The sequence below is a fragment of the Camelus bactrianus genome, chromosome 33 (assembly GCF_048773025.1).
Source record: "Camelus bactrianus isolate YW-2024 breed Bactrian camel chromosome 33, ASM4877302v1, whole genome shotgun sequence".
Lineage (NCBI taxonomy): Eukaryota > Metazoa > Chordata > Mammalia > Artiodactyla > Camelidae > Camelus > Camelus bactrianus.
The window spans coordinates 10,046,794-10,190,208 of record NC_133571.1 but is presented as its reverse complement, the minus strand read 5'-3'; the positions used below and the strand labels follow the sequence as shown (position 1 = coordinate 10,190,208).

General features: G+C 43.2%; 3 protein-coding genes and 1 non-coding gene across 15 annotated transcripts; 1 reads left to right on the top strand and 3 right to left on the bottom strand.

Annotated features, from left to right (window-relative positions):
• Positions 1-3,575: 3,575 nt before the first annotated feature.
• Positions 3,576-15,342, bottom strand: HTR3A (5-hydroxytryptamine receptor 3A). Of its 2 annotated transcripts, XM_010953527.3 has the most exons (9): positions 15,122-15,342; positions 12,643-12,809; positions 11,617-11,661; positions 9,398-9,507; positions 7,966-8,135; positions 6,635-6,795; positions 6,090-6,300; positions 5,760-5,981; positions 3,576-4,352 (listed from the first exon to the last, which is right to left on the bottom strand). In XM_010953527.3, exons 1-9 carry the CDS (start codon positions 15,186-15,188, stop codon positions 4,054-4,056), a joined length of 1,452 nt encoding a protein of 483 aa, XP_010951829.1. In that variant the 5' UTR covers positions 15,189-15,342; the 3' UTR covers positions 3,576-4,053. The 2 variants fall into 2 exon arrangements, with proteins under 2 accessions (XP_010951829.1, XP_010951828.1); XM_010953526.3 differs by having other exon boundaries at positions 5,760-6,300; positions 15,122-15,323.
• Positions 15,343-31,590: 16,248 nt separating this feature from the next.
• On the bottom strand, positions 31,591-63,736 carry HTR3B (5-hydroxytryptamine receptor 3B). Its single transcript, XM_010953543.3, has 10 exons — positions 63,725-63,736; positions 62,803-62,872; positions 58,084-58,244; positions 43,563-43,607; positions 43,128-43,237; positions 42,526-42,695; positions 41,840-41,997; positions 33,141-33,351; positions 32,846-33,028; positions 31,591-31,876 (listed from the first exon to the last, which is right to left on the bottom strand). The coding sequence occupies exons 1-10, from the start codon at positions 63,734-63,736 to the stop codon at positions 31,641-31,643; spliced, it is 1,356 nt and encodes a 451-aa protein (XP_010951845.2). The 3' UTR covers positions 31,591-31,640.
• On the bottom strand, positions 32,349-32,450 carry LOC123616453 (U6 spliceosomal RNA). The gene has a single exon (XR_006724461.1). It is a non-coding gene; the product is annotated as a U6 spliceosomal RNA (small nuclear RNA).
• A 20,999-nt stretch (positions 63,737-84,735) lies between the features above and the next one.
• On the top strand, positions 84,736-141,351 carry USP28 (ubiquitin specific peptidase 28). 11 transcript variants are annotated; one of them, XM_074357119.1, is made up of 27 exons: positions 84,765-84,894; positions 85,786-85,898; positions 97,228-97,305; positions 98,522-98,654; positions 104,719-104,824; positions 105,760-105,919; positions 109,622-109,708; positions 110,412-110,549; positions 111,522-111,595; positions 112,325-112,404; positions 113,528-113,676; positions 115,442-115,569; positions 118,135-118,230; positions 121,304-121,483; positions 123,386-123,606; positions 127,379-127,449; positions 129,207-129,435; positions 131,845-132,039; positions 132,634-132,773; positions 132,938-133,123; positions 134,324-134,419; positions 135,072-135,250; positions 135,353-135,431; positions 136,208-136,287; positions 136,841-136,964; positions 138,592-138,787; positions 140,110-141,351. In XM_074357119.1, exons 3-27 carry the CDS (start codon positions 97,237-97,239, stop codon positions 140,283-140,285), a joined length of 3,372 nt encoding a protein of 1,123 aa, XP_074213220.1. In that variant the 5' UTR covers positions 84,765-84,894; positions 85,786-85,898; positions 97,228-97,236; the 3' UTR covers positions 140,286-141,351. The 11 variants fall into 11 exon arrangements, 10 of the variants coding, with proteins under 10 accessions (XP_074213219.1, XP_074213222.1, XP_074213218.1 ...); XR_012503877.1 differs by lacking the exons at positions 85,786-85,898; positions 140,110-141,351 and adding an exon at positions 137,621-137,748 and having other exon boundaries at positions 84,736-84,894; positions 138,592-138,729; XM_074357118.1 differs by lacking the exon at positions 85,786-85,898 and having other exon boundaries at positions 84,736-84,894; positions 112,328-112,404.
• The last annotated feature ends 2,064 nt before the right edge of the window (positions 141,352-143,415 follow it).

Here is a 143,415-nt window from a genome sequence, read left to right as displayed (position 1 = left end):
GCTCCATACTGGGAGCCTGGTGCCCCACACCTGTGGGCAGGTACAAATGTGAGACCCATTCAAAGGATGAGAAGACTGAGACACAGAAGTGTTAATTGCTTGTCCAAGGTTTCACAGCTAGCATGTGATGGGGCCAAAATTTAAATTTGGGGTAGCCTACTCTGCACAGTGCTCTCACAAATGTGTGGCAACAGGAGTAGGCATGGCCAAGCTCTGGTGTCCTAGCTCGGGCTCCCTCCCAGCATGAGCTTGGGCCGTGGAACCTGAGGCAGGTCCTCTCCCTGGTTGGCCCCTTCCCGAGCTAGAGGTCTAGATAAACCTAGATAAAGGTCTCTCTTTAAAAGCTTCTAGGAAATGAGGTTCCATTCCTTCCCGCTCAGACTCCCAGACTAATTCATGTCGGGAATGTGGCGATCGGGAAGTTCTCCCTGCAGTCTAACCTCCACCCCTCCTCCTGCAAGTCAAGCTCAGATATAAGGTCCCAGCTAGGAGAGAGCGTGAGGATGGGGAGCAGGCTTCTGTTTCAGAGAGGGGTACTTTTCGTCTCTACAACTGGGGTTTAATTCGCTAACTGTGACAGTAGGGGCTGGCCAGTCACAGGCCTTAATGGGAGAGTTTAAATTACAGAGGACCAAGTTAGAGGAAAGAAGGGGAAAAAAACTCAGCAAAACCCACCCAACTCCCAGCCACTGGTACTGCAGCTGATGGGTAATTATCTGCTGTCTGCGTGCACTGTTGGGGCTCCGGACCCTGTCTGCTCAGGGCCGACAGCGCAGCCGGGGGAGCAGGCCATTGAGTTGGTGTCAGGTCAGGACAATGGTGAGGGGCCCCGCCAGACCCTTCCCGACTTCTTCCCCCCTTTTCCACCCCTCTGCCCACCTCCAATCAGGGGAGGAGCTGCCCTCTCTTGCCCACGCCCCTCCCCAAACACTCAGAAGAGAGAGGGAGTGATTAGCATGGAGTATTGTCCCCAGATAATGGGCCCCAGCTGCCGTTTGAAAGAAGCGACAAAGCAAGCGCCGGGCATTATCCCCTCGTTAAATCTCTGTTATTAGATTAGATTCCAAACGTATTGATTCCGAGGCTGGGGGGAAGGGAGAGAGGGAAGAGAATCTGGCTCGTGCTGGACCCCACTCTCCACAGGCTCGCCCTCTCCCCGCTTCACCTCACCAGGCAGCTTTCCCTCTTTCCTGGTCTCTCAGGGACATCTCCCCTCCGCCAGTATCCTGACTCTGAGCTCAGCTACTCCCCCTGGACTCTCTCCTGAGAGCTGTCGAATGTCCACTCCTGTGAGGGGCCCAGGGGTCATTGAGCACAGATGGCTGTCACCCAGGAGAGGAGGCTGCCTCCCCAGATGTGATGGTGGCAGTGTAGCTGGCTCCGCAGCTTGGAGCATCCTAGAGGGCTGGGGGGGTCCAGGCTGGGCACTTTCGAGACCTTTAAGGGAATCTTTTGAGTAGAAATGATGGGTTTGGAAAGCAAGGTGGCTGGGAAAGGAGGCGAGAACTGGGACTGTATGCAGGTGAGCGGAGAAGGCTGCAGGGGAGGAGTGGAGATGAGACAGAGAACTGGGAAGCTTCTCAGAAATACTTGTAAAGACATGGATGGTTTCTGGCTTTCTCTCTCTGCTTAGGATAGAAGGCAAGGCTAGAACTAAAGTGGCAGGAGAAAGGGAGAGATAACAGGTGGGATGGAGAATCGGGGTGTTCTTACATCCCAGACAGAGTAAAGGTCTCCTCGGGAGGAGACCAAGATCAATACTGATGGACAAGAGTTAGTACCCTGGGGGATTCTCTGGCCCTGGGCCTCAGTTTCCCATCCCAGGGCAGCACAGCCTGGAGGCTGGATCGATGAGCTGATTGGCTGTGGCTAGTGGAGCAGAAGATGTTACACGTGGCGGCTTATTCTCGAGGTGGTTAATTGGCTGCCTCAATGCTGGGCTCTGTTGCCCCATTGATTGTGGGCAAAGAGAGGGGAGGGGGAGATGGGGAATCAATAGGTTGATTAGTGTCTTACTAGCTCTTTGGTTGGACACTTTGTCAATAGCCACCCACTTACTGATCAGTGGTGCATTGACAGTGCCAGGCTGTCCAACTCTCTCTCTGTCTCTCTCTCTGGCCTAAGACACGAGAATCATCCAGCAGCAAGGCTGGCCCGGCAAGGCCAGGTGGAGTGGGGCACCTTTCAGCCCAAGACCAGGTTCCCAAGTATGGGCTGTCAGGATCCTCCTGAGAGAGTCAGGCTGAACCGTGCTCAGCCTTAGGCCACTCTCTGCTCAGCGGGAGAGAACAATTGTGGATGGAGGGCCAGTCTCCAGCCCCACAGTCTCCTGCTTTTTGCTGGGGAAACCCTGAAACCTACCTATGAACAAAACAAAGTAAAATCCTTAACTACTATCAAAAGCACATACATCTGGGATGGAAATAACAGATGAAACCTCATTCCAGCTCATCTTAGGGACAAGCAGCTGGTTAGGCAATATTTAATGAGTTCTTTCTGCCTGCTGGGGAGGCTGGGGTGAGAAGCTCAGAGAAGCTAAACCAGACAAATCGGCTTCCTCAGGCTCTAGGCTTTTTCAGACACGAAGCTCTCAAGGGCCCAAGGTTCTGCCCTCCATCTGGCCTCTGATGGTCTACAAACTAGAGCTGCAGAGTTTGGGGTCAAGGGAAGGTCTAGGTTCAGGTGTTCCATACTGAACCCCTTACAATTAGCCAGCCTGAAACAACTCATCCCAGATATTCAGGGGTGGGGTGGGGTGGGGTGGGGTCCTTTTCTTTTAGCCTGGCAGACTCCAGTCCCTGAGAGACAGGCAGCACAGGACAGGGAGAGGGATAAGGCTGGAGTGAGCACAGGAGAACCGGGGAAAGCCTCAGGCAAACATGGTGGACGCTGAGCACCATTCTCGGTGGTTTCTGGCGTTCCTTTCCTCTGAGCGCTTGTTAGGTGGGTGGAGCGGTAGAGTTGCTATGCTCCTTAGCATGTCTTAAAGCCTGCTGAGTGGAAGAGGGGCCCAGATAAGAAAAGTAAGATCGATGCTCCAGACTTTGCTTCCCTCGTGGTCCTGCTTTCTGGTAGATGTGCCAGGGGCCGGCTGCTGAGAGTTCCCAAAGGAGACAAACTGAAGACTTGGCGTTCTCTGCTTTCAAACACCAAACCAACTGGTGCTGGCCGTGGTACTGATGTCCTCGCTGACTGCCAGCTTCACCAAGAGACTGGGAGCCCAGAATGGTAACAGGTCTGTGTACGCCCTTCCAGCATCTTTCCAAGGGTCACAGAGCTAAGCCTCCTCCTCACCACCTCCCCACTGCTAAGTGTTCATGGTCCTGACCCTCACACCTCAAATCCCACCTCCCGTTCTTCAGAAGAGCCACCGTTTGGTCACCTCTGAACTCCTTGGGGAGGAAATCACCAAACACCTGAAACCACAGATAATTCTCCAACCTCATTTTCACCAGTAACTTCAAACCTCATCTTCCACCCACCCAACTGCAGACAAATAAATGGTCAAGAAGAGAGTTTAGGGCTTCATCGCTTTTTATTACCCAACCCCCCCCCCCTCCTCCTGCCCCTATCTAAATTGTGTTCAGGGAAGTAGCCACAGGTGAAGTGAACAGGGAGACGTTAACGATGGATAAACCCAATCCAGAGTTATCAGGCCCGTGCAGTAGAGAGCTGGTTTACCCTCCATCTAAAACAAGGCTGAGGGAGTAAGCAGAATTCCCGAGTGACTTATTCAGGGAAGCGCCAATGGGGAAACTGAGGCTTGATTGCTTAGGTAGTGAAGTCAGGGCATGCTTGGGTTGCTCTTGATCTAAGACAGCATGTTTTAAAGTCATAATGGGCAAGTAGGGGAGTGGAGGAGGATGTAAGGACCAAGGTTTTAGGGAAAAGTTAAGGCCCTGGTTTGGGATTGCTGAGATGAACTGGCAAGGGAAACAGCTGGGGAACTGTGTATGTGTCTTGAGAAGGTCCCTGGCATCCCCTGAGCCCTGAAAGTCCCCCATCCCCATCCTAACCAGTGCCGTTACCCACCCCCTGCTGGGCTGTGCCCACTCAGGAGTACTGCCAGATGGACCAGAGTGTGACCAGGGTGACACTGTAGGCCAGCACTGCCAGCAGGTAGATGCGGAAGAGCAGCCTGTCCAGCAGGGAGCCCACGCGCAGCCAGTCCCTGGCCACCTCTCGGCTCTCGTCCCGCTTCTCCAGGAAGTGCCGGATGGAGGTCAGCTCCTGCAGCAGCCCGCGCATCGCCAGGGAGGCCTCCCGAGGTGGTGGGGGAGGGCTGCCTCTGCCCCTCGGGGTCTTCTCCAAGTCCTGGGGTCCCGCCAAATGGCTGCAGTGGTTTCCCATGTCTAGAAGAAAGGCAGAGTGTTGGCAAAGGAGGGAGGCCCAGCACGATTGCCTGAACACTGGCCCTTATGTTTCTGTGGCCTCAGGAATGTTTATTACATGCAATTTTAGGCCTAAAGAGTACAGAGAATAACTTAACGTGTTTGACTCAACTTAAGCATATAAAGAAAGCCCATACGGTTGAAGGTCCCTGTAGACCCCTCCCCACATCACCAAGACCATGAATTTGATGTTTACCCTTCCCATGAGTTTTTTTTAACCCATGAGCTTGCTCCAGCAATTTGATATCCATTATTTCATTTGAGCCTCCCAGTGGCCCCACAGAGAGGCAGAGTAAGAGTGGTTACTATCCACACTCTTCATATGAAGATGCTAAAGCTCAGAGAAGTTAAGTGACTAACCTGGGGTGACAAAGCTAATGGTGAGGCCACCAAAGCCCAGTATCAGATTCCAAATCCACTGCTCTGTCCACTACATCATATTAACCTCACTGCCTCCCCTGCGTGACTGCGAGACCTTCTGGACCAGAAAACACACCTTGGGATCACTACCTTCACCAAGTGCGCAGTGGGATTGGGTATTAGGCTGGCATATGAGCTCATTAGCTCATGATGAGGTGGTCTTAGGTCAACCAAAAGTCTTCTGTAAAAGGCCTGGCCCCAGCCAGGAGGAGAACACAGAGGAATGGAGTAAGGTGGCGGGTTTAAAACACCAGCTTAGAGTCAGATGGGCCTGGGTTCAAGTCATGGTTTCACTAGGTCCTGGCTCCATGAAGTAGGGCAAGCGGTTTGGCCTCTGCCTCTGTTTGCTCGTTTGAAAAATGAGAATGGGGATCCTGTTGGGTTGCCATGAGGATCACCTGTGATAATGCACATTTTTCACCAGGTAAAGTGATCAAGAAGTAAACCAGCAAACTAACAATGCTGATAGATTCCGCAGGGGCATGAGGAATTTAGTGTCCCTCTGTGCCCTCTCTGCTTCATAGGTGTTTGAAATTCAAAAGGACCCTGTCTTTGGCTGATTCCAAGGAGAGAGTGATAGGAACCCGGCTGCAGTAAAGAACTGGGTGGGCATAGTTGTCCTATTAACTGCCTGAGGGCATCCATTTGATCTACCTTGGGGTCCGTCTCAGGAAAGGCCACTCCGAGCCCAGAGGTTTCAGCTCCTAACATGCTTAGCTCTGAGATGCCTAACTCCTCTCTGTCCGCATCTGGGCTGATGAGCGGATGCAAAGCTGAGGAAAGGGCTGATTGATGCCTTTGGCTGAAGTCTGCCGTGGGCACTGTGTGCAGGCCGGTACCCAGTTCCCAGGCCCGGCCCAGGACCTCTGGCCTGGCACGCCCTCTGGAGACTCCCCACCATGTCCCTGCCTCCAGGCCAGAGGGGGACTCTCCTATTCACACTCTCACCTGAGCAGTCATCCATCTTGGCGGCTTGGGAGGTGGCTGGGGGCCTCCGGGAAGCTGACTGCTCCCCTAGGCAAAGGAGCAGGGCGATCCTCTCCAGAACCAGGTGCCGAAGCCAGGCGGGCACTGGCCGCTGCAGGTCTTGCTTGTGCACAAGGCGCACGATGAGGATGGTCTCGGCCAAGCTGATCACCAGGAGAGCCATGCACACGATGAAGTAGACACCTGTGCACCCCGGAGCGGGGTGGGAGTGGGGGACACACACGGGAGGTAGAGGTAGGGGAGGGCCAGTTCCTCGGCCACACCGAGCTCTTCCCCAAGAGAGGGTCTTACCGATGAGGGGTGTGCCGATGGCCGTGGCCGGCAGCGTGTCGGACACAATGATTAGGAAGACCGAGTAGCCCAGGAGAAGAGTGATCTTGAAGGAGACCCTCTCACCGCTGTCCGGGGGCAGGTAGAAGCCCACGATGTCCATGACCATGAGGAAGATACTGGGCAGCAGCAGGCTGACCGCATAGAATAGGGGCCGCCGGCGGATGACCACCTGGGATGGAGGGAGGAGCTCGGGGAAGCCTGGGGACCTGAACCCCATCCCAGACCCCCTGCTTCATGGAGATTTCAGCCTGGATTGCTCAGAGAAGGAGCTGAAAAGACCCTACATTCTGCCTCTGGATCCAGGCTCGGGGCTGTTCAGGGTAAGTAAGGGGCAATTCAGTTGTATTTCTCCATCTACTTCATTGAGGTTCTGAGGGATGAGTGTGACCCTGGAGTTGAGAAAAGGGCCACGGAGGTGCCTCCAATATGCCTCCTTAAGTCTATCTGGGTGTGACTTTCTGCATCGTTTTACCCACATCCGCCCCCACCCCCACCCCACTCACATAGAACTTCATTTCCGCGTAATGGTGGCTGCTTTCTATGCTGAACTCCTGAAACTGGGTCAGCACCCCCAGCAGCTCCCACTCGCCCTGGTTCATGAAGACGCTCCTGTCCGACTTCACGGTTTCCGGCAGCCGCAACAGGGAGATATTGATGTCCTGGACTGAGACGGGAGAAATCAAGCAGCTTTGGCGTCTCGGCCGGGAGTGTGCCAGACCCTGTGATGGTGGGGCCGCACCCACGTGGCATGGCTCAAGTCTCAGCCCTTAACCTTCAGCCTCAGCTTCCTCTGCTATAAGATGAGGTGATAGTGCAACCCTGTACCTACCTGTGAGCGGGGCTGTGGTGAGGGAGATGAAGGCTCGGACGGAAACACAGCAAAATGCAGAGAACCAGACAAACCTTTTATTCGGAAACTCTCTCCTCTCTCTGTATCTGTCTGTCTCTTTGTCTCTCATACAGACACCCACACCCCTTCAAGCACATTTCTAGGTTTCCTGTTGGACTTTCTCATTTAGGAGGTGAGCGAGAGTCAGCATTCCTCACCTCTGCCTTCAGAGAGCTGCCTGTCTTTAACTTTTTTTTTTTTAATGGAGGTGCTGGGGATTGAACCCAGTACCCTGTGCATGCTAAGCACAGGAGCTGGGAGGGAGGAGGAGGGGGCAAGGTGGCTTACAAGGGGAAGCTGCAAGTGTATAACAGAAGGAACGAGGAGCATTGGGGTCCAGGGAGGAAGGCAGGTGGGCTGGGAAGCGCATGCCAGGTGAAGCTGGAGTGGTGGCTGTGGGCAGGGCCAGACTTTGCAGGGGCCTGTCGGCCAGGTAAGAGATTTGGATTGTGTCTCAGGGGTGCTGGGAAGCCATTGAGGGTTTTAAGCAGAGTGACATGATCAGATTTGCATTTTATAAGATCTCCCAGGCCACTGTGAGGAGCATGAATTGGAGGGGGACCAGCGGAGTGGCTTTCGCAGCAACGTGGGCAGGAGATGAGGGTGGTTTGCATTGAGGGGAGGGGCTGTCAGTGGAGAAGTGAGTGGATTTAAAAGACATTTCACGCCAGCCCCCATCTGTGATGTTGGGGAAGAACTGTCCCTGATTGCGCATCCTGCCATCAGTTCACACCGGCACATTCAATCCTTATGACAGCTGAGGGGGGCGGGAAGGGCAACAGTACCAGTGCCGTTTGGAGGATGAGGAAACAGAGGCCCAGTAACAGTGACAAATAAGTGGCGAGCAAGCTGGGTGCGGGAGACCGCATCCTAGGGTGTGCTCCTCCCGCAGGCGTCCTGGGGGCCCCCCACCCGTGCTCCGCCTCCCGGAGCCCGCAGACTCACTGGTGTGCAGCCAGCTGGTGAAGGTCAGTGAGCAGTTCTGGACGTCGAAGGGGAAGTTGTAGATGTCGAGGCTACAGGCGGTCACCACCTGGAGGGGCTTGTAGTTCTGGACCTCCCCGTCATGCCGGACGTACACGTATGGGATATATGGAGACTTCCCCACGTCCACGCTGGCCAGGGAAGAGGGGTCGGTGTGGGGCGGGCTCAAGAAGCAGGTCAAGCCCTGGGAACCTGAAGGTCTCTGAGCAGCTCAGCAGGGAAAGAAATGCAGGGGGTTCCAGGCAGCAGGGCAGCCTGGCAGTTTAGTCTGGTCTTCGTTTTCCCAAGCTTCTTATCTACCTCCTGACCTGCCACAGCCAAGGCCACTTTCCAAATAGTAAAGGTCATTTCTCCTTTATTCCCCTGGCAGCCTAGCCACGAAGGCAGACTAGGTGCCCTCAGACCCCAAAGCCACGGGCTGTAAGGAGATTGCCCAGCTGTCCCCATGTACCACCCCTGACCCCGGGCTGGGCAAAGCTCAGCCCCCAGGGTTGCCAGCCTGGTACAGATAGGCTTGGTGGGAAAGCAGAACCTTGAGAAGTCAAGACGAAGGCTACTTCACTGTTTAAGCTGGAGACCCAGGAAACTGGGGCTCCCCAATCCCTCTAGCCCAAGCAATGCAGGGCGTGGGGCTCTGGGTCAGCTGTCTCCCCGAATAATGATGCGAGGGACACCCCCTGAAGATGGGCGATGCAGTGGGTACTGGGTGGAGGGCAACTGGCCCCCGCCACCTTCCCCTTCAACCTGCCTGCCCAGCCATCTTCCCAGCCCTCGGATTCAGGAGCCCAGGCAGTGGCGCCTGAAGGATGGGGAAAAGGGAAGTTGGTCAAAGCCAAATGAGACAGTGTTTGGCTATTGGGAAAAAAGGCTGGTGGGACCCATTTTATATCAGGGGTGCAATCTGTGGCCTGTCAGGCACCTGTGTGACTTGAAAGTCTGAGTGTCTCCAGGCCCCAAATCTCCTCTATGACCAGGAGCGGTAACCACCGCTGGTACTTCATTCCTTTCAGTAATAGTCCTGCTCCTTTTAAAACACAGCTGCCCCTCATTAGACTCTTATAAGTCAGTGTGGATTCATTCACTGGCCTCCTTTTCATGGGGAAGAGGGCCCTTGGGCCAAGAAGTACAAAGTTCCAACATCAGACATAGAAAAAGAGGAGTTTGTCTGTTTGTTTGTTTGTTTTTTAAAGAAAAGGAAAAGAGGAACAAAAAAGACAAAGGGGAATTTGGGCCCAAGCCAACTTTACCTACAGTTCTGCAGGTCTGGTGGGGCATCTCAAACGCAACAGCTGGGATCTTGTCTCCCGCCCCCTCCTTTCCCCAGCCCCCGCGCCTCCCCCCCCCACCCCCCACCCCCCGCCCTGCTGCCTGGCCATCTGATGGCAGCACTCACAACTCATTGATGAGAATGTCCGGGACCCAGATGCTGTCCGTGGGGATGGACAACTTGGTGATGTTGTCAAAGTCCTCAGGGTTCCACTGGAGAAACTCATCAGCCCAGAACTAGGGGAGGAGAAGGTACAGTCACGGGCAACCCCTTACATCTTGGGCGGTATGGTCCGCAACTCAGGCCAACTTCACCGCTCGGAACCCCATGCAACAGGTGGTGTCTTCTGGGGAGAATCTTGGTGTCAGTGGTGCCCAGACCACTCAGTAGTCCCCCAGCCTCTGTACTCACACATCCGTGTTCGAACATGACACAAACAGACGCAGCCTCTCCCCGGGAAGGTATTCAGTCTTTTCTAAATGTTATAAATCCTCTAGCCACCAACTGAGGGATCTTAGACAAATAGCTTCTTGGGTCTTGATCTGCACATATGCAAATGTAGCATGCACCTCACAGGGTAGAGATGGTTATTGCTAAATTTTGATCAATGCTTCCTGCACTATCCTGCCAGCATGACTGATCTAAAATGTAAATTTGATAGTGTCACTCCCTTGCTTAAAATTCTTCAGTGGTGCCCTGTTGCCATTAGGATAACATTAAACCTCACGGGCAAGAAAGGCCTACATATTCTGACCTGCACCTGTCTCTCTAGCCTCATTTTTCTTGCCGAGCTCTCCGTGCAATCTACCCTCCAGCCACATGGAATTAAACATTGTGGAAACCTCCACATCGTTGCATACCCTGCTCCCTCCCCATCCTGCAATCCTGTCTTCTCTATCGAGATGAATGTTTCTCATCCTTCCAGACTTAGCCAAGGCATTTGTCTGTTTCCTTCTCCAGGATCCTTCTATGACCCCACTCCCCAGGCTGGGTTTTGTGCCTCCTCTGTACTCCCCCAGCGGCTGGTACCTTACTTTGCTGCATTGGAACAGTTGTCTTGCTGCTTTGAATTGTGGCTCTTGTGTTGGTGGCCTCCACTAGTCTGTGAGCTCATTGTGGGCAGGGCCTGAGTCTAGTTTGTGTCTCTAATTCTGGTCCCTTAGCACAGCTGCTGGTACACAGCCGACTGGCCTCACTGCTGGGACAGACAAGTGATCCTACAGGTCCAGAGGTGGGACTGAGGCCGGATGTCTCGGGAAAGGGGCCCCAGGCTGCCTGTGCTTTCTTGGGTCCCCAGCTTCAGGCAGGTGTGCTCTGTATAAAGCGATCTCTCCAAGGCCGAGAGGGAGCAGTACATGAGGAATCAGCATTCTGGCTTCTTCCTCCACACCACTCCCTGTCCCATGAGCTGGTGGTGAAGGTGGATGTCGCTGTGAGTAGGGGAAGGGATTTAACAGAGACCCACATCTGCCAGGTGTGTCCCCAAAGCCCCCTTCAGGTGTGACTTCTAGGAGCTGTCCCCCGCCTCCTGCCGCCCTCCCTTCAGCCACTTTGGTGTCCCCTCCTGCTCTGCCGTCTTCCCCACAGCCTCAGGGGCTGCCGGAGCAGGACCAGCTGGGGACCGCAGCCCCCGCTGCTGGCCTGCCCTCCCCTGCCAGCTCCAACCAGAAATGCCGCCAGGACCTTAGAGTCATCCACACCCGGGTCCCTGAGCGATGCCCCTCAGAAGCTGGCAGAGGAGGGAAACGGCAGAGGAGGGGAAGGCTAGGTGGATGGACTCATCCTGTTTCAATCACCCAATTTGGTAGTCGTCCAATTTGACTTCACAGAAGGAAGAACTTTCTAGCAATTAGAGCCGTTTGAAAGCCAGCAGATGCCTTCTGAGCTCTGGGGCACTGAGGTGTTTAATCAACAGAGGTGGGGCAAGCACTTGCTTGAGGTGCTGTGAAAAACCTCAGAAGCCAGCAGGGTTTGGAGGATTTCCCTTCTGCTAATCTTGAAGCTTCCTTCCGTCCCCTGAGATTAGAGGAGTCCAGACTCAGGAGATCCTGGGTCTCATGAGTATGCCTGGCCCCTCTCCCCTCCCCACACCTCTCCCTTCCTCTCCTCCCCCTCCCCCCTCCATCCCCTCCCCTCCCCTCTCTCTCCCCTCCCCTCCCCCCTTCCCTTTCCTCCCCTCCCCATCCCTCCCCCTCTCCCTTCCCTTCCCATCCCATCCCCTCCCCTCCACAAGGCCTCCTAGAGTCCAGTCCCATCCCGTCCTGACTCCTCTGAGATGGAGTCTTTCCAGGAAGGGTAAGTCCGGTCCCAGGAAACGCGGGTGGGGGAGGGGCTGGTCGGCTCACCTGCCGGTACCAGATGTAGGTGGTCAGTACCTGATTCTTCTCATCCTGAGGAAGGAAAGGGTGCTCAGCACAGGTGGCCCTGTGGGCTGGGGGCCCACCTTGCACACACCAACCCCAACAGGAGCTGCTGCTCAGTGTCCCTGTTTCCTTGGGAAGTAAGACTGATGAAATGGGGCGGGGAAAAGACACCAACCAGGAAAACTTGGTCTTTAATAGGACACACCTAGAAAGAAGTTCAACTTTTTTTCAACCTCATATGTTTATATATATATATATATATATCTCCTATTACCTCCTATTATGTTGTGTATATTTTGCATATACATATATAATATAATAACAGAAGATGATAGAAGACATACGTGACAATATCATGGAGATACACGTCTGTACATTTATACATCTCTCTATCCAGATAGATGTCTGTCTCCTGCCTTAGTATGAAGTCAAGCTGTGCAAAACCACATAGAGTGAAAAATTCATCACTCTCCCTCCCTCATCCAACTCCCAATCTCCCTTCCCAAAACAACCACATTGTAGTAAACTGTGAAGGTCCGTTCCGCCCACCCTCCCCCAGCACAGTGCCCAGCATCTCTGCAATTGCCTTCTTGTTTACCTCTGCCCAGTGTCCGACCTCCTCTGCTGGGCAGTGCACCCCACCCTACTCCAGTAATTGATTAATTGACTTATTTATCATTCGTTCTTCAACAGCAATTTAGTTAACACCCGCCATGTACCAGGGATGTGTGCAAGACAGCAAGGGCGTAAGTGGATCGGACAGTCTGAGCCCTCACGCAGCTCCCACCGCAGAATCAATGTGTGACCGACCACCTGCCGTGAGTGACCCACTGGCTGTAGGGCGTGGGAGAGGCAGCCACGCAGGTGAGCCCAGTTTTCTGGTTTGGACAGCTGTCCTGAGCCGTGCCAGACCACAGGTATTGTGGGCAGTTAAATGCCCACTGTGCTGCCGGGGGGCGACTTGGTCTCACGTGGTCTCCCACCCAGGCAGCGGGGCGGAGCGCTCACCACATTGAGGATGGCGTAGACGATGACGTCGATGGACACGGTGGTCGGCTTCCTCCAGTCCCGCACCGGCCGCACGCCCTTCTTGTAGTCAGCCAGGAGGTGATCTGACAGCCTCAGCAGAGCGGGCCTGGAGGAGTTCTGGGCCGGGAGGCCCCCGCCGTGCCTGGCTGGGAAGGAGAGCAGTTCCAAGTGGACGGTGGGGCCTGAGCCTTCCCCAGGTCTCCTGCCCTGGTTTGAAAGCTGTTCAAAGGAAAGTGACCCTAGCATTCCCCCCCTCCCCAGATGCCCACACACCCCACAGGATGACATTCTCATCACTAGAGCATTTGTCTAGAGAGATTCCTGCCAAAATCCAAAGGGATTGTCTGGAAAGGGGAACAGAGGTGCCCGTTTACATGAGAAGGGCAGCCGGGCGGTAGAGCAGGTGACATTAGACAGGTGAGGTCTAAAGCAGGCTGAGAACTGAGACAGGCTGAGAGTAGCTGCCTGCCCAGAGGAGGTGCGCCCGTGGGAGATAAAGGGAAGTTGGCGCTGGGACGTGACGCTGGGAGGTGCGAGGTCTGCAAGAAAGCACAGCCCCACGCACACAGTTTCTAAGCCCAGTGGGCTGTCGAGGGTGAGCTGCAGCCAAGGTCAGATCTCAGCACCCGCCCAGCTCCTCGCCATCCTCTTGACCCCAGCCCGCAACTGACAAAGAGGGAGGGGTGGGCCTCCAGTAGAACAGACGCCCCACCTCCGTCCTGCAGATTCCATCCCCAGAAGATTCCCGCCCACTCTCCACGTTCCCACAAACTCCCAGGGACGGTTGGCCAGGCCTCCTCTGCGGGCCAATTTGATGGGGTTAGGAAGAGGGCTGGGGTGAGGTGTGTAGGAAGCGAGGAGAAGCCAGATTGTCCCCAGAGCAGGAGGCCTGCGAGGACAAAGCAGCGACGGGAAAACCCAACTCCGAGGCCCAGCCCCTCTCTGGGGGAATTTCACCTGCACCTCAGTCGTCCCTCTGGGAAACAGTATGGGTGCTTCCTGAAAGATGCCAGAAATATGGTGGTAAAAGAGGGCGGGGAAGGGGAGCGCCGGGGGGACCAGGGTACAGGCTGCAAGGCCATCAGGGGCTGGCAGCGTGAGACAGACCCTGGGGCCAGCAGGCCTGGATTCTCGAAACAAAGCTGCCTCTTTGATGGTGTCCATCACCTGTGCAACCTGAATAGCAAATTGGCCCTGCCCCTCACCCACCTGCCCCAGATAACCTTCCAGCTTCCCTCAGAAAGACAGAGAAGAGCAGAGAGAGAGGAAGACAAGAAGCTGTTTACTGCATGTCTCTCTTGGAATATTATCAGTGAACATATGGCTCATTTCAGTTTCAGAAAAGCCCACTGCAGTGGCTTTCATGACAGTCCCCACTATACAGACAAAGACCCCTAAAGTTCAGAAAGTACTGTGTCCTATGAATAAGGGAAGTGAGATTTGAACCCGGGTCCCTGTGTGTTTTCACTACACCAGCAACAGCCCAGCAACAGTCCTATTGTCTGGGACTGTTACCAGTTTGGAGAGAGCCAGACCGGGCCCTGCAGGCCTCAGAGCCAAGGGCCATTGCTGGGAGGGGCAGAGCTTCTCCCCAGACAGCGAAGCCCTAGACCACAATCATAACTTGCAGCCTCGGCCTCCTTGTCGCACTGAGCTTCCCTAAGCGACAGCTCGGGGGGGAAGAAAGCCTTGTGCCCAACAGCCGTTCAGATCTGTCCAGTTAAGCATATCCTAACTGTGCCCCAGGCCCAACTTTAACTCAGCTCTGGACGGAAAGAAAACCTCCCCAAATGGGGACTGAACATTGTCTGAAGCTGAAGGAAACAGATCCTTTTGTGCCTAAAACACCCTGTATCCACGGGAGGCAGGAAAGGATGGGTGGGGTAAGGCAGAGAGAAGTTTGGTGTTATTGGAGTTTAGCCCTGGAAGGGAACTTAGAAGTGGAAGGCCCAGGCAACTTGTGCAATGAAAGCAGTGGAGTTGAGGAAAGATGACCACGTTAGTTCTGGCCTCCACGCGACTGCTAATGAGCTGTGTGACCTTGAGTGAATTACTCCGCCTCTCTGGACCACAGCATTCCCACTTATAACAAGACAGGGTGGACCACATGAGCTCCAAGTTCCCTTGCAGCTGCCATCTGATGGGTCTGGGGGCAGGGCAAAGAGAAGGGGAACCCCTCTCTGGTGCCTGTCTAAGCGTTTCCCGCATCACAGGCTGCTGCTCTGAGCCCCTCTCTGCAAGCCCTGTTCTCCCCTGTGCTCATCCTCTCCAACTTGCCAGCTGGACCCCAGTGCCTTAAAATTTTCTCATGCTCCTATGTGGTAAGATCCCTGACTCTCCAGCAGCTTCACCCACTCCCAAAGCCCCCTTGCCTCAACTCTTGGAGGAACTGAGCATCCGCTACCCAGCCTCCGTAGCCGCCGGCCAGGTCCCATGTGCTTCCCCACGGTCCCCTTACCTTCTCCCGGCGCCAGGAGCGTGGGCAGAAGCAAGGCAAGCAGCGCCCACGGCACCCACAGCAGCATGGCGAGCTTCCCGCCGGGCGGGGGTGCCTCTGAGTAGCCCTCAGGGTGAGCCCTGCTGAGGACCAGCCAGCTCACTCTCTGCCAGCCGCATGTCCCCACCAGCCTGCCTCTCTGGGCTGGCTGCTCCCCGCACCTTCTGAGGCTGCAGCCTCCCACTGCCGGGGCCACCAGGGCTGGGAAGCTGCCAAGTTTTCCTGCAATCAGTGCTTCAGCTGGATCAGGTTTCAGGGTGGGAGGGAAGGGGAGGGAGCCAGTGAGAGGGGAGCCCGCCAGACTGATGTCATGTGGTTGGAGCCCAGTCCACGCATTTGGCCAGGTGGCCCGGCCAAGTTCCCCAAGGAGTGACTTGGGGACAGAGGGCTGCAGAAGCCCCTGGAGCGAGGATGCAGCCTGTCTGCTGGGAGGTGCTCCAGGCTGCTGCCATCATTTATGTCCCCTGGTAGCACTGGGCTGGGGCAGGGTGGGGTGAGGGAGGGGAAGCAGGAGATCCATCCTCTTACTGCACAGGTGACACAGTGTCCCAGCTAAGCGGGTGACAGGTGTCTGCAGACAGAGGAAGGGGACCCACGTCTGCCTAAATTTTCATATTTAAATATGTAAGTAATTCTATACATGTATATATAGAATTTTATATAACTATACATACGTATTTATATATTTTAATATGCACAGTAAGTACGTGTTATAAAAATATAATAGTAAGACATACTCATTGTAGAAATACATGAAGAAAACTTAAAATCATCCATAAGCATACTTACTGCCAGAGACAGCAGTAATAATATTACTATTATTTAATATTAATTAATATTTAATATTTTGGTGTATATTTTTCTATAATTTCCTTTGGTAATAGGTATACAATGAAGTAAATATACTATATATATATATATATATATATATATATATATATATATATATATGTATAATTTTGTGTCCTGATCCATTTTTGTGGCTTAATATCATTTTATGAGCAGCCTCAGCACTTTCCTTTTAAATGCTTGTTTTCTTAAGACATGTTTCTTTTTCCCTTGTAAGTTAAATACGCAGTTATCTACCCCTCAGATCCTCAACTGAGTGCCACCAAAATTGTCTGAGAAAAGAGCCACTGGGAGTTTCTGTTTGGAGTCCTGCGCCCACTTCGCCATCTGAGTAGATGTGGACTTTTTCACCTCAAGTGTGTTAAAGGCAAGATGCACCTGCATCCGTCATGGCAACTTCAACCACAAAACGTTTCCATTCCTTTTAATCCTCTTCCAGTTGAATTTAAATGTGGAATAAGCTGAGGACACTGTAGGAAGGAAGAATTTTCTGATTGTAGTTAAGTTAAAAAAAAAAAACCACCTTGGTTGGGGTGAGTCCTTTATGGGTCTGTCTGGATTTTTCCTCTTATTCGTGGGCAGGATGAAATCTGTGTGCAGCATCGCACCTGTCACGGGTGGCGTCACTTCATGTGTCTATCAGCAGAGTTTGGCCCTGGGATGTCCAATCAAGCTCAAGGAGGTTGGGCTACCCCTTCTCTTAAGTCATGTGCATCCTCACTGCACAATCCAGAAAAACGAGGAAAATCATTTCCATGAATTCCTCCTGCGGGGGATGGTGATGAGGACAAGTAAGAGGAGGAATAGGAGAAAAGATGTGGCCGTGCACTTCTAGGGAATTTAAAGAGCCAGACTGAATGTGCTCCCACGCCCAGAATGAATGCACTCGGATTCCGGGCTCGACAGCCACACAAGGCGAGGCCAGCAGAACCAGGCTGCCCCAGGGCCTCTAGGCTGAGGTCTCTAAAGGACTCAAACTCAGGGGTGGGGGCTACCTGAGGATTCTACCTGCATCCTCATGTCCAACATCTGGAGTGATAAACCAAGCCTCTTAGGCTCCTGCAGATTTCTAGAAGGATTTCTCCTCTTGCTTCCGTGCATGATGAAGTCTGCATATAACATTATACCATCTATTGATGGGGTCCCTTCATATAGCTGTTAGCCAGAGCTTGATCTTCGGAAGTAACAAACCCACTTGTGGTTTTCATTATAGTTGTTACATCATTAAAGAGCAAATAGACATTTACCTGATCCCCCCAACACACCTTAACCCCTGCCCCCAAATGCCCCATTCTGTATCCTTGGGGCTCCTTGTGTGTATCCGTGAGGCACCCCCTCAACCCCGTCTCTTGCTCCAAGCCCAGGCTAGCGTGGCCTGGAACCCATTCCTTCCACAGAGCCGAGCCCTCCGGAGACAGCCAGCCAGGGGGAAGCACCTGACGTTGAACTTGTTCTGAAAGGGGCATCGCAAAAGCACAAGGAAAGACGGACAAGGGGAGGATGAAAAGAAGCAGAAGCTATAGAAAGGGCAGACCTGGAGAAGGAGAATAGGGAGAGGTTAAAAATGAATAAATAAAAGGAAGAAGAAAGGGAAGATGAGAAAAGCAGGAAAAATTGGTAAGAAACTGAGAAGGAAGAGGAAAATAGATGTAAAAGGCAAGGAGGGAGGGGGACAAAGAAGAGGACAAGAGAAGGAGGAAAAGAAGAGAGGAGAGAGGAGGAAGGATGCCATGGAGGTGGCAGGAAGGGGCTGAGCCATGAGCCCCCGGGTGGGCTGAGTGTGGGATTCCGGGAGCGGGGCTCTCCACACTGGCCAGTGCACCATCTCCAGGGCAGTGGGAAAGCCTGGAGACCCTGTCCCACGGGCCCCAAGCTTTCATTTCTGCAGTGAGCCCCTGGAATCCTCTGAGACTGCCCAACTGTTTTAGGGAGGAAAGAGGATGTCTTCTGTACAGAGTGTGCATTAGAGAATTAGCTTCTTAGGTAACAGGATTAGAGCGAGCAGGGCGGGCCACGGCCCCGAATGGAGATGTATTGCCTGTGCGCCTCCCTGATGGAGCAGCAATCAAGTTTCCCCTGAAGAAATTTCCTATTAATGGATTTGATGGCACAACAGACAACAGGAGTTGGAGCCGTGGCCGGTGGCGGGGTGTAAATTGCCTCCGATAAACCTGTGGAGTCACTTTTGCCCCTTTTAAACAAGATCAGAATTAGTGTGAGGCCTTGATAAACTCTCCCTGGCCAGTCGGGATGAGGGAAAAGCAGGGGCCTGGCTAATTTGATTCTTGAGCTCTGCCTGCAGACGGCCGGGCTCCTCCCAGGGAGCCGAGGCAGACACGCAGATGGCAGCCGTCCAGCGTGGGTAATGAAAAGCTCTGAGGCTGCAGGACCCGCAGACCAGGGCCGTCCTCTGTGCCAGCTGCTGCCTGCACCGTGGGAAGGAGGACCACACTCACACTTGGGCCTGGAGTTTTCCACCCACTTGGGATGCACGACATATCCCTTTTCTTGCTTCCATTTTTCAGATTAAAACACAGCTCAGACAGCCTCCAGGACTTGCCTCAATTCCCAAAGCAAGTTGTGGATGGAGCTGAGATCCCCCAGGATCCTGGCTCCGGCCTCTTCCATTACAACTGTGTTTCCCATCTTCTCCAGTAGATTTTTACTGGTCTGTAAAACCTTTACCACCAAAGAGCCTGATCTTTTAAAACCTATAAACCTACAAAAATTCTGCAAGCTGTAAGTACATCTGGCCCCACTCGGGGCCCGCCTGCTGGAGAAGGGCTGGGGGAGGCGTATGGTTTGTCATCATGGTGCTAAGTGGGAGATACACCTTCATCCTCCCCCATCACCTTGAGGAGAGGGACCCATGCAGCCCCAGTGGTTGGACACCCAGGCTTGGTGCTGGCTCACGGAGTCCCCATGAGCCCCACCTCTCTGCTCTGGAGATGGCATAGGGAAACTGGTGCAGCCTTTCCACCACCCATTTCCAGGGACCTGACACACCCTGGCATCGAGGTTGAACAACTTAGGGGTTGTCTACTCGTGGTGCGGGTGGAAGCCAGATGGATGGGAAGATGCCTGGCTCAGTTTCCTAGCTCCCCTGCCCAAAGCGGCAGCAGTGGCCTTCATAGGGAGGAGAGAAGAGGAGATATGTCCTCATACATTGGAGGGTCTCTTCCCTCCTGGTCCTTCTTTCCATGATGTCCCATCAAGTCCCATCATGACCTGTTCTGTCAAGGCCCTGGTCTTAGGAATGGCCTGGTTTTGCATCACTCCACCAACAGTACTTGTTATCTATCAAGCATAATGGGTCCCTGGCCCTGTGCTAAGCTCTTTATCATATTTAATCTTTACCTTCTATGGAGAAGATCTTAGTCCCATATTGCAGATGAGAAAATTGAGGCACAGAGAAATTAAGCAAGCTGACATAGCTGATAAGTGGAGAGTGTGGTATTAAGTCTTACAGACTCAAAAGCCTGGGCTTTTGACCATGTGATTGCACTGAGTCTCAGAGCATCTCTTGGATTTAGACCCAGGCTGATTGAACTCTGGCTCCAATCCCGGGAATGGATGGGGTCTTCATTCTTGCCTTGATTGGTTTTGTTGAGACGGTAGGCTCATTGGGCTGGCCCTACATAAGCCTGCTAATTAAAGATATTTTTATTGAAGAGTGTCATAAGTAAGAGTATATGATCACAATGGGCTGTGTACAAAGTGGCCTCAGAAATACCACACTCCAGCATCCTAGCCCCAGCAGGGCCACTTTCTGCAAACGTTAGGTATGGGCTGCACAGTAAATGTGGGGCTGGTGACCTCTGCGGCCCCTCCTCATGGTCTGGAAGTGATGCTAGAGTTTTGGGAGCCTAATGTTATTCCGTAGAGTCTGGGTGCCTGGGGTGGGGCTTCATAAGAACGGTAGGGTTATTTCTTGTCTCCTGCTACCCGGGAAAGAGGCTTTTTCTAGTCCTCCAGCCAGACAGGACAGAGGTTCTAAAGTAAGGGACATGGTGAGGCCAGGCCTTCACAGGGCTGGTGATGAGTCATTAGTCCATCTGGTCACCCCAGACCAGAGCTAGACCTGGGGACAGATGGGCGTTTGGCTTAAAGTTTTCTCTAACTCAAGGGAATTACTAAATTCTAGGGAGGAAGGGACCAGAGAGGACACCTTATTCCTGGTGAGTGGCCATTTGTCCATCTGGCCACCCCAGAACTGGACCCAGGAGCAGAAGATGCTTTGGCTTAAATTTCTCTTACTTGAATTCTAATTCCCAGCAAGGAAGGGACTGGAGCGGTCTTTTTTTCCATCCTCTTGCTTCTGGGACGATTAGTCTTAATATATTGTTATTAGCATTTTCTGGGAAATTTTCAAAGAAAGAAACCTCACAAGCCCCTTTGGGATTTCAAAACCACGTTTCTCCTAATATCTAACTTTAAGTGCACTTGGTACAATTTGAATCATTTCCTTTCATCCTGTAGAAATGAGTCCCATCTCCCATCCATCCTCTCCATCATCTCCGAGAGGCAGTGAGAACACAGTGGTCATTTCTGGGCTCTTCCAGAGGAAAGAAAGCAGAGGCAGAGAATAGTACCATTGACTGACTTTTGTGAGCACCACCCAGATTACAGTGTGCCTTCACGCAGGTTGTCTCTTCCCCTTTGAAATGCATTGGTGCCCTCTGACATAGGTGACATTATCCCCACTTTATAAATGAAGAACTACAACTCCGAGACGTTTAGTAACTTGCCCAACGCCATTCAGCTAATAGGTGGCCACGCCTGCTTTGGAACCCTAAGCCAAGCGAGGGCAGCACTCATGAAGAACTTAGGCCATTTTTGACCTTTTCCACAGAGGTGAGAAGCAAAGAGGAAGGAAACACAACACGCTGTAATGGCCGCTGCCTCTAGGGGTGTGGGATGTGGGGCTAAAAACAGGATAGGCCTTGGGGGTGCTTGACCAAGTCCATGGAATGAATGGAAGAGGCAAAAAAATCTGGTGCAAGCTTCTCAATTTATCAGCGAGGAAAGTGCATCTCAGCAAGGCCAGGAAGTCGTCAAACCAGAGCTAACTCCTGTTCAGGGAATTTCCCAGAGTCCCCTGCCGGGGTGTTTAGAGAACTTGCTTTGCTTTGTCTTTTTTCTTTTCGGGTTTGGCCTCGTAGCCCACCTGGCCCCTGTTCCTTCTCTGTCCCCACCTGCAACCCTCTTCCTGTGACCCTCCCTATTGTCCTGTCCACTCTGCCTTAGAACCTTTGCTCGAGATCTTCCCTCTGCCCAGGGCTCTCTCCTGTCAGATGCCTACTCAGCTAAATATGAGGTGCCCTCACCTCCTTCAAGTCTTTACCTAAATCTCACCTGCTCCGTGAGGCCTACCTTGATACTCATTTCACACCCTCACCGGCCCCACCCCTCCCCAGCACACCTGATCCCGCCTACCTGCCCCACTTCTTTTCTTCTTCCCATGGCCCATCACCTCCTAGTCTTCTACAGGATTGACTCATGTTGATTCTTTATTCTCTGTCTCCACTGATAGACTGTCAGCTCTGCGAGGGCAGGGATCTTTGAGGGCTTTGTCTACTGATGTATCCCAAATACTATAACCATGCCTGGACCTAATAGGGGCTCAGTAAATATTTGAACATATTCGTGTTGTCTTAAGCAACTAAGTGTGTGGTCATTTGTCACAGCAGCCATAGGAAGCTAATACACGATATTCCACAGACAGCACCCCTCCCAACCACCAGCACAAACCACAGGTGTGTTTTCTCTCATCACACTAAACCTCGGACCCTCACAGACCAACGCTGGGGCAGGAGGACCCTGCAAAGTCCCCGGTGATTGCAGCCCTGATAGCCTCGTGTTCCTCCTCCGGAGTGCTGTTCCCCATTAAGCCACCCTCTTCCTCCTCCTCTGGAACTTTCCAGATGCTTCCCAAAGGTCTTGCTGACCTGGAGGAGCTTCCCCGAGAGGGCTCCCTCAATCTTCCTGGTTCCGAGTATTTAGTCCTAATGAAGAGTCTTCCAAAAGCGGGCCGCACTTTGCACGTCTGCTGCCATAATCACATTTGCACACTTGCTGCAGCTGCTGATTGTCCCCCTGGAAAATTTCCTTCCCCTCCGGTTCCCCTGAAGGTGATTTCAGGCATGCACGTCCTCTCCAAATTCTATAGCTCAGCTTGTCAGTCCACCAAACAAAGGTTGAGCTGACCAGCCCCATTTACACTACAATGTTAAGGTTATTAGGAGGACTAAATTATGTCCAGGATGCAAAGTTCTCATCCACTGCGTGACATACAGTCAGTGACCCACAGGTGGTAGCCGTCAGTAATTGGCATCATTACCATCATCTTGATCACTCTCCGGGGTTTATTGTTACCTTATCCCCGCCTCATCTACAAAATGAGAGCTTTGAACAAGCTGCTCTAGTTCCCTTCCAAATTTGAGTGACCCCCCCCAAACACACACACACACACATAAACACACACATCGTGTCGCTCAAAGAGGTGGTGCAGGGGACCCCAGACCTACAAAGCCACAGCGGCAAGCCTGAGTCCTGCTCAGCTACCCTCGGTGTCAAGTTCAGGGAGCAGGCAGAGTTTCATGGCGGCTGAAAGGGCAGAGGGCAGAGGGCAGAGGGCAGAGGGGGAGGGGGAAACGGGGCACATGGCCAGAGGGACGAGGGGGCTGCAGGGAGACCTATGGGCCTGGAGTTTGGCCCCAGAGCCATCTCCTGCAGCCCTGGAAGCTGTGCCCCATGAAACCTAGTGGGTGTTGGCAATCTCACCAGCTAGGAAGGTCTTAGAGATGGAGTGAGCTTTCATCCCTCCCCGGGAGTGCGGCTGAGACACAGTGTCTGGGACAATGGCCACTGGGCCACCTGAGGGACCTGGGTGGGGGTACAGCGTCGGCTCCACTTGAGTGGTGCCTCCTCCTCACACTGGCACCTCTGGGAGGCAGGGGACTTAGTGGTGATGGTAGCACAACCCCACCCTGTCACTTGGGGTTCTACCCCTCCCCACCCTCAGCACCCAGTGCTTTGATACTAAGTGGCAGCATGCACGAAAGGCACTGTCTGCTGTGTCAGTAAACAAAGGATGTTGCAGCCATCAACCCACTACACCCGCCCTTACAGTGAGCCCCGAGTGAACTCAGGATGGAGACAAACAGGCTGCCCACTGCCAAGCCCACAGCCACTGTAGCCATGCCCAATGGTGCCCCGAGAGGGGACCCAGGATGGGAAAGAACTGGACACTGGCCCCGGCTAGCTAAGGTGCACATCACAGGAGTGATTTCAGGGAGCCCAGACTCTCGCATCTTCCGCTACATAGAGAAGCGCTAAATTCATTAACTTGAGATGTTCTGTTTTCTTTAATTAACAGTAATCTTTTGATGTTCCGACTACCTGGTTTTTGTTGCAAAAACTCTTGTATATCCTGGCCCCTCCCTTAGCTCTGCGGAGCAGTCCCTCGCTATCTGAGAGGCTGCCTGCGGGGCTTGAAGTCCTCAGAGAGTCCTCCAAGTAAAAACAAAGTTCTCAACTTTTAGGTTGTCCATAGTTTTTCAGTCAACAACAGAAAGCACTTTTCCCACCGCAGCCTGGCCGGCTGCCTCTTGGGAAATGGGAGCACAAGTTCCTTCATCCAGGACTCCCAGTGCCGGTGCTCTGCGCGGACCGTGCCACATGCCAGAGATACGGGATGGGTGACCGCAGCGTGGTCCCTCCCATCTCAGGTCCACCTCTGCCTAATACTCTGATGTCAGAACCAAGCCAAGGACCTCAGAGCCAAGCTCTGGGCGAGGGTTTGGATGAACAAACGGGCTGCATCTGTCAGAGGCCAGTCCATCAGAGGAAGCCGTCCCGTGAGGGGAGGGAGTCACACAGTGGAGGTCCATGGAGAGACTGTGGCTGTGACCTGGCCAGCAGAAGAGCTCAGGAGTTTGCCCCACACAGCAAGTGGGCTCTGGGGTAAAGAGGGCACCTGATGGTTGGTGCTGGCAGCCTGGTTCTCCAGAAAAGAGGGTGTCTTCTATCAGGGGAAGGAGGGCAGTGGAAGGGGCCATCCTTTTCCTTCACTCCCCTCTCTCCTTGGACGGCACACACACAGCCATCTCCGCCATCTGCCACAGCCTATAATTCAGCCACCCAGCTGCACTGAGTGCTTGGCTGCTCTGCTTGTGGGGAGGGCAGATTACCGAGTGGAGTGCAGTGATTGGCAGGTGCCTGGCGGGCCCAGCTGCCCCGGTAGCGGTGGCTGGTTCCATGTGACGCTGCACTGCCCGAAAAGCACCCCCTTCTGGGCATCCCCTTCCCAGAACTCAGACTGCCCCCCCTTTCCGTTCACCATCCTTTAGAGCCGCACTTCTCCAATTGTCATGTGCAAAGGAATCATCTGGAATCTGCTGAGAATTCAGATTCCAGCATAGGCTCTAGATTCTGTATTTCTAACCAATTTCCCAGTGATGTTCCCTGCCAGTCTGGGGTGATGGTCCCTGGTGGCCCAAGGTCACACTTTTTGAGTAGGAAATCCTTAGAGTTTACATGGCTTTTTAATGCCTATGATCTCTCTGGGCTCTCGGAATAGCCCTGCGGAAAGATGGTAAATAATAATAATTACTGTTATTCTCAATGCTTCTAATGCAAGCCTTGGGTTTTCATACAGTCCATCTCAGTCCTCACAGCACCTCAGCAGAAGAGCTCTTTCTCAGGATTCACAGATGAGAAAAAAAGGGAGGGAGGATATAGCTCAAATGGTAGAGTGCATGCTTAGCATGTACCAGGTCCTGGGTTCAGTCCCCAGTATCTCCTCTAAAAATAAATAAATAAATCTAATTACCTCCCACTGCATCCCCCAAACCACCCCCCCAAAATCTGTTAAAAAAAAAAAAAAGATGAGGAAAAAATAACTGACGTTCTGAGATAACTCAGTCACTTGACCAAGGTCAGAAACCCAATGAGTGGTGGAGTTGGAATTCAAACTCCTGTCTTCTTTGAAGATGTAATGCTCAAGAGGGCAAGCCCTGGAGTCAGAGTGAGCCTGAGGTTAGCAAAGAGCCCAAGAGTCTGGACTCAGACTGCTTAGATTTGAATCTGAGCTTTGTTACTTACTAGCTTAGTGATCTTGGGCAACTTAACCTCTCTGTGCCTCAGTTTCTTTAACTGTGAAATGGGAATAATGCTAGGGTTATTATGAATCAGCCCTTTGTACCTGTGGATGTGGAACCTACAGATTCTGAGAACTGACTGTATAAGACTTGAGCATTTACAGATTTGGCATCCATGGCGGGGGGTCCTGGAACCTATACCCTGCAGATACCAAGGGATGATGGTATATGATATCTTATTATACACGTATATCTCATAATATATATAATCCTCATAATAACCATAGCATTATCTATCTATCTATCTATCTATCTATCTATCTATCTATCTATCTATCTATTTATCTATCTATCTATCCATCTATTGTTGACCTTGAACAAATAGACAATTACTTCTTCAGCAGTAATGGGTTTATTCAGGATTAGCAAAGATTTGCAATCTGGGGTCAGCAACCATGGCAAGCCACGTGCAAGTCTCATACAACAAGGAGAGAACTCTTTTATAGAGAGGAAGAGGAAGTTGAGAGGGCTATAGTAAACAAAGAGCCCATTGGATGAATTGAGAGTTCAAAGTGCAGTAGCTTTTCATTGGCTGAGCTGTGATCATCTCTCGTTGGCTGAGCTCCTGATGGTCTAGAAGAGAAAGTTTTTCTTCTTCCTGTTGGGCTCTGCTGTCATTTAGGGTGTGAGGACTCCCCCTTCTGACCGCCCAACTCCATCTGAATTGACGTTTCTGTTTATTAATTTTTATATTATCTACCTAATGAGATAATGAGATTAGAGACAGAGAGAGAGCACTTAGAGAAGTGTCTGGCACAGATGTAAGTGACACTGATTACTTGTGAAATGAGGATATGAATACTAAGGATTAAAAACTATCATCTGATCATATACCAGCTACTTTTCTAAGAATTTTACATGTAGTAACTCATTTATTTCTCCTAATGACTCTATTAGCCAGGGTTACTATTAATCACATTGTATAAATGAGGACACTGAGGCCCAGAGTTTAAATGACTTGCCCCCAAATCACATAGCTAATAAGTGATGGAGCTGGAATTTAAACCCAGTGTGACACATATTGACATACTGAGTGTTTCCTGTGTGGCCAGCACTGTCGTAGGCACTGGAAATACAGCAGTGAACACAGTAAGCTCCCCGCTCTCCCAGGGCTGGCACTCTAGGGATCCTAGAATAATTCCTCCTAAGAAGTCAGCACAGTGCCCGGCACAGGGGGAAACCCTCAGTAAACCTTAGCTCTGTTTGTCCTCTCACCCCTATCTTGCCTGGGGCAGACATCACAAATTGATCACAGCATCCTTTCCCGCAGACTCAGCCTGTGGCCCCAAAATCTGTCTCAAGACAGCACTCCAGGCAGCCTCTGCCTAACCCTCAGATTTGCACCGAGACCAAAGCTATGTCAGCTCTGGATCACTATGCTGTAGTGGAACAAATGAACACTTCTGACCCCAAAGCCTGCAGTGTCAGCACCCAGGAGGAAGCAGATGGGATAGAGACAGAGAGGGAGGCTTGTATGGGGAAGAGCAGAGAAGCCAAGACTGACCAGGGAGGTGGGGAGAAAAAGAACTGCCAACAGCCCCTCGGCCCCCTTGCTCTCAGCCTGGAGCTCTCCAGAAAGGAGGAGTCAAATGAGCGGGAGGCGGGTCCGATCAATGGCTGGCCATCCACCCCTAGTGACACCAATTAGGGCTGATAATCCCACTAGGTCTGCGTGGGCCCCAGTCTTTGGAGCCTTAGACTTTGGGAGAGGTAGGGAAGGCCAGGTAAGGGGCAAGCAAGGGGCTCCCCCACCCAGATCTGGAGTCTGCTCCCTGCCGTGGCACCTGCCCACTGCCCTGAGGTCCCTTCTCCCCTCCCCGGCAGAAAGGCTCGCTGCCATTCCCACTTCATGGCCTCTGCCCAATGAAGCACAAACTTAACTACATCACCCCCCTGACAGGACAAGGAGGGGCTGGGGTGGCACACCGGGCTGCTTCAACCCCTCATCTAATCACTGGAGTGGGCCATTTCAATTCCGCACGCCGGAGTGTGCTGGGGGTGTGGCAGCTCATAAAAGCCTCCGTGCTGGTGCTCAGCTAATTGCGAAGCTCTTACTGTCTCGGCAGGTGGATAACTCGGGACCGAGAGCTTCTGGCTGCTGAGACAGACAGTGAGCCTCCATGGAACGGAAGGGGGGGACACTGAGTTGAGCCCCAGGCACAGAGCGGGTGGCAGGGAGGGAGGCACAGACTTCCTGGAGGAAACACAGGAACTGGCTCAGATCGCTGCCCGGGGTGACCACCCACCACCTAGGAGCTGGTGGAGGAAATCCTTAGCTTAAAACCCAAGACCTGAAGTTTTCTGGAACCTCAAAGCCGCAGGGTGGGGTAAAAGTTTAAGCTCCATCCCCTTCTGCTAACCTTGCGTTTAGATGCGTAATTGGATCCCTGAGCAGTGAGAGGACCTGGGAGCGCTCGGGGCTGCACTGTGGAAAGGGCTGATGCCTTCAGGAGCAGCTTCATGCTGCAGCTCTTTGGTTCCTTTTTGGGTCTGACTCACTAGGCTTAAAGCTGGACCCCGGGAGACTGGCTGGGGATGTAAGAGGCCAGGGGCTCAGCTCCCTTAACTACAGGGCTCCTCCCCTCTAGGACAACCGGAGAGGGAGATGGGGATGTCTTGGGAGGAGAGACCTCCACCGCAGAATTACTGGTCAAACAAAGGGCTGCAGAAGCTGTGGGAGATCATAGCCGCAGCACTTGGAAGTCATTCTGAGATACAGTGACAAGGAGGGCTGCCTGTCTAGCTGGGGGCTGTGCTTCACTCACTCTTTCTTCTAGACCGCAGTGAAATCCCAGAACTGGCGCTGGGATTTCTTGGTGAGTGCTGAAAATACCTTAGATTCTGGGTAACAGCAGACGGTAGGAGCCTTCACAGCTGGGAAAATCCCACTTTTGCTCTGTTCCTCAGTTTCCTTCGTCTATGAAACAGGAATCATGAAATGTACAAACATTCGGAGGGGCTGAGTGAACGCTGCTCAGCAAATAAGGGCGGCTGGCGCCCTTTACCTTCCGCTGCAGGGGGACACTCCTCCAGGAGGAAAGCTCTAGTGCCATTGTTGACAATGGCTTTGCTTCAGGACGCAGACCCTATCCAGGGCGCAGAATGAGTCCCTGGCTGCCACGTTGAGGTCAGAGCCACTTGGCACTTGGACAGAGGAGGTCCACTCCAGGGCCCAGCTCAGCGGCAGCCAGGCTTCGCTCCTGAAGGGCTGCTTCGTAGAGGCCGACAGAGAGAGCCTGGGAGATACTCCCTAGGGAGGAAGCCAAGGTGAGCTGCGTGGAAAATAAAGTGGGAAGTCTCTTGGACAGTCTCCCCCAACCCGAGTCCCCGACAAGGAGGCATGTGATGGCTTCAGCCCTTGGATCCTGGAATAAAGGCGCTTCTGGGGAGAACCAGAGCCCATAACTGATTCTGACAGAGGCAGCTGAAAGAGGACCGCACATCGAGGGCTCGAGACTGGAACCCATCTGTTGATCGCAGGCAGGTCTTTTTATTGTGTGATATATTCTTTTCTTTTCGAAGTGCTATTAAATACATGGCTTCCTTCTGATCCTCAAAACTCTGTGATATTGGTAGAATAAGTGGAAGTAATGCCGAGGCCAAACAGGGGAAGCTGAAGCTCTGAGAGGTTAGGCTTGAGGTCCCCTGGCTTGGTGGTGATGGAGCCAGGAGCAAAGTCAGGTGCCTTCTTCAACACACGGTTGGAAAGGAAAGAGCCTCTGTTGTGGAGCATTCACTGCAGGCTTTTTCCTCCTCCAATAACCAAGGAAGTGGGGAGAGATTTAGGAGTCAATTTAGAGGCTAACTGAGCAGGCTGAAGCAGAGGAGGCCAGTAGCAGGAAGTAGGAAGTGAGGAGGGAAACAGGTGGAGGTTTGCGTGGACACTTCCTGTTCACAAACTTCTTATGTTCCTCATTTCATTAACAGCAGCAGTGGAATTTCATGGACAATTGGCGTTGAGCACTAACTGGGAGGTAATGAGAGAGGGAGGATGCAGGTAAAGGCTGTTTGAATTTAAATTCTTTTTCTTCGGGGAGATGGGGGGGCAGGTTTTTTTAAGGGCAATTTTAATGCTGGAAAAAGTTCCCAGCAAAGAGCGGTCCTCTGCCAGCTGCCTTAGGAGTGATGCCTGTCACTCAGCCCACTGTGTTTTTCTACCCACCAATTCCTGACATCTGCCCTGCGTGAGGGATGCTGAGGGACTGCATGGGTGACTTTGGGCAGATTTCATCCCTCAGACTGGGGAAAACACAGTAGAAATGTGTCTATCATCAGTGGTGAGCTAGGTTTAAATTTTAATAATTTTGCAGAGTCACTATGAGCAAAACTCTGTGTGTACCTGGGCAGAGATGAGGGATAAACTAGAAATAGAAAAGAGGATTTCTATTCCAGGAGTGTATGATCTATTTTACAAGTGATGCACACACGCAAACACACACACACACACACACACACACACAAAGCCACAAAACATTCAAAGAGGACAGGAGATAATATACATCTGAAGATACAAGAGAGAAGACAGAGTCCTGGGGGGACCAGGTGGAAGAGGTGAGGGAAGACAGCTCCTTTGAGCAGGATCTTCAGACAGTGATATACAAGTTGGTGAAACAAACAAACAAGCAAGAGCATGCCAACTAGAAGTAGAGGCTTAGATGGAAGTACAGCCCTTCCTGAGGAGGATGGCAGGCAGGCTGGTTTGGCTAAATTGAGGACTCCATAGTAGGAATCAATGAGAAATGAAGAAAGTCAAATATAAGGGGAGGGAAACTTTGTGGAAGGCTTGAATTCTAATCTTAAGATTCAGGTTATGAGGCCACAGGAACTACCACACGATAGGATGATCAGTACAGAACTGGCAACTGAAGAGTATGAACCAGAGGTTGACTAGTTACCCAAGTGCAAGGTGATGAGGGCTCCTCCGGACGAGAGGCCGTGGTCATAGGTGGGAAGCTAAGGGACCACTGGGACTCTGATGGTTAATTTTACATGTCGACGTGGCTGGGCCACGGTACCCAGATATTTGTTCAAACATTATTCATGATGTTTCTGTGAAGGTTTATCCTGGAGTATTAAACCTACTAGATTAAACCAGTAGACTCTGAATAAAACAGATTACCCTCCAGAATATGGGTGGGCTTCATCTGATCATTTGAAGGCCTTAATAGAAAAAGATCAACCTCCATAACAGAAGAGCACATTCTGCCATCAGACCACCTTTGGACTCGAACTGCAACTCTTCCCTGGGTCTCCAGCCTGCCAGCCTGCCCTGCAGGTTACAGATTTGCCAAGCCTCTGCAATCACGGGAGTTTTATGGGCTGAATTGTGTCCCCCCAAATTCATATATTGAAGTCCTAACCACCTGTACCTCGCAAAGGGACTGGATTTAGAAACAGAGCCTTTAAAGAAGTAGTTAGGGTTAAATGAGTTCATTAGGGTGGGCCTTAGTCCAATATGACTAATGTCCTTATAAAAGGAGGAAATTTAGACACACATGCACACACACACAGGAGACAGACCATATGAGGACACAGGAAGAAAGCAGCCACCTACAAGCCAAGGAGAGAGGTCTCAGAAGAAACCAGCCTTGCCAACACCTTGATCTTGGACTTCCTGCCTCCAGACTGTGAGAAAAACCAATCCCTGCTTAAGTCAACCCATCTGTGATATTTTGTTACGGCAGCCCAGGCAGACAAATACAAAGATAGCGGATTATAAATTCCTTGACCCCAAGGGCCATGCATTAAGGCAATCTCCCAGCTCAGTGCCTTACCCATGGTGTGTGTTGATAAATGTTGTGCTGAATTGGACACAGAAGTCTTAGCACCTGGATCCCTTCCAATAATAATACACGGCCGAGAAGGCACAGAGAAAGATGACTCAAATGGGGCGGTGGCGCAAGAGCTTCAGGATACAGGCATGGTGGGAATTTTGTGTTCTGGTTGGAACAAGGTTCCCCAGGAGTCAAGTCAAGTGAAGAATGATCTGAAACTGACCCATTTTGTATTGTCTGGCGCGCCTAACATAATACCTAGGGCTTAGTCGACACTCATTGAAAGTTTTGTTGAATGACTCATCTAGTAAGTGATCAAGATAGAACTAGGAGATGGAGTGATCTTACAATTAAAAAAAAACATTTAAACATACATGTCTGCTTGTATAGGCCTAGAAATTTTCTGAAAGAGATTGCTAATGGTGGTCCCTTCTGGGGAGTGAACTGGGTAAGAAGACAGATTTACTTTTCCACTGAATACCTCGTACTGTTTATGCATTTTCATCATGAATGCATTACTCCTGGGTCGCTCAACAGCTCATTAGGTGTGTGTCCTTGGGCTGAGTAATAAGAGGCAACAGCAGCTAGAGAGCTTTTAAACCCACCATTCCGCCCCCTCCCATATCCTCCCCCAAATTGTCAGCCTTCCCCACGTGCCATGAGAGCACACTGATTGAGACCAGCAGACTTCAGCCTTCACAAGCCGCTCCACGACACCCAGAGGGAGCACAGGGTGACGGTGTAAAGTCCCAGCACAACGAGGTAGCTTTGGAAGAGCAGTCGGTCAAAGCGTTCCAAGAGGGCCAGCCACCCGGCCTCCTGCTGGTCCGCCTGGTCCCGGGTTTGGAAGTAGCTGCTAATGGAGCGGAGCTGGGACCAGACTTCCTTCAGGGTCTCGGACTGGGCCTGGTGCTCTTGCCAGACGGGGAACTCTGCATGGGAGGAAAACACTCTGCATGAGACAGAGACTTTGAGGGCTCCCCTAGACTTCCCACTGAAGCCAATGGCCTCATCCTTCAAGAAATGTTGTAGGCAAAACGGGGCTGGGTTAGGATTAAGGAACCTCTCCCTGCCGCTGAGGGGAGGCAAGGCTGTCCTGAAGGAAGCCCTAGAGAACGTGGCAAGTAGGGTGTTGTGTAAGCATGGTGTCTGGGCTCATCCATCCAGGAGATTTTCTGAGCTAGTCGCTTAGAGCTCTAGGGGCTAGAGTAGTTCTTTTTTAAAAAATTGAGATGTAACTGACATACAACATTATATTAGTTTCAAGTGTACAACATAGTGATTCAATATTTGTATATGTTGTGAAGTGATCACAGTAAATCCGGGTAACACCCATCGCCACACAAAGTTACAAATATTTGTTCTTGTGATGAGAGCTTTTGGGCCATACTCTCTCGGCAACTTTCAAGCATGGAACACTTCGTGAATTTGTGTGTCGTCCTTGTTCCGGGGCCATGCTGACCTCTGTGTTGTTCCAATTCTAGTATATGTGCTGTCAAAGGGAGCTTTGGGATGATGTGTGTACTTGCTTACATTAAGCAACTAGAACCCAAATACATACAAACTATTTGTGTGTGTGTGTGTGTGTGTGTGTGTGTGTGTGTGCGTGTGCACAGGCACTGCACTATTCTGGAGTCAATGGCTCAGTCACTTCAGGGAACTGGTTGAAACTAGACAATGACACAAGGGAACTGAGGGCTTGACCTCTAGGCTAAAATGGGGCTTTCTGGAAAGCCAGCAGGAGATGGTCTTCAGTCTCCAGGGAGGTAATGTAAAAGGCAGTGCAGAGGCTAAGCAGTGGATCTTTCCATTTTTTCACACAGCCTGCTGCCCTACCCATGGAACTGGTGCTGAGGGTGATAAAGCAAGACAAGGCAGGAACCCCAAGGCTTCCCACAAACCTGTGACCCCAGCCGACTGGGTGCGGGGATCCACTCTAGGCCCACCAGCATCGGTGTCCCCTCGAAGGCACAGGAGGGTCTGCTCCTGCCGGCTGCACCGCTCATCATGGAGGAATTTGACCAACAGGATGGACTTGGATAAGCTGAGAACCAAGAAGGCCATGCAGACAGTGAAGAAGACCCCTGCAGGAAGGAGCCGGAGGAGGCGGAGTTAGCAGGGGTCTCTGGGCCTCTTCCTTCCCCCCATCTGAAATGCAACATTGGATCTTTGACAGGAGTGACGGAAGATGCTCACCAATCAGCGGGGTGCTCACTGCGCTCCTGGGCACCTCATCAGACATGTTGACCCTGAAGACCGTGTAGCCCACCAGCACGCTGGTCTTGAACACAACCCTGGCACGGCAGGTGGGCGGCAGGTAGAAGCTCCCCAGGTCCACGAGCATCAGGAAGATGCTGGGAATCAGCAGGCTCACAACATAGACCAGGGGGCGCCTGCGAATCACCACCTGGCAGGGGACAAGGGACCTACTGAAAAGAGGGTCTAAGCCAACGGACTAATGTGCAGCCAAACCCCAGCCAAGAACACTTTCTGCAGTCCCAACATTTTTGCATAAAGTGAAAAGTCTGTGTAGTTTAAAAACAGGAGATTATCTTGTGGTTTAAAAAATAGGGGAAAAAATCTTTTAAGCTTTACATAGAGCTAATATTAATATTAATAATTATAATAATAAGTTATCATTTATTTACCGCTTGCTGTCTGCCAGGCACTAGACTAAGTGTTTCATATGCATTTATTTAATCCTCTTAACAACTCTGAGGACTGGGTGTTATTATCTCCATTTTACAAACAGGGAAACAGACCTTCGTAGAGATGAAACCGCTGGTCTAAATTCACACAGCTGGTTAGGGAGAGACTGTTTTAAAACCAGGTCTTACACCCAAATCTTCCTTCTTAAATGGCTCTGTATGCAATACATCGTATTGGTTTGGGTTTAGTCTGTCTTCTTACTGGGACTGCAAACACCTTAGCACCTGTGTATTGGTCAGAGTCTGGGCAGGAACAAATAGCACCATTAAATTGGGAAAGTTGAGGGGGGCTTGACAGGTGTGGGCAAGAGATAAAGAAATTATAAGAGGGAAGGCAGTGCTTCAGGGCTTGGGGGGACTGGCTGAGCTGTCCCTGAAGGGACCAAGGACTGGGAATGTGATTGAAACCTGGGGAGAGAAAACTGGGCAGAATTGTGGTTTCCTCTTTGGATCACAGCCAGCTTGGCAGGGAGAGAAATGGAGAAATAACACCCCACTCGCTCTCCCCCTCCCTCCAACCTCCTGCCACTGCTCCACCTGCCAGCAACTGGCTCAACCTGACCAGGGGTCCCATCTCTGCAGGCCACAGCCCGGTCTCTAGGAGCAAACGTAGATTTGAGTGGGGAACAACTGAAGACATCCGGTGGGGCCTGCAGGATGGCTTGGGGAGAGGGCGGCTGAGTGGTGTTTGTAGCTGGGAGTTGAAGTCTCATAAAATTATAATGAGTATTTTGCCACTTTTTTATACCTAGCTTCTCTGGGGCGGTGATAGGAAGCATCTGTAATTAGCACAAAATCTATTCTCATCCTTCCTGGAGAGAAACCAGGATATGACAGGGCTGCTTCCCCCAACCTGTGGACCCTTAGAGGATAAGAGCAGCAATTTTTTTAACCCCTGATGGGGCCAAAAATAATACTTACTTTATAGCAGGTATTCAGTAAATGTTTGCTGAATAAATGAACGTTCTGGGCCCTTTGCTGTTGGATTTGGGGGGAAAAGTAATGTCTGAAACCTCCCATGGCTCTGATTTCTATGTGTCAGTGTGCTAGATAATTTTCACATGTGATGTGATTTGTTTAATCCTCACTGCGAGTTTGTTGTCAGGTGACATAGCATCTCCATCTTATAGATTAAAAAAAAAATAAAGCTCAGAGTCAGTCCTTAAGTAAGTTGAATAAGTGGCCGAGGTGGGATGGGCCCCCACATTTTCTGATTCCAAGCCCTGTGCTCTTTCCCACATAGCATACTCTTGGTCCGATCACGCCTCTGCTCTGAGTTCAGGATTCTTCTCCCTCACCTCTGCCTCCCTTTCTGGAAGAGAATTATTTAGAAATGATCCAAGGCAGAGGCCAGGGATGGAACAGAAGGTGGCGGGGGAAGAGCCTGGCTGGATGAGACCAGACATCACCTTGCTGATGAGAGCGGGGTCTCCCCACCTTTGGGTCTTAGACGCATATCCTGACTCAGTGGAGCTTGGAAGACCAGAGCCATTTGGTAGGTTGTAGTTTGGCTGTTGTCTTTCCCATGAAACATAATTGGCTGCAAACATCTAAACCAGAGGAACACTCGCTGCTTTGCAATAATTTGGTTAATTTACACTTTTTACCAAAGTGCAGTCAACAAGCGAAACCACCACAACACAAACTGTCACCAACCTGCCCCTCTCCACTCCCTTCATCATGCTGTGACAGACGTGGCTGTGGTCAGGTGGGGCCAGGAGAAGGGGGCCAAGTGGTCAGAGGGGGCCCACAGGGGGTCTTGTGTTGGGGGTCCCACCTGGGCTTTTGGTGATTGGCCATATGGGAGGTTGGGGCGACCAAGCCTGCTGTCTCTGGAGGGTGGAAGCGGGAAGGCCCACAGAGACTTCATGTTGGATATTATATAAAGGAGATGAAAAGTGTAAAAACAAACCCTAAGGAAAAGTACCAGTAGGCACGTTGGTCAAGCAGAAAGAGCCCACACTTAGAGTCAAAGGGACGGCAGAGTCCCCAAGCCCCTCAAGGACAAGTGCTTACCCGTGCTAGCTGAGTGATGCCGGGGAGTACTTAACCTCTCCATGCCTTGATATTTCCCTTTTTGAAAAAGCAGTTTATTTTTTGCCTTGCCAAGCATCTTGGGTACAATTGAGATTCGCTGTTGTACTCTTTAAGTAAAGTTCCCATGTAAATAGCGCATGCTGAGATGATTTCGCTCCACCCAGAGGCTGATGCAGAGAATGAATGGAAATCTGGGTCAGAACCAAAGATGGGCAGTGTGGCTCCTGGGGGTCCCTGGTTTCCAAGAAAGTGCAGTGTCCGCAGACCACATGTTCCCCAAAGTGCCAGGGGAGAGCGGTGACAACGCTAAGGGGTTGGGAGGCAGGCTGGCTTCATGCAGTCACAAGGAGCCCTGCATTTAGAAGGGCCCCAGGCTTGGTTTGGCCCCATTTTGAAATTCTTAATAATTTCTAAGCCATGGGCCCTGCCTTTTCACTTTGCACCAGGCCCCGCAAATCATGTAGCTGGTCCTCTTGTGAGAACATTCCTCACTGGGTATCAGCACTAGCTGAAAGTAGAGAGGAAACAGGGAGGCACGAGGGTAGACAATTAGCTTGTGCTGTGACATAAGGCAGAAAGCTCCCTGTCTATGTTTGGATTATAAAATTGTGAAGTTAGGCAGGCCCTCCAAAACCACCTCATCCATCCCGCTGCCTTTTAGCAAGGATGTTCCGATCACTAAGAGACCGAATAGTACCTACAGGCTTGGTTTTCTTCAAGAACAAAGAACCCACCTTTCTCTTTAGGTTGATTTGGGCAATGTTACCCATGGACTAGACCAATTTTCTCTACAGACCCAGTGCAATCTAGAGAAACTCTAATTTTATCCCACAGTTTTCAGAAATGCTTTGTTTTCATGATGTCATTTGATCCTCAAAGCCCTTTATTCCCACGTTCAAGAAACACTAGTTGAACATGAACAGAGCCACAGGAACCATTCTAAATATTGGAGTGAGAACTGTGAACATGACAGGTCCCTGCTCTTGCCACCTCAACGGCCCCCGCCAACATCTTATGGCATCAGGAGCCAGATTCTGATGGTTAGATGTTTCACAAGTCTGCAGATGGAAGTTTGCCCCAGAATGGACCGTACCCAGAGTCTACGCTTGATTCGACGATGAAATTTGGGACTGAGTTTATGTTTAGATGATACTTTGGTCTTAAAATTGGGTTAAGACATTTGCAGATGTTGGGATGGGGTGCCTATACTTGACACGTGGGGCAGACATGAATCTGGGGGAGTCAGAGGGTGGCAGGCTGTACTGGGTTGACTAATGCCCCCCCCAATTCATGTCCTTCCAGAAGCTCAGAATGTGACCTTGTTTGAAAACGAGATCACTGCAGATGAGATTAGTTAAGATGAGGTCTTATTGGGATAGGGTGGGTCCTTGACCCAGTGTGACTGGTAGCATTATCATCAGAAGAAAAGAGGCATGCAAAGGATAAAGCCACATGAAGACGAAGGCAGACGCTGGAGTGACACATCTACAAGCCACGGAAAGCCAACATTGCCAGCAACCACCAAAAGCTAAGACAAAGGCATGGAAGAGATTCTTCCCGACCACGCCCAGAAGGAACCAGCACGGCCAACACCTTGATTTCAGATTTCCGACCTCCAGAACTGTGAGAGAATAAATTTCTATCGTTTTAAAGTGGTCCTTTGTGATGGCAGCCCTAGGAGACTAATACAGGTGACTTGCCCGGTAACACACCGTGAATGGACGATGCCACAGAATCGGACTGGAAGATACTGCTTTTCTTCAGTTGTATGTCATCACATCATCATAGAGAATTAAGCACAGAGTTTCCAGAGACAGGTTCGAGTCCAGACTCCACCAGTCACCCTGTAACCTTGGTTAAGTTCCTTAACTTCTCTGCACCCCAATTCCTCCATTTGTAAAAGTGTGGATACTCAGAGTTCCCGCCTTGTAGAGTTGTGAGGATTACATCTACAACCTCCTAAAACAGCGCCTGATGCAGTTAGCTCTCTGTTTTATGTTGCTGTTATGATGCCTCCCTGGACAGATTTCGAGACCCATGATAGGGACTGGGAGCCTTGTTTTATTCATGCTTGTGTTCTCAGTGCTAATCATTGAACTTGGCAGATGATAAGAGGTGAAAAGATGTTCATTGATTTGTATTAGACGCTTAATAATGCTACTTCTAGTCCCAATGGGCTAGGAGAGAGGAGTGAGTCCAAACAGGTCCTCTCCTAGCTGAGCTCAGTCCCCTGAGGACTACCTGTCTGCAGGTCATGTCAGAGGCAGGGCCCCCCGATGCCAGGGGGACGGTACATCCCCAGCTCAGTGAGACACAGCTCTCTGCTGAAATGTCCCTACCTAGAGCCCATCATTTCTAATGGACTAAAGGAGCTGGTGCCTTTAAATTCCGCAGAAAGGGAAGAAAAAGCACTTTAGTTTCAGTCCGTGTTCTCCATTAGACACCCTTCAGGTGTTAGCAATATTATGCCACAATTTCATTATCCATTAAAGCCAGGTAATAATAAGTACACAAAGGTATTTGGAGCCTATTGATGTTAATGAAAGAGATCAATCTAATTCAGAATGTGTGTGCGGAGAGCTCCTTGGAGATGAAATAGGCCCCAAGGTTAGCCTCTAATTGCCTCCTTGATGGTAGACCCCACCAGTACTCAATTTTGCATGACCGTCTTTATGACATAGTTGGAATTTTGACGCCCAGACTCCCGCTTCACACCGAAGCCCATTTTCCTCCTCTCCCAAGCCCCTCCCAACATTCCCAATTCAGAAAGAATGGGGAAGTTGCTGCCATTTAAGTAAGATCCTTGCACAAGAGTGAGAGTTTCTTGGATTTAGACCATAGGCCATGCTGGATCAGCAGAAAGTTCATGATTTCAGGGTTACTTGAATGACCCTGGAAGGGTTTCTCGGGGTCTAAGTTCTCTCTCTCTCTCTCTCACTCTCTCTTACCTGGTGGAGCTTAGAAGGATCTTCTATCAAGTTTATGAGCTGCATTCAATGGACATCTCAACAAAATTAATCTACCCTCGTCTAGAAAGGAAAATTACACCTACCAAAGAGGATGAATGAGGCATCTTTCTTTCCCAAATGCCCCTCTGCATTTTTCTAGGAGTCCCTTGTGGGTCCCCAAAATCCTGCCTGGATGAGCAATTACTCAGTGACAGGACATCTGGTGATCAGCTGCTTACTTTAGTTTCCACAAATCTCCACCCTTTCCATCCAACACGAGTGCTCACATTTCATTTCTACCTCCTCCCGCTTCTACCCTCATTCTTTACAAAACAGAAAAGAAACAAAACACTGTTATACAGAAATAGAATGCTCGCCCTGCTGTTTCTGGGAACCAGCACCTCCAGTGACGTAACTAGAGGAAACCTCCCCTCCATGGCTGCTGGATCGGGTTCCTGGCTGCACACAGACACCCTTGGAGGCTGAAGTGCCTGTGCTCTGGGCTCCCTGTGGAATGCAGCCTGATTCCAAAGTGTCAGCGGTGTCCTCTGAGAAACAACACGTGCCCTGGAGTTGGCAGATGTGATGACATGTTAGCTGGCACCAATGGGGCACTGGAAGCATCTGATTCAGTATTGATGGCAGCGGTGTACATCAGGCCCAGGGCAATGATGTGTGTAGATCTTGGTTCCTCCTGCCTGCCCCACCTGTCCCCCACCCCCTGCTGGACAGCCTGGACTAGGACACAGCAGGTGATTAGATTAAGAGGGAGACGGCCCTTTGCTGCCAGGACCCTGGCAGGCCCAGTGTTGGTATGGAACTGGGCTCCAAACTTCACATCATTGGCCAAGGGTTGGTGAAGGACACCAGGGTGACTCGATTGCTAAATTCAGAGTAGGATGTCAGGTATGGAGCAAGAGAACTTGAGCCAATGGCAGTGCACAGAGTAGGAACAGGGAGGCATGGAGCTGAGAGAGGTCGAGGGAGATAAAGAACTGAACTAGAGAGTCACCGAATCTACTTGAAGTCTTCCAACATTGCAGAACTCCTCCTGAGTCTAGCTCCCCGCCCTGCCACATACGATTGGTGACTCTTCTCAGGATTCTTTCCCTCCTCTGTTCCAGAGTGCCGGGGTGGAAGCCAGCCTTGTTAGATAACCCACCTTAATGCCCAGGGCAAAGGGACCCAGGGAGAAGCTCCAAGAGCATAACATCATATGGATGCCCCCTCCGGCCCCGCTCCACCTGAACACTGAATGGAGAAGCAGGGCGGTGAAGAAGGCAAAGGAATGAGATCATGGTTCTTGAGATCCAGGGGAATCTCTTCTGCCTTCAGTCATCTTTTATGCCTCTGTTCATCATATTTGAAATGGAGATAAGACATAGAAAATCTTTCACCACAGTTGAGAAGACAAATTAATATTTAGGCTAAAGGGTGATATGTAATTACAAATAATGGCCACTCTATGGAGAGACTGAGAGAGAGAGAGAGAGAGAGAGAGAGAGAGAGAGAGAGAGAGAGAGAGAGAGTGTGTGTGTGTGTGTGTGTGTGTGTGTGTGTGTGTGTACGCATGCGCACACACGCTCCTGTTTACCTGCCCCATCTCTCGTCTTTGTTTGTCTCCTCTGTGCGGTGTAGGTAATGGTGTGTGCAGCATTCTCCAGAGTGCTTGGTAGGTGACTGCGTTCCACCTTACACGTGCTGCTCCCTCGCATTTCCCTTTAATGCTTTCCATTATTCGGGCTGCATTAATAATGTTTGCGGGCTGATATCTTTAAAATTAATGAGGTGTTTACTCTTAGCCAAGAAACTCATTGAAATTAAAAAAGCTTTCCTTTTTTTCCCCCTCCCTTTCCCTTGATTAAAAAAAGTGGACAAACAAGCCACCATGCAAGCTTTGCCGAAGACCCAGCCAACTAGGCAGGAACCCATGCCCTACCACAAGGAAGGTGTGAGTTGCGATTAGCTGGTCCGCAGTGATATACATTAGTCAGGTTCAAATCACAGCTGTTTTTAAGGGGCCTTGGTTTAACAACAGCTTTGCTCAAAAGCTGCACACAACACCTTTTAACCAACGGAGGGCTTCTGTGCCCTCAATAATAGGTGATTTCACCACCACCACCCCTCCTTAGTTTATGATTATTCATTGTAACCATAGTACCTTAGTCTAGGCTGAATTTTCCTAGGTCTGTTCCAGGAGAATTCATCTGGCCTGTCTGTAGCCTCTGCTTTTCAATCAGATTACCTGGCATGAAGGACCCTCCCACCCTGCCCCCGCCAACTACTACCACCATCACCAGCTGACTTTGTGCAGAAACAGCAGAGCTGAATGCTAACGATGAGTCCACCGGCTGCAGGAACTTGTTGCAGACCATGTGTCAAGATGGTTTGCCAGGAGGGAAGGGAGGACGGCGCCGCTGGACTGCAAAGCAGCACGCTTCACCGTCCGGCACACACCCCTGCCCCCTCTCCGGGCACCTGCTGGGCAAATCTCCCTGTGAACAATGCAGCCAAGCGCATTCCCAGTGGTGCATCTGAGAAGTTCCAGGTCTCATGAGGCCCTTTTAGAGTAGTTGTTTTTTCTGATCCGGAAACTGTCAGTGGTCTGTGAAGATCCTGAGGGTGATTTGTTAGCTAATCCCTCAAGATGTGCAAGTTAATAATATGATAATTTTATGCATTTGCATCTGGAATTAATTAATAATTTACTTAATTGCAAACAGGACATTAATGTTGAAGAGACACTCGTCTCCAAATTTTTGTTACTATTGTGTGTGTTTCCTTTTTTGTTTCCCTATCAGTAGTAATTAGAAGTGAGGATATCAGGGTTTGGGAAATAGCTCAGTGGTAGAGCACATGCTTAGCATGCATGAGGTCCTGGATTCAATTCCCAACCCCTCCAGTAACAAAAAAAAGTGAGGATGTTGTATGTACTGAAAGGCTTGAGGATTCCTGCTGTGGTGGCTGGTTCAGGTCTCTGTGTCTGAAGACCATTTTCTTTATACTCATATGGAAGGGCTACAGCAGTTCACCATCTGTGACTTAACCTCTGGTCTCTGAAATGTGAGTGTTAGAGACACCGACTTGCATTTCTGATGACAACGAATGGGAATATGCAAGAGAGCAGAGATTCCTCAGCCCAACAGAGAAGGTCAAAGATGGCAGAGAAGCAGCAACCGGGACAGAAAGGGGGCGGACCTACATTAAACCGAATCTGGGCAAAATCTCCAGCGCTGCTCCGCAGGATGTTATATGTTGAGGACACAGAGAGAAGTTCCCACTCACTGTCATTCAAAAATGCCTTTTTGTCATGCGTGGTGTCTTCTCTGCTCCTCAGGAAGGCCAGGTCTACATCTTCCACTGAAAACAACAGAGAAAAACAGTTGAATTGCCCACAGAGAGAGGCACCAATATCAACCCAGCTTTCTAACTCTGAATTCAAAGCCTTCCTTTTACTCCTGCCCCCATGTAACAGTCTTACTAAGATGGGGTTGAATATAATTATTTTGAATTAGGGGTAGGGATGTGGGATAAATACGTTCTAGTCATTGTACAAACACAACTCTGAATTATGGGTTTGTATCCCATTATCTGTAGAATGATGGAGCTGATCCTGTGACTTCTACAACTTTCTCATGGCAGTGGAGGCCTTATGTTATATTTCCAAACCAACAGCAGCAGTGGGCTATATCTTTGGGTACCACACTGAATTTAGCCTGAATTACAAGAGGAGCCAAGTAACTGCAAGAAGAGATTCTGATTTATAGAAAGTCAATTAAGGTAAGAATGAAAGAGACCTGAGGGATGGCATAATATAATTTCACCTGTGTGTGCCAACCTAGCCCAGGTGTGTTTGCCCACTAGCAGACTACATCTCTTATGCCTTACCTGTGTGCAGAATGCTACTGAAGGTTAGGCTGCAATTCTGGATATCAAATGGGAAAGCGTATGTCTCTAAATTGCACGCAGAGACCACCTGGATGGGCTTAGAGTGCTTAATGGTCCCAGATGAATTCACATAAACATAGGGAAGGTCGGGTGATCTTTCAATGTCCACACTATATGAGACACAAGAGGTCTTGTTGTTACAGAGAGGGCTTTTGTCCTTCCAACACATAAACAGAACTGATTATGAAATGGTAATGACCATAACATCCAAGGATAGCCTAGAAGTGCAAAGACAGAATCACATTTGCCAGCAGATAATTCACCCTGGCAAAGGTGGGTTCTGCAATGACAGCCTCATAAGTCAACTCACTTGCTACTGTTTAAACACAGACATAGCCCATGAGCAGCATCAAGCATTAGTAATCAAACCTGTATCTTAAGTGATGTTAACTCATGGTACTTCTAACCTGAATATTCCCAACAATCTGTTCCTTGAGGACAGAGGAAAGTTGAGGAAACAAGAAATAGTAACAATAACAGAGAGTAATCAGCAACTGGTCTGAATATTCTGAAGTCTATAAACCCCACAGAAATACACTTACAACTCATTAATGATGATATCAGGGGCCCAGATGGCACTTAGAGGTAGGGAGATCTCATTAATCTCATCAAACATGCTGGAGTTCCAGGATAAAAACTCATCATCCCAAACCTGTTAGGAGCAGCCAGAAAAGAAACATCACAAAAGGACAATGTCAACGTCACCAAAGAACTGAAGAAGGATTTGAATGAATACTTCAGTTCATCAGCCTGTTAGTACTATCTGTTAGAGAAGACTTTCCAGCCAACATCTAAAGATGGTTGTCCCAACTAGAAACCACCGCCATATATCTTACACAGGTTCTAATAAAGCAGGTCTGCTGCAGATGCAAGAATCTATAAACACAAAGGTAATACCTATTCCTTAGAATAATGACATTTTGCAACAGATCGAGTTCAAGAGTCCAGCATGCACAGAAGGAAACATGATCATTTACCTCACGGTACCATACACTTGTCTTTAATTTTTGATTCTGTGCATCCTGCAAAGCAAAAAGAAAATTCACACCAAATCTTAGAATGTCAGTAAATCAAAGCTTAATTCAACGGTATGACAATTCAGAGGAAGAAAATTGAATCCAACTAAATAATGCTGATGTTAAAAACATTACTTTGACTCTTCAAGATCTGAGGATTCTCAGCTCTTATTACACACACCTGTCGCTATGAGCTTTATTATCCAAGACAAAATGACACCTTAACTGCACTTGACATCTTAAATGATTTGCTAGTCTCTTTCCTACTCTAATTAGTTACCCTGTCATTAATCAGACTGAAAGATGATATGTAGTCTTAGCCAAGTCTGGACTAAAAAGATGAGACCAAGCTTTTATTTGAAATCAAGATGTTATTCATAATCTTTGAATGAGTGTTATCTCACCTGCTACTGGCAGTCATTCCTGGTGTTACCTTATGTTTGGATTTCTCCGCTTATAAAACAGATGGTTGAGTTTAATCTAAATGAGGTATATTTTCGGTGATATAAATAGATGTGATTTTCCATGTCTGCAATGAGTCAGTATCTTTTTTAAAAGGATCCCCCAAAACATCAAAAAGAAACCCTCTTTACTAATTTTTTTCATATTGAATCTAGTAAACGAACATTCTAAATTTACTATGTTCTTAGGGATTAAAAGAAAAGGAATATCTCACAACATATACAAACATCAATTCAAATGGATCATAAACCTAAATGTAAGAGCTAAACTATAAAAGTCTTAGAAGAAAACATAGGAGCTCATGTTTTCATGACTTTGAATTAGGAAACAATTTCATAGCTATGATACCACAAGCACAAGCAACAAAAGAAAAAGTAAATAAGATTTCATCAAAATTTAAAACTTTTGTGCTTTAAAAGATGCCATCAGGAAATCAAGTGACAACCCACAGTATGGGAGAAAATATTTGCAAATTTCATATCTGATAAGGGGCTTGTATCCAGAATATATAAAGAACTCTTACAACTCAACAATAAAAAATTAAATAACCCAATTTTTAAGTGAACGGCAAAGGACACAATCAACAGAATGAGAAGGCAACTCACAGAATGGGAAACAATATTTGTGGATCATATATCTGATAAAGGATTAATATCCCGAATATTAAAGAACTTTACAACTCAAAACAAAACAAAAATCCCTATTTAAAAATGAACAAAGTGACATACGCTTGAATAGACATTTGTCCAAAGTAGACACACAAATGGCCAATAAGCCTGTGAAAACACGCTCAACGTGACTGCTATGGACCAAATTGTGTTCTTCCAAAATTCACATGGGACTGTATTTGCAGATAGGACTTTTAGGAGGTAATTAAGGTTAAATGAGGTCACAATAGCAAGACCCTAATCCAATAGGATTTGTGACTTTAGTAAAAAAATAAGAGAGAATGACCTCTCTTTCTCCTCTGTGTGAGGACACAGTGAAAAGGCAGCCACCTGCAAGTCAGGAAGTGAGTTCTCACCAGGAGCCAAATTGGCCAGAACTTTGATCTTGGACTTCTCAGCCTTCAGAACTGTAAGAAGTAAATTTCTGTCATTGAAGCCACCCAGTCTATGGTATTTGTTATGGCAGTCGGAGCTGGCTGATACAATCTCTATTCTTTAGGAAAATACAAATCAAAACCACAATAAAATTCCATTAGGATGGCTATGTTTTTTTTTAAAAAAGGCAGAAAATAAGTGTTGGTGAGGATAATTGGAACTGGAACCCTTGTACACTACTGGTGGAAATGTAAAATGGTACAGCTACTATGGAAAACAGTGTGGCAGTTCCTAAAAACTTAAAAATGGGATTACTATATGGTCCAGTAATTCCACTCCTCAGCATTTACCCAAAATAATTGATAACAGGGACGTGGACAGATACTTGTACTTCCATGTTCAATAGCAGCATTATTCACAATAGCCAAGGGGTGGAAGCAACCCAAGTGCCAAACAAAAGAAGAATGGATGGACAAAATGTAGTATATACATGCAATGTACTATTATTCCACCTTTAAAAGGAAGAAGATTCTAATACATACTACAAAACGGATGAAGCCTGAAGACATTATGCTAAGTCACAAATAAGCCAGTAACAAAAGGACAAATATTATACGATTCCATTATATATGGTCTAGGTACCTAGACTAGCCAAATTCATAGAGACAGAAAGTAGAATGGTGGCTGCCAGGGGCTGGGGAATGGGAAATGGGGAGTTGGTGTGTAATGGGTGCAGAGTTTCAGTTTTGGAAGATGAGTTCTGGAGATGGATGGTGGCGATGATTACACAACAATGAGCATATACTTAATGCCATTGAATTGCACACTTAAAAAATGTTAAGGTGGCAAATATTATATTATGTGTATTTTACCACAAGCAAAAATAATTTAAAAATGAGCAAAGGACTTGAATAGATAATTCTCCAAAGAAGATGCACAAATATGGCCAATTAGCACTTGAAAAGATGTTCAACATCATTAGTTATTAGGGAAATGCAAATTAAAACCACAGGGAGACACCACTTCACCCCACTGGGGTGGATAAAATTAAAAAGACAGAAAATAAGTGTTGGGGAAAATATTAAAAAATGAGAGCCCTCCTACATTACTAATAGGTTGATAAAGAGGTGCAGTCACTTTGTAAAACAGTGTGGTAATTCCTCAAAATGCTAAACACAGAGTTACCATATGACCTAGCAATTTTACTCCTAATGTATAACCAAGAGACTTGAAAATGTAAGTCCACACCAAAAACCTGTACGGAAAGAAAAAGCAAACCTGCACAAGAATGTTCATAGCAGCGTTATTCACAGCAGTCAAAAAGTGGAAATAATCCAATGTCCATCAAGTGATGAACAGACTTTTAAAATGTGATATATATCCATTCAATAGAATATTTTTCAGCACTAAAAAGTAATGAAATGAATGAAATGTGATACATGCTACATCATGGATGAAACTTGAAGACATTATGCTAAATGAAATTCAGTCACAAGAGACCATTTATTGTATGATATCATATACATGAAATGTCTAGAATAGGCAAATCTATATAGATATAAAATCTATTATCGAGATTTGCAGATACTAGCTAATATACATAAAACAGATAAACAACAAGTTTATACTGTATAGCACAGGGAACTATATTCACTATCATGTAGTAACTTATGATGAAAAAGAATATGGAAACTAATATATGTGTGTTCCTATATCACTGAAGTATTGTGCTATACACAAGAAATTGACACAACATTGTAAACTGATTATACTTCAGTAAAAAATATATATATATATATTAAAAAAGTAGATTCGTTTTTGCCTAACTCTGGTGGGGGTGGAGTGCAGAATGTGACTGTGGTATGAGGGTTCTTTTTGAAGTGATGAAATGCTCTGAAATTAGACAGTGGTGATGGTTGTACAACTCTGTGAATACACTAAAACCACTGAATTGGATACTTTAAGTAGATCAATTTTGTGGTTGAGGCCTACTTTAATAAAGCTGCCATTTTAAAAAATGTATTAATAAAGAAAAAGGAAACCATCTTTGAAGACATTTCCAGGGAATTCATTAGTAAGAAGGTCGATACAGACTATTGATGAAACTATTGTTTCCATGTATAATCCATCATTAAAATTGTTTCAAAGAGAACAAAAGACATGGAAAATTCAAGATGAACACATGTGAAATAAAATGTGCTGATTTTGGTTCAAGCTAAGGAGTCACTTAAATAACTTTTGTACTTCTGTAATATTTAGCGTAATACCAAATTTTGGTAAAATAATAGTTTGGGGAGTTGCAGAATGAAAGCAAATAACAGCTCAATTTTCCACCCCAGAATGAGACATATAAAATTAATTATCCAGTCCATTATCCAACCACATCAAAAATAACTCTTTGTGCATAGGGTAAAAACTACCACTCTCTTCAATCCAGGTTGGGTAGGGGAGGTAGGGAGCTCCCAGTGATATTTATTCCTTGTAGGGGTGCACCTGGAATTGTGTAATACTCAGACTACACAGGGGTTACACAGGTTAGCATCATTTGAAAGAGAAACAATAAATTTCTTAAAGTCCCCCCTTTTTGCAATCAAGAAAGCAAGTAGCTATTGAATAAACATTACTAGGTACCTTGAGAAAGAAGAGATTGTGCAGATACAGAGTGACTCTGCATAAGTGGTTCAGTAAGGCTAGTCTGAGTGAACTCGCTCTATAGGTTTTTATGAACTTCAAATAGATACTTGGGAATGGCAGGTTTTAAAGTGATATACAATTGTCCCTTGGTGTCCTTGGGAGGATTAGTTCCAGAACCCCCTGGAAACCAAAACCTATGGATACTCAAGTCCCTTATGTATAAAATGGAGATGTATTTGCATATAATCTACACACATCCTCTTGTGTGTTTTAAATCATTTCTAGATTATTTATGATGTCTAATACAATGTAAATGCTGTATACATAGCTGTCAGTGCATGGAAACTTCAAATTTTGCTTTTTGGAAATTTCTGGAATTTTTTAAAAGGTATTTTTGATGCACGTTTGGTTCAGTCTGTAAATGCAGAACCCAAGGATGTGGAGGACTGACTTGTACAAAGTGAAAACACTGAATTCACAAGTATTTCCCCAAGGGAACTCTTAGAGGAGGTACAGAGGGGACTCCAAGCCAAGACTGGCTCTGCGGGGATCATGCTAGTGTAAAAAAGACCTCTGAGCTCAGGGTTAGATGACACCACTCTCCTCCAAGTTTTACCAGCTGAGAGGTCCTGAAATAGACCAGGTCTCACCCACTAAAGCACAGCTCATTGCAGTCAGCGAGGGCTCCCCAATAACGGGGAAAATGCCTAAAGTGCCACCTGTATCACCAGGAAATACACCTTTTAACCACTTTCATAACAAATATCCTTTCACATCTATGCAATGTCCTGACCAGTTTCTTCATCACTGTCACGCCAAGTTGCGAACGCATCTCGTTGACTCAGTCGTGTGGCTAGGGAGGAGGTCTCTGTGTTTTCATGTTTCATTTTCACAGTCATTTTCTCCAGTTGTCTCTTATTAACCACCATGTTGATGCCCATCCCTTTGTCATGCTACATGTAACAACAGCGTTAAGATTTTTTTCACCCTAACATCTTTGAGGGGTATCTGGGCGGATTCGTCATTCAGCCCTAAAGAACACAATGTCAAAAAGAAGTTTGAGGCTAAAACTGAAATCTTTTTTTTTTTTTTTTTTTTTTGTCAAGGGAAACAAGTTTCTCAATGCCAGCTGGTGAACATAATTGGTTCTCTGGTGGCATTATTCACAGCTTTTCCCTCTGTGTATCTCTCTTGCGCTTTTTTCTTTAGATACCTTCCATCTTGCTTGTTAAAAGCAAAGGATATTTCAGAGAATTGGAATTCATTAGTCTTCCTAACAGAGGGAGTCTATTTAGATCTAAATTGGTGGTTAGCAAATATACAGATAATTCCCGCACATTCTTATTTATCTTCCCCAGTTCTGAAGACTATAGAAACAGATGCCTCAACGTCTGGCTGGGAGCCTCTAGTCAATGGACTGGAATACAAAGGTATTTGGGATTCGGAATCGACAAAACTCAATAGAAACAAATTGAAACTCTTCACTGTTGAGCAGATTATCTCTATAATCAGATTTCCCTAAGGTACTCATAATACCCAGAAATTCTAAGACAAGACTGTAGTCTTTCATGTAAACAAAACAGGAGGCAAAACATTATAATGGAAGCGAGGTACTGTGATGAAAAGCTGAAAGCTCTCCACTCCAAACAAAAGTTGCCAACAGTTCAGCTGCTGGCAGATGCAGCCAACAAGTCATCTATTCACATTGGGAGTGTCCTTGTCTGAGCAAAATCTGTGCGCGATGTTACCAAGTCCTTCACACTGGCCCACTGGCCCTGCCTCTGGGATGGACTTTAAGATTAGCCCACCTGAATGTAATAGAGACATTTGCAAAGCATATTAGACTGAAGTCATTCATGAAGACAATCCTAGAATTGTACTCACAGATCTTAATCGGTTAGCCAAATATCCACCCAGCATCTTTGAAGTAAGATACGTTGTGCTACATATTGTGGGAAATACAAACGTGAGTTAGAAAATCCTTCCCTCGTGTAGCTATTGATAAATTAGGGTATGTGATATTTTAACAAATAGCTATGTGCATTAAGAAATATACATACTTCATTGGATTTAAAAGAATGAGACTGCTGTCAGTTCGAAGAAATGAGGAAAATTTCTTTTAGGAGCTGAGATTTGAAGGACGATAGTATTTTATAGATGGAGAAGGAAGAGGAAGACATTCAGTGGGGGAAATAGCATGTAAGCAGCATACAGGCAGGAAATAACAAGGAGTTCAAGTTTATTGTAGCATTGAGCATATGCAGGAGATAAAGTTAAGATAGTAGATAGGGATAAAACTAGAGGGATGACTATAAGATTTTTCCACATTTCTGAAGGCAAGTTTTCCATATTCAATAAAATGTCTAACATACTCTTGTAAAAATATTAATATATTCCGCAACGATAGAGAAAAACTTATCTTAAAAAAATAATGGTGTTCTCCTTACCTACAATAATGGATACGGCTTTATTTTCTTTTATTGGGGTAGGAAGAAAGAGTTACATTAAAAATTTCAACTTGATACTGTTGTTCCAAGGGAAAATATTAATATAAAGAGTTTACTCCTGGGGGGAGGGCATAGCTTAGTGGTAGAGTGCATGCTTAGCGTGCACAAGGTCCTGAGTTCAATCCCCAGTACCTCCATTAAATAAATAAATAAACCTAAGTACCTCTCCTTTTCTTTGTTTATCTCCAAATAAGCCTCTAAAGGAAAGTCTGAGCAATTCCACTTTACCTTAATCAATATGAAGTCAGAAAGTGGAAGGATGAGGAGAGACCTAGAATTACTCAAGGCTGATTATACCTCTGCCCTGGAGTTTCATATGACACAGCTCGTATCATGTCTTTATTCAAATCATGCTTTTCCTATTGGATAACGTCCAATAAACAATATAGGCATGGTAACCCACTGACAAGTACATAGCAAGAACTAATATCTTTTAAGTAGGTGAAGATACAGCCCCGGAAAATTGTCTCCAAAATCCGAGTTCAACATCCAATTAGAAAAGAGATTCAAAGGAGTTTTCTCTTGGAGTTCTGTGTAAGACTAGGTCTTTTGAAGTTAAGAGTGGGTATTTTCTGGCATTTAATTAAACAACATTTCTAGGATCTTAGACATGGTACTTCTACTAGTGTGAGTGGAAAAATAAAGCTGGGAAAAGTGAAATTGTTTGCTAAAAGAGGGATTTTTGTGTACCATTCAAATGTACCTGCTTATGAAGAAACAATGAGAAGGGGTTTATCTAAAGGAAAATTATGCTAAAATTACTTGCATCAGATAAAAAATAACAATTTAAACACTATTAGAACAGATCAACTATACTGCTAGTTTCAAACTATTTTTTTCATCAATTTCAATGCCTGATTCTCTGTCAAAAAAAAAAAATCAGTTTATGATTCATAGGATAGCACTAAGATATTAGTATAGAAAAACCACCTCCATTGAAATGAAGAGAAATTATTAAATTATTTTAACAAAGTACATTAAGATAATAAAATTGTATTGTAGGGTACATTATGTATGTTAATTTAAGGGGAACAGGTAAATGGAATTTTACCGTTGTAAGATTTGTACATTTTATATGAAGGGTAATAACATTAATCCTAACTACATTGTATTAAATTAATACATTGTACTAGGGTGTGGAGATCCCCAAAGTAACATCTAAAAATGAAACACAGAGGGATTGCTAACAAGCCAATTTGATTTTAGAGGAACTAAGAGGAGCAGAAAACAGATGAGACAACTAAAAACAAACAGCAAAATATGACAATGAATATATATATGTTCATGTATAAGAAAAATTGTGCTCTACACTGGAATTTGACACAACATTGTAAAATGATTATAAATCAATAAAAAAACAGCAAATGGTATTGGTAAATGGACAAAAAATTTAATTAAAATGCATAGATTGACAGATTAAAAAAAGCAATACTCTGGAATACTACTCAGCAGCAAAGAGGAGTGAATTATTGATACACACAACAACTTAGATGTCTTAGGGAGCCCTGTGGTGATGATTGTGTAGCTTGATGTGGTGGTAATATTGGTTATGCAAAGCTACCCATATGATAAAATTACACAGAAGCACCCCTCTCCACACACACACACACACACATACATATACACAAAAGATCACATGTAAAACTGGAGAAATCTGAATACCCACTGTATTGTATCAACAACAATTTTCTTTTTTTTTTTGATCTTTAAAATGTTATTCATGTGTTTCTTTCACCCATGAGCCCCATGGAGTCTCTGAAGGTTTAAACTATTTTTTTTATTAAAGTACAGTCAATTACAATCTGTCAATCTCTGGTGTCCTAGTCATTCATATACATACATGTATTCGTTTTCATATTTTTTGCATTAAAGGTTGTTAACAAAATATAACATCATTTTCCTAGTATCGATACTGTACTATATTTTTGGAAGATGTTAACATTAGGGGGGGCATTTGGGTGAAGGGTGCACAAAACCTCCCTATAAGTTTGTTTGCAACTTCCTGTAAATTTACAATTATTTCAAAACAAAAAGTTGGGGGGGAAAAAAGCAAGATCAAACTATATGCACTCTCTAAGAAATAACTTTGCATACAATGTCACAGAAGTTGAAAAATAAAAGAATGGACAAACATATACTATGCAAAAAGTTATCATAAAAAAACTTCAAGGAAAAGAATATTATCAGAGATTAAAAAAGGGTATTTCGTAGTGGTAAAGGGTTCTGTTTGTCAAGAGACTTACAATCTTAAAAGTGTATGCGTCTAATAGCAGAGCAGAGAAATACACAAACCAAAATTATAATTGAGAATTTTAATGTATCTCTTTATGAAATTAATAGAACAACTAGACAAAAATGTTTAAGTTATAGAAGATTTTAACAATACTGTAAACACATTTATTGCGTTTACACTTATGGAACAGAGCATCTTTCTATTCAACATTGTACTAGAAGTTCGAGCCAATGCAATAGGCAATAAAAGGAAAGAAAATGTATAAAGATTGGGAAAAAAAAGAAGTAAAATCTTCATTATTCACAGACAAGATCTTCTACATAGAAAATCTGAAAGAATCTACAAAAAAAAAGACTCAAAAATTAATGGCATGGCAGAATCACAGGATCCAAGGCCAGTATATATATGCTATATATATTTTGTATGCGAGCAACAGAGACCCAAAATTAAAATACAATTTTAATAGCATCAAAAATGTGACATACTTAGGGATAAATTTAACCAGATATGTGCCAAACACTGAAAAATACTGAACATTCTGGGAAGAAAGTAAAGAACTAAACAAATGGAGATGTACACTGTAGTCGTGGATTGCAAGCCTGTTGTTAAGATGTTGAGTCTCCTCAAATTGATCTACAGATTTAATGCAAACTCAAAAATTCTGGCAGTTTTTAAAATAGAAATTGATGAACTGATTCTAAAGTATATATGAAAATGGAAAGTACCTAGAAGCATCAAAAACCATTTAAACAGAAGAATAAGGTTGGAAGACTAACACTATCTGATTTTAAGACTTCTACAATGTACAGAAATCGACATAGTGTATTGGCATAAGGAGAAATATGTCGACACAGAACAGAATCCGGAAACAGACCAAAACTATATAAAGAACTCTTGGAACTCAGTAATAAGATAATAAACAACTCTATTTTTTAATAAATAAAAGATTTGAGCAAATATTTTACTTAAAAAGATATACAGTTGTCAAATAAACACATGAAAAGATATTCAACATCATTAGTCTTTAGAGAAATGAAAGTTTAAAACCACATTGAGATACCCCCACAAATCGATTAGAATGATTAAAATTTAAAGAGATTGACAGCATCAAGTGCTGGCAATCATGTGGAGGAAATGAAACTCTCATACGTTGCAGGTGGAATGCACAATGACACAGCCACTTTGGCAAACAGTTTGGCAGTTTCATATATAAAGTTATATAGACTTATACATAGACTTAAACAACCAGCAATCCCACACCTAAGTATTTACCCAACAGAAGTGAAAACATATGCAAAAGCTTATAGTGGCTTTATTCATAATTGCCCCAATCTGGAAAGAACTGACATCACATGGCAAATTGATAAACAAACTGCAGCAATGTGTACAATGGAATACTGCTCCTGATACATGCAACAGCACAACACGGATGGATCTCAAAGGCAGAAGTCAAAAACAAAGGGTAAAATACAATATGATTCCATTCATATGACATTCTGGAAAGGCAAAACTATAGGGAGAAAAATAAAATCTGTGGTTGCCAGGGACTGGAGCTGGAGGAAGGGACTAACTTAAAAAAGATGAATTTCATTCTATGCAATTTATACCTCAAATTTTAAAATGCATCAAAAGTCCATAGAATGCAGTTCAATTAGTGCTTAGAGGAAAATTATAACTTTAAATGTTAAAATTAGAAAAGAAAAAGGGTTTAAAATCAATGATGTAACTATTCACTTTAAGAAACTAGATAAAGAAGAAAAATTAAATTCACAGTAAGTAGAAGAAAGGAAATAAGGATGAGAGCAGATCTCAGTAAAACAGAAAACAATAAGGAAAATTCAAAACCAATATTTGGTTCTTTAAAGAAATGAATGAAATTGATAAACATTTGGCAATATTGGCCGGGGGAAAATAAGAGAAAACCCAAACTACCAATATGAGGAATGAAAGAGGCAGTAACGCTGGCCAGCCTTTGAACATTAAGAGAATTAAAAAGGAATATTGTGAGCAAATTAACTTTCAACTTGGATGAAACAGACAAATTCCTTTAAAAATACAAATTACCAAACCTAACACAAGAAGAAATAGAAAATTTGAACATTCCTATACATGCTAGTGAAATTGTGTTCCTATTTAAATGCCCTCCCACAAAGAAAACGCCAATCCCAGATAGTATACTGGTGAATCCTATCAAACATTAGGAAAAGAAAATCCCCATATTACCCAACTCCTTCAGAAAATTGAGAAGGGAACATTTTCCTGACACCAACATAGCCCTCATACCAACATAATCCTGATACCAAAACCAAACAAATACGTTACAAGAAATGAAGCTACAGCCCAATGCACCTCATTATCACAGCTGCAATCTATAATAAGTAGAAATTCACCTCCAGAAATGAATAAAGAGGATTATACATCAAGATCAAGTGGGTTTTTTCTAAGAAGGCAGGGTGGTTTAATATTTGAAAATCAATCAAAAATAATTTACCATAATAACTGCATAAAACAGGAAAAGCATATGATCGTTCAAATTGATGGAGAAAAAAATTTGATGTAATTCAATATCATTCATGATTTAACAAAAAAATCTCTCAGCACACAAGAAATGAGGGAACTTTTCAACCTGATAAAGAACATCTGTGAAAAATCCATAGCTAACATCAGAGTTAATGGTGAAAGATCTTCCCTAAGAATGGGAACAAGGATGTCTGCTCTCACCACTTCCATTAACATTGTGGTGGAGGTCTTAAGCAAAGCTATAGGACAAGATAAGAAGCATGAAGAGCACACTGATCAGCAAGGAAGAAGTAAAACTATTTGCAGAGGACATGATTGTATATATAGAAAATATTAATCTACAAAAAACTACTGGCATTAGTTAAGTACATTTTGCAAGGTCACGGGACACAAAATCAATGTACAGTAGCTCACAGAGAAAAAAATGTGACAATGAATATATGTATGTTCATGTATAACTGAAAAATTGTGCTCTACACTGGAATTTGACACAACATTGTAAAACGATTATAAATCAATAAAAAATGTAAAAAAAATTTAATGCAATAAAATCAATGTACAAAATGGTCCTATTTCTTTATAATGACAACAAAAAACTACAACATTTTAAAATTTAAGTAGTATTTATAGCAGCAACAAAAATACTTTCAGATAAACTTAATAGAAATATGTGTAAAACTTCCATATTGAAAATTATAAAAAATAAAATGATTGATCTGCAGAAGACCCAAATAAATGGAGAGACAAACCATACTTAAAGGCTGGAAAACTCAATATTTTTAAAATGTCAATTCTCCCCTAAATTTCTCTGTGGATTCCATACATTCTAAACAAACTCCCAGGAGGGTTTTTTTTTTTTTTTTAAAGAAAATTGACCAGCTGATTATAAAATTTATGTAGAAGTAAAAGGTCTTAAAAGCCAAAGCATCTTAAAAATGAAGAACAAAGTTCAAGGACTTACACTATCTGATTTCAAGAGAAATAGTCCCATTTATCAATTAACTGAGTTTTCAGCCAAGACATCAAAGCAATTTAATAGGGAAAGAAAATCCTCTCCAAAAAATGGTGCTGGAACAAATCTTTTCTAAATGCAAAAAACCAACCAAAACAAAACACAACAACAACAACAAAATGACCTATGCCTCACACCATCACAATAATTAATTCTCAATAGATTGTAGAATTAAATCTGAGGAGCTAAAAACTATAAATCTTCTGAAGAAAAATACAGGCAAATATTTTCGTGAACTTGAAGTAGCAAAGATTTCTCAGACAGCACGCAGAAAGCACAAATGATAAATAAAGAATTGATAAAAAATGGACTTCATTAAATTTTAAAATGTCTGTTCATCATAAGACACATTAGGAATATGAGTAGGAAAGCCACAGACTGAGAGTTCACAGTATATAGATGACAGAGAACTTGTGTCCAGAATATATAAGCAACTCCTATATATCTGTAATAAAAGGACAACCCACACAATAAAAAAGAGGAAAAGACTTAAACAGGTCCTTCACAAAGAAAGATATGTAAGCCAATAATCACACAAAAATGAGCCCCTAATTATTAGCATTGGGAAGTACAAAGAAAAACCACAATGAAATATCATTACACCCTTTCCAGAATGTCTAAAATTAAAAAGACTGGTAACACCTAACGTTGGTGAAGATGTGGGGAGATGGGAACTCTCATGGCTGCTGGGCGGGAGGGTATATACCATGTACAACCAATTTATAAATCAGTCTGGCAGTTTGCCATTAAATGTACAACTATCCCATGAGAAGTGGCCATTATTCCACTTCTAGGTTTTACCTAAGAGAAATAAAAATATATGTGCACCAAAGGAATTGCACAGAAATAGCAGCCTTATTCATAAGATCCTAAAACTGGGAAAAAAAAAACCCCAAATGCTGATCAATAGGAGAATGGATAAACAAATCACGATATAGCCATAATGAAGTACTACTTATCAATTGAAAAAAACCTGCTGATATGCACAGTAACATGAATGAACCTCAAAAACATTATGCTGAGTGAAAACTCCAGACACAACAGCAACCATAAAAGTATGAAGTTCTAGAACTGGCAAAAATAATCTCTGATAAAAGAGATCAGGACAGTGGTTGTCCCTGTGGATGGAGGGGATGAGGACTGACTGGGAAGGAAATGAGGGATCTCTCCGGGGTGGTGGAAATGTTTGACGTATTGATAGGGATGTGGATTATGTGGGTACACGCAATTACCAGAACTTGTTGAGCTGTTCTGAAGATCTGTGCATTTCGGTATCTGTATATTGTACCACAATTAGAAAAAAAGTTTTTAGAAGTAGACTGAAAAATGATTATTGAACTACTTTAACAACAACAAAAAAGCTCAGTAAAGTCTGCTTTTTAAAAAAAAAAATCAAGTTAAATTTGGGATCTATTTATATTGAAGACTTTGCAATCAAGAAAAAGGAGAAAGAAGAAGCAGAGATAATTTGATGAGCCATCATCTACTGAGGGCTTACTAAGACCTCTGCTACCTGCTTTACATTCATTTTTCTCCTTAATTCCCACAACAACCCATTTTTCATGGTAGGAAAGACGTGCTTCAATAACCAATACTTCCCAACATTCTTAGCATATGCCTTAGGTATAAAGTCCCTTGTAGACTCAGGATACCAAGACACTTTTTTCCTCTTTTTAAAATTTCAGGCAGTACCTGGTAGATGTTTCGCAAACCTACTATTATCACAAAGAAATGTGAACCACAGAAAACAACACCTATTACAGTTGTTGGTTTCAACAGTGCTCATAAAATACATACTGTGATCTATGACCAGATTCTTAAAATTTCTTCCATGAAATTCGTATTTCTAGACTACCTGCCCCTCACGATGTAAGCTGGAAGCTAGAAAGCATGACTTGTCTAATAAATATCCACCCCCCCCCACCGCCAGCTCACTGCTCAGATGAGCCTAGCACAGTGTCTCAGTCAACTCAATGAGAGTCTCAAGAATGAAACCCCTTGGCCCCTGTGTAAATAGCAGGTAGTCTCTCAAAAGAATGGTAGGAATAGGAGACAGTGAGGTGGTCCTTACCACATCCAGCACTGCATAGACAAGCACATCCAGGTAGACAGTGGTGGCCTGGGTCCAGTTGTGAACCGGCCTCACCTCCTTGCGGTATTTCTGCAATAGTTGCTTGGTGAGATGACGCAGAGCAGAGCTCCTGGGATGAGGCGCATCAATGGCCAGGATTCCTGGAAGAGAGAACTGTCATCGTGAGGATGAAAATAAGAGGAACTTAGCATCTTAAGGAGACACCGGACTGCTCAAGGCTTGGTGGCTCCTAGCAGCATGCAGTTTTCAGCTCCTCTTAATCTGCTTAAGTTCACAGCAAGCTGGGGGGCTTCTTGGCAGACACTTATTTAAATGGAAGCTGATGGCCTTAGTGCCCAATGGAGAAATCTCATTGTAAACATAAATAAATCAGACCCATCTTCAAAGATGCAAGCTGCACCTACAATTCCATTTTCACAGCAATTGTGCATGTTGGAGACAGCATCCTTTCTGTATTCCTGTATCACCCCTTCCTGGTACCTAGGAGAAATCTTCCTATGCACTTAACCAAAATGTCACACCCGCCTTGGATTTTTCTTTTGATTTTCCATTTGTAATCATTTGTAATTCAAAATTACATGGAAAACCCAGGCAGAAACATGGACAAACCTCTGAACCCAAAGATCTGTGTGGATTTCTAAGTTATAGGATTAATGAGATTCCAATTCATCCTTTTCTCAGCAAAAAATACATCTGTTCTCTCACTTGGTCTGTCTTTAGATAAAAGGCACTTGTCAGAAAATGAGATCTTCATTTTGGGAAAATTCTCTGTGGTTCCAGGGAACAACCATTTCCTATATGACCTAGGAATCCTGATTTGTAGAGGAGCAGTGATTGGTGTTGAGGCCGGGGAGGCCAGGGGGAAAGACGCAAGAGAAGTGAGCACCAGCAATTGGAAGTGACAAATCTGTGAGGGCTTTCTCGGAATTGCAGAAAGATATTTTGTTCACAAGCTCTGCCAGCCCCTGGGGGATTCAAAGCTTCGCAAAGTCATTGGGCTGAATCAAATTGCACCCCTCCTGCCACAGCGCAAGGGTGAAATCTATCTGTAGTGTCCTGTGCATGAATTCACCTCAGTTCTCAGTGGTTTTGATGGTTATTTTGATGAGCTGCTGACGGTGCGTGGGAACCAGCAGGAAACTGTAAATGAGATATCTTCTCCCCATGCGACAATCCTGTTTATACCCATTTCTTTATGAACGATGCCATGTCACTTGCCACCACAGGCAGCAATTTCTATGATTTATCAATATCACTGCGACCAACATGCTCACAATGGCGCTGGAGGTGCAATTGCAGGCTCATTGTGGGCAGTGGAATATTCACATTTATTACCATCAGAACCAGGAATCTAATGAGCATTTTAACTCCCTAACTATTCACCCAACGAGATGCTGGAAGTGACAGCAGCTATTCAGGTGTGTAAGACCAAGGCGGGTGGTTCGCATCAGGCATCATCTTTAGTTTTTGTGAACTGTGATCGTCCAAAAAAATGTGCTATGAATCTCTCTACCTGAGACCATTTCTTGCTGAGGGACCCCAGGGGAGAGAAGTCAGAAGCCCAGAGCAAAGCCAGTCTGGTGCTTTTCCTGCGAACTTCGCTTTGGGCAACTTCACTTTTACTCGCTTGGAAGCCTCCAATTCAAGTCCCAGTTGGGGAAACTCTGAAATGTGTATGTTTCAATACAGGAAACTACCCAAGACAGAGCTAAGACATAATTCTGAGAAATGAATGTGTGTTGCCTACACCCTCGGCTCATAGAGACTCAAAGCCCCCTCCTTAGGCTCCCCCACAGATAAACACATTTTCTGGAACGTGTCAAAGTCTTTGGGTAAAAAGAGAATGTTCTGAAAGCTAGAAACAGAAATAAAAGAGAAACAGGCAGTGATAGGAGAAAAATAAGAAGCAAACAAAAGTGTGCTTAAATAAACTACAGGGGGAAAGAGTTCTTTGTTTAAAATGGGAAGAAATAATAAATTACATTTCTGCTATGAATGCAAATTTGCCTGAGGAGAAAGATCAATTACAGGAGTGAGATTAAGGATTTAAGTGACCATTAATTAACAGTAAATTATGCCCCTTGAAAGCTAATGTGACATTCACACAAGCACTAAACGACTCACAGTTCAGCAATGTTTCAACAGACACTGATGGAAGCCATCAACAGACCCAGGAAAGATTCCTCACTAGCCGGCCCCCTTGAATGCTAATCATCAGCTTCAAATAATTCACTTGTAAGATTTCTGGAAAGCAGACTACGTTAGGAACTGAACTGTGAAACACTTTCAGGTGAGGAGAGATTTTAAAAAGATAAGAACACAATAGAATTATTCCTTTGCTTTCTTTGTTTGAATGAGTTACTCACATACACTGTCTTACAGTGTTCTGGGTGCTTTGATGAAAAGAGCTCTTCTTGCTTTGCTGAGTATACCATCCTTAGGATTATGAGAGAGCCACACACATAGAAAACAAACTTACGGTTACCAAATGGGGAAAGGGGCTGGGGGAGGGATGAATTAGGAGCTTGGGATTAGCAGATACAAACTATTATATGTAAAATGGATAAACAACAAGGTCCTACTGTATAGCACAGGGAACTATATTCATTATCATGTAATAAATCATACTGGAAACGAACATGAAAAAGAATATATATACACAAACAATTGTATCACTTTGCTATACATGAGAAACTGACACAACATTGTAAATCAATTAGACTTCAATAAAAATAAATCAATAAAAATAAGAGAGTCGTACACCCATCTGAGAGGTTACAAGGAAAGAGAAGTCAGGTGTGTGGTACTAATGAATATCTAACACTGATTAAACAACTTGCTGTATGCCCAGTACGGGGCTAAAATCCCTTTACGTGAATTATCTCATCTAACTTCTACAAGAGCGTTACGATATAGGTACTCCGCTGCTCTGTGAGGAGCCACTTACAGGTGACGACTGTAGGCTTGGCGAGCTTGGTACTGCCCAAGGTCATACAGCTTGCAAGGTGAAGAGGCCAGAATCTAAACAAGACTGATCTGGAGCCAAAGGCCAAGCTCTCACTCTGACACTACACTGACCTGGCTCCCTGAGAATATTAGGAACAGCAGTGAGCAACCCTTCAAAAGGAATTGTTGCATGGTATACATTACTGGGCAGAAACAGCCCATTGTGAATTTCTGTGTATGTATGATTTCAGGTCAACAATATCTTAACATTTGCGTTGCCCCTTACAATTTCATAATGCTACCTTATTTGGTCTTCATGAACATACAAAATAAACAGTTAACTTACAGAGAACCAGGATCTCTAAGGTAAATTGCCTTGCCCAGGGTCACATGGCTGGTAAGTAGTGCCACTGGAACTAAATGGTCCTAGTCCAGGCCTCCCACCCCTACACACTGCCTCCAGGGTGCACCTGTGAACTGGGAGTTGGTTCAATGCTCTTATATGTACAAACCATCTTGATGTCAACCCAGTAAAAATCCCAAAGGGTGAATTTTTCTGCAACAAATGTTCTCGGTCAAGCAGTGATTATGAGACACTATTAAAATACTTTTTCTGCCACATTCAGAACAAAAATCAAGCATCATACAAAACATTAGAAAGAGAAATCATTAAGGATTTCTTCTGTTTTCTAACCTTCATTTTTCTATTTTATCTTACTTAGTTTAATGTTCACAATTATTTTCTGCTAAGAAACCCATTTGGCATTTAATGAAATTTCCTCTGTTTGCATTTTTATAATTAAGATATGCTTTTATCCTTTAAGTTCAACATCCAGGATTTTTATGCTTTAATGATAAGTGGCTATTTTTCTTCTCTACCCAATGAAAAAATCGTTTCCAGCTGCTTGGCTACCAAATTCCTTCCTCATCTCCATAATTGACTCATTCCACTTCTAGTTATATTTTAAAACATAGAAATTCAGATACGAGCTCTAGGAGAACCCTCAAGAAAATGGGGTGCTGGGAAACACCAGCATAAACATAAATTTTTGATTTATGTATGTTTTCTAAGAATTAGTTAGTATCTTAACTCAAATGGTTCAATTCAGTAGAATTAATACTGGCAACACGGAAGTTTAGTTCCAGAAATTTAGAAAAAAAATATATATATGTTAGTTTCTAAAGTATTTTTAAAGGGAATTGTACACTCAACTTGCAAGTTTATGGAGCTTGTCTTTAGAGATAAACTCTTCATTTATACAGACTTTGTGCAGCTGAAGGTAAAGCCCCTAATACCAAAATGACATCCAGGTGTCTGTAGCCATGACGGATCCAAGGAACTCTCCCTCTGGGCTACTAAAACCCAAGACTATTCTGGATAATAAAAATGTATTATTCAGATGTAAAAGTAAATCTGAAAAAGAATGCCCCAAACTCTCAATGTCAATTGTTGCAAAGAGAGCTTGATTTCCAGGGAAGCAGCGATTTACCAAACAACTGTATCATTCTGGAGCAGATCTTCAGCTACGTGTAAAGCCCCACTGTGTGACCCTGTATGTAGATGCGTTCGTAATTGTAAGAGCAAAGTCATCACACTGCTAGTCTCCATGCAGCTTCACAGGACTGGCGATTTACAGACGGTGAATAGAAATGAACTCTCATGAGCGGTTATAAGGCACAACGCAGAAGACCCGTGCCTCCAGCTTCCAGGAGTCAACAGTCAACGCTTGGCAGAATCAATAAAGGACTCACCTGAGGCAGCAGCCAGGACGAAGGGCCACAGAGGAGCCATCCTACTTGCCAGTGTTCCCCGGGGCCCGTCCTGAAGATGAGAAACACAAACTTGCCTGTTGGATGGAATGCCACTCAATTTTTCCTGAAAGGGCGTCTTTGCACTCTGTTCTTCTCTTTTTGCCAGTTTATGCTGCCCTTGCTGGTGCTAGTTTGTAAACACTAAATGGGACCAAAGGCAACACCAGCACCGCACAAATGTTTTGGGATCGATGTCACTGTGATGCCCCTTAACTTCTCCATTTGGTCCTGCCCCTGGATCAGATCCTGGCCAGCATTTCAATTTCCCCGACAGGAGATAGCTAAGTGAATAATGTAATCTTAGAGGAGCCCCTAAGGAGGGGAAATTCCACACTAATATGATTTCCTTTACAGACTTTACCTAAGGCAATGCTGTAGCTGACATTCAGGACACTAATTTCATTAATAATTGAGATTCAAATAGCTGTTCTAAATCAGACTTATGCGGTAACATCTTTGGCATTTGACAATGGTTATTAGACTCGAATTACACAAAGCTAATGGAAACCTGGTATTATCAAATGAAGAGCAACTGTTAACAGTGCAGTGGGAGGAGTGCTTTTTGTTTATTCCTAAGTCCCTTTCATTAAAAGAAACATTGATTTTTGATAAACAGGAGTGCTCCGTAAATTTCCACTGCCCACTATTCAGAAAGTAACCACATAAGAGAGTATGTGCCTAGGCTTATTGAGGATGAGAACTACTAAAGTTTAACATCATTCAATAAAAAATTTTTTTTTCACTTTTTCACTGGGCACACATTCACTCTTCATTATTAAGGGAAAAATGCCTCATTCTCCATAACTCTATCTGCCATTGGTAGACTAGTAGATGCTCTAGAAACAAAAACTAAATTTCATACCGTTTCCAACATCTGCCTGCTTTATCGTATGAATTGAATGTAGAGGCACAGGTTTGAGATAAGTTTTCATAGGACAAATTGAGGGGGAAAGTATATACCTGATCTCTGTTCTAATTATTTGGTCCCTTTGTTTGGAATCCATGAAGCTCTTTTTTTAATTTTCATCCACCAATGAAACGTAGCCTGACTGGTTTCCCACTGTGGGTGAAGGGAGTTACACATATGGAAAAGGAGACTAGAAGAAATCCTGTGATGTTGAGTTGGTTTTAGAAGTACTGATGTGAAACTCTTGATTTTCAATATATAGCTCAATATAGAAATAAATACAAATGTGAAATGAAATGTGTGTACACATGTTCATAAATGTGTATATATCCCTAGCTCTATCCATGAGAGGGCCTGGGAGCAGGGACACTCCAATGAATACACCCAGCTGCCAGATCTTAGTCTCTAAATAACATACCTATTTACAAGGAAGAAAAGGAGGAATGAGTGATTCGAGGGCTGGGGCAGGAAACGTACAAGAAGAGCCTAAAACATCTCCATGTATCATAAAGTGAAGAGGTCTAAACAGATGATGGGGACACACTAAAAGCACATAGCTTGAAGGGGCTCCCACTGGCCAAATGTGCGATGATTTGAGTATCATTGGTGATTCGAGCAAAATCAGTAACGGTGGCAAAGAATTATAACCCACTAAATAGAAATAATAACCCACAAGTCCATCCTGATTTAAATAAACAGATGAATGGGAAGAAGAGAAAGCTTTTCCCCTTGAATTAGAATGCCAACTAATGAATGTAGGAGGAATAATGGAATCTTCACGGTGATAATGAATTCACTCAAGAAACATCAGTGGGTGATAAAAACTAGTTGGTGGAAGTTTGATGAGGAATAGGACATCTACACAAAACACTTACTACAAAGATTGAAAAAAAAATCTTCCAGTGGAGAAATCCGGCAGATAGCACCTTCATCAAACAACGAAAATTAGCATCACCAGTTACGGGAATTGTGCACCAGCAGACAGGAGGAACTGGGGAGATTCAGCCGCCCTCTGTTATCCTGCCAAAAATTCGTAACTTGAATCTATCCAGGAGAAAGCCCATATCGTGGGACAGTCCACAAGATAGTAGGCAGGTAATCTTCAAAAGTGTCAAGGTTATAAAAGTTAAAGAGAAGGCTGAGAAACTGTATCAAATGAAAGGAGATTAAAGAAATGGAGAAATGAGTGATTCAAGGGCTGGGGCAGGAAACGTACAAGAAGAGCCTAAAACATCTCCATGTATCATAAAGTGAAGAAGACTAAACAGATGATAGGGACACACTAAAAACACATAGCTTGAAGGGGCTCCCACTGGCCCTGACTTGCTGACATGACAGCTCAATGCAATGTGTGATTCTGGAGAGGATCCTTTTGTTATAAAGAACATTTTGGGGGAAACTGGTGAAACTCAAATAGGGTCTGTGGATTAGATGGTACTAATAGAGCGATTCTGATTTCCTGGTTTTGATTGTACTGAGATTATTTAAAATAACATCACTGTTTGTAACAATAACATGCTAAGTACTCACAGATAAAGGGCCATCATGGCAACATCCTCTCAGATGTCTGGGTGGGGTGGAGAGTTCTTTCTTTTTTTATTTTTATTTTGTTTTATTTTTTAGAGTTCTTTCCACCGTGCTTCCAATTTTGCTGTGCATTTGAAAATATTTCAGAAGAAAAAGAAAAAAAAAAAGAAATATAATCTGTAAAGGAAATTTGCTACAAAATTAGGGAAAGTTTGAGATATACTCTTTAGAGAGTGGCCAAATAAATGGGGCTCCATCAAGAGCTAATTATGATCACCCAGGATCGATCTGGCCACGGAAGTCCCTTCACTTCCCATCAGTGCTCCGGATTGTTGACTTCTACCTGTGAGCTGAATTAGGGCTGGAGAAAGGCAAGCTGCAGACAGCATAGCACTTTTTTATGGGCAGGGAACGAAGAAGCTTGCCTTTATGCAAAGGTTTAATCGGGATGATCATCAGCATTACGTTCTTGCCACACATTTCAATAAGCCGTGGCTCTAAGTCAAACTTTCTGGGATATGCTTTGCCCTCCCTTCTGTTTCACCTACTCATATGCCCATCTGTTCCTGGAAGGCCACTGCTAATGATGTACATTATGACCTTCATTAGCTAATTTAACAGCAGCCTGCTGGTCCCACCCATTACAGCTCTTTATTGGCTGATGAAGTCTGCCAAGACGGGAAAGGTCTGTGTGAGTGACTTGTCTTCCAAGGAGTTTATGGGCAGGTGCTTCCTGATCTTCCCGTGACGGCCCTGCTCTGCCCCACCAGGTGGCTCAGAGCTTTCTTTTCCCAACCTTACTGTCCTGCCGGGTTTAGTTTGTTTACTCAGTGACTTTGCATTTGGTACCCATCCCTTGCTCAACCTTAAATTTTCCATGAAAGCTGTCACTTCTCACTTCTTCAGTATAGCACGTATTAGTCACATTGTATCTTACAATGTATTAGTCAAAGATTTCACCCCACCTTGGACATCTCTTTAGGAAGAGGGCCAGAACCCCATTCAGGCCCTTCAAGTAGATCAATGCATTAAAATAAAAAAATTGGAATTGTCAGGGGAGAAACATTCAGGCTTCTTAACTACCCCCTGGGAAAAAGAAACACGTATTTAAACTAAGGTCCAAATCTGCCATTCTCTGACAGCAGTTCAGGCCAGGCCTATCATTAAGAGAGTACCTAGAAATATATTTATTTCAGAAGTCCCCTCTCCACATTCCCATGAGTCCTTGCACTTTGTTTTCCCATTAGCTCCAAGTAAGATATGACACCTCTTAGATGGGCCAGTGTTTTGGAAGAAGCAGGGGAAGAGGGTTTATTATGCAAACATAATAAGGAAGTGTTTATTATGCAAACAGCAACTGAGTTATGTGTCCTTTAAGACTACTAAATAGTTTTTAATTACTGCTATATCAGTAAATCCTATAAATATGCAAATGCAATTAGTTCACAAAACAGGCCTTAAATATCTTTATTCCTCTCCAACAAAGTTCTTTGAAGTTAATCGCTAACTCTCTTTGTTCATTCCCTTGGCAGTTGTGCTAAAATTGACAGGAATTTTGACAGATGTACATGTTCAGGGGGAACCAAATTTTCTGAGCACATCTGGTCAGGCTGGAGGAGAAAAACAGAAATGGACACTCGGGCCAAACTCAAATCTTTATTGAGTAGAATCCTATATGAAATGTCTTTTACTCCATAACATTGTCCTCTGAAATAAATTATCAAGATAACCGATTGGGTACCACTTTAAGTCCAAAGCCACACTCAACATTTGATTTTTTTTTCTGGCACAGAATTTCGTTTTTAAAATTATAATGGACATTTCCTGGCCCCTAAAAATAAACAAACAAATAAATAAGTATGTCCCAAGTGTCTCCCAGGACTCTGGCCCTTCACTGGTTATGTGACAACGTTTTCTACGAGCACCTAGGAGCTTAGGGTTCAGGCTTTTGGACACACCTCATTTTGTCTCCCAGCTCCATCACCTGCTAGGTGCTCATGGCCTTGGTCCAATTGCTTACTGTTTCTAAGCCTGAGTTTTCACATCTGTAAAAAGGGTATCATGGGCTCCGTTTAGTTTTCTATGGTTGCGTAACCAATTACCACACTCTTAGCGGCTTAAAACAGCTTGTCTGTGAGGTCACAGTTCTGGAGGTCAGAAGCCCCGGAACCGCAGGAATAATCTCTCTGCTCGGGGTCTCACAAGGCAGTAATCGTGGCTGTATGCTGGAGCCGGCTCTTACAGCATCGAAAGGGCCAACTGTGCTCCTCCCCAACTCTGTGTTCGGTGACATCAGGTTAGTAGCTTGAAATCAGCCATGATGGGAGCATTTGCCACATGGAAATCAGCAAACACTACAAATCAGGGCCCCTCTCACCAGCTGGTGACTCAACATCCACTAGCACCCCAGGGCCCTCTCCTTGATTTTCCAAGGCTTCATGTTATATCTCCATTACAGCACTCATTCAAGTGTGCTGTGACTATCTGTATACTCTCCTCTCTTCTAGAACTCTGTGAACTCCTTGAAGGTAGGGCACTGTATCTTATCTTCTTATCTCCAGCACAGAGCTTGGTACCTAGTGAGTGCTTGCTAAAAGTTTGAGAAGGATGGAAGGAGGAGAGGGAGGAAAGAGTTAACAGATAGACAGAAAAGAATTTCGGTTTACGCAAGACAGTTGGCAGCAAGAAGGGCCTAGCTTGTTCACAAGCACCTCCAATAAGCTATCCTTTCACCATGCATCTCACAAAGGATGAGGAAGACGACCTGGGTTCAGAGCAAGATGGTTTTATTTGGTTTGCTCCAGAACCAGCTAGCAAGTGGTGCAAAGGATAAACACGGCACACAGATGCAGGACGTTCATGCCTGATTCTCTCAGAGGGCGCCCAAAATTCAGGGCTCTTGTGGCTCCCGGGAGTGAGAGATCTCCCTGGAAGCCAGAGGATTACATAACTGTGGGCTTGCTGCTTCTGCGTATGCCCTCAAGGACATCAGTGACAGGAAACTGCTCAGACTGCAGGGTAAGAAAAATAGTCTTACTCAGAAAGCCATGCTGTCCAGGCCTTCTGCACAGGTCGTGAGCCTCGAAGTCTTGCTGTGCCAACACCGAGGAGTCTGTCCTGACCTGTGAATCCCGACAGAGGCCAGGACTTTCCCATTTACGTTTGAGAGGCCTGGATACAGTCCATCACAGTGGCCGTTAAGATATTCTGGTTTGGGTCTACGTTTCTGGATATTTCTATCTCTGCTGTAGACTCAAGATGAGACAAGGGCTTTGATCTTTCAGAGCTTGCTTCATTCACTATTCATTCATTCATTCATTCATTCATTCATTCACTATGTGGAGAATTGTGGTAGACACTGGGGATAGAAAGGTAAGAAAGTTCAAGGAGCTTGGGGTGGAGGTAATAGATAAGAAATACCTAGAATACGAGATAATGCTAGCAGATGAGGGGACTGTGGATGATGGAAGTGGGGGAAAAGAAAAAGGAGTCCAGACTTGGGGTGAGGTGAGGAGAGGCTTTTCACAGATGGCATTTGTGCTGGGTAGAGACAGTCAGCTGGGCGAGGAGAGAGCTGGGTGAGCGGGAGGAACAGTGTGCGAAAAGGCTGGAAGGTGAGATGAAAGAGTGTGGTGCCTTCCAGGGCGCTGCAAGTTGCACTTCGTAAAATCAAGGGGCAGATAATTTCAGATTCACGTGAGTTAAGTGGATTAACAAGTTCGTGTTACAAAGTGTTGAGGGGAGAATAAAACAGAAAAGTGAACTACTATAGAAGTCTGTGTAAGTGGTGTTATTATAAAGCTGTCTCCAAATGGCCTGCAGCAATTATTCTAAAATGCACAGCAGCTGTGTTTGTCCCCTCTCTGCCATTGCTGAAGTTTACACTGTCATTGCTCCAGGAGGAAGTCTTGGCACTAATAATAGGCTGGCTGGCTATGGCTGGAGTGTGACAGACTTCTAGTTGGAGCCCTTCAAGACTGCAAGCAGAGTGGGAAAATGGAAAGCTCAGCGGAAACCAAAGTGAATGTACTCGGAGCGTCCCCTTGTGGCAACTGTCATACCTGCAGCTCCAGAAAACTCCAAGCTGTTACATTTTTATCACACGATGCACTTTTGCATGAATCGAAAGTCATGCCCTGCCTCTATTCGTGTCACCACTCTTTTCTCTTTGCTCTAAATATCTCTCTTCAGATTCCCCGCACCAACCTGGCCAATCTGTCTCCATTCTGCTTACAGCTGTCATCCAGTTCCTCCCTGCTTACTTCCTTCCTCTCTCTCCTCCAAACTCCTTGTTCCTGGGAGCTCCCAAGTTTCCCAGGGACTCAGTGACTTCTCAAGGGGGTAACTTCCCTACTCTGTTTCTAAGAGCAGGAATAAATAAAGCCTTGATGCTCCATATCTAAAAAGTTACAAACAGTATTATTGAAAGCCATATAGAATTTTGATATTAGACAGAAAGCATAAAATTCTATAAAGTTGACTGTCTTAGATTGGGTTTTCCTCAAACAGACCTGAGATGCGGATTTGTGAACAAGTGTTTATTATCGAAGTGCTCACAATAGAACTAGCTTAGGAGAAACGATGGTTTTAGCCTGACGCAACGGGGAAGCTGACAGTGAAAGCTAGAGGTTTGTTCACTAGGAAGCCTGGCCGGCATGCGCACACCTGTCAGTCTTTGGCTTTGCGCCTGAGCGGGGAGGGGTGACAGGGAGTGAACTCGCTGGCATTTCCTGCTCTTTCCTTGGGCGGACAAAGCTTTAGAAGCCCAAGGGAAGTTCCATAAAAGTTGTAGGTGTTGGCCTTTGGAAGCAACAGCACACAGAAGCCGAGAGAGGGGAGCACAGAAACACTAACGAGGGGTCTGAGAAGATCTGGGAAGACCACTGAAGGTTTCTGCTGCAGGGTCAGCGAAGATTTATGGGAGGCACTAAGTTTATTTCTCCAGAAGACTTACATTCCAAGGAATCTGATGATCAACTTTTTCAGAGCCTCATCATACAGAAATATAAAAAGCTAACTTCATGCTACCCCTCCTGAAGGAAGCTCGTCTCCCCAAACTACTCAATGATGGTTTTGCCACAAATTTTAGCAGAGGCACGTGGTCCCTAACTTGATCACATCTTTAAGAATAAGATATGAAATCATAAAATCTGAGGTCTAAATTATAATGATGTGAGATCTAAACAGTTTGCAATCCTGCCAGCACAACAGAATCACTGGACTGTTTAAAAATTTTAAAAATTAAAAAAATAATAAATATATAAAAACTTTAAAAATTACCTGATCCCACCTCTACAGAGTCTGACGTTATGGTCAAAGGTGGGAACCAGGCACTGGCATGTTTTTGAAACTCCACAGGTGACTCTGATGTGCACCAGGTCTAAAAATCACAAGTTTAAATCAATGCAGATACATTCACTTGCAGATGGATGAGATGAATTTGCCTTCATTGGGTTATTATTGAATTCCACTTTGATGCTTATAAAAGGAAACTCTTGGCATATTTGCCCTGCCTATACTTTCCTTCGCTGCCTTTTTCTCCAGTTCCAGATGTGTACTGTTATCCCACCCTCTCTGACCAAAGCCAGTAGGAAGAGGGATGGATATCTGGACCAAGTGGACCACGAGACTCTCTCCCAGAACTTGGACAGTAAGTCATTAGCCAGCTGGTTAGTGGTGCTGGGGCTGGGAAAGCATCACGGACCCAGGGCTGTGGGGATGTGAATTTCCACCATTTCCACCGAGAAGCAGAGAACGCTGGACTACAGAGAACGAGAGGAAGACAGACCTGTAGAGAGATCGAGGAGGGGAGACCACGTGGGGCAGCAGAGAGAGGAGTAATTTTGCTTCCTGATGATGCAAGAACTCGGGTTCAGTGCTTGCGTGGCCCAGCTGCACTTGCGAGAGGTTGCTCTGTGGCTTCCAAAAAAGCCCTCCCGACCACTTTTGCTTAGAGTTGCTTTGTGCTGGTTTCCCTTACTTGCAACTAAAAAGGCTTTGATAAAAGTATGGCCAGGTACTAAGTTTGTGCCCCCAAATGTCCTTCCGCTGGGTAAAGTACGGATGCTGATGGTGTGTATACATTTCTGAGCTTGTATAGAATCATTCTTCACCACCACGTCTGTCTTCGTCACTAAACTAGAGGCCCCGTAAGGGAAAGAGGCCACGCCTCAGTCTTCCAGCCGGCGTCGAGCAGGGCAAAGGGGAATGCTGAGTGGGTGATTGAGAAATAATTGCCGCATATATTAGGCTTGTCAGACACAGTGTGTGTGTGTCAGTTTGCCAGGGCCAGCACAACAAGATACCAGACTGGGCGGCTCAACCAACGGAAATTTATTTGCTCCCAGTTCTGGAGGCTGGACGCCTAAGATGAAGGTGTCAGTTTCTTCCGAGGCCCCTCCCCTCGGTTTGTAGGCGGCTCCCTTCTCACTGTGTCCTCACGTGGTTGTCCCTTAGTTTGTGTATTTCTATGTCCAAATCTTCTCTTCTTTTAAGGATTGTAGTCGCATTGGACTAAGGGCCATCCCAATGATCCCATTTTAACTTAATTACCCTCTTTAAAGGTGCTGACTCCACATACTTTCTGCATAGAAACATTCTGAGGCCCTGGGGATGGGGGTGAGGGCAGTTAAGGCTTCAACATAAAAATGTGGGGGAGGGGGACACAATGTAGCCCATAGCAATGTATGTTCATTTATTTATTTATTCAAGTCATTTTATTGATTGTAATGCAACAGGCCTGATGTGATCCTTCAAACTAAAGACTCCTGGGTGCTCCATCCTTGCTAAATGTGCCAACTCCTTCACATTTTTAGTTTTTAACTCTTGAAGAATCTTAGAGATTGAATTAACTCCAAATTACGATTAGCCCCTGGAGGAAAGCTAAGGCTGCAAACTTCAGAAAGGTAGGTAAGTTCCCAGCACACAATTTCTTATTATTAAAACCAGCATGGATACAATTTAAAATTTTTTTCTCTATTTTTATTTATATATTTTAATTAAGACTATTTTTTTAAAGAGTTTTAGGTTCACAGCAACATTGAGGGGAAAGGTACAAAGATTACTCATATACAACCTGCCCCCCAACACATGCACAGCCTCCCCATTATCACCACCCCCAACCAAAGTGGGACATTTATTACAACTGATAGACCTACACTGATGTGTCGTAATTGCCCAAAGTCCATAGCTTACAATGCATTTCGACCTTGATACACATTCTGTGAGTTTGGAGAAATGTGTAATGAATGACATGTATTAATCATTATGGCATCATACAGAGTATTGCCCTAAAAATCTCTGAGCTTCACTATCACCTACACTCCCCACTGCCCCCAACAGCTACCCAGCTCTCTGGCAACCACTGATTTTTTTTTACTGTCTCCATAGTTTTTTTTCCCCCAGAATGTCATATTGTGTAGTCAAACTCATACAATACATAGCCATTTCAGATTGGTTTTTTTTTTTTTTTTTTGCTTAATGAGCATGCATTGACACTTCCTCCATGTATTTTCACACTTTGAGACCTCATTGCTTTTCATTGCTGAATAATATTCCATTGTCTGGATGTACCACTGTTCATTTATTCATTAACCTACTGAAGAACATTTCAGTTTCCACATTTTAGCAATTATGAATAAAGCTATTGTAAACATCTGTGTTTTAGTATGGATACAAGTTTTCAACTCTTTTGGGCAAATACCAAAGAACACAATTTCTCCATTGCATGCTTAGAGTATGTTCAGTTTTCTAAGAAATTGCCAAACTATCTTCCAAAGTGCTATACCATTTTGCATTCCCACCAGGAAGCAAGACTTCCTGTTGTTCCACATCCTCATTAGCATTTGGTGCTGTCAGTATTCTGGATTTTTTTAAAATTATGAAAGCATAGTTGATTTATGATATTATATTAGTTTCAGGTGATAAAGTGATTCAATATCTGATTAGATTATACTTCATTTAAAGTTGTTATAAAACATTGGCTATATTCCCTGTGCTGTACAATATATCCTTGTAGCTTATTTATTTTATACATAGCAATTTCTACTTTATAATCCCTCACCCCTATCTTACCCCTCCTCCCACTCCTCCCCCGACTGGTAACCACTAGTTTGTTCTCTATGTCTATGGGTCTGTTCCTGTTCTATTATATTCATTCTTTTGTTCTATTTTTTAGATTTCACATATAAGTGATAATATACAATATTTATCTATCTCTACCTGACTTATTTCACTAGGCATAATACCCTCCAAGTCCATTCATGTTGTTGCAAATGGCAGATTTTCACTCTTTTTATGGCTGAGTAATATTCCATTGAGATAGATAGATATATTCCACATCTTCTTTATCCATTCATCTGTTGATGGACACTAAGGTTGCTTCCATAACTTGGCTATTGTAAATAATGCTGATGTGGACATTGGGGTGCATTTATGTTTTCAAGTTAGTGTTTTTATTTTCTTTAGATATGTACCTAGGAGTGGAATTGCTGGGTCATATGGTAGTTCTATTTTTAGTTTTCTGAGGAAACTCCATACTGTTTTCCACAGTGGGTGCACCAACGTATACTCCCATCAACAGTGTATGAGGGTTCCCTTTTCTCCACATCCTCACCAACATTTGTCATTTGTGGTCTTTTTGATGACTGCCATTCTGACAGGTGTGAGGTGATATTTCATTGTGGTTTTGATTTGCACATTCCTGATGATTAGTAATGTTGAGCTTTTTTTTTTTTTTTGTGCCTGATGGCCATCTGTATGTCTTCTTTGGAAAAATATCTATTCAGGTCTTCTGCCTATTTTCTGATCAGGTTCTTGTTTTTTTTGATATTGAGTTGTATGAGTTGTTTATATATTTGGGATATTAACCCCTTATTGGACACATCATATTGAAAATATTTTCTCCCATTCAGTAGGTTGTTTTTTCACTTTGTTCACAGTATCATTTGCTGTGCAAAAACTTCTAAGTTTAATTAAGTCCCACTTGCTTATTTTTGCTTTTGTTTCCTTTGCCTGAGGAGATAGATCCAAAAAATATTCTGCCTATGTTTTCTTCTAGGAGTTGTATGATTTCCAGCCTTACATTTAGGTCTTTAATACATTTTGAGTCTATTTTTGTATACGGTCAAGAAAGTGTTCTAATTTCATTCTTTTACATGTAGCTGTTCAATTTTCCCAGCACCACTTGTTGAAGAGACTGTCTTCCCCATTGTACATTTTGTTGTAGATTAATTGACCATGTGTGTGGGTCTATTTCTGGGATCTCTATTCAGTTCCATTGACCTATGTATCTGTTTTGTGCCAGTTCCATGCTGTTTTGATCACTGCAGCTTTATAGTATAGTCTGAAGTCAGGGAGCATAATACCTTTGGCTTTGTTCCCCCCCCCCCCCAATATTCCTTTGACTATTCAGGGTCTTTTGTAGTTCCATAAAAATTTTAGGGTTATTTGTTCTAGTTTTGTGGAAAATGTCATGGGTATTTTGATATGGACTGCATTATATCTGTAGATTGCACTGGGTAAGTATGGACATTTTAGCAATATTAACTCTTCCAATTCATGGACACAAGATATTTTTTTACTTCTTTGTATCATCTTGAATTTCCTTCATCAACGTTTTATAGTTTTTCAGAGTATAGGTCTTTAACCTGTTTGGTTAAGTTTATTCCTATGTATTTTGTATTTTTTGATGTAATTTTAAATAGGATTGTTTTCTTGCTTTCTTTTTGTAATAGTTGATTATTAATATATAGAAAAGCAATAGACTCCTGTATATTAATCTTGTATCCTTGAACCTTGCTGAATTCATTTATTGGTTCTAATAGTTTTTCAATGGACTTTAGGGTTTTCTATATATAGTATCATGTCATCTTCAAATAGTGACAGTTTTACTTCTTCCCTTCCAATTTGGATGTCTTTTATTTCTCTTCCTTGTTGGATTGCTGTGGCTAGGAGTTCCAGTATTATGTTAAGTAGAAGAGATGAGAGTGGTCATCCATATCCTGTTCCTGATTTTAGAGAAAAAATTTTCAGCTTTTAACCATCGAGTATGACGGTAGCTGTGGGTTTGTCATAAATGGCCTCTATTATGTTGACATATGTTCCCTCTATACCCGCTTTGATGAGAGCTTTTATCATGAATGGATGTTGAATTTTGTCAAATGCTTTTTCTGCATCTATTGAGATCATTGTGTGATTTTAATCCTTTGTTTTGTTAACGCAGTGTGTCACATTGATTGATTTGCAGATACTGAAACATCCTTGCATTCCTAGAATAAATACCACTTGATCACAGTGTATGTTGAATTCAGTCTGCTAATATTTTGTTAGGATTTTTGCATCTGTATTGCATCTGTATTCATCAGAGACACTGGCCTCCAATTTTCTTTCTTTTTTTTGGGTAGTGTCTTTGGTTTTGGTATCAGGGTGTAATGATGGTTACAGAATGAATCTGGGATGTTCCCTTCTCTTCAGTTTTTTGGATAGTTTGTTAAGGATAGGTACTAGCTCTTCTTTATATGTTTCGTAGAATTCCCCTGAGGCCATCCAGTCCTAGACTTTTGTTTGCTGAGTTTTTTGATTACTGATTCAATTTCACTACTCATGATCAGTCTGTTCAGATTATCTATTTCGTCCCAATTCAGTTGATTATATTTACGTGAGTCTGTTTCTGCACTCTCTATTTTATTCCATTGATCTGTCTAGTCGTTTGCCAATACTACACTGTCTTTTTCATTGAGAAAGGATCACTTTTCCTGGTTCTTCATATATGAAGTAAATTTTTTTTATTGTATCCTGCACATTATGTTATTTTGTTGAGACTCTGGATTCTGTTGTACCTAAAGGGAAAAGAAGATATATGTTTGTGTATATGTATGTGTGTTATTTTTGTTTTAGCACTCAATTAATTTGGTATACTCAAACTGCAAACTGTTTCTTCTAAGGTGGACAACAGCTCAAAGCTCAGCTGATTCTTTTGTCCTTTTTGAGGTGCTTTGCATGTATGGCAGAAGGTCAGCCAGAGGCTTGGGCAGCGTCGACACAATAACCCAGGGATCCTCTTCTTTATTTCTCTCCCTTTCACAGCTCCCTTTCTCACTTTTGGGTGCCTATCTGTAAATATCCCAAGCTCTAGCTTACGGCTCATCAGTCCAGAAACCTGGCTGTTTTCTATACTGTGTCATGCTGCAACTAAGGCCTGTTGTCTGAATAAAGCTGCAAAAATGGGGCACACACGCCTTCGCCAGACCTTTCGTTCACGTTTTGATTCCCTTTTAAAACCTCTGTTCAATCTTCAGACCCTTCAAGTAGTTGTTTTTATTTTGTCTAGAGTTTATAATTATCTGTTGGAGAGCAGTTTTAAGATTTTACTCCTCCACATCAAAAGCAATACATCAAAGGGGGGTAGGTTATAGCTCAGTGGTAAAGTACATGCTTAGTATGCACAAGATCCTGGGTTCAATTCCCAGTACCTCCATTAAAAAAATAAATTAAAAAAACTTAATTACTTCCTTCCTTCCCACCCCCTCCAAAAAAAAGCAAAAGCAGTACTCTTGATTGATTCACTTTTATCTTGATTTTAAAAGGCAACACCACATCAGTAATACAAAAGGAAATTGAGTATCACTTGCTATGGACTGAACATAATTACAAAAATAGTAACTATTAATTATTATTAATTTTTCAAAACTGAGAGTAAAAGCAGATAACTATAAGTAACAATAAATAGATTTTTAAATATAAATTCTTTTGTGAGAAAAATAAAACTATTTTTAATCTGTCATTTGTAAAGAGAAAATCAGCTCTAGTAGCTTAGTTTAAGACAAAGATGAGATCTTACATCATTGAATGGTTCGGATTTTTGATTTTTATAATGACCAACACAGAGATTCCCAACTAACATGTGGACATGGATGGGAAAAGCAAAAGATGTATCATAGCTTTTCTAGTACGGCTAAAGACTGAGAATGAATTCCTAGCCAAGAAAGGAAACAAAAATGTCACTTTGGTTAAACAAACTTTTGCTTCAAGAAATCTCTCTCAAGCGATCTCCAGAATCTGCTTTGAGTGTGTGGGCTTATTTGGTAACGTCCAGACTGACGGAGTAAGGGCTCTTTAACTACCCTATCCAGTTAGAGCAATGCATATTTAGCATTCGTAAAAATCAAAATGTATTTTAAGTGTCACTTCTTAAGGCTCACAGTATTTTCGTGCAGTTCAGATGAGCTAACAACCAGATCACTCAGACACAGTGATGCCCGCAGCCCATTCTCTCTGTCTTGACGATGATAAGATAGTTACCGGGATCACTGATCATCTTTTCATGAAGCTGATGGGACAAAAGCTGAGACTCCTCTACTTCAAATAACATGACTGACAATTTTAAGCTGAAATCCTTTCCTAAAGCTTTTTACTTCTTGGTACCATAGCTCCTTGATTTGCACAGACCAGCTCTCAAATTTGCTGGCCCCAGGAACGCAATACTTACCTGCCCTCCATAAACTAACTACACCCGCTCTGCAGGGCTGCAGCCCCTCACAAAAACAGCTGAAGATTCCAGACAGTGGATTCAGCGCCCCGTTCCGTGGGTTTTAAGTTGCTTGCTGTGGATTACTCTGGTGAAGTGTAATAGACAATAAACACAACAAACAATTGCTTCAGAACTTCAGAGTTCTTACCTTTGCCTCCACAGGGCTGAAATTCTAAACTCTCCTCTCCAATGGGGACAGAAAGGCCCATTCAACTTCTGCCCCTAGGTTTTAACCCTCTGGCAGTGACCAATTATTTTCCAGTCTTCTAACTCCACATTGTCTCCATCTCTTCAGGGATGGCCTTGGGGCACCTAGGCCTTAAACGCCAATAAAAGTTGGCTTACAAAAGTGAAAAAACTACAGTCCCTTAAGGGCATAGTACTCAAGTCAAGGGAATTCAGTCACTCCAGGGTATCCTCTACTCCCTCTGGCTGGGTTCTTTAGAACAAAACCCATTTTTTTGTGAATGATGCATGCTGATCAGACTTGGCTGGGTATTTGCATTTTAGCTGTATCTGAAGGACTCTGGGAAATACAATGTAATATTCTCTAGGACCATGGCTTAAGTCCATAAGTAGGGCGACCATGTAATTTATCATCCAAACCTGGAAGTTTGAGAAAGGTGGAGCTCATCATGCTGGGAAAGCAGGGTAAACTGGAATTGTACTGAGCAAACTGGGACCTGTGGTTACCTCAACCATAACTGGTCTTTTGAGTGCCAAGATTCTCACTGTCTTCCTCTCAGCCTTCCCTGTCTTTCTCAAGTGGCACCTCCTCAGACAAGTCTTTAGAGTCTGTTTCTTCTCTAATTATTTATCTTTCCCAACTGGGGTTTCTCTAACCCAGAATCTTCTCATCTTTTGCCTCAGGCTATAGAAAAAGAACCAGACTTCTTAGGTTAGAATCCTGGCTCTACCTTTATTAGTAGAAAGACTTTGGGCAAATGAAACTTTCTGTGGTGGTTCCCTCATTTGCAAAGCAGGTATTAATAATAACAGCACTTACTTGTTAGGATAAAATGAGTTCATGTGTGCAAAGCATTTGACACACCACCTAGCCTTAAGTGCTCAGTAAAGTTAGCTATCAATTCCTCTAGAAAATTTTTTTTCTTCTAGAGCAAAGTATTAGATTGATTAAAAAAATTGGCATTTCTAACAGCAAAATTGTATTAATTACTTTTGGCTTCATCTATTCTTTCAAATTCTGATATTTTAAGGACTTTTTACTTCAGTGGTGTCTGAGTGAAAGAATTAAGTCACCTGGAGTCCCAATTTATGTCCCGGTACTTGCTTCATTATACAAGTTTCTATGTGCTTTTTCTGGGTGGCTTTCTGGTTTTTATCCTAAATCATGTTTTTGGTTTCTGGAGCGAGGCCCCACCTCTAACACGTGTGGACAAAGAATGTCCCACCTGCCATTTCAGTGAGCACAGGATTTTGCAGCCATAAAGCCATAAGCTACTGCAGCCCCTGTGGGTGTGCCCTGAGGGGAATTCAGGATGGAGAAAAACAGGATACTGGCCCTCCATAGTCAAGACGCATATCAAAGGAATAATCTCAATAAGCCTGGACTCTTGCATCATTCCCTACATAGAAAAGTACTAAAATCTTTGAGACATCTGTTTTTTGTGATTAGCAGTAATCTTTTGATGTTCAACTACTGTTTTGTTTTGTTTTGTTTTGTTTTGCAAAAACTCCTATACATCCTGGTGTCTCCCTTACCTCTTTGGAACAGTTCCACAAAACTATCTGAGAGGCTGTTCCCTGGGCTATAGTTCTCAGTAAGGCCACCTAATAAAATAATTCTCAACTTTCAGGCTGCTTTGCTTTTTTTCAGTTGACACAGAAGTCTCTCTCCAAAACTTAGAGGCTAAAATGAAAATATGTTACAACACAGACTTACTAACTCCTTCACCCTCATTTAAATTTGGATTTTTGGCACACTCTGCAAAAGATGGGTTGGTAATATTTTTGTTTTATATTGAAGATAGTCAAATTATAATTTCTACTTATTAGAACAGAATGTTAAATCTTTGCCTTATACATCGGCCAGCATAAGAGTTAAATTTTCTGTAAACTACAGACTTGTTTTCTCAGAGTTTTTTGAGGGCACAGAAATGCTATTAGAGAATGAGAATGGTATGTTTTTGATTTTTATAGAGTAGTGTTCTTCTGATCTTTTGGTTTTGTTAAGTAGTTATAAAAATATACATAAAATGACATAATGAGGTCATCTACCTACCACCTGACTTATGAAAACAGAACATTATCAGTATCAGTGCAGTCCCCTATATGTCTCTTCCCATCCCATCCCTTCCCTCAGAGCTTCTACTCTGGATTTTAGGTTTATAATTTTATTTGTAGTTTAACCATGTTTATCTCCCTAGTCAGTAAATGGTTTAGCACAGTTTCTGTAATCTACATAAATGGAGTCATATCGTATGTCATCTTCTGTGATTTGCTTTTTGTCCCACAGGACTATGTTCCTGAGATTGAGTCATGATATTGCATGGCTGTAACTCATTCATTTTCACTGCTGTATAATGTCCCACTGAATACCTATACAAGATCGGATCACTTTTACTTTTGATACATTTAGGTTGTTTCCTTTTTGTCTGTTGTTAAAGGTGTTATGAATATTTTTGTACATATATCTTGGTTAAAATGTTTAAAAATTTATCTAGGATACTTAGGAGAGGAATTGTTGGCTGTGAGGCATGTATAACTTCAAATTTTAGTAGATGCTGTCAAATTGTTTTCCAAAGCAGTTGGGCTAATTTACACACCCAAACAGTGTAAAAGTGTTCTCTCATTGCTCCAAATTCTCACCAACACTTCTTACTGTGGCATTTAAAAATTTTTTTCGTCAGTTGTATGCATGAAACGGTATAGTTATGGTTTTAATTCATGTGTTCCCGATTACCAGTGAGTTTAGCAACTTTTTGTATTTTTGCATTTCCTTTTCTGTGAAATGCCTGCTTAAGCCTTTGGCACTTTTTTCTGTTGCATTGTCTTTTTAATTTTTAAGAATTTTTCACTTGATTTATCTTTATTTTTAATTGAAGTATAGTTGATTTACAGTATTATATTAGCTTCAGGTGTATAATAGCGATTCAATATTTTTATAGATTATTCTTATTTAAAATTATTACAAAATAATGGCTATATTTTCCTGGTCTGTACAATATATCCTTGTTGCTTATTTATTTTATACATAATAGTTTGTGTCTCTTAATCCCCTACCCCTATTTTGCCCCTCCCCACTTCCCTCTCCACACTGGTAACCACTAGTTTGTTCTCTATATCTGAATCTGTCTGTTATTTTCATTCATTTGTTTTATTTATTAGACTCCACATATAAGTGATAATGCAGAGTATTTGTCTTTCTCTGTCTGACTTATTTCATTTTTCACTTACTAGATCTGTGATTCTCTGGAGGGAATATGCCCTTAAGGAAACATTTGGCCATGTCTGGGTACATTTTTGATGGTCATACAACTTCATAGGGGAGAGCTGCTGGCATCTAATAGGTTGAGGCCAGAGATAATGCTAAAACATCATTCAAGGCACAGTTTTCACAACAAAGAATTAATTATCTGGCCCAATATGTGCCAAGGTTTGGGAACTTTATTCTAGATATTAATAGGTTACCAGTTATATGTGTTGCAAATATTTTCTCCCAGTTTGTGGATATTTTCACTGTTCCTGTGGTAACTTTGAATGAAGAGAAATTCTTAATTTTAACATAATTGAAGTTATAAATCTTTTCTTTTATGGATTGTGCTTTTGTGTCTGATTTAAGAAAGTTCCCCTATGCCCTAAAGACAGAGATTCCCCACAGAAGTGTTTCAAAAGTTCTAAATGTTGCTTTTTTAAATTTAAGCATTTAATTACATTTGTTTATAATGTAAGAGACAAAAACTAATTTTTTCATATGGTTTACTGTCTGAGAACCATTTATTAAAAGTCCATCCTATTCCCAGTGGGTTACAATGCTGTCAAAAATCAAGTTTGCAGAAATGGGCTTATTTCTAATTGTCTATTGTCACCTTTCTATCTGGAGGCTAAAGTTACTTTCACTTTCTTATGCAAGGAAAAGTAAATCCCAAGAGTTTAAGGAATCCTGAACTCATGAAAACAGATTTTAGAAGCTTTTTTTGTGTATGTTTCTCTATATTTTTCTACAGAAACAAAAAGAAGGGAAACTGAGGTTGTTATTTTTGAATACCAAGGCCAAACACTTCTAAAATTAAAATGAACTCATTCACTTTACTGAAAGTTGTTTCAATTCTCCACAAACTACATTTGCTTACAGTACACAGTCCGGAAAGGTTGGAAACCCATTAATTTTCAACTAGCAGAAAGAGAGCGTTTTCTGAAACATTTTTTTAACACCTGTATTTAACCTTATACATCATCTCATTCTTTAATCTAGGGGTTGTAGCAGAAATATCCATATTCTTTCCTCCATAGTTAAAAAAAAAAAAAAAAAGGCCATTTTCCTAACTGCTGAGACACTGGCCTCTGAGGACATTCCTGACGAGATAATTCCTGGAAAGGAATCCATGGCTCAAAGAACAGTCACACCTGTCAGTCAGCCTCAACCACCAGCTTTCAAATCCGGCTGCTCCAAAGCCAGTGGAAAAAACTATTTACAGAGTGAAGCAGAGAAGAAATATATTTCTTCCTTTTCCTAACATTTCCCCTTCATTCTCAGTTAGCCCACACAAGCTCTACACCGGTATTCAAGACACTGAAGTGGGGTCATTTATTATAAAAAACTACACTTTGGTTTTGAGGTGAAACAAAAGCAGAAATATAAATTTATTGACTCAGGAAATAGCTTAGCACTAGGACAAAAAGTTTCCAGGAAAGGAAAATTTTTTCTTCAATTTTTTCCTTGGGAACATACTCTGGAAACAATTCCCTTTTCAAATTAAGTCAACTATTTGTTACTGCTTATTATTAATATTATTTTTTTCCTGAATATCTTTGGAATGATTATCGACTAATAAATGCAATTATTGTGGAACCTTTAAGCATGAGTTTAAGGAGGAATGAGAAGGGGTTTTCTGTAGTGACAGCACATGTTCCATGATACCCAATCTTGATATCTGATCACTATGAAGGTTGCCAACTGATGGCCAAGCACCAATGTAAAGTGTTCATTAATTACTTTGGTTGGGCAGGGTGTCTCTAGCTGATTGCCACATCCAGGACCCGATGATAGTTAAACCCAAAGGGGCTAAGAGGATTTATCAGATCTCCAGCTCTCAGATTAGATCAAATTTATTAGCTCTGGAGCTCTGTTTAGAACCATATAGCAGAAAGATGATTAATCAAAACTCAAGGGTCTAGATTTACCAAATGGCTGTACACACCTTCAGATATATGGATACAGAAGGTCTCTGGTGGTCTTTCAAGGAAATTTTCATGAATAGACTTATAGGTTTCCACCCCATTTACACATATTAAATAAGCAATTTCCTAAAACGAATGTGCAAAGACAAACAAGAGTTCCTCTGGATACATGGTAAAGACACACAGAAATAGAGCTTCCTAGCAATGTAGAAATATGCAATGCTGCAAATAAACTGAAATGAGAAGTCAACTTGTTTTGCAATGACCCTCAGGTTAAGGTCATGAACACAAGTTTTTACTACTCAGGAGAAAAAAAAAACAAAAGAGGAAAGCCACAAGCACAAAAAGTCCTATGACCACCAAACACACAGCCTGTTCAATGTGGAAGATTATGATCACGCTGCCAGTTTACCTGCCAGGGAAAGGGGACGAAGTAGCAGCAGTCATGGTCCAGGCTCCTGAAAGTAATCAGGTCTCCCATGGGGGCTGCAGCTGATCTGTACCTGTTTCCTTATGCTTCAAGCTGTGCTCACTTGCAGACCAGAAAGGCCTGCAGCTGAAACATCACAATCACATGGACAACAATGCCAGGGGCAAAGGAAAGGCCACCATTCATAGAAAACTCACACTGAAGGCGCTGCCCAAGGGATAGACAAGGGCACTGGTATAAGCCGTACCCCTAGTAGAGGCCCTTGCACACCCAGCTCCACACCAATTTGGAACACTCAAAAGCGTGCCAAGTGGATTGTGGTTGTAATACTTGCTAATCAATTTAGTAGTTACATTTTCCACCAAATTGTTGAAAATACAACTCAACTGAGGGCACCTTAGCTCTTCAAATGCCATTATAAGCATCTGGCTCAAACTTAGCAAAATACTATACAGTTTTAGTCTGAACTCCAGAAAATCTAAAATGGGACAACTTGGCAATTCTGGCTCCCCATGCCCAGGTCCGTGTTAGGTCCCCACCCTGGGCATCAGTGAATAGAGGTTCTGGTCCGTTCGGTTAGCTTTGGACTGACAACTCCATTCAGCCTCTGATTTCCTTTTCTTAAGGATGATGCATAAATTTTTCGCGTATAGACCTGGAAATGGCTCCACCGCTGGGTGAGAAACCCCTCTATTTCGCGGTCCCTAGACGGGCTCCCCAAATGGGGAGCAGCTTTAACTCATCTGTGGGGAGGCTTGAGCCGGCGGTGAGTCCTGGAACTGAGCGCCGACGGCGGAGGACGAGAGTTGAGAAGGAGAGTCCGCGCTCCGCAAGGCCATTTCCTGGGCGCAAACCGCCCGGAACACAACCGCCGTCGCCGACGCTGACCGTTAGGCGCGGGCGGGGCCGGGGTCACGTGGCCGGCGCCGGGTTAGCGCCCGGCGTACGCGGAGCACGCAGAGCGCGGCTGGGCCCTCGGCCGCGCGCCTGGCGTGCGCGCGCAGGCCGGGGGCGGAGCCTGTGGGCTGAGCCTCCGGGGCGCTGCGGGGCGGAGGCGGGGCCGGAGCCGGGTGGAGGGCGAGGGCGAGGGCGAGGGCGGGGGCGGAGCCTCCTCCTCCTCCTCCGCCTCCGCCTCCTCCTCCTCCTCCTCCGGCGAGGCTGGGCTGGCGGCGGAGGCGGCGGCGGCAGGAGGCGGGTGACCCGCGGAGGGGCGCCTCGGCCATGACTGCGGAGCTGCAGCAGGACGACGCGGCCGGAGCGGCAGACCGCCACGGCTCGGTGGGCCCCGCGGCAGCGGCGGCGGCGGCGGCGGGCGGGAGCAGGGGCGCGGGCTCCGCGGCCCCGCGGGGGAGGGAGTGCGGGGCCCCAGCGGGAGCGGCGCGGGGCGCAGGCCGGCGAGCGGGAGGGGGCTGCGGGGGGCTCCCGGGCCCGGCGGGGGCGAGGGCGAGGGCGGTGCGCCGGCCGGGGTGAGGACGGGGGCTCGGGGAGGAGGCTGAGGGCTGCGAGGGTCGGGTCGCACAGATTGAGGACTCTCTTCGGGCCGGGGGCGGGCTGAAGTTCGAGAGGGATTAGCTGTTTTGGAAAATCAAATATAAAAGGCTGAACGTGAGCTGTCTACATCTGGGAGCCCTAAGGAGAGCGCTCTTGGGCCTTGACCGGGGGTGAGAAACTTCCGAAAGGGGCAGCTTTGCTGGTTTTTGTTTTTTGTTTTTGTTTTTGAATCCGTTTTAAAGCAGTGCTGTTTTAAAAGATTCCAAAGCAGACCGAAGTTAGCTAACTTAAAGCCAGGATTTATCAACACCGCGTGAAAGACATGGGGTCCTTGTTACCACTTCCTACCTTCCGCCCCCCCCCCCCTTTTTTTTAAAGATCAGAGAGCAGTCTCCCCAATTACTGCATTCATCACTGTAGATTTTTAAGGACGGGGGAGGAACACCGCGGTGAATAGAAGGTATGCTGATAATGCTTTCCCAGTCCTATTATCTAAGAAGATTGAAATCAGTACGAGGATTTCTGGGCTAAGATGGTAAGAGTAAAAGGACACTGGTTTGAGAGAAAATCAAAAGGCTAGTGTCTGTGCGAAAAAAACTTGGGAAGTGGGCAATTTGAGAATGTCTTCTACTGTTACCTTGGAATGTATATAACACTACTGCCCGGTCACCCCTCCAGTGCTGCGCTTTTTCAAGACAGAATGGGAAACCTGTACCAAGTATTCAAATGCGAGTTTGGAAGTGAGGAGTTGCATAAAGTATTTACAAGACAAAGCTGTCAGATACCTCCACGTGAGAAACCTTTTCTGCTTTTTATTCTTTTCAGGCACTCAGGAGACCGATAGTGTACAAAGTGACCGCCCTTCCCTTTTAAAGTCCTGTAGTAAAAGATACCTCCAGGCCCTGGGCTCCAAAATGAAAGTAGGCGTATGCTATTTCATGTGCTGATTTCTAATAGAAATATTGTTAGGTGTTTATACATGCCTGTTGGAATCTGAGTCAGGATTTTCTCCGGTTTCAGAGATCAGTGCTCTTTGTTTTTAGCACAGTGACTTAAAAACAGGTGGGAAAGTCTTAGTTTGGGGGCAGTCATGTTAATGTAGAGGAGACACTATTTTTAAGGGAGAGCAAGTCATACTTAAATTTGTTGGTTGAGACCATGTGCCTGTTGCTCAGCAGCAAATGCATTTACCTCTGCCACCATTTGAGAGGTGACCACTGCCTGGGCGCTCTGAGTTTATATGCGAGGTAGTTGATGAACACTTGTATATAAGTCATAACTATTTTTGGAAAGCTTGGAACTCCAGTGGCTGTGGCTGGCTGGAGGACCCTGATTCCTGGCAACCTGCACAGCGATGACATTTACTGTTCTTCCCAGTGATTCGCCCCATACAGACAGCCGATAAGCTTGGAATGCTTGATAATGTTGCCCGTTTTGTTTTTGTTAATGTGAAATGCTTGAGGTTCGCAGGCTAGCTTGAAGGAATCTTCTATGGGGAGGGTGCATTTCACATCTCAGAGGAAAGATTTTAATAACTTCTTGTGCATCTTCCTAAGTTGCCTGTTAGAACTCTACTTTGAATTCTCTGAAGCATTGTGCGTTGCCCTTAAAGGATCCTTAATTGTTCTAATTGTGGGGAGCTCCCCTCCCCTGAAGCTCAGAAGCTATTTAAAATCTAGAATGTTTCCCTTCCCTTATTGTTCAGTTGTACTTGGGACAGGCAGAACCCGTTAACAGCCTCCCAAGAATTTTAGTGAAAGAGAAATGTAGTGCTCTTGAAATAAGTTCTCAGTATGTACTCGAGTCTAAAAGAGGGTATGATTTTAATCGATTCTTGTCTTAGATGAAAACCAGCAGCAATGTTTTCTGTTATTGCAGGATAAACAACTTGAAGGCAGTTTGGTTCTTATAAACCTGTCATCCTTGACACCTATCCTAGGGAGGGCTCGCCGCACATTGGGCAAACGGAAGCCCTTTGAAAACCTGTCAGTTACAGTGAAAATTTAGTGCTTTCTTTTGATTTATTGGCTTTTCGTTCTTTTACCTTGTCTCTTTAATTGTGACTTTTGGAACATCAGTAAGTCAGTGCTTGGCTTCCACAGCTCTCATGCCTCCAGCTATAAACAGTTTCTACTCACAGAGTAAATAGTTTTTACAAAACACATTGACAGTAACACCTCACCAGGCAAGAGCTTTCCATGTGTTCTGTTTCATCAAAGAAGTTTAAAGCAATAGCCAAGGGAAAGATGATTTTTCAAGGAACACAATGATGCTGATAATAGTAGTAGGTTAATTGAGCATGAACTATATGCCAGACTCTGTCCTCAGAACTTGTGTGTGTGTGTGTGTGTATGTGTGTGTGTGCACATGCGTGCGTGCGTGTGCGCCCTCAGAACTTAACATATATTATCTCAGTACTTATGACAACTCCAGGAATTTTTCTTGTTTCTTGTTAAATAATTTGCCCAAGGTCTCCCAGCTAGTAAATGGCATAGCCAGGACTGAATCCAGGCACTTGTGACTCCAAGAGCCCAAGCTGGCCCTGATCTTACTTCCTAGTCAGTGGACCCATTGCCTTGGGTCAGAATCTTTCTGTTACTCTCTAGAACTCTCCTCCTGAAGTTTCAGACTTTCAATCTTCCCTGCACCTTTTTCTAGATAACCTTCCTTTCTACTAGACTGAGTTTGCTGATATCTAAAGAGCTGTGTCTCGTTTTTTTTTTTTTTGTTTTTTGGGGTTTGTTTTTTTTGCCTCTTGAGCATCTCTTTTCTCTCAGTGGAAGAGGTACCCTTCTCCCTTCACTTTTTAGAGATGAATCTATGTCAGTGGTGTCTAAAGACCTTTTTGATTGTGACTCCTGGAGGAGAATACTATTGTCATCAAGTGGGTAGAAGCAAAGTGGGTAAATGCTGAACATCCTGCAGTGTACAGGATAGCCACGCCCCCCCAAAAGAAAAGTTGTCTGGCCCAAAACATCAGTAATTTTGCACTTAAGAAACCCTGATTTAGATGATGTCTCTTTTCTCCCTCCTAAGTTTTCTTACATCTTTATCCTAGCCTAAGCCCCAGGCACCTTCACTGTCTTCTGCCCCCTTGTGACTCAGCATGGTCCACGGACCAGCAGCATCGCATCACTGGCAGTTTGTTAGAAATGTAGAAGTTTGGGTGTGCTGGAGCCAGCTTGTGCTTGGACTGCCTCTCCAGCTGACTGTGTACATTTCTGCCCAACTCTGTGGTCAGTGACCTCACACGTTGGTAGCTTGAAATCGTGGGCAGTGGGAGTATTTCTACTAAGGAAATAAACAAGCTCCACAAATCCACACACCACTGTTTGCGCCTCCACCCTAGACCTGTTGAATCAGACTCTGCCTTTTGACAAGATCCCTGGGGGATAAACTTTGAGAAGCTCTTTCCTGCTGCACAGAATTCCCATTTTCCATTCAGCTGTGCACACTTGTCCTTAGCCCTCAAACAAAATAGCAGCAACAGCAGAATCGCCTTCTGCCTCGTCCAGCTGTTGCCTTGTCCACCTCCTTCCTTTTATCTTGTCTACTTTTTGAACAGATTTTCTAAATCCACCTGTTTCCTTCCTAAAATGGTTTTCCAATTACCACTGTAATTCCAACTTGTAGAAAATTTGGAACACAGACCCAGGCAAGATTAGCCGTTGGCTGGTAGGAGGGCCCTAAGCTGAGGAGAGTTGGTTCCCAGTTTCCGCCACAGACCTTGAGGTGCAGCGACAGCTTCTGCAAAAACCCAATTAGGAGGTGGCTCTGGTGATGAGTTTAGGCTCCAGGAAGAAGAGGGCTGATTGCCCAGAGGCCTGCAGAGAGGCTGACCAGGCAGCAGAAGATTAGATTGTAGGGCAGGGCGTGGTTTTCTGTGATCAGCATCTTCCAGGCCACCCAGCCAGAGCCTTGCCAGCAGTAGGCTTTTAGTATTTGTTCCCAGCAAATAAAATGGATCTCTTGGAGGTGACCAGTGACTAACCACCTTCCCGTCAAATCAGTGGCTTTTCAGTCCTAATTCATTTTACGGTCTCCCTTGGTTATTCAAGTACCCCCTCAAGTTCCATTTTCATGTTTTCATTTGTGATGATTGTTCATTGACACTTTTTGGTTGATACTTATCTTGGCATTTGATTTTACTGCTACTTACTGTCAACTGTTCTGCTTTTTCTAAAAATTTCCAGAGTCTCATCACAGAGGTATAGCAGGACGACATCATTTTACAACTTTCTTAGGGAAATTCGCCCTGGAAAATATGTTTGAACTTGACCTACTGTAGCCTTCCTCATCTTGCAAATGCAGCAGCTGGTTTAGGGAGTCCATTGACTCACGATCACACCGTCTGGGGCAGAACCCTGGCCTCAGGCTTCAGCTCAGGGCCCTCTTAGTGCGCCCAGTGCTGCAGCTCCCCTGCCTCCTGAGCTCCCTCTCGTGGACCCTTGGGCACTGTCTTCCTCTGGCCCTTCTGCCTTTCCTCTCTGCCAGGGGCGAACTTGTTTGCTTTCTCGGTTGTCGCTGTCCTTTTACTAACTGCTTCTAGATCTGCATTTCTTATCCCAAATTGCAGATGACCTCTCCCCCTCTGTTTCCAAGTGCTTTTTGAAAGGTTCTGCTTGCGTATCCACCTCCTTGGCTATAAACATTTGCTGCAGAGCTCCGTTCCCACAGTTACGAGGCCAGGCACGGGAATATACACTTGTAACTGTAGCATCTGCCATATGCCAGCTGCTGCCCAGAGCACTTTTCTGTACATTTTCAATCTTTACAAAACACTACAAGGTGTGAATTTTCATGTCTTATCACTGATGGGGAAACTCAGACCCAGATATTAATATAGCTTGCAAGGTCCTAAGAGATTTTAAACCAAAGTCTGTTTGCCTCCACTGCGGATGACGGAAGTGACTTACTCAAGATTAAATTTTAAGTAGCGCAGTTGGGACTTGAGACATTCTGACTTTCCCCACTGCAATACATGTCTTTCTTGAACCAAACTTTTTGACTGCCACTTGACAATTTACAAAACACTTTAACATATATTCTCATTGAACCCATATGGCAACCCTACGAAGTAAAATTTAGTGTAACTAGGAGGTAGAATTTGCAAAGTGACACAGCCAGTAAGTGATAAAACCAAAATCACAGCAGGGGTATTTTTCTCTTCAGATGTCTGTATTTCCACTACAACCTCTAGATGAGTTTTATTGGATGGGCAGGTCACAGTATTTTACATTCATATAATCATTTTTTCATTTTAGTAACAATTCTTGTATGCATTACTTCGCTTGATAGTCACAGCAGTGCTGTCAAAGCTTAAGCTGTACTTTGTTTTCCAAATGTGGAAATTGATGCTCAGACAAGTTGAAATTTCCCCAGAGGCTAACATGTGGTGGAATCCGGGCTACGTAGTCCTATTTCCACTGTGAAGGCTTTCTAGTAAAAAGGGAAGTCAAAATATCAGACATTCAAAGCCACATTAAAGATCTGCGTGAATAGGAGCTGGCAGCTGCTGCATGATGGTTGTAGTTGGTTTAAACCCTAGATGTTCTAAACAAATATTTCCCCTTTCCAGTATTCCTGCCCAAGTTAGCACTTTCCTGGCGTCTTTTTTCTTTTTTGGTGTGCGCATACGTGCGTGTATACCCGTGCTCATGCGAGCATAGAGCTCTCGATTTTTATGCTGTTGAGTTGAAATTCCTATAGTATAAAATTAACTATTTTAATGTGTACATTTAGTATATTGACAATACTGTGCAATCACCATTTCTGTTTAGTTCCAAAACATTTTTAATCACTAAGTGGTCACTCCCTACTCCCCCTCCCCCAGCCCCTGCTTTCTGGCTCTGCATTTACCTGTTCTGGACATTTCATATAAATGGAAGCATACAATACGTGACTTTTTGTGTCCAACTTCTTTCACTTAGTTTAATGTTTTCAGGGTTCATCCAAGTGATAGCACGTATCAGTACTTCATTCCTTTCAGTAATGACTGATGTTCTGCCCTGTGTATTACATCTTACCCGTTTTTTCCATTGGTGGACATTTGTTGTTTCCACCTTTTGGTTTTTATGAATAATCCTGCTGTGAACATTTATGTACAAATATCTGAGTACCTGTTTCCAATTTTTTTCATTTTTAATTAATTTATTTTTTAATGGAGATACTGGGGATTGAACCCAGGACCTTGTGAATGTTAAACAGGCACTCTACCACTGTGCTATACCCTCCCCCCTGTTTCCAGTTCTTTTGGTATGTACCTGAAAAAATTGCTGCATCATATAGTAATTCTATGTTTAACATTTTGAGGAACTGCCAGACTTCCATGGCAGCTGCACCATTTTACAATCCCACCAGCAATGCGCAAGGGTTCCAGTTTCTCCACGCCCTCCCCAGACACTTGTTATTTTTCATTTTTGCTTTGTTGTGTCTCATAATAGTCATCCTCAGGGGTGAAGTGGTATCTCATTGAGTTTTGATTTGCATTCTCCTAACGGCTAATGTTAAGCATCTTTTCTTACACTTATTGGCCACGTGTATATATTCTTTGGAGAAATGTCTGAATGTCAGTTCAAGTCCCTTGCTCATGTTTTAATTGGGTTTGTTTGTCTTTAATTGTTTGAATTGTAAGAATTTTAATATAATCTAGATACTAGGCCCTTATCAGATTTATATGAAAATATTTTCGTTGTCATTTCACCGTCTTGATAATGTCCTTTAACGCACAAACGTTTTTAGTTTTGATGACATCCCACTTAACGATTTTTTCTTCTGTTGCTTGTACTTTTGATATCTTATAAAAAGAATCCATCGCCAAGTTCAAGATCATGAAGCTTTACCTCAAACTTTCTTTTAAAAGAAAGTGTTTTAACTCTTATGTTTAGGTTGTTGATCCATTTTGAGTTACTATTTGAATATCGTGTGAGGTAGGGATCAAACTTCATTCTTTTGCAAATGAATCTCTAGTTGTCCTAGCACTATTTTTGTTTGTGGTGTATGTAAATGTAATGCATACATTGTATTACTTTGGTAAATTTGTATATTATGATATGGGTGCTGTTTACATTACAGTGGGATTTATCACACTACATACAGTGCAATACTATTATCTGTGTTAATAACTGTACATTAAGTCTCTATGGCTCTTTTAGTACTAGTAGCAAATTTGTACTTTTAAACACCATTAGTCTTATCCCTGTAGCACCCCAGTACCGCTTTTTGAAGGGGCTATTTTTCCCCATCGAATGGTCTAAGAGGCAGTCTTGGTCAGAAATCAGTTGACCACATCATGTTGAGGAAATGTCCTTCTATTCCTAGTTTCCTAGTCATTTTCATCATGTACCTAATTTTTGTACCATTAAAATAAGTTATCAAGTAGCCTATTTCAGGGGATTTAGTTTCATCCACAAAAAACTGCTATTTGTCACTTGTAGAGGACCATAACCTGAAGACGCTTTAGATTTCTGCTTTATGAGTAAACTGGACCGACATGGAGTTGTTGTTGGAAAAAACTGAAAAAATACCAGGGCTTTTGTGGAGTTGGTCCTTGTTTTGTGGAAGTTGGAAAGGTTAGTGGCAATCTTAGAGTGTGTTGTTAAGACCTGGTTGTACAGACTGGATTTCTGGAGTTGCTGCTGTGTATTTTCTTTGACTCCAAAGTTATTTCTTTGCTTTCCTTGAATACTTAAGTTTATTTTAAAATTTGAAAGCCAAATCTTTAACTTTGGAGGGAATTTTATTAGGCACACCTTGGTCGTTCTTTGGAGTAAAGTAACAGTTATCAATTATTTAATTAAGTTTAAATTTTAGAAATGTCTTTGTAATAGTACACAATTGAGATGGAGGAAGTGTGTGCATCAGAATGATGAAAACAGCATCCCTGTTTGAAAGAACTGAATAATCTAGAAAGCACCTCATCACAATGCTAAATCGGGTATTTTGATGATTGTGAGATTAGTAATCTCACTAATTTGCTTCATCTGATGAGAGAGAATTTTAATTTAGTTGCAGTAAGATTAGGCCAGTTGTTTATTACAAAAACTTGAAAGCTTAATGTTTTAATTGTGTGAATAATCCTGTTTATTGCTTATTATGCGGTGAGTTACTGTCTTAGTTTTATGAAAACCTCAGTTCCGAGAAGCGGACTGGTTTGCACCAAAGCCACCGAGAAGCTGAGGTCAGAAAGCTTGAGTTCCTTCCTTCTAGAGATTTATGTGTGCCTGTCTTTCTTCATTGCCTCTGGACAGGAAAAGAGAGTGGTTTTTGTTTTATGAAAATAATGTGTTTTTAGCTAAGGAAATGCAGGCGTGTTGGCTCTTGCCAGTTATTTGACTTCGTTATGACTGGAGCACAGGCTTTGTCTTGTCTCCTGTTGGGTGTGTCCTAAATTTATAAGTAGCATCAGAGTTAGGGTGAAGTGAATGTTTAAAATCCGCTTCCTGTGAAGTTCCAGGAGAAACTGTCGGAGTTAGTAGCACAGTAGGTCCCTAATGCGCTTAGCTTGTCTGTTAGTGTAAAATTAACACGTAACACATGGTACTGATGAAGATTTGGGTTGTGGGTACTGCTGAGAATTTAGGTTTAACTAAATATTTATCAGACTGAGTCATGTCACAGCAGTTTTTTTTGTGGGTCAGTAGCATAGCTTAATCCTTGTGAAATGTATCATCCAAACTCTTAATAGTTACCTTTGATTAATCTTTTGATTCAAGACATTTGATGGCAAAAACAGGTTTTGTAAGCCTTAGTTTTCTTATTTGTACAACGAAGATAGTGATTTTTAACTTTTACAGTTGTTACGAGGATTGCACGTAGGTGAGGCACACAAGGTTCCGACAGGCGTCCAATAGGTGTTAGTTACAGTTGTTAACAGCACTGTTCTGCGGACGATTCAAATCAGGCGGGATGTCGTACGAATCTTGACTGTACAGAGGCAAGAATTTCACATTTAAAACAGTTAGAGAGCCGCATGGTGAGAAATACCAGGTGAAGACAGTAAGTCCCATTCATTCACAGGCTCCTTCCTTCCCTCCACTTGGGAGGTTAGAAAGGGCAGAAAGTAGTATGGGACCAGGTTCTGGAAGGAGATGAGATGGATATGACGTTGCTCTTGGAGCTGTACCACATGATTTTACGTGTTGTCACCTCTGCTCAATAGTTTTTGTTTTTTTGTTTTTATAATGGAGGGACTGCAGATTGAACCCAGGACCTCGTGCATGCTAATAAGCACGTGCTCTACCACTGAGCTACACCCTCCCCCCAATTGCTTTCGAAAAAGGGAAACTAAGAGTTTATTTTTGTTTCCTGAGTGTATTATTCCAGATGTGTTAATGTCCACTGCTGCCTATTACAAAGTGGAGACAGAGGAGTGGAACTGTAGTCCAAGGGCAGATGTAATGATGAGTAAATTATTTATGATTTGAACACCGTATTTCATCGATTCACATTTATTTGGCATTCTGAAATCTCTGAAACTGAGATGCTCCTTACATTAATACCATCAGAGTAGCAGGTGTAATGTGGTTATCATGGTTGGCACGTGTATGGGCTGGGACCTCGCTGTTCCTGCTGTCATGGTAGTCAAGTCATGTGCACCCAATGGTTAGGACCACACAGTTAGTTTACTTGTCATTTAAAATGGCTTAAAAAGATCACACTGTACTTCAACATTGAAACAAAAAAAACACACGGAGAAGGGCATAGAAAGGGAACAGAAGGGTGCAAATATGATTTTATGTGAAGTAAAATAATTTTCACTGGAGGAATGATTACAGTTCCAAATTTTTTTTACAAAGCTACAGTCAGGGACCTGAAAACAGAAGATAATATACGTGTTTTAAGCTGTTTGTTACAGAGAAATATGCAAAAGAATTGCCTATCGCATGCCAGGCAGTGCACCTGGAAGGGGGTGAATTGCTGTATTTCTCAATGTGAATGAGCCATTTTAGAGCTGCAAGAAGCTGGTGTGACCGATGCGTGTGTCTCCTAGGACTGTCATGAAGGCCGTGTGTCATAGCTTAAATGGCAGCAGTTTTTCTCTTGGGTGATACATAAAATAATGGTGCTTTTTATAACGGATGGCACCTCAGATTCAGTTCAGTATCGTACTTACCTCTCCACTTTCTGATGATAGCTTATTTGCAACTGATTATATACTTATTACTGAATAATCAAAATTGTGATTTTTATGAAGGCAGCTAAAATAAAAATAGGAAACTTGTTAAGATGCAGAGATCAAGGTCAAAATATAAAAATAAAGTGTTTGCATTGTTTTGCATTAAATAGGTATTCCGGCCTGTTCTCTTTGTCTTCATACAGCATGGCATAGAGGTTAGTGGGCGGACCCTGCAGGCAGGCAGCCTGGGGTCAGACCCCAGCCCCACCTCTTACTAGCAGTAACTTCGTGTAAGTTACTCAACCCCACTGTGCCTCAGTTTTCTGTCAAGTGGGCGTAATGTCTGTCTCCCAGGTTTGTTACAAGGATTAAATAAATCAATACGCATGAAGTGTTGAGAACAACACCTGGCTGAAAGTAAGCCGTGTGTGAGCTGTTACTTTAACTGGATTATTTTCTGTGATTCCTGTGTCACTTGGTTCATAGAGTAATTTGAGGTGAAGCTGCGATTATCTATCCCATTGTCACCTTCTTGGTTCCAGTTCAGGGTTAATAAGCTACTCATTTCCCCCTTCCCAATTACTGTTCTGCTATTTTTTTTTTTTTTTGGAATACGTTGATGTGGAATTTTTAGAAAATTGGGTATGATTGAGATATATAGATTCACACACTTTTGCACAGTAAGAGCAATGGAATTAGAACTAGTTTGAAAGAACACTTTTTAATACTTCATTCTTCTAGAAATCACATGCCATGTTTTCAGTGTTTGCCAAGTTTAAATCTGGACACCTGTTGGTCTGAGAGTCCCTCCCCCGGTGCCCAGACTCGGAGACTGCTGGGCTCAGCAGGGCAGGGCTCCATTTCTAGCCTGTGACGCTGGCCTGGGACTCGCACAGAAAGACTGTCGCTGCTTCTCCGAGGAAGGTACCGGGTGTTTCAGTTTGTTATTTCTGGTGGTATGACCCTTACGCATTGCCTTGGACTCTCGGCCATTGAAGAGCAGAGGATACTGTTTCTGTCACGGCTGACAGCGTAAACTGCCTCTTGGAGACAAACGACAACTGAAAGATAATTAATGGTGAAGCATCAAGTGTTGAATCGGGGCTTCATTCTAGGATAATCTTAGGAATGGTGTAAATTAGATTTCCTCTCACTGGATTGAATTTAAACTATTTTGTTTTCAGTATTCGTCTGAAAGATCACTGTGTCTTTCCTTGGCCAGCCAGCTGTTTACATTGAGCTTCCTTGTAAATAGGTGTTTTGTGTTAACTTTTGTCTTTGTGTGAAAGAGGTTAAAATGCTCAGTGAAGACTTCTAAGGCTGAAGAGGGTTATAAACTGATCTTGTAGCTGGACGTTAATAAGAAAGGTTTTTCCACGATTCAGTTGAATGAGGAGAAAGCGTTCCCTGCTTTATTTTTGTCCCTCTGGAATTTTATTTATAATTCAGAAAATTCTCACTTCATCTATACTTTTTAAGCAGTCAAGCCTAAAGTTTCCTATATGACATTGGTGGTATCATTTGTTAATTACAAGATTGGAAACTTACTGTCAGTGAAAAATGACACACACAAATGGCATGTGCAGTGAAGCTTAAAATAGCACATCTCCACATCCATGCAAATTCCCTGGACTCCTTATAATGACCTACTTACGCACTGCCCACAGAGAGAAACCTGAGGCACTTCGGGCGTCCATTAAGACTAGAATATTACGTTTAAATGTTTTATGTATTTGTAGTTTTACTGTTTACTCGTATTTCTTCCACAAGTGCCAAAAGCATTTTCCATGATGAAGCTTTTAAAAGAGCAATAGGTTTGGCATTTCAGAATGTGCCTGACAGTCAATACCTTGTTGCTTAGAGCTTGTTGGTTTTTTAAAGTAAGAAATGCAAGTCTCAGGCCTGTTTACCCAAGATGCTTGTACCTGCTTAAATGTATCCAGGCTTACTTTCTGATTGACATGTGTCTGTGGGTTTTTTGTTTGTTTGTTTCTCAAATACAGAGCTGCCAAATGCTGTTAAATCAACTGAGAGAAATCACGGGCATTCAGGACCCTTCTTTTCTTCATGAAGCTCTGAAGGTTAGTTTCAAGGCCCCGATTAGTCAACAGGGTTTAAGACAGTTGTTTGTATCATAATTTTGTCAGTTCAAGCCTTTTTTTTTTTTAATTTTTAATTAAAATTTTTTTTTAATTTATTTTTAAGGGGGAGGGAGATAATTAGGTCTATTTATATACTTATTTTTAGAGGAGGTACAGGGGATTGAACCCAGGACCTCATTCATGCTAAGCATGCACTCTACCACTTGAGCTACATCCTCCCCCCGTTCAGCCTATTTTTATACCTAAAAGAAAGTGCATGTGTACAGAGGCAGAAGTACTACAGGTCAAATGAGCCAGTGTCTTCAATATGTAAGTTATAAGAGCAGGAAAAAGTTGGGGAGGGAGAGATTCACAGTGGGGGGAACTCTACAGCGTAAGGGAAGTTTAAGATACACATCAGCTAATTACACTGTATGGACCTTTTGTGGATCCTGATTCTGACAAACTAAAAAATATTTGAGTCAGGGAAATTTGAATTGGTTATTTCTGTGAGGCTATTAGCATTGTGGGTTAAATATATATATATATATATTTTTTTAAAGATAAGTTCTGAAGTGTTGACTGGTGAAATGATAAGACACTTAGGATTTGCTTGGAAATATCTGGGAGGGGGAGGCAGAGTAGGTAAAATAAGATTGACCTTGGCTTCGTAATTGTTAAAGCTGAGTGATGTGCATGTGGCGTTCACTTACACACTCCCTCTCCCGTTGTATATGTTAGAATTTTTTTCCTAAGAAAAAGTTAAAAAGAAATAGAAGCATGATCACCTCTGCAGAATATGGTGCCTGTTTGGCACCTTTATGGTAGGAGCTGACTTCATTTGGAATCTGTGTTAATTGCCAGCTCCCTTTTGATACATCCTGCCTTGGCTGTTCTGTGAAATCAGGAGGAGTGTTCAGAGCAGTGAGCACAGCTCTCCAGCAGGAGTTCATTCTTGTTTGCATGTTGTGGGAAATCAGAGCGTAGCAGCTCCCTCCCTGTAACTAGGAATTTGATATCAATGCTTTAACCAAAGTAGATTCACTATCCTCCACCGTACTCTGTTTTCTACTTTATAGCCCAGAATTATGCCTAGATTTACTCAGTATGTCACCAGGCTGTGAGGAGTTACAACCAAAAAACTAACTTGACTACTAATTTTGCATGCTGTGATGCTTCACTTTTGAAATTTCTATTTTTTTTTTCCTCCCCTTAGGCCAGTAATGGTGACATCACCCAGGCAGTCAGCCTTCTCACTGATGAAAGAGTTAAAGAGCCCAGTCAAGACACTGTTGCTACAGAACCATCTGAAGTCGAGGGGAGTGCTGTCAACAAAGAAGTATTAGCAAGTGAGTATATCCTGTCTTGGTCCTGCTCTCAACTAGCAGAAAATCAGAGATGAGTTTATGTGAATGTCCTGTCAATCGTGTCAACCCTTTGGACGTAATGGTAATAATGGCTAATTATTGAGCCATTACTATGTGCCAGGCACGGTTCTCAGCACTTAAATGGTTCCATTCATTCCACACTTATTTAATGAGCCCCTGTTGTGTGCCAGGCACTCTTCTAGGCACTGGAGATGAGGAAAGGAAACAAGAATTCCTGCCGTCTGTAGCTTTTTTTTTTGGTAGGGGAGAGCAAAAAAAGTAAATAAGTGAATTATATAGCATATTAGAATGTGATGAGTACCATGGAGATGAATAAAGGATAGAATGAAAGAAATGAAAAAAAAAGGTGTGCTGGGAACTGGATTTCAAATAGGAGGGACCTTTTGAGAAGATGCAAAGGGGTGAGGGAGTGAGTCACGGGAGGCCCAAAGATGGGAGTATATATACCTTGCTTGGCTTCAGGAGTCTCAGCAAGGAGCCCAGAGCTGACATCTAGCAAGTGAGGAGGGCAGTAAAGAGATGAGGCCGTAGCGGGGACAGGGGATGTACCGTGCAGAGCCTTCATAATGGCGTGGCGTGGCTTTTACCCTGAGTTAGAGGAGTAGCCATTGGAGAGTTTGGGTCAGAGGAACGAGGTAAACTGGCTTCCGTTTTCTAAGGATCCTTCTGATCACTGTGTTGGGAACAGAAGGTGTGGGAGGGAGTAGTGAGCACAGGTCAGATCCAGGAGCCCAGGACCAGTCAGGAAGCTACTGCAGATGAAGGTGGTGTAGCCAGGATGTAGTGGTGGAGAATGAGAAGTGCTTGCTGTGTAGGATTTGCTTACAAAGGAGGTAAGAGTTGTGGAGGAAAGAGAGGGGTTAAAGAGGACTCCACGTTTTTTTCTCAAGCAACTGAAAGGATGGAGTTGCTCTTCCCTGACATGGGAATAAATGCAGGTGGAGTAGATTTGGGGTGGAAGATGAAGAGGTCACTTTTGGCAGTGTTAAGTTTGAAATGCCTGTTGGACACCCAATTGGAGTGTCAAAAAGGCAGTGGGGGTCCAAGTGTGCAGTTCAGGGGAGGGATGGAGGCTGGAGATGGACAAAATTGGGAGTGGAATTGCTAGGTTGTATAACAATTCTGTGTTTAAAAAGTTCTAAAAGAGTACTCTTTAATAACTGCGACAATATTATCACACTTAAAAATTAATAATTCCCTAACCTCATTAACTACCTGTGTAGAAGTTTCCCTGATTGTCTCATTAACAATATGTTTGCAGTTGATTTGTGAGTCTAATGATCCACATAAAATTAAAACATTAAAATATGTTTGAAATGTCTTTTAAGATCACTTTTTTTTCTTACAATTGAATGTTCGAAGAAATAAAGTCCTTTGTTCCGTCATGTTTCACACATTCTGGGATTTGCTGATTGCATTCTTGTGGTATCCTTTAATGGATTTTTCCGTCTCCTGTCTTTCCTAATAACTTACATACTTATCTGGCATCTGTTGTGTGTATTTCTTCCATTTTGTCATATCAAGAAGCAGACAATGTCTGGTCACCCTCCATTTGTGTTAGAATTGTTGTGCTCAGATAGTGTCAGCTGGATTCATTTATCATCAAAGCCCCCCCCCCCCAGTGTTTCCCGCCACCATTGCTGATTATTGCTTAGATTCTTTATTTTATTGGAAATTTCAGAGTGGTAATGTTTTATCTCTCATTACTTCATAATTTACTAGTTGTAAATCTTTTTTTAAATTGTGGTAAAAAACATATAACATAAAATTTACATTTTAACATGTACAGGGTTCAGTATCATTAAGTATATTCACATGATTGTGCAAAAGATCTGCAGAACTTTTTCACCTTGTAAATCTGAAACTTTATACCCATTAAATAACCCTTTCCCCCTCCCACCTGCCCCTCGAAACCGCCTTCTGCTTTCTGTTTCTGTGAATTCCACTGCTTTAGATACTTCATATAAGTTGAATCATGTATTATTTACCTTTTTGAGACTGACTTACTTCACTTAGCATAATATCCTCAGTGTTTGTTCATGCTGTAATGTGACAGGATTTCCTTTTTTCTTTTTTCCAGTTTTTTTTATTATGGTAAAATACACGTAAAAGTTACTGTCGTAACCATTTTTAAGTGTACGGTTCAGTGGTCATAAGTACATTCATGTCACTGTGCATCCATCACTACCGTCCATCTCCAGAACTCTTTTCATCTTACAAAACTGAAGCTCTGTACCCACTAAACAGTAGCTCCCCATTCCCCCTGCACCAGCTCCTGGCAACCACTGTTTTACTTTCCGTTTTCTATGAGTTTGACTACTCTAAGTACCTTATATATGTGGAATCATACAGTACTTGTCCTTTTCTAACTGCCTTGTTTCACTTAGCATAATGCCTTCAAAGATCATTCAGATTGTAGCATGTCAGAATTTCCTTCCTGTTTAAGGCTGAATAATACTCCATTGTATGCATATACCAAATTTTGTTTATCCATTTATTCATCAGTAGATACTCGGGTTGCTTCCACCTCTTGGCTGTTGTGCCTAGTGCTGCTGTGAACATGGATGTGCAAATATCTCTTCGAGATCCTGCTTTTCTATTTTGGATATATCCCCGGAAGTGAGATTGCTAGATCATATGGTAGTTCTATTTTTAACTTTTTCCAGGAACCTCCATACTGTTTCTTCCATAGCATTTGCACCATTTTATAATCCCACCAACAGTGCACAAAAATTCCAATTTCTTCACATCCTCACCAATACTTGTTATTTTCTGTGCGTGTGTTTGTGTGTGTGTGTGTGTGTGTGTGTGTTTGTGATAGCATTCTAATGGATGTGAGGTGATATCTGTGGTTTTTTTAAAAAAATTTTATTGAAGTATATTTGATTTACAATCTTGTATTGGTTTCTGGTGTACAGCAAAGTGATTCAGTTACATGTATATATACATACTTCTAAATATTTTTTTTCCATTATGGTTTATTACAGAATATTGAATATAGTTCCCTGTGCTATACTTAAGACCTTATTTATCTGTTTCATATATAGTAGTTTGTATCTGCTAATCTCAAACTCCGAATTTATCCCTCCCCCACCCCCTTTCCCCTTTGGTAACAGTAAGTTTATTTTCTTTGTCTTAGTCTTTTTCTGTTTTGTAAATAACTTCATTTGTATCTTTTTTTAAGATTCCATATGTAAGTGATAATATATGGCATTTGTCTTTCTCTGTCTGACTTCACTTAGTATGATGATCTCTAGTTCTATCCATGTTGCTGCAGATGGCATTATTTCATTCTTTTTTGTAGCCTAGCAGTATTCTCATTGTGGTTTTGATTTGCATTTTTCTCTGCTGATTAGTGACGCTGAGCACGTCTAAAATCGGGTTAGTTGATTTTTTGTTATTGTTGAGTTGTAGTTCTTTATATATTGGATATCTACCCTTTGTCAGATATATGATTGGCAAATATTTTCTCCCATTCTGTAGGTTGCCTTTTCACTCTTTGATTGTGTCCTTTCATGCTGTAAAGTTTTTAAGTTTGATTTAGTCCCATTTGTTGATTTTTTGTTTTGTTACCTAAGCTCTTGGTGTCATGTCCCGGAACTTGTTGCCAAGTCCAATGTCATGAAGCTTTTTCTGTTTAACTTTTTTGAAGAACTGCCAAACTTCATTCTTCTAACTTCCACATCTGCACCGTCTTACATTCCCACCAGCAATACACAAAGTTCCAACTTCTCTACATCTTCACCAACACTTGTTATTTAGCTGTGCAGGTGGGTGTGGAATGTTAATCTCATCAGGGTTTTGGTTTGTGTTTCCTTAGTCGCTGGTGTTGTTGATGTGTTTGTTGGCCATTTGTTTATGTTCTTCAGAGAAGTATCTGTTGAAATTCTTTGCCCATTTTGAATGTCGGGCTGTTGGTCTTTTTATTTCTGTTGTAGGAGTTCTTTATTTATCCTGAACATAAATCCCTTACCAGATACGTGATTTGCAAAAATTTTCTCTCATTCTGTGGGTTGTCTTTTCACTATCCTGATGGTTTCCTTTGAAGCTCAAAGATTTATTTGATGATGTCACATTTGTCTGTTTTTTTCTTTGGCTGCTTGTGCTTTGAGTGTCATCTCTAAGATGCCATTGCCTAATCCAAGGTCATGAAGATTTAAACCTATTTTCTTCTAAGAGTTTTGTAGCTTTAGCTCTTACCTGGAGGGCTTGATCCACTTTGAGTTCATTTTTGTAAATGATGTTAGGTAGGGGTTAAAAGCCATTCTTTTACATGTGGATATCCAGTTGTCCCAGCACTATTTGTTGAAAAGATATTCTTTCCCTATTAAACTGTCATGGTACCTGTGTTGAAAACCAATTGACCATAAATGTGAGGGTTTATTTCTGGACTGTCAGTTCTATTCCATCGATCTATGTTTGTTCTTAGGCCAGTAGCACACAATCATGATTATTAGTTTTGTGATCTTTGTGGGTTTTTTCTTTATAAATTAAACATTTCATTGCTCATGTATAGAAATTAATTTAACTTTAAAAAAGTAATTATTTAATTTTTAAAAATTGAAGTATAGTTGATTTTACAGTGTTGTGTGAATTTCTATTGTACAGCATAGTGATTCTTTTATACTTATATATATTCCTTTTCATTATAGGCTTTTACAAGGTATTGAATATAGTTCTCTGTGCTGTACAGTGGGGCCTTGTTTATCTATTTTATATATAATAGTTAGCATTTAACCTTTGTGCATTGATCTTTTATCTAACCACCTCATTAGTTATAACTATTTTCTGTAGTTTATTTTGGGTTTTCCTTGTAGGTGATCATTATCTGTGAGTTATGACAGCTTTGTTTCTTATTTTGCAATCTTTATTATTTTTTTAAAATCTCTTTTATTTTTAGCCCTGCCCAGAACTTTCAGAACCATGGTGAGTAGAAGTCCTCACATTAGACATCTTTGTCTCAGTCTTAAGTTTTAAAGGAAGTACGTTTAATGTTTCACCATTAAGGACAAAGTTTGCTGTGGACTTTTCATGGATATTCTTTATCGGCCTAAAAATACTCATTTCTCTTCCTACTTGGCTTGAAGGTTTTATTCCTGAATGGCGGTTTTATCAAATACTTTTTCTATATCTATTGAGATAATCATTTTTTCCCTTTAACTGTTAAGATAGTGGATTTTACTGGTCTGTTTTCTAATATGAACTCAGTTATTTCATTCTCATATGAACTCAACTTGGTCTTAATGTATAACCTGTTTTGGTCTGTTAGCAGAATTGTATTTGCTAATATTTTGTTTAGGCTTTTTGCATCTGTGATCTTGTGTGGGTTTGTTATTTTTCCTTTTTCTTACTGTTCTTGATTGGTTAAGGATATTTCAGGGTGTTAATGCTGACCTCAAAAGATGAGTTGAGGAGTATGTATATTCTTTATTCTCTAGAATAGTTTCTGTGAGATTGAAAACATCCATTCTTTGTGGGGAGGGTATAGCTCAGTGGTAGAGTGCATGCTTAGCATGCCCAAGGTCCTGGATTCAATCCCCAGTACTTCCATTAAAAAAATAATAATAATAATTAAATAAATAAGCCTAATTACCTCCTCCCCTCAAAGAAATTTAAATAAAATTAAAAAGAAAGAAAATACCTATTCTTTGACTGTTCAACTTTTAGCTGATAAGTAACGATAAGTAAAGAGACTATTTAACTTACAGGTATGGGATGTATTTTTGACTCTGGAGTAAGACTGCAGAAGAGGGTATTTGCTTCGTTTCATTTTAGCAGCTTATTACTGTACTGTTTGCTAATATTAAGGTTACAGTGTAGCTGTAAGATATTCATTTGACTCTAGTGTAGAATAGTGAGGTTGTTACACAGATGAGCCACTATAGTGAGAACTAGGGAGTGTATCTAATTTTGTGAATGCATTTACCTTTTTCCCTGCAATACAGACAGAAGGGCAGTGTTTCCTGCATGTAGACTAATGAATTTCTATTTATCTTTGACTAATGAATTTCTATGTATCTTTCAGAGGTAATAGACCTTACTCATGACAGCAAAGATGATCTTCAGGCTGCCATTGCCTTGAGTCTGCTGGAGTCCCCCAAAATTCAGACTGATGGAAGAGATCTTAACAGGTTATTGATTTAGTTTATGATCTTTGCTCTGCACACTAGTATGTAGGTCAAAGACAGTATCTCTGTGCGTGCTGCTGAGGAGCAGTTCTGGCAGGCTTCTTTAATTGCACCTGAAGGAGATTTATTTTAGGAGCAAATTTAAATTCACATTAGCTTTCTTACTCTTTGGTTCACTTTTGAAGAAGCTAAATACGATAAGGGTCTTAATGCAGCCTGTGTCTTTAAGTAGAATCCTGCAAGGTTTTGTACCTCACAGTTACTGGGGAACAAAACCCCATCCTAGTGCAAGTATCTGATAAATATGTGTTCTCTTTATGAACTTCGAGCCTTTGTAAACTTTTGAGGGTTATGTGGTCAGCTATTTGAAAATGAAAGTTACCACTCAACCACTCTGTCTCAGAAGTGACTAGGGGGTGTATTTTTTGAATTGGCACTAATTTGGTAATTGTCTGGTATTCACAAATATCCAGTCCGAGTGGTGGCCTGTCAGGTCCCGGATATGTTTATCCGCTCACACTGCCGAGTGGTTTCTTTCAGGGAAACACAGGGCCCTGGTTTGTGTGCTAAGCAATCTGGAGGCTCTTATCTGTAGCAGAATGTCTGTCTTGCCCCTTTCAACGGCAAGGTCTGAGAGAAGGCGCTAGTTGAAATCTAAAACTCTTAGTAGTTTGGTAGCTGTAAATAGTCTCAACTCTGTTCCATTTAGGGACCTTATTGCTGATAATCTCTGTTATGGAAGGATTAATAACTCTGTATTTAAACCTTACTTTTCATTTATATTATAATCTTGTAGTTATTCTATAGCTGGTGATTACCCAGTAAGTAGTTTACCTGGCAATTTGAATTACCTATAAAAGGTTACCAGCATCCTCCATGTAGTACGTTGTCATTTAACTTTTCTCTTTTTTGATGTGTGGTACGTTGGCACATTATAGGATGCACGAGGCACCCTCTGCCGAAACTAAACGCTCGAAGAGAAAACGCTGTGAAGTCTGGGGGGAAAATCCGAATCCCAGTGGCTGGAGGCGAGTTGACGGCTGGCCAGTTGGGCTGAAGAATGTTGGCAACACATGTTGGTTCAGTGCTGTTATTCAGGTAGGATGTTTTTAAGAGATAACTGTGTCTTCTGGAAACAACTTTGTAATTCTTTAAACTGAAATGTGAAAAACATAGTTTTAAAAAAAAAATGGAAACGTATATAAAACTAGAGTTTTCCCCGTGGCATTATTGTCTTTCGGCTGCTTTCTTATGTGTGGGACCTGGATGCTCCGGGGTCTAAATTGTACAATAGTAAACAGAGTCTTCCGTGCTATGAATAGGTTGAAGAGATGTGTTGGTTCAGCATTTAGGGAGTGCTGTATTCCAGCAGAGCAGGAGTTACCAAGGAGCTGCCAGTTGTTGGCAGGTGATCGTAAAGGACCAGGCAGGAAGGAAATGATGGCAGCCTGGACTAGAGAAATGACATAAGCCATGGGAGGAGGAGACGAGTGAGAGCATTCTACAGGTGTTTAGGAGATCGGGTCTGCAGGAGTTGGTAAGCGACTGGGTAGGGGTATGTGCAGGAGGGAGCGGACAAAGACTCCAAGGTTTCTAGCTTGAGGTGCCACGGGGATGTCAGTGCCATTGGACACTGAAGGGGGAACAGTTTGTGTGTAAAGTGGGATTTCAGTTCAGCTTTATACATGCTGAGTTTGAGATGCCTCATGGAGATGCAGGCAGTTATCTGTGTGACTCTGTCATTCAGTAAAAAGATCTGAGCCGCAGATATGATTCTGGGGATCAGTAGCATGGAGACGGTGATAAAGGCAAACAAGAGGACGAGTTCCCCTGGAGAGAGTGTTGTCCCTTACACGTAGCGTGGCCGCAGGGCAGCACTCGATCCCGCCCTGCAATCTCTCCTTCACCTTGTGTGACACCGGCCCAGCCACTCAGCCAGCATAAAATCCATGGATTCACTCAGCTTACTCTGTGCCTGGCACTGTGTTAGCGCTGGGGGAACAGCAGTGTTAAACAGGGCCCTTACTCCCGTGGAGTTTACTCTGGGGAGAGCTGGGGAGACAGGAACCAGCATATGTATCAGATGGTGAGAAGAGCCGTCAGGACACATGAATGTGGGCACACGGGGCTGGGGAGGGCTCAGCTGGAGAGCACAGGGTGCTGTTACAGAGGATGTTAGGTGTGGCCTTTCTGCTAAGGTGAGCTCCTGAGCAGAGGCCTGAATTAAGGAGGGAACGAGCCATGTAATTATAGAGGACAGTTCATATAGTTACACAGAGAGCGCTGCAGACAGGGAACGCAGGTGCAGAGACTCCGGAGGAGGCAGCGACGGGGGCAGAAAGGTAGTGGAGGTGGCAGCGGAGCTTGGGGTCATGATAAGGATTCAGGAATGAGGTGAGACGGGAAAATATTGGAAGGTTTGGAGCAGAGAAGTAATATGATCCTACTTCCGTTTTAAGAGGATCACTGGCCTCTGTGTTGAAAATAGAGTGTAGGAAGGTCACGTGGAATTAGGGACAGGTGTCAGTTCTTTCTTTTCAAGAGGGAGAGACTGAGACCGAGACCCCTCCCCAGACTCACTTCCCTCCTGTGAGCGATGGGGACGGAGCTGGCAGATAGAGGCGGTGACTGTGAAAGGCTTCTGAGAAAGGTAGGGGGGTGGGACATCAAGCTTGTGGGGGCTGCTTGGCCTTAAACAGCAAAGGGCAAGAGCGTAATAGGGGAGAGGAGAAGGAAGAAGTGATGACTGCAAATTAAAGCTGAAATAATTTCTAATAGTCATTTTTGCCTCTGAAGGAAGCAGCCACTCTCTGAGACAGAGTGGAAAAGTGACAGGTTTTAAAGGGAATGAATGTTTAAATAGTTGTTGTAAACAGTGGGAAACCAGCTGGCACCAGAATGCAATAGTGGGATTTTTTGAAATGTGCAGGTCTGCCGAAGGTTGTCGCCTTACGTGGACAGTGGTATCAACTTGTCCTGTTTTACTGGGACTTTCTCTTAGCAGCGCTCTGAAACGCTTAAGTGGAAAATTAAACTCATTTAAGTTGGAGGATTTGCTGGTGCAATGAAAGGACCAAAGGGCAGTTTGAGAATATAATAAAGGATGCTTAGAGACCGTGGAATCAAAGCTGGCGAGAGGGAGAAGTGAAGACAGAGGAGCTAATGGCTGAGAAGACAGGAGAGAGGTCCGTTCGCTTGGGTTCCTGATAAAGTCAAAGCACAGGTGTCCTGTGGGTCCTTGAACAAATAAGCCAGAAGACAGGCTGTGGTCCAAGAGGCGGATTTTCTGAATTTGTGATCTGAGAATTGGCAGCTTTTCAGGTATAGATGTATCCTGGGTGTGGATGTGGGTGTGGAGGTGGAGTGGAGGGCTAGATCACAAGGGTTAGGATGCTCAGGAAGCCAGGGGGTCCCTGGGCTGAACGAATGTGCCTTTGTTCCCTCAGCAAATATGAGCCGGACACCTGCTGTGTGTTCTAAGCCCTTGAGATATAGGAGAGAGCAAAACCAAGACAGAGCCTTTCTCTTGTGGAATTTAGATTCTTGTGATGCAAGACAGACAAGGAACAATTTGTAGGAAATAAATAGTCGAAATAAGCATCAGTAAGTAGTTGAAAAACTAACTAGTTAACTTGGCAAATCAATTTATATGATCTGTTAAACTGTGGTCAGTGTGACAGGAAAGAGAGCAGGACAAGGGGTCCTGGAGTCCCTGCAGGAGGGATGGGACCAGGTTCCGACGTCAACCGTGATGTTACGTTAGGTGTCGGGATGGGGATGGGATTGGAGCAGGTGCCGGGTTCGCAGCAGGTGGGGGAGGGAGCAAGGCAGCTGCTGTGGGAGAACGTTCTGGAAAGCACAGAGCCATGGCCGCAAGGTGGGGGCGAGCCTGGCGTGTTCACAGGACATCAAGGAGTCCCCAGGGGCTGTAATGCTAGGAGCGGAGGCAGAGTGGTTGGAGGTGAGACTGGAGAGGTGACTTGTCTTTTATTCTGAGTGAGAGGGGAGTCACTGAGGGTTCTGAGCCGAGGAGTAATAAACTCTGACCCGAGTTTTCGGAGGCTCCCTCTGGCTGCTGGGAGGAGAGCAGAATGGAAGGGGTCGGGGTACAAGTGGAGAGACCGTGAAGGAGGTCACCAGTCGTCACTGAGAGGCGCTGGTGGCCTAGACCAGGCCGTACCACGGATGTAGAGAAGAGGTTGGAATCTTGATTTATTCTGAAGGCGGAGCTGACAGGGTGTCCCTTGGATTGGATGTTGACCGAAGTCACCTAGTAAGGATGGCAGGACTCGGGGTGGTAGGAAGACCTCTTCCCGGACGGTAGCCTTCAGTGAATCAGGAGCTCTGTTTTGGTCATATTAGCAAGGCGGTTGGAAGGACCTGTGTGGAGAGAGAACTGGTACAGGGGAGGCTCTGGAGGCGGGGAGGCCGGCCGTGTGCTGTGATCCAGGTGAGCAGTGAGGGGAGTTCCATTAGAGCCGGTGATAGGGACTGATGGAGAGGAGGTGGTTCTAAATAAAGTAGCGCCCTGAGGCAGAGTGCACGGGGCTTCTTACTTACTGCATGTGAGTGGTTAAGAAAGGGAAGGAGTCAGAGATTGTTCTAAAGTTTGACACTTTGATGGCTGAGGAGAAGAATGTAATTCGTGACACAGAGGCTACAGGGGAGGAAGCAGATGGTGGAGGGTCAAATCGATCCTGGATTGGAAACTGTGTGTAGTTCTTTTAAGGTAAAAAAAAATTTTTTTGCAGCGGTTATTTTGAAAGAAAGGCTGTTGAGCCATTTCTTTCTTTATTTCAGTCTCTCTTTCAATTGCCTGAATTCCGAAGACTTGTTCTCAGCTACAGTCTGCCACAGAACGTACTTGAAAATTGTCCAAGTCACACGGTAAGCTGGCGTCGAGGAGTCTTCACTGTCTAGTCCCCTACATCCCAGGGACCTTTAAATTTTGGTTAAAGCTGGTAGCCGTGTTGCTCTCTGGCTTGTGCAGTGTTGGTTTTCGTTTCCAAATGGCTCTTTTTCTTTGTGACAAGAAATAAGAGTTGACAAGAATGTAAAGCTAAACAGGAATAAAATTAGAAAAACAGTTTCAAGAAGGTGGCGAGTCACCCTGATAGCCTCAGCTTTTCTGCCTGTGGCTGGGAGATTCAGAAACACCTGTTCTGTTTGTGGCCTCCTTCACTGAGGAATGCGGGGGAGCTGGCCTGATGCTGGAGGCCGGGGCCTTCCTGGATGAGACTTTAGTCCGTTTTAGCCAAAGGATGTAGCCTCCTCCCGGAGCTCCAGCCCTTCCCAGGATCTCACCTTCCTGATGCCTTTCCCAGCAGGAGGGAGAGCAGCAGCTTTAGAAAATAAACACTTTTGCTTTCTGACAATGCTCTCTCTGGCTTCTAAACAGGAATTCTTGAGTTTAGGCCCATCCCCTACACAGACCTTATCAGAGTACCTGTAACCTAGTTTGAGACTTGACCCTGACCTAGATCTGTGTAAAAATGAATTAGGGAGTGATCGTTAGCAACTTCTCTCTTTTATGTGTTCAGATTTTCTAAATATGAGAGTATACGAGTATATATTGCTGTCTTTCCTACAGGAAAAGAGAAATATCATGTTCATGCAGGAGCTTCAGTATCTGTTTGCTCTGATGATGGGTTCAAATCGCAAGTTTGTAGACCCTTCTGCAGCCCTGGATCTCTTAAAGGGAGCCTTCCGGTCGCCTGAGGAACAGCAGGTACGGGAAGCCCGCTACCCTCGTGCTTTCCCTCAAACTCTGGAGTTTGGAACGATGCCTTGTTACTGTGACGGTGCTGGTGCTTCATTTCGGCTGTGGAATAAGCTATGAACGTGAGTGAATGGGACCCTGGGTGCCTGAGTGCTTTGGCCCTTCATGATGCCTGGGAGCAGGTGGTAAAAGGATCTCGTGTCTGGGCTGGTTCGCACATATGTACGGGCGTGCTGTGCTGGGGAGGCTGGCAGTTCTAAAGGGAAGAAGAAATAATAGCAGAAAGAATAGAATTATCCAGGGGCTGTTGAAGTGGAAGAGACTGGAAAATATCTCAGTGAATCATGGCAAAGGGTCACCGAGATAAGGAACGTCCATCCTTTGTTGTGGATGGCCCAGATAGAAATACTGTTTTTTCAAAACTGTCTCAACCCGAGTTCGGTAGCTTTTCTGAGCAATCTTTGTCTTCTAGACGTTACTACTTTCCGTTCCCTACCTCCTATTAAAATCAAAGCTGTCACTGGTACAGCAGCTTCTTTCTCATAAAATTACTTTTTTTTCAGTCTATTTATGTAAAGGTCCAACAGTTCTATAAAATTCTCGAAACATTTCATAAAAGTTTCCTTTCTCTGCTCAGATGTCAGTTGTTCCCTTAGAAGACTGCTCTGTTCTTTGGACCTTTTTAAAGGCCTAACTGGAAGATTTTATTTGTTTGTTAGTTTGTTACAAATAGACGTGGCTGGGAGGGTTAGAGTTCCAGGTTCCTTCTTAACCACAACCCAGTCAGAGATCGCCTCACACGCCTTCCGTGGTATCTGCAGCAGCTGGGTTCCAGAGTTCCCTGTATCTTCAGGACATTTGGCCCTGAAAAAGAAATCCTTTCATAGTAATAGAATCTTAACCACTGGATAAGGGCACATTTTCACTTCCCTAAGTATAGTGTCGGGTCTCATTCTTTTGCAATTTGGGCCTCTCTTCCAGCAAGACGTGAGTGAATTCACACACAAGCTCCTGGACTGGCTAGAGGATGCATTCCAGCTAGCGGTTAATGTCAAGTGAGTGCTGAGTGTTTCTTTGTACATCCTTCCTACTCATGTGGTCCAGTGATGACCGTGGTATGGGGGAAATGATTCTTCCCAGGTGGGAATTGCTGATTTTTACCAAAGCCCGTGGGGTAACCACTCATATTTGTCATTGTTCATCCCCATTGCCTTTGGTTTTCCCCTCTAAGGCTGTAGATAACCATACTAGCCTGCAGCTTTTTACTAAAAGGACTGTAACTGTTAACTTTGTTACAAAGTCATGACCTGTGCTGTAAAACGTATTAAAAAAGGTCAAATCAATCCTTGATATGAACTTGATAGTATAATATGGATAGACTGAATTTCTGTTGTGCCACTGGGAAAGCTGTTTTGCATTCGTTTGCAAAACTGCACAAGAGAGTTCACTGTTACTTTTTATACAACTTCAGTACCTTATATACTTCTGTCAGTGGGTATGGGTTACGCATTGAATGTGTCCACATACATATATTTGCATGTATGACCCCATTAGACTTTCAGCCCCTTCAGCTCAGTGATCATGCCTGTTGTCTTTGTGTCTCCAGAATTTAGGACCATGCTGGGCATATACTTGAACTGAACTAATCTGTTACTTCTTTTAGCACATACCTGACTCTTTGGGGTTGATGAAAAATGTATTATTCTTGCCTTTGAATGATGGTTGGGTTTAGTGTATTGCTTATCTGATCCAAATGATACAGAAGTATTTCCTTTTTTTTAAAGTAGCGATCCCAGGAGCAAACCTGAAAATCCCATGGTGCAGCTGTTCTACGGCACTTTCCTCACTGAAGGGGTTCGTGAAGGTAAATTCTCTGCTCTAAATGTTAATTTGAGACTTGTAACCACAACTCTGTAACTGTGAAGAGGCTTGACAGTCAGACAAACGCAGGTCTGAACACTTGTTCTGCCTCTTAGTATTTGTGCAGCCGTGGACAAACTATGTGAGATCCTGGGTCCTCGGTCTCTTCATCTGTAAAATGGGCACAGTATTTGTCTCAGAGTTGTTCTATTAAATTGTGTGATACTTGCACAGTCCAAATCTTGTATTAATGTCAGACACACACTGATGTTATTCAGTTTTCTCTGTGTTGTTTTCTCTGACATAAATCTAATCCCAAGGTGTCGTTGAGTTAGGTGGCCAAAAATGTTTGTCTACTGTAGAGGCTTCTCTAAGCTGCCTGTGGCCAGCCATTCTCCATCTAACCCCTGTCGTCTTACTACTTCTCTGATACCCTTTTTAAAACAATCTAATACCACTATCTCTCTAAAAAAATCAAATATCCAATTTGTTTTATAATTTTATAAGTATATAAATATATAATTTTATACGTGTAAAAATAAACACAGACTTTCCCATATATATACTTTTTTACAGTTTGTTTTAATCAGGATCCAGATGTGGTTCATTTATGATTGGTTGATATGTCTCTTAAGTTATTTTCAAAATCTCTCTCTCCCCCATCCTTTCTTCCTTTAGAGATTTTTTTTTTAAGAAATTAGGTTGTATGTTCTCTAATACACTTCGCAGTTTAAAATGGTGCTGCTTACCCATCTGTGATACGGTTTAACACGTTCCTCTCTGCTCCTCTTTCTGTAAATGGGTAGTTAGGTCTAGAGTTTGACGAGATTCACGTAAGGTTTTTTAAGTCAGTCAAGACTAGTTCACAGGTAGCTGGGCAGTGTTTGATCAGGAGATGTGTAATGTCGTGTAACGTCCAGTTGTCTGTCTTTCTGTGCTATTAACAGGTGTTAATGACCTGTGCCCGGCTCCGCTGGTTCCTTAGAGGTTGCCGTACAGGCTGAGAACACTTCTAACCAGTTCTCAGAGGCGCTGAACTAAGAAGATACTGTCTCTGTGGTGCCAGGAAAAAGGCTTTAGAAAGCCGTAGTGATGTCTCTAAAAAAGCAATCTATTTCTTTGCCTAGGAAAGCCCTTTTGTAACAACGAGACCTTCGGCCAGTATCCCCTTCAGGTAAATGGTTATCGCAACTTAGACGAGTGTTTGGAAGGGGCCATGGTGGAGGGCGACATTGAGCTGCTTCCTTCTGATCATTCAGTGAAGTATGGACAAGAGGTGAGTTGGGTATTTTTATTTGCTTAGCCAATGACAAAGCCACTTCAACAGGACAGAGCTTTGGGGCAAGCTGTTTTCACACCACATATTAAATACCTTTACACTTATCAGAGCTAGTCTGAAGTCTGTCATGAGTTGAGAAGTATTAGTGAGTCTTAGTGTTTGAGAAATATAGTCTCATATGAATTTTGAGTTAATCACATAAAGGTTGTGTGCTGCTTCTGATGTTTTAAGTATAATCAAGTTTCTTTCTGTTGAAGCCTACCTGTACCTGGGTAGGGAGAACCCACTGCCTCCATATTTTCAGAGGGTGAAAGTGCAGTGATTAACTCCTCTGGTATGCCAGTTAGAGTATTTTCCCTATTATAGTATTTGCTATTCTCAATTGTAAAGTCTGCCTTTGCTTTAACATTTTTTTTTTAATCTAGGATTCATTTATTTTTGTTGGTTGGAAAGAAAGTGGGAAGTTAGAGGGGGAGAGAGCAACGGTAATTAATACCTCAAAATTTGGATTGAGTTAAGAATTAGTGAGTTACATTGAAGGATACTTGTCAGCACCACACAGCTTGGATCATTCTCCTTTCATCATACATTTTGAAACAGAATTGCATTTTATATGAGTCCAATTCAGTGATTACTATAAGGGAAAGGAAATCTTTCTTGAATTAAAATAGAGAGCCTAACATGAGCCTCATCAAAGTGCATTAGCTGCAGAGCAGGGTTGGACCTGACAGCTGCTGCCTCCCTGGCTTTTCAGGGGAAGTACTGATTCCTGATTGGGAGACATAACATGTGTGCCATCTGTTCGGAGCTGATGATCGCTCTTACAAAAGAAGAGACATGTTCACTAGTTACTAAGACCCCTGGAGACCTTTATTCAAGAATGGGAACTCTCTGTTAAAAAACAAAATAGAGAATTATGCCTGTTTAGATTTAACCCTGAGGTAGGCAGGCTGTCTGGATTCACCTCATGCCGACAAGGGTGTGGAGGGAATGGAGCTGTTTGCACCTTTGGTAAAGGAAAGATCACCAGGCTGTTCATATAGGTGGCATACAGGTGAAGTGAACAGAAATGCCTTTCCTGGTTTAGCATTTCCTCATCTGTGATCAGTGACAGTTGAGCGCTCTTTTATAACTTGATGCTTTCTTTTCCTGAAACTCAAGGTAACATTATAGGTGGATTTGACTAAATCCTTTATGAGATCTGGAAATTCTTGGAATTCAGGGATATTCTCAGCAACTTGAGAACTCATAATTATGAGGCTATTTCAAGTTTCCTTTTTTAAAAAATTGGGGATTCAAATTATGGTTACCAGACTTTAATAGTATGTAATATTATGTATACATATTAGTCTTTTTAGATAATTTCTAATTCTTTGGTTAGGCTAGCCATTTTCTGCAGGGTTTGAACCTCTTTGGAATACTGATGATCCAGTGAATGATATGTAGATTCTTGGTGCATTTCACATATTTAAGGGTTGTTATTTCTGAGGATGATAGTTGAGTTAAAATGTTGTTGACTGGCTCATAAATTTGGAATCTTGAGGAGTGTTTAACCATATTCTCTAAGAAGGGATGATTTTAAGTGGTCAATTTATTATTTGAGATTAAAAAAAAAAAAAAAACCTCTGTAGTATGACTTAGATTTGAATATAAATTCTATACCAAAAGAAGAAAGTCTGATGAGGGACATACTAAATCTGGCTGGCATATCACATTTCCTAAAATTAACTTCTCTCTCCCGCATTTCTACTCCTGACAATAGCGTTGGTTTACGAAGCTACCTCCAGTGTTGACCTTTGAACTCTCAAGATTTGAGTTCAATCAGTCCCTTGGTCAGCCAGAGAAGATTCACAATAAGCTGGAATTTCCTCAGATCATCTATATGGACAGGTGAGTTTGGTGGTTGATTGGCTTCTTGATGTACTGCAGCAGTAGAAGTGAGCAGGTACTAAGCGTGTGGTACATAGGACGCTCCTGGAGGTCTTGATACTGTGGAAATTGGGATTCAGTAGATCTAGGTTGGGGCCAAAGAGTTTGCATGTCTAAGAAGCTCTCAGGGTGATGCTAATGATGCTTCTGATCTCTGGACCACAATTTGAGTAGCTTGGCTTTGGTAAAAGCCCTGCTAATCTGTGCTGATAAACAGTATGAAGAGTAGCTGCAGTGTATTCATTTCTCATCTAAATACTATCTGTACTTTGGAAAAAAAAATTCTAGGCAGACTTAATAGAATTTTAATCTATTTAAAGTCTAGTTTATTGACATACAGTTTACATAAAAAGAAATGTTGCCATTCTTAGGCATACAGCCAGTGAGTTTTGACGAATGTTTACAGCCAAGTAACCACCATCACAGTCAAGATAGAGAACATTTCCATCACCCAGGAAGTTCCCTCATGCCCCATTGCGGTCAGGCCCTTTCCCCCACCCCCAGGCAACCACTTTCTTGTTTTCTGGCCCTGTGGTTTTGTCACTTCTAGAATGTCATAGTTAGGGACATTAATACTCAGTATGAACCCTGTTGTGACCGTCTTCTTCCACTTGGAATAATGTTTTTGGAGTCCATTGGTGTCGTTGAGTGTCAGAGCAGCCTTTCTTAGCTGTTGAGTGGTGTTACAGCGAATGGATGTGCTACAGTGTTTTTTCCATTTACCGATTGATGGACATTTCGGCTGTCTCCATTTTTAAGCTGTTACGAATAAAGCTGCTGTGAACTTTCACATAAAAGTCTTGGTGTGGTTTTTAGTGCTTCTGGGTAAAATACCTAGGAGTGAGATTGCTGGGTCATATGAAAAGTATATTTTTTTACTTTATAAGAAATTTCCAAACTGTTCTCTAAAGTGGCTGTGCAATTTTGCACTCTTATCAGCGGTGTGTGAGAGCTCTGTTTGCTCGAAATCCTCACCAGTATTTGGAATTATCAGTCTTTTAAATTTTAACCATTCTATTCGGTCTGTAGGAATATCTTATTTTTCTTTTGACTTATGTTTCCCTGATAATTTACAGTGTTGGGCATCTTTTCATGTGCTTAATTAATGGTGATTTGTCTCTTTTCTTAGGCGAAGTGTCTGTTCATCTTTTATGCGCTTTTTAATCTGGTTGATTGTGCTCATACTGATTCTAAGAGTTCTTTGTGTATTTTAGATGCAAATCCAAATAGTCCCTGTCTCTGCTTGTCTCTTCTACTTTCTTACCAGTGTTTTTAGAAGAGCAGGAGTTTTTAGTTTCGATGAAGTCTCATGTATCAGTTGCTCTTCTATAGTTTTTGCTTCTTGTATTCTAATTAAGAAATCTGCCAAACCAGGGTCACAAAAGTTTTCTATTTTCTCCTATAAATTTTGTAATTTTAACTCTTGTATTCATGTCTGTGACCCATTTTGAGTTTATTTTTACGTATAGTATGAGGTAAGGGGATTTTTCTTTTTGCAGGAGTGGGAAAGGAGGCGTGTGGATGTCCAATTATTCCAGTGCCATTCACTGAAAGGACTCCCTTTTCCCCCATTGAATTTTTTTTTTTTTCAAAAATTGATTGAACCTACATCTGCGGGCCTTTTCTTTATTCTGTCTGTTGTGTAATCTTACGCCAGTACTACACTGTCTTGGCTACTGTGATATTATTGTACTATCTTGACATCAGATAGTGTAAACCTCAAAGTTTGTTCTTTTTTCAAAATTGTTTTGGTTATTCTGGTCCACTTCTATCTAAATACTAGAATCGACTTGTCAAAACCCCTAATAGCTATTGGGATTTTGATTTGGATTGTGTTGAACCTATAGATCAATTGGGGGAAACTGACATCTTGATAATTTTTAGTCCTTTAATTCATGAATGCAGTATTGCTCCGTTTATTTAAGTCCTAGTTAATTTCTCTCAACAGGGATTTATAATTTTTTGTGTAAGGGTCTTCCACATATCTGGTTGTTTATCCCTAAATAATTATTTGCTTTTGATGTTATTACAAGATTTTTTAAAAAAAAATTTACTTTTCATTTCTTCTTTACAAGCATACAGGAATGCACTGGATTTTTTCCTCTTTCTTTCTAAATTGACTTTGCATCTTTTGACCTTACTAAATTCACTTATTAGTTCTGATGCATTTTTGGAGATTCCTTGAGATTTCCTATATAGATGATTTTTACATGTTATTTGCAACTAAAGGCAGTTTTACTTCTTCCTTTACTATCTGTATGACTTTTATTTCTTTTTACCTTACTGCACTGGCTATGGCTCCAGTAAAACATTGACTGGAAGAGGCAAGAGTGGTTATCCTTGCATTGTTCCTGATCTTAAGGGGAAAGCTTTCAGTCTCTCACCATTAAATATGATGTTAGTTCTGCGCTTTCAAAGGTGTCATTTGTCTGATTAAGGCAGTTTCCTTGTATCCCAAGTTTGCTGAAACTGTGTCATTAACGTTTTTAAATATAAATTGTGTTTGTGGGATTATCATTTGCTTAGGTACATGTACAGGAGCAAAGAGCTTATTCGAAGTAAGAGAGAGTGTATTCGAAAGTTGAAAGAGGAAATAAAAGTTCTGCAGCAGAAACTGGAAAGGTGAGTCGTGGACACCTTGTATTTAGAAATGTGAAAGGTAAGAGTGAGTCATTAAAATCAGATAATTTGCTAATATTTAAAAAATAATTCAGAGTTTAAGCATTAATGTGTATTTTATAAAATAGCTAAGAAAAAATTATTCCTAAGTGTGAAGCAGTCGTCTTTAAGATGAGCACATTGTGTCCTTGGGGCGCTATTCCCCGGGGGACCCTCGTGACCCAGTCCCACAGTCGGTTATCGGTGGTGCACTGAAGACAACCTAAGTTCTGATTTCATAGCCCTTTACCTTTTCTACCCACCTTGCCACCTTTTCCCACAAACACGGGAGAGGTAACTGTCACAAAACTCCAACCCCTTTGTCTTGGGAGAGCAGTTGTTGAGGTGCTGGGGAGGTAAGACAGCGGTGTTCTCCTGGAGCAGCGCTGATTCAAACTGAGGGCTTGTGCTCCTGACACGTCCAAAGCCCCTTCTCTTGCTGGGGAATCTGTCCCTTTTTGTTCACTTGTTTTGCAGGTGCTGTTTCTGTGGAATCACCCTGTGCCTACTAAGGAGTCCGTGTCATTTCTCTCTAGTCAGAGGAGAGCCCATTGATTTGGAATTTAGGAAGGAAATCCCATCCAGTGTCAATGGCTTTTTTCCGCTTTATCTGCTTAACAGTTTTGCTGCCTCCACCGCACCGCTTCTACCCGTTTCGTTGCTAGGTCAGAAACTTCCCTGAGAAGCAGAACTTCCCACAGCAACCCCAGAAAGACCCTGCACCTGTAGGTGCCTCTCCCCTTTTAAGATCCAGCGTCTAGTTGCCTTTGACCTACGCTGATGATCGGTCCCTCAGATACTGTCCTGGAAGAGATTCACAGGGCTTTATACCTGCAGCAGTATTTTACTTCTAAGGTCTTAGTGATACTTCATAAGATCAGAAAATTTTAATTGTTTTTATACAACCGGATATACCTGATGCATTATAGCTCAAAGATGCTCAATTTGCCAGGAACCATCAAGCCATTCTGGCTTATATTAGATTTTAAAATAGTGCACAGGAGCATTTTCTATACTCTGGATACTACTTCTTTTTAAAATAAAATGACTTTTTAAATTTCAGATAATTTTACTTGGATAATTTTTTAAAAAATGGTTTCCCTGTGTATGACGTAATCCTGGGAATAATAACAAGAAACTGTTCATGGACACTGTTAGATGGGAGAGCTGAGGCAGAGGAGCATGGCTTTTATGGGGCTTTTACACTTTTTTGTATTTGGATTTTCTTACCAGGTGCCTGCATTGCTTCTATCATTTAAAAAAATTAAAATGTTCACTATTTCTTCTATAAGGTACTTTGATATAATATTGAAAATAAGGTTTCTTGTATACAGTGTAGACATCTTTTTTAGAACTACTTTTGCTTTGATTCTACCAAATTGTACTAAAGGTACTGCACTGTATGCAGCAGTTGGTCTAAAGGAATTCAGTAGAACAGGAAAATTGTTGTGTCATAAAATGGAAGATAAGTTTTTTAGACAAAATTTTTTCCTGAAATTTTGCATGTGTCATTAAAATACAACAAACCTGGGAAGAGTTACAGATGTAAAATGATGACTTAAAATCTTACAACAGATAATCAGTGTTGCATTGCTAATAAAATGTTTTCCTTTGGTCCAAGCCAGTAATATTAATAAATTATTTCAACAAACACTGTGGGCTTAAGACATATTAATCGTATCTATGGGATAGGCAAGAGGTTTAGATCACGTACTGTAGGAGAGAGGAGATGTTCCTTCCAGCGTTAGGGAGAATGGCACATTGAGGGAGGACTTTCTGGAGAAAGTAGATCTTAAAAGATAAGTGGAATTTAGAGAAAATGATAACTGAAATTAAGCCAAAGAAATAGATCTAAGGAATAGAACAGTTCTTTAAAGTTTCTCTAGCCTTACATATTTAACATCCTTTCCAATGAAAGCTCTAGCTCTCTGGCAGGCAGATCTACAGGAAAAATCATTCTGTTTCTCCTTTAAATTAGGATGAACTCTTTGCTACATACTCTCTAACATGTGGTTGATTTGGGGTCACATTATGTTTTATTTTTCATTTCATAATGCCCTTTTTGATATAGGAATAGTTTTTCTTCTTCCTAGTTCTGTACCTGTTTCTTTCCTTCACTTTGTTTGGAGAAGAAAAATATGAAGTGACTCCATCCTTTTGTAAATGGAATCCCAGAATCAGAGAGTTTACCTGTGCCAATGAGTCAGCTGAATTACTGTGCTATTTAGACTCTCTCCTGTAGTGAAGTGTACAATTCATTAAGGTCAATCTCTTTGCTGAGCATAGCATATGCTAGTACTTGCAGAACACTGGGTATTATTAAAATAATTTATGAGTTATTTTGGTTACATATTGAAGATATTTATTACATATTAATCCCAAGGGAACCTTCAATAATTTATACCTGGCCCGTGCTTTTAAATGAGTATGTGAATAACAGGGTACGTAGGACTCTGCAGAGGAAAGATTTGCCAGTTTTCTTTTTTTTTTTTTTTTGGTTGTCTATGAATCCCATTTTTTTAAGTTGAAGTATAGTCAGTTTACAGTTGTGTTGCCAGTTTTCTTAAACGCTGAGCTTTGTCAACACCTCCTTCCCATTTCCAGCTTTCTCTTTCTCAGGTTTCCTAGTTGCAAAGTACCTGATCTAAAGGGCAGCAGAGAAAAAAACCCTTGGGACTGGTTCACTAACATTATTTTCAGATTTGAGCACTGGTGAAATCTCTCTTTTCCTTTAAGAAACAGCTCTTACTTTTATCGCCAGAGCCTAAGTGTGATGTGAGTCAGGAGAGAGCGTAACGGGCCTGACTTTGACTGGGAGCCCACTTGAAAGGCTTTCTGCCAGGTGTAAAAGTGTAGTGTTAGCGCTTCTCACTTTTGTAATTAGAGGACGTTCGCTCTGTGGATTAATGTAGTGAATGTTGCGTAGCCTTCAGGAGTAAGCCTATCCACTGACTCCCCGCACAGTAACAGACCTTCTCAGCAAGCCTGAAGATGCAGGACAGGCTTGGCAGCGGAGTACCGCTTTCTCGCCCCGCAGGTATGTGAAGTACGGCTCGGGCCCGGCTCGGTTCCCACTCCCGGACATGCTGAAATATGTTATTGAATTTGCTAGCACAAAACCTGCCTCAGAAAGCTCTCCATCTCCAAGTGATGCACGCGTGACATTACCACTTTCTTCAGTGCACTGCCCGGCATCTGACCTGACATCCAAGGAAAGGTAATGAAGACAAGTTTTAAAAATAGTATGCATGTGTTGGGGTTTTTGGTTTAATTTGAACTGTGCGCCATCTTTCCACCTGATTAACACTCACCCCCTAAGAGCTCAAGGGCCACGAGCTCTTTGTCTTAAAGGGGAGGATTTTGCCAACTGTCACGTGGAGGGAGTGTGCCTTGTCTTGCCCGCAGGATAGTCAGGATTATTTCAGAGGTGTCTTGAGCTGTCCCAGTGAACAGTGTCCGTTCTCTACCAGGGCCACTAGTTTTGAGCTAGCCACAAGCTAGCTGCCACTAAGGCCTTGCTCACAGGAAACCCTCCGCCCCTGACCTTCCAAAACATCTCATTCTCTCAGCTGCTGCTGAAGTATGTTCTACCAGCTAAACGTCAAGGAAAGAGAAACTTACTCATAAATGTAAAATTAAAATATGAAAAAGAACTGGCTAGAAGTTGAAGAGGACAGCCTAGAGGGGCTTATCTAGAAAAGAAGCAGGGAGGCCAAGTCACACGAGCCCTTGGTTCTCTCCCAGCTCAGCTACGGGCAGCAACCTTGTGGTCTGTAGGAGCCACCAGGGTCTGCTCGGATCAGATTTGATGTGTGTGTCTAGAATTTATTTTAAAAAAAAGATTATTAATAATCTTTCAATTACTAATAAGAAAACTAGAACCTATTTTTTAAAAAAAGATTACTTAGACTTTTATGTTAAAAAAAAAAACCCAGCCATTCCCCCAGGCGCCCCCCCCCCCTCCACAGAATAACATTCATTCATCATGTGTGCGTAGAAGTGTGCCTGTCTGGGTAGAACATACCACGTGTTAAGAATGATGATCTCTAGGCAATGGCATGAATCAAGGAATGGGGGATTCTTTTACTTTTTATACTCTACTTATGTGTTTGGATTTTTGTAGAATGTTTTTATGTCCTTTAATGAAATAGAAGTGGTTTCAATTTTTAAAAAGAGCCTTGGCAGTCTGTTTAATCACATAAAATAATACTGCTTGATGTTAGATTTTAAAATTACTCTGTGTGTGTGTGTGTGTGTGTGTGATCTTTTTTGAGATTAAGATATCTGCTCCTTTGCTTATATTAGGCTTATTTTTTCATATGTATGGATCCATAGGGAAAAGAGGTTTTCTCCATTATTTTGAGAAAAAGGCGGGTGGGAAAAACAGGGACGGAGGGTTTCTTAAGTCAAAGCTACAGAAAGTTTATGTTCTTCCGTTTTGGTGTGAAACAGAAACCCAAGTATAGTTAGAAGCTTAGTTTATACTCCTGTTTGTGTGCAGGTTGGCAATGCTTAGCAGATAAACTAACATTTACTTTATATACTTTATTCTCAGTTTACAGCAATGATACAAAGGAGTTAACATTCACATTTTATAGCTGAGGCATTAGACTGGGTGTTTAACTAAGGCATGGTTGGGCTGGGATGGCCTGCCTTTCAGTCCTGTGCCGTGTACTCTCCTCGGTGCCACCTGGCTGGTGTTCCTGTGAGATGGATGTTGAGCTGATACTGATTTTTCTTGTGTATATTTTGTTCCTGGATCCGTCTGGATCATCCTACTCTAGTCGGTTGCATCTTGGACACTCTGTAGTTGATTCCTTGACTCTTCCAGTCCCAGTCTCCTCTTTTCCATATTCCTTCTCATCCTTTCTTGATGAGAAGGCATTAGAACAAGGGGTTAGAGAAGCAGGAGCCATAGACTCTTAAACCCAGGCAGATCTGGGTTTAAATCCCTCTCTGCCATTTACTAGCTAAGTTCGGCTCAGCACCTTTCCAGAGTACGCACTCACTGAATTCTGGCTGTACTTTCCCATATAACAGCTTGCCCTGCAGAGCACATTTAGGCCAAGGCATATTTCGGAAATTATCATATGAGCATGTTTTTTTTATCTTCCTTCAGTACAAATGAGGAGAGCACTTCTCAGGATGCTGAAGGTACCTTTTCCTCTTCGGAAGATTCTTCACACAACTCTAAGACAGCAAATAAGCCAGTCACATCTTCCCTGTCTTCCATGGAAATGCCTGCGTACCCAGCTCCTCGAACAGTGACCGACGAGGAGATAAACTTTGTTAAGACCTGCCTTCAGAGGTGGAGGAGCGAGATTGAACAGGATATACAAGGTCAGCTCCTTCAGTTCTTGTAAACACTTACCCTTTGCCTTTTCCATGTGTTTGAATAGTTGGAAGTTTGGTACCTGGGGTACACCTCCTCCCATTGCCATGCAAACTGTTGAATTTGGGCACGGGGCTTGTGACCTCTTCGGTACTTTCTGCTCCCTATAAGATTGAATCACACGTTTCCATTTTACAGTCGTGAAAAGCTCTCTCCTACATTCTCCTCTCAGAATTTCTGGGACTCCCGGGGATCTGAGACATCATGACACTTACTTACCTTTGAGAGTTTCCTGCATCTGCTGATTTTCTTTTCCTAGTTTATCTGAACTCTGGCTTCAGTTGACCCAAATTTGTATATATATATTTTTATTGAAGTATACTCAGTTTACAATGTCATGTCAGCTCGTGGTGTACAGCATAATGCTTCAGTCAATACATGAACATACATATATTTGTTTTTGTATTTTTCCATTGTAAGTTACTGTAAGATATTGAATATAGTTCCCTGTGCTATACAGTGTGAACTTGTTGTTTGTCTATTTTATATATATTAGTATCTGCAAACTCCCAGTTTATCCCTTCCCACCCCTTTCCCCACTGGTAACCATAAGTTTGTTTTCTGTGTCTGTGAGTCTGTTTCTGTTTTATAAATAAGTTTGTTTGCCTTTTTTTAATTTTTACGTTCCACATATAAGTAATATCATGCTATTTTTCTTTCTCTTTCTGGCTTACTTCACTTAGAACAACAATCTCCAGGTCCATCCATGTTGCTGCAAAACGACATTATTTTATTATATTTTATGGCTGAGTAATATTCCATTGTATAAATATACCACAGCTTCTTGTCCAGTCATCTGTTGATGGACATTTAGGCTGTTTCCATGTCTTGGCTATTGTAAATAGTGCTGCTGTGAACATTGGGGTGCATGTATCTTTTTGAATTAAGGTTCCCTCTAGATATATGCCCAGGAATGGGATTGCTGGAACTTATGGTAAGTCTATTTTTAGTCTTTTGAGGAACCTCCATACTGTTTTCCATAGTGGCTGCACCAAACTGCATTCCCACCAACAGTGTAGGAGGGTTCCCCTTTCTCCACACCCTCTCCAGCATTTATCATTTGTGGACTTTTGAATGATGGTCATTCTGAATGATGTGAGGTGATGCCCCATTGTAGTTTTGATTTGCATTTCTCTGCTAATTAGTGATATTGAGCATTTTTTCATGTGCCTATTGGCCATTTTTATGTCTTCATTGGAGAATTGCTTGTTTAGGTCTTCTGCCCATTTTGGGATTGGGTTGTTTGTTTTTTTCTTATTAAGTTGTATGAGCGTATATACATTATATATTCTGAAAATGAAGCCTTTGTCAGTCTCATCTTTTGCAAATATTTTTTCCCATTCCCTAGGTTTTCTTTTTGTTATGCTTATGATTTCCTTTGCTGTGCAAAAGCTTGTAAGTTGAATTAGGTCCCATTTATTTATTTTTGCTTTTATTTCTATAGCCTGGGTAGACTGCCCTAGGAGAACATTGCTGAGATATATGTCAGAGAATGTTTTGCCTGTGTTTTCTTCTAAGAGGTTTATAGTGTCTTATGTTTAAGTCTTTAAGCCATTTTGAGTTTATTTTTGTGTATGGTGTGAGGAGAGTTCTAACTTCATTGAGTGATATGCATCTGTCCAGTTTTCCCAACACTATTTGCTGAAGAGACTGTCTTTACTCCATTGTATGTTCTTGCCTCCTTTAGCAAAGATTAATTGAGCAAATGTTTGTGGGTTTATTTCAGGACCCTCTGTTCTGTTGCATTGATCCATATGTTTTGTTTTTTTACTAACACCATGCTGTTTTGATTACTGTAGCTCTGTAGTATTGTCTGAAGTCTGGGAGAGTTATTCCTCCAGCTTCTTTCTTTTTCTTCAGTATTGCTTTGGCAATTCTGAGTCTTTTGTAATTCCATATAAATTTTAGGATTATTTGTTGTAGTTCTGTGAAAAATGTCCTGGGTAATTTGATAGAGATCACATTAAATCTGTGACTGCTTTGGGTAGTATGTCCATTTTAATAATATTAATTCTTCCAATCCAAGAACATGGGATATCTTTCCATTTCTGTAAATCATTTTTAATTTCCTTGATCAATGTTCTGTAGTTCTCCGTGTATAAGTCTTTCACTTCCTTGGTCAGACTTATTCCTAAGGTTTTTATTTTTTTGGATGTAATTTTAAAAGACATTGTTTCTTTATTTTCCTTTTCTGATATTTCACTGTTAGTGTAAAGAAATGCCACTGATTTCTTTATGTTAATCTGGTATCCTGCGACCTTGCTAAATTCTCTACCAGCTCTAGTAGTTTTTGTGGGAAACCTTTAGGTTTTCTATATACAGTATCATGTCATCTGCATATAATGACAGTTTTACCTCTTCTGTTCCAGTTTGGATCCCCCTTTTTTCCTTTTCTTGTCTAATTGCTGTGGCGGGGACTTCCAATACTGTGTTGAATAGACGTGGTGAGCGTGGGCGTCCTGGGTTCTGACAGGAAGGCTTTCAGCTTTTCACCCTTGAGTGTTATCCTGGCTGTAGGCGTGTCATAAGTAGCTTTTATCATGTTGAGACATGTTCCCTCTGTACACACTTTGGTTAGATTTTTATCATGAATGGATGTTGAATTTTATTAAGTGCTTTTTCTGCATCTGTTGAGGTGATCATGTGATTTTTGTCCTTTCTCTTGTTGATGTGTGTCACATTGATTTGCGTGTGTTGAACCATCCTTGGGTCTCTGGGATGAACCCAACTTGATCATGGTGTATAATCTTTTTTATGTATTGTTGTATTCTGTTTGCTAATATTTTGTTGAGGAGTTTTGTTCAACAGGTTATCACTGTGTTCATCAGTGATACTGGCCTATAGTTTTCCTTTTTCGTAGTGTCTTTGTCTGACTTTGGTATCAGGGTGATGGTGGCTTCATAGAATGAGTTTGGGAATATTCCCTCCTCTTCAATCTCTTGGAAGAGTTTGAGAAGGATCACTGTGGGCTCTTCTTTGTATGTTTGATAGAATTCCCCAGTGAAGCCGTCTGATCCTGGACTTTTGTTTGCAGGTTCTATTTCACTTATAGTGATCGGAGTTGACCCAAATTTGTAATTTAGCTTTCCTTAATTTCCACTTTTAAAGTCTTTTCCACATGAAATATGCTTTACTGAAGGTTAATGAGACAAAGACTGAGTGATACACACAGTGAAAAATCAAACTGTTCAACATTCTGTTCTTTAAACTCTTTTGGCCTCGCTGTCATGTTGCTCACTTTCCCTCCACCCCTTCCTTTCTCCTTTTATCTAGAGATAAATGGATAGATGAATGAATGAATGAATGAATAGATAAACAAACAAACAAACAAATAAATAAAATCTAGATTATTCCCAAGTTCTTATTCACAGAAATCTAGCCTTGCCTTTTGCTCTGCCTTCTTTCATGTCCTGTCTCTAGGATGTATATTTGACACCCAAGTGACCCATTAAGGTCTTTTTTCTAGAGATTATTTCTTCTTTTAAGAAATTTTGATGCCAGTTGTAAGAGATCATTTGTTAAAATCTTAATGTAGTTACATGAAACTAAAAGCCTTTATAACCTAAAGTGCTAGCTCCTGTAAAACTACATACTCCTTTGTGTTTCGTAGAGTGAAGTTGAAATCGTCAGAACCCCGTGTACAGAGAAGAATGTGCAGAGTTAAAGCAGCCTGTGTGATGTGGAATGAAATCATTGTAACTAAGTGTTCTTTTTTCACAGATTTAAAGAACTGTATTGCAAGCACAACGCAGACTATCGAGCAGATGTACTGTGATCCTCTCCTTCGTCAGGTAGAGTGAAAGCTGACGGGAAGGTAGTCAAGGCGTGTGTGATGGTGCTAGTGGGAGACACTAAGAGAAAATTTGATAGTTTTCTTTGAAATAGAATGGGAACTTCCCTGAGGTATAAAAATGAATTTAGGAAAGAAATTGGCGTTATTCTGTATTTTAGGCAAAAAAAAAAAAAAAAAAAAAGAGCAATGTATTTTCTACTGCCAACAGAACCTGAAACTTACTTAATGCTGCCACATGGTATTTTTTGCATATATTAGAAAGATTTATTGTTAAATGTTTTTAAAATCTCATAAAATAGTAATTTAAGTAGTGCAGTGGGGGAAGCTGACGAGGGACTGGTTACCCATCCTTTCCAAAGAACCACGTTCTTCGTGATCCTTCAGTTAGCAGCATGCTTTCAAGCTTTGTTTGTCTGATAACTCCAGGGAGGGCAGGGCAGAAATTCTTAGTATCCACAGAAATTTTTGTGTAGATTAACATTCTGGACATAGAGAATAAAGAGGCTCCAGCTAAGGGCCTGACCTCCAGTGGCTCCCGTGTGAACGGCTGTGGGAGGAGCGGCCTGTTTCTAGGTCACGTGGAGGCACGGTTGTGTCGCATAGCAGGAATGCACTATGTAAATATTAGGTTTTCCCCATTTTCTCTTTTGTATTATTTTAAAAGTTTCACCACCAGTAAGAAAGCATGTCAAGTTACTGGTTAAATGAAAGTTTGATTTGATTCGAGGGCTGACTTTCCTTTCTTTCACCAGTAATTACTTGGCACTTAAACATTGCTCTATTTTCTCCACATTGGGAAAAATAAAATGCTTTCCAAATGTTGCAGCAAACAAGTATGTAGCTAAATGGATTTTCACCCCAATAAGTGGATGATTACTTGCAAGAAGAAATACATCATGTGACTGATTGATAATGAAATACACTAACTTAGATTTTGGTGCCAAATAAAGTAGGCATAGAACAAGATACTTGCTATGCTTGCTGTAGGTCCCAAGTGTGCTAAGTACGTTCACAGCATGAGTGGTCATGGTGATTCTGTTTTTAGATAAACTGAGTTTGAAATTCGAGGGATAAATAGGTCTTGGTTATCTTTCATTTTAGGTCTGTAGTCATGGAGTTTAGAGTTGAAAGAGGCCTCAAAGAGATCATCTAGTTCAGCTGTCTGGTTTTAGAGATTCAGGAACTGAGATATAATTGGGAGATTCCAAGGCTACGGATTTTTTTTTTTTTTACTTGAGAAGTATGCCTTTTAATTTCATGCTGAGGAAATTCAGTGTAATGCAATTATAATAAGATGGTAGCAAAACAGTTCATTTTCAGTTGTGTAATTAGCAAGTAAAAAACTAGTTGGAAGCTGATCTTCTGAAAGTCCTTTGAATATAATTTTGACTTGGAGAATATGACTTGATGGCTATATGGACTTAATCTTTGGACCTAACCCCAGAGTGTGCGTAAAGAATAGTATGTTAACCAGTAGTTTCAAGTACAAGCTTACTGGCCATCTTGATAAAATGAGTATTAACATGTATAGGAATGTCAACTTCGTGCTTTATCAATTCAGAAATATAATGGCAAGGCTGTGTTTTTCTTAGTCTCTCTCGAATCAATTAGATGTTTTGGTGTGAACTCTGTATCAGACACATTTATAGATAGTCAGCTTTCTTATGTCTGATAATTGGGAATAATTTTGAATTTTGAAACTTTAATCGGATGGCTTTGCTTAACCTGTCTCAGGAAGTGCTCTCTGACTTGCAGGTGCCTTACCGCCTGCACGCGGTTCTCGTGCACGAAGGGCAGGCAAATGCAGGACACTACTGGGCCTACGTCTATAATCAGCCCCGACAAGTCTGGCTCAAGTACAATGACATCTCTGTCACAGAGTCTTCCTGGGAAGAGCTTGAAAGAGATTCCTACGGGGGCCTGAGGAATGTTAGTGCTTACTGTCTGATGTACATTAACGACAAGCTACCCCACTTCAATGCAGGTAAAAATTCCTTAGCAGAAGCCAGGGATGGGGAAAATCTGTACTGCTCGGGGAAGGGAACTGTCTTGTAGTTTAAAAAAAAAAATTTTAATTAGAGTTTGTTAGCAAGTATAATGTATTTTGAAAAAGACAAATAGTACAAAAGAAAATAAAAACGAAAAATAAGTTTATCTTGAGCCCAACAAGTATCCATTCTTAGGTTTCTTACATAGTTTTCAAGAAATGTTCTATGCAGATGCTAGATTTTATTTATTGATCTCTCTCTCCCACCGCGTTTTCTCCCTCAAGGGGGATGTTTTTCCATTCTATTCTGCATCTCTCTCATTAGTTTTTTATCTTAGCAATCTCTATATTTTTAAAAATAGAACCACCCTTTTCTTTTTAACAACCATATAATAATTCCACTGTATGAAATATGTATATGATTTATTAAACCAGCCTCCCATTGATAGACTTTTTTTTTTAACTGAGTTGTAGTCAGTTTACAATGTTGTGTCAATTTCTGGTGTACAGCACAGTGCTTCAGTCATGCATGAATATACATACTCATTTTAATATTCTTTGTCACCTTAAGCTACTACAAAATATTGAATATGTTTCCCTGTGCTACACAGTATAAACTCACCTATGTTATATATAACAGTCAGTATCTGCAAATCTTGAACTCCCGGTTTATCCCTTCCCACTCCCCTCCCCCCTGGCAACCACAAATCTGTAGTCTATGTCTGTGAGTCTGTTTCTGTTTTATATATAAGTTCATTTGCCTTTTTTTTTAGATTCCAGTTTTAAGTGATATCATATGGTATTTTTCTTTCTCTTTCTGGGTTACTTCAATCTCTGGTCCATCCATGTTGCTGCAAATGGCATGATTTTATTCTTTTTTATGGCTGAGTAGTATTCCATTGTATAAGTATACCACAACTTCTTTATCCAGTTATCTGTCTGGACATTTAGGTTGTTTCCATGTCCTGGCTATTGTATATACTGCTGCTGTGGACATTGGGGTACAGGTGTCTTTTTGAACCATTGGTAGACTTTTAAATTGCCTCTAATTTTTTTCTTCTTTAGTGATGTTCTTGTGCACATATTTTTGCACCCTTTGGGGAAAAGCTAAATTTAATAAGTGGATTTGCCTAAACAACTTCATACTTCTCTTACACTACTGCTAATGCTAAGAGCAGTCGTTCATTTTGGTACTTTACTCCTTCCTGCATGCTTTCAAACTTTTTTTCTCTAATAACTTGTAACTCTAAAAGGGAGGCAGGCAGGGCAGGAATTCTTGTAACCAACATTTTCCAGCTGAGGTTGTGCACTTGTCTGGAGTCATACAGCCGGTAAATAAATGGCAGGCCCAAGATGCAAATCCAGTTCTGATTCCAGATTCAGTGCTGTTTTCCATTTATCTTAGTCTTCACTTTCTTCCTCTCACATCCGAGGTCATAGAAGCGTCTTTTAGCGTTCAAAGTTCACTGTGTCGCATAAGTAAGAAAACACGTGAGCATATTGTCTGGGCAGCAAATTGTCTTTCTAATGTGTTGGTGTGGTTTGGGGGAGTGGGGAATAGAGAGAGTGCTCACTTAAGGGCAGCCTATCTTCATTGTTGCATATTTGCAGTGTGAAAGCAGGAACAGCTGCTTGTGGGAGTTACTGTACAAATGACTGTGCTGGCTGTTGGTAGCTTGTAGAAGCCTTGTTATTACACGTATGGCTCATTTTTATATTACAGAAACAGACAAAAAGTGGAAACTATCATTTGCTTAGTGAAAAGACTGGTTAATAGCAACCAGTAAGTGGATCTGCTGTTGTGCTGTAGGTTTTTTTGTTTTGCTTTGGTCACCAGGTTAGAAATGAGACTTAGTATGTCCTTGATATTCTAGCCATTTTTCCTCATAGCTTTTAATGAACCAGGTGTCATTGACCATCCAACCTTTGTATCAAATTGCTCTCTGACAGCACTTGATTGTGTGAAACTCAAAGCAGTGTAAATGTCTTGGAATTCATCTCTAACTATCTTGAGACGGATATTCGTATCAATAATAGGGACAGTGGTTACACTGATAAAACTACCTTGAAATTTTCATTGGATCTAATGATTTTCTGAATTTCCAAGAAAGTTTTGCTTTGTTCTTGCTACTTTGTCAGTGATTGGCTTCTATGCCAAATTCTTACTCGCCATCATTCATTCATTCATCCAACAGATACTCAATGTGCCTGCCTACTCATACGCCAGGTACTGTTTCTGGAGTGCTGTCACCATTGGCCTGATATTGTCAGTACCTCTGATGGATGGATGTATTTTCTTATTACAAAATGTCGTATTTTCTTTCTTTCTAGAAAGGACCTTTTGATTCCGTGAGACCTTTTTGCTCAGTGGGACTCCGTTTTAACGTCGTCTTTGTTCTTCCTCAGAGGCAGCCCCAAATGAACTAGGTCAGATGTTAGGAGAAGTGGAGTCCCTCTCTGTTGAACTGAAGCACTACGTTCAGGAAGATAACTGGAGGTTTGAGCAGGAGGTCGAGGAGTGGGAAGAGGAGCAGTCTTGCAAAATCCCTCAAATGGAGTCTTCCACCAGCTCAGCATCACAGGACTTCTCTCCATCACAAGGTATCTGAGCAGGGAGTTTCTGCCAGTGATCTGGTGGAATTCATGCTGCACTGCCTTGGCCATCCCCTCTCACTGCCTCTGAGTGAGCCAGGCCAGTATGCACAATAGACTCCAAATATATAGTGGGTTTTCCTCAACCTGATGGAAGAGCTTGTGTCTTCAGAAGTCATTGCTGCTGAGCAGAAGTAACAGCAGAAAGGCTAGCTGCCTGTGCTTTCGCTCTGTTTAGTTCTTGTTTATTCCCCATGTTGCAGGAGAAAGTAGGTAGGATTAACAGGTAGATTTTTATGAAAACTGTTCTCCTAAGGTGACCTACCCTACGAGATGGTTTATGTAGGAAGCCTTCTTGGCATAAAGAAATATTACACCATTGGAAGCACATTAAATTTTACAGAAAAGCCAATGGCTTCTTGCTGAATTAGCCATTTCTTTAAGTCACCAGTTTCTAGAGGAAAATTTGCAGATTTTTTTTAAAGGTTTTTGTTGAAGATTTGCGTATTAAACTTGGTATCCATCCATCCTCGTGTCTCTTACAGAGTGTTCTGCTGGTTATTTCTCATCAGATGCTAATTCTTCTGTGCGGTTCTTTCCCAGAGCCTTCGGTGGCCTCGTCCCACGGGGCGCGCTGCTTGTCATCGGAGCACGCTGTGATAGCGAAGGAGCAGACGGCCCAGGCCATAGCGAACACGGCGCGCGCCTTCGAGAAGAGCGGCGTGGAGGCCGCGTTGAGTGAGGTGGGCGTGGCCTGGAAGCCCCGCCCCAGGAGGGGCGGGCTCTCTGCAGTCACTGCCGCAGTTTTCTCACGTTTCTATTATTCTGTGTGTCTGCTGCGTTTAACCGATCCCTCTTTCTTTCTCCTTTTTTTTCCTTACTCTTTCTCTCCACTCTGTTGCCACAGCTTAAGGAGGCTGAACCCAAGATGCCCATGCCCCCGGAAACACACCTTGCAGAGCAGTCAGAGCAGCCCCCACAGGCTGATGACGCAGAGTCTGCTGCCCAGCCTGATTCTGAGGTCTCTGAAGTCGAGATTCCCAGTGTGGGAAGGATTCTGGTTAGATCTGATGCAGATGGATATGATGAGGAGGTACAGAGATGAGTACAGGACCTAGCTGTTTGTTGTCAGTCTTACATTTCCTGCTCACGTGAACCGAATATACGTTTGTAAGGTGTGTGGCAATAGTTACTATTTTCTCAGCGAGACAAATGATGGATAGGAGGGCCTGTCTTAGTTACCATTGAACACGGCTGCCTCCCCAGACCTCCCCTTACAAGGGCCACTGCAGAGTCCAGATGGCTCAGAAAGGTAGAATTTAGTTTCTTGTTTGGTTTGTTTGTTTCTGCTTTTTGTTCTTGGGACGGGGAGCTAATTAGGTTTTTTTTACTTATTTATTTTTAGAGGAGGTACGTGGGGATTGAACCCAGTACCTTGTACATGCTAAGCATGCGCTCTACCACTTGAGCTATATCCTCCCCCTTAGTTCCTTGTTTGGTTTCATGACCAAAAAGATTGCCTTTTAAGTTAGGCGTGTTTGTCTTTGGTAATATTAGTCTGTGGTGTTTCCTCCAAATATAAAATTTTCCATCATCTAATGAGCAAAACAAATGTGAATTGAAGTTGTTACTTTTAATTCTGAGCTTTAGGAAGAAGCTGTAGAACCCAAGTCACTCACTGTCTACCTCCTTTACAGTTGTCACCCCACACTAACAGTCATGAGTCCTGTCCCTCAGATTTCTGGTTTTTTTTCCTGTGGGAAAAAAAAAAAAAAAATATATATATATATATATATATATTTTTTTTTTTTTTAGTCATTATAAGGTTTCATTTTATGGAGTCCTGTTTGGGTATCCCCTACTTCCAGACTGTTTTAAATGTGCTGTTCATCCTAGTAAAACTCCTAACATAGTGGTGTATTTCAGATATACACCCAAACTACGGAAATAAATTGGAATTCTCACCTCAGACACTTCCTGAAAGTTATAATTTAACTTGATTCTTCAGCAGTGACATATTGTAGGTGTTTCTAGACATATGTCTTTATTCATCTGCTAAACTAGAGGCAATATATAGGCGTAGCTTGTCGTGGGCAGGGTCTTGCCGTTGTGCAGAGGGATGGGGGCTGTGAATGTGCAGGGGCAGGTGTGTGAGACCTGACTTGCAGTGGACGCTGGCCGAGGCGCTCCCTGCTCTGCCTCCCTGCGGCCGTCTGTTCGCCTTTCTTTCCCACGGTCTTCTTCTGAACCTTCCCCCTCTCCTTTCTCTCTGTGTTTGTGCCTCTTGTGGTAGGTGATGCTGAGCCCTGCCATGCAAGGGGTCATCCTGGCCATAGCTAAAGCCCGTCAGACCTTTGACCGGGATGGGTCTGAAGCAGGGCTTATTAAGGTATCTCTGTTTTTTTCCTTCTAATCATTATACCACACATATCATAATACTGGGGCACTAATTTTATCAGATGGTAAAAAAATGGGATTAAAAGGGTTTTTTACTGAAATAAAACAAAACTCCCTTACCTGCCTGACTAAAGACCAAGCCATCCCACAGCAGTGTTCGCCCCTCCTGTCTTGGCACTAGTTCTGTGTCACACCTCGCCTGGAGGGCTCGCTGTTGCTCTTAGGAGATGTCTGTAAATAAAGCTGTGAATGAGACATCGCCTTGGTAATTTGGGGGCCATCCTATAAGTACGTAGACCATGCTTTTTAAGCTACTTGGATAAGTTGCATTTATGTGGATTTTTAAAATTCACATCCTTGGTCCTCAAGGATATTCCTGAAACAATGAAAACAAAATATTGTTTTTCTGAGAAATTTATGAGAAAAATGAGTTTCAGTAGGTCTTTGGTGCCAGAGGAGTTTTATCCCTTAGGAGATGCAAACAACTTACAGATTCTGTAGTTGCCTCTGTAATTCCTCAGTAAGAAGGACTTCCTAGAAGCCTTCTTAGAGTTATGAAAACCTCTCCAGCCCTTGGGCGTCACCTTCTGTGTGTAGAAGCCCACAGTGCCCCCTTTTCCGACTGTTGATTCTGCATTTAATAGGCATTCCACGAAGAGTACTCCAGGCTTTACCAGCTTGCCAAGGAGACCCCCACCGCTCATAGCGACCCTCGCCTTCAGCACGTGCTCGTCTACTTTTTCCAAAATGAAGCACCTAAGAGGGTAGTAGAGCGGACCCTTCTGGAACAGTTTGCAGATAAAAATCTTAGCTACGATGAAAGGTAAGAAGGGGATTCTTCGGGGGACCAGCCTTCCTTCTGGGTCTGACTTGACCGACTCTCCCGAAGGGGCAGCTTTCACAGCCTTCTGAATTTTGTCCACAGGTCAATCAGTATTATGAAGGTGGCTCAGGCTAAGCTGAAGGAGATTGGTCCAGATGACATGAACATGGACGAGTACAAGGTGAGGTCCTTTCTTCACGTCCACGAAGCAAAGACAGTCATTTCTGAAGCAAAACTAACAACTGTGTTATCACTGACTCTCCCTCCCCCCCCAAAAAAACTGAGTAAGAATGAACAAATGATCTTTCCTTACCCTTAGAAGAGGCAGTTTCTTTATTCCATTTTTCTGTTCGACTAAATCAACACTTCATTTCCTTCAAATACCCACTTTAGTCTTGTTTTAGACAACACAGTTCTTGGTTTTGGCCTGTTTTAAATAATACAGTTTTCTACTGTTTCTATATTGGAAACTAAATTTTTGTGCATTCAAATGCTCACATAACTAGAAATTTTTTTTTTAAAGACATTGCGTTGTAGGTAAAACAATGTTACGTGCCGCCCAAGGTGGGCCACCTAGAGCTTGGGTGGTGTTCTGTGTGGTTGGAACAGCCTTGTCCCTCCATCTTCCCCACATCTGGGTGGTTTCGTCAGAACTTGAGAGGCCATTCATTGAGATCAGAGTTGAATGCCTTTGACGTGGGTGTTGGAAATTAAGACACTAAATTCTAAAGCTTATAAATATTTCTGTTCCTCTGCAGAAGCAACAGGGTCAAAAGTAAGGTCAGCAGTAGACTTTTATGCTAAATATTGGAAATTTTATTATCTGAAAGCTTTTGCATCTCTTTGTCCCTGCCCATATGTGCTCGATAAATAGTTCTATTGAGTTTAAAATTCACTGTGGTAGAAAGTGCAGAAGTAATTGTGGTCGTAATCATTCATGGCTGTCCTTCCTTTCAGAAGTGGCATGAAGATTACAGTTTGTTTCGAAAGGTGTCTGTGTATCTCCTGACAGGCCTGGAGCTCTATCAGAAAGGAAAGTAAGTTGGCCTCTTATGTCACTGAGGTCAGGACGCTGTTACTTGTTGATGCCCGCCCAGGAATTCTAAGAACACAGCTGTGTCCCCTCCCTTGTCACACGCACCAGCAGGCCTCTGCTCTTTCCAGCGTTTCACTTCGGCTTTGTTCTGAACATCACACATGCCCTTTCATCCGTCACAGAATGATGGATTTATTACTAGAGAGATACAGTGGCCAAATTTTTTGTGATCAATGAAAGTGAACGCAGAAAACGAATTTTAGCGTTGGCTTGGACCTTTTTGAGCATAGTCTGCTTCTTTGCTTTAGAGTTGGGAAAAACAGAAGCCCAGGGAAGTCCCTGATGGGCCTTGGGTTTCTTGGCCAGTTTGCAGAGGAGCTGAGAGTGGCTGTGGTCTTTGGCCCTCAGGCTTTTCCCAGTGCCTCGTGCTGCCTCCATCCTGAAGCCTTTTCCATAATGCAGCCAATTGCGTTCTTATTTTAGGGGTCAGTGGGGTCTAAGCCCTGGATCTGGGGAAGGGGCACTGAGCTGTGTTTTATCTACCGCTTTCTCAGGTACCAAGAGGCCCTTTCCTACCTGGTGTACGCCTACCAGAGCAATGCCGCCCTGCTGACCAAGGGGCCCCGCCGGGGCGTGAAGGAGTCGGTAATCGCTTTATACCGAAGAAAATGCCTTCTGGTTTGTGCTGTTTGTAAAGCCTTACGATTTGTGTTGTTTTATTGTGTTTACCTCTGCTCCTTGTAGGCATGAAGAAATATAACTTAAAACACAAAAATATCTCGTGGGGAGGGTACATAGCTCAAGTGGTAGAATGCGTGCTTAGCATGCAGAAGGTCCGGGGCTCAGTCCCCAGTACCTCCTCTAAAAATAAAAAAACCTAATTACCTCCCCTCTGCCAAAATAAAACAATTAAATAATGCAATAATAAATTTTTTAAAAGAATTAAAAAAAAAAATACATCTCCAAGGGGTTTTGGATTTTTCCAAACTCTTAAGAGTAGTTTTACGTTGAAACAGATTGTTCCATCAGTCATTTCAGTTGCAGTCATTCCTCCACTCCCGGTAGAGGCTGGGATGAGCACCACCCCTGTTCTGTGCCCTTCCTGTGTGCCTGCATCCATCGTAGCTTTTATCACGGGGCGCCTCTCCTAGATGTGAGTTCCCTGAGCTCAGAGTCTCTTCTTACTCAGCTGTTTTTCTCGGTGCCTGGCACGTACTAAGTGTATAATAAAAGTGTGTTAAAGGAATGCAGTGGTTTTCTGTGCTCCCTGCTAAGCTAGGAAATGAGAATCTTAGTGACTTCTGAAGAGATTCCAGGTTGTTTTGTTTTTAAAGGTATGAACCGTAAGGATTGGTCCTGCAGTTTTGTTAATACTGTTGTCATATAGCACTGGAGAGCTGTCCTGGCCTGCTTTGCGTTCGGCCGCCACGTAGCCCGTCTGCCTCCCCAGGGATTTCTACAGGTGCTTGTCCTTCAGAAGACTACAGAGGAGGCTTGCCCTCTGACCGTGTGCTTGCGTTTGGCCTCCCTCACGCCAGGCACGATTGCCCTTCTCTGGGGAGTGAGGCCAGCGTTTCTGCCACTGCCTCTGGTGCCTCTGGTTAATAGCAGGTGGAGGAGATTGTCATGATGTATATTTATCTCAAGAGCTTCATTTTCTAATTTATACTTGGATTCCTGTATCAGTTATAGATGTAGCAAGGCATTTTTAAGCTGAAAAGGGGAACCTGTAGATTTGATGGATCTGAATTCTATTAGAGGCATGCTTTTATTTTTTAGATCACCAAATACAGATTACATTTTGACCGTCCTGCTCAGCTTCTGCCAGGAGGCAGGAGGGATTTAGATTCTTTCATCTCCGGCTCCTCCACCCCCCGCGGTGCGTCAGAAGCACCTAAGTGGGAGCTTTCACATGGTGGTGACCAGGGCCGAGCCTCTGGGGAGGACCCCAGGCACAGCTTGCTTTCTGCTGGTGATTCTGACGTTCACTGAAGATTGAGAACCGTTGACTAGGGCTTTTGCTAGAAGTGGGTGTTGAGCATGACCTTGACTTGTGCGTCTAGGCCAGTGGGTCAGAGACTTATTTGCTGCACCAGGATCTTGGGGACACTAAAAAAATCCCATTGCCCAGGTCACCTGAATATCAATTAAATCCGTGTGTCTGAGGAGGGGCGAGAGATCTTCTTAAAGATTCCCCAGGCGATTCCAATGTACAGGAAAGTTTGGGAACTGTTTAGACTTTGCTAAAACAGATATTTATCTTCTTTTTCAGGCTTGGTTTTTTAACTCTGCTTTTTATCTGTAGGAGCTGAATGCCAGAGCAGCTTCTCTCTTTGAAACAAATGATGACCACTCTGTAACTGAGGGCATCAACGTGATGAATGAGCTGATCATTCCGTGCATTCACCTTATCATTAATAACGACATCTCCAAGGATGACCTGGATGCCATTGAGATCATGAGGAACCACTGGTGCTCTTACCTTGGGCAAGATATTGCAGGTGTGTGGGTGTTACCACTTGTCAGAATTTCTAAGGCTCCTGAGAATCCTAGAAATTACAGTGGACTTTATTCTATAGCAATGATTGTCAAACCTTTTTAAGGGATTGGAAGCCCCAGGCATGTAAGTTGAGTTAAAAGTGAATCTGCTCTATTGAAGCAAGGAACATGAGCCTGAACCCCTTACCTCCTCTGTGGCTGTTGTCACCTCCACAGACAGCCAGCCAGCCCTGTTTGAAAAAACCACTGCTGTGCAGGAATGTCAGACTTCTGTTACTTTTTCATCTGCCAGTAACTGAACTCCAGTAATTTTATAGTTTAAAAATACAAATCTATTTGTGAGCTTAATTACCTGATGGTTCCATAACTAGATTTTCCTGTGACTTGAAGTTGCAAGATGTAAACTTATTATTAACTATTATGCCTTCAAGGTTGATAAATTAGTAAATGGATTATCTGTGCGTTTTGGAGAGGAAGCCTAAAACTAGTTACTTTCAGGCGAGTTTGGTAGACTTAGAAGGTTGGTATATATCCTAATATGAATCCTCTTTGTTAGTTTCTCACAGATGTAAAGATATGCTGTTGACTTTTCGAAGTGTTCAAGTTTATAATATTTATTGAAAAACTCTATAATAATTACAAGCTACCAATTTCCGTTTAATGTCTTCAGTTCTTCTTTAGACCATGTGTGATATATGGCTTTACTTAATGCCATGTGTATACACTGGTATATTTTAATTATTTGAAAGAAACTAGCAGCATTATGTTTATGGTAGAGTATCATACCACTTTCTCAGCTTTTAAAAGGATGACTGACTAGAAGATCTGTCCCTAATGAAGTGACTGTATATGTCAGATGACTTAAAGCAGTGACCTAAAGCTTTGCTATATTTGGCAAATAGGTCTTTGCTCCTGGTTTGGCCTGAAGGAGTCATCATTTGTTCTCAGCTGGCCAGTAGTGCTTTGACCTTTGAGGTTGGGTGATGGCTATATGGAAGGCTTTCCTGTGTAGCAGACATTTTTACTTGGAGATCTTTTTTTTTTTTTTTTAATTGAGGTACAGTCAGTTACAGTGTGTCAGTCTCTGGTGCACAGCACAGTGTCCCAGTCATGCATATACACACATTTATTAGTTTTCTTTTTTTTTTTTCCATTAAAGGTTATTACAAGGTATTGAACATAGTTCAATAAGAAACTTGTTTTAAAATCTATTTTTAGATACAGTGGCTAACATTTGTAAATCTCAAACTCCCAAATTTATCCCCTCCCACCTCACTCAGAGATCTTTTTAGCTGTATAGTAACCATCTGTTTTCCCTCCACAGAAAATCTGCAGCTGTGCTTAGGGGAATTTCTACCCAGGCTTCTAGACCCTTCTGCAGAAATCATTGTCTTGAAGGAGCCTCCAACTATTCGACCCAATTCCCCCTATGACCTTTGCAGCCGGTTTGCAGCCGTCATGGAGTCAATTCAAGGAGTTTCAACCGTGACCGTGAAATAAGCCCTGAGGTGTCCACGGCCCATCCTGGTCTTTGGTTGACTGCCTGTTGCACAGAAGTCTGTTGTCACAGTGTTTACTTTGAGAAACGGATTAGGTGAAAAAGTTAAGATTCAGATCCAGACCCCGACCATGCTATGTGTGTAAAGAAGGATTGAAAATAAAATTGCACTTTTTAGGTACAGGATCATAAAAGCAATTTCACTGAAAAAGGCAGAAACCAGTGTATTAAGATATTGATTGATGCCAGAAGACCTGAAATGCCTCATGCACCTGTAAGACGGCTTGGGCTTTTTCTAAGCCTCTTGCCACTTTTTAAATTATCCTTCAGGCATAAATATTTTTGACAGCAGAACTGAAGCGTGATTCATCAGAACCTGAACCAGATGAATAGCAACTAGTTATTTCATCAAATACAGATGACATTAAAAAAATTCTTAACGTCCAGAGATGAGAAGTGAAAACCTCCCTGGCTCTTGACAGGAGATGACAGAAGGGTTGCTGATGAATCACCGCCCGTTCACGTGTGGGTTGAACGTAAGGTCACGTGGCAGCAAGATGCCGAAAAGTCAAAGCTGCCTCTCCTTTCTTTCTTCTCTCTCTTTTATTCTATATTTTTGAATAAACCAGAAAACCTCATACTCAGTCCTGAGCGAAAGAAAGGAAAGCATTACGGACTTTAGACAGAAGAGCAGCGTCGTGGAACTTGACAAAAGATAGTGTTTTCACATTTGCTTAACCATTTATGTAAAATTTTCTAGCATCTGAAAATTGTCAAAAACACATATCTAAGGCTGCTGCTGGCCCAGGAGAACGTTTTGATGCCCCTCCCCTTTTTTGCTTTAAAAAAAAATTAGGGATGTGGGTTTGTAAAAAGAAAAAAAAAAACTATATATATATATATGTATATGTAGAGAGAGAAATCCCCCCATTGACCATTTTTTAAAAGTTCCAGATTGGGTATTGTGTTTTAACCAAATTTTAAGATTAACGAGGGAATCGTGGGAGGGAAGAACACTTGATACAACTATGCAGATTTTATAAATGTGCAATAAAAGTATTTGTTTTACCTTTGGAATGCAGCGTGGCTTCATTTAAATATATACTTTCAGTTTTGGACTCAGTGAGTATATGTCACGTTTTAGTTTTTATTTTATTTTTTTTTTAGCTTTTCTTGGTAAGGGGAGTGGTAATCAGGTTTATTTAGTTACTTACTTTTGGAGTCAGTACCAGGGATTGAACCCAGCACCTTGTGCACGCTAAGCACGTGCTCTACCACTGGAGCTATACCCTCCCCCTTAGTTTTTCTTCAAAAGAAAAAGGCAGATTACAGGGTTGAGAGGCTTGATGGGATTGAAGAAAGAGCAGACAGCAGTCACTTCTTAAGCAGCACCTAGTGGTGGCTGATAGCTTGTCATCTCATTTCTAGTTGCATTACATGTAAGTGTCAGTGGATGGAAGGACCCCCAAATTGGAAAGCCCACCCCAAATGTGTGGGTCCTTGCCCGCTGACTGAGAAAGAATTCTCAGTAGAGGCAGAGGGACCAAGTGGAAAAAGAGCGGCTTTTATTGCTCAGAGAGTTGGAGTTAGCAGTGATTCCTACCCTGGCCATCAATCCAGAATCAGCTGTCACTTTAAAACACAGCTGCCCCGGCCTTGACCCTGTGGATCCTGACTCCTTAGATCCAGGCTGGGCCCATCACAGGTGATTCTGACGGACACACGGCCACAACTGAGAATGAATTCCCAGAACTACGCCTACCAATGAAGTGGCTTTTGCAGTTAGTTTCCTCAACACCCTGAATTCTCTGGTTTCATGGTCTGTAACCTCCTTCAATGATAGGTTGCAGGCTTTTATGCTTTCTGAATTAATCTGTTTTACCTTCGGCACACTCCTTGTGTTAAACTCAACTTTGATGGAGATAGAGAAAAATCTTGTTTTCTGTGTAATTAACCTTTCCTTTAATTAGCATAAACACTTAAAATTTGCTTGTAAGCTCACCTTCTCAGCTGTTTGATTACTACATTGCTTTTCCCTGAACCTTTACAGAAATTTTCCACATTCTTCTAAGTTGTTGAACACTCAACTGATCTTTTAATCTGCTACAGGTCAGAGTGGAAGTGGCTTAAATGATTTTTGAAGGGCACTTCCTCCCTTTAAAGCACTCTTGTTTGCTGCGTTGCTCAGTAGGTCGTTGGCTAGTCACGACGACCCTGCCACCTTGCTGTGTAGCTAGTTGGCCATTTATAAACAGGTGAATAGATCCTATGGGGCAGAGACCTGGTCTATTCCCTTCTCAAAATAAGCCTGGATGTTCCTGCAATGAAGAGGACCAGAAATTGTGATAATAAGCAATGATCAGAAGTATTAACTTTGAGTAGAAGTAGGGGCTAGCAACCTTCTAAAGAATGTAGGTGATGGGACTGATAGGCTGGCACAAAAGTGCCCAGAAACTGCCAGTTGTGAGCTTTGAAAATTAAATGTGGGCTGGTCCTGGTGTTAATCATATGGATGGAGCTATGACCACTTTTCTATCTAGAGTCCTAACAGCGGGCTGGAGGTACCACTCATGCCAAAGATGCTCTTCCCAAATGAGCACTCAGATTGTAACAGTAAGGACAGAACTCCCACTGATGATGACCTGGAAGCAGCATGGTCATTCACTAAGTCATCTTGACCGTCCCTGCTTAAGGAATAGCCAGGTCTCACATTCCTGAGTCACACAGTTCTGGAGCTTTCTTGTTGACAAATCACTGCTGAATCAGTAGGTCTCTTAGGAAGATGTGGTTCCTGGAGAGAATATTGACGTTGGACTGTAACACAACTGAGTTCAAATACTAGCTAAACCTGCTTTCCTGGTCTATAAAACAGGAAAAGCCTTAACCCTGCAGTTCTGTCCTAAGGGTTAAAGGAGGCCACAGATGCAGCAATGGCTTGGCGTGAAGAACGCCCGATTCAGTTCTCATGGGGAAACACGTCTTGGGGCAAGAATCGTAAGGCTTGTCCTTGGCCTGCGTAGGGCTCCAGGTGGGTTCTAAACACTTGGGGCATAATGTAGATATCCAGGGGGTCATGGACTCATATTAGCCGATCTAAGTGGAAGAGAGATGTTGAAAGGGTCAGGGCTTACG

Coding starts and splice junctions, on each gene's coding strand:
- HTR3A (XM_010953526.3), bottom strand. CDS start 15,188: ATGCTGCTGTGGGTGCCGTGGGCGCTGCTTGCCTTGCTTCTGCCCACG. Junction 9,508..11,616: donor CCTACATCTGGTACCGGCAG/GTGAGCCGACCA, acceptor CTCCTCCCCTAG/TTCTGGGCTGATGAGTTTCT. Junction 6,796..7,965: donor CACCAGCTGGCTGCACACCA/GTGAGTCTGCGG, acceptor CTCCCGTCTCAG/TCCAGGACATCAATATCTCC.
- HTR3B (XM_010953543.3), bottom strand. Junction 43,238..43,562: donor CAAGTGTATGGTACCGTGAG/GTAAATGATCAT, acceptor TGCTCCTAACAG/GTTTGGGATGATGAGTTTTT. Junction 33,352..41,839: donor TTGCCCAGATTCGGTTTAAT/GTAGGTCCGCCC, acceptor GTCCCCTGCCAG/GTGGTGATTCGCAGGCGCCC.
- USP28 (XM_074357117.1), top strand. CDS start 84,838: ATGACTGCGGAGCTGCAGCAGGACGACGCGGCCGGAGCGGCAGACCGC. Junction 112,405..113,527: donor CACTGAAGGGGTTCGTGAAG/GTAAATTCTCTG, acceptor TTCTTTGCCTAG/GAAAGCCCTTTTGTAACAAC. Junction 133,124..134,323: donor CAGATGGATATGATGAGGAG/GTACAGAGATGA, acceptor CTCTTGTGGTAG/GTGATGCTGAGCCCTGCCAT.